Consider the following 115,061-nt stretch of genomic DNA (forward strand, 5'->3'; position numbering starts at 1 on the left):
TAAACAAAAATGTATACTATAAAATTGAGAATGGAAATGAGGAATGTGTCAAAGAGACAACAACCCGACCATAGAACAAACAACAGCAGAGGGTCGCCAACAGGTCTTCAATGCAGCGAGAAATTCCCCCACCCGGAGGCGTCCTGCAGCTGGCCCCTATATAAATAAATATACTAGTTCAGTGATAATAAAGTGTAAAAATGAAACAAAAATCATTCAAGACTTTCAAAGGCCAGAGGCTCCTGACTTGGCACAGGCGCAAATGTGCGGTGGGGTTAAACATGTTTGTTTTAAGATCTCAACTCTTCCCCATTACCTCTATAGCCAATGTAGAAAATTAAAAAAAAAACACACAATAATACGCACAGTCAAAACTCAGTTTAAAGTAATCCGAGTCCGATGTCAGAATAGGTAACAAAAGAAAATGAACAAAATGACAATGATACGTAGATTAACAAAGGACTACTAGCAGTTACTGACATGCCCAGACCTCAATTAAACTGATAGAAAGATTATGTCGTCATTATATGAATATCAAGCACAGTTCCTCCCGTTAGGTGTTTAGTATTATACCATCATAAAATATATGAGAAGAACAACCCGTATCATGCCAAGAACTGGTTTAGAATAAATGTTTTTATTTCCGATGCAAAGACCTTATAAATGAATCAATATTAAAGCCAAAATATGCAATCTTTAATGACCTGACAACAGTATCGTCACTATATCCCTTTTTTATTAGTCTGTTTAAAGGTTTGTTAGCTAATGAGGTGAATATCGACATTTTTGTGCTTTGAAAAGAATATTACATAAAAGAATTGGATGTGAAATACCTGAACGTTTAAGATGTTTGCATGTTGAATTATACTTACGAATAAGGTCCTTGTACCGATGATAAAATTTATTAAATGTTTTGTCTAGTTTGTGATATCGAAAACCGTAGTGTTATAATTTTTCAGTAAAAAATACATGTCTCTCGCTAAAATCTAATACGTTGTTACATACACCATCGAATCGTACACGTTGAGATATATAAACACCATAAGACGGTGACAAGGGAACGTATCCATTATATATAATAAACTGTTATGACAAGGGAACGTATCCATTATATATAATAAACTGTTATGACAAGGGAACGTATCCATTATATATAATAAACCGTTATCACAGAGATATATAGCTCGTTTTTTTGTAATTTTGATAATGCAAATGTTGAAATTAAAATAGCAACACTTGAACATGTAAGTTTTTCAAACGTTCAAAGTCATTGAACCATGACTGAAGGTTCTTGGCTAAACAATCTACATGGAAATAAGATGTACCAATGTTAATAAGACTGCATACCAAATACCATTGACTTATCATAAGCTAGTTGTTCTTTTTTAAACAAACCTAAACACAAACTAATACATGTAAACTAAGCAAAATTTCAAAACCAATTAACCATAACTGTGGGGTAGGGCCAAATAATCTCCATGGAAATGAGATATGCCAATGCTTATACAACTGCATACCAATTATCATTAACTAGCCACTACTGGTTCCCAATAAACCCACCTAATAACAAACTAATACATGAAAACTAAGCAAAAGTATTAAAGTCAATAGACCATAACTGAGAAAGCGGGGCCAAATAATCTCAATGGTAATGAGATGTGCCAATACTAATACAACTGCATACCAAATATCTTTGACTTACCACTAGTGGTTCACTATAAACTAGACCTAATCACAAACTAATACACTGTTGTCGTCGACGACGGAAACAGCATACCTATGTCTCGCTTTTTTACTCCGTCAAGTAGAACAATTTCTTAAGTAAACATACTGAAGTCGTCATTATTGATAGCCAATATATCATCAAAATATCTAAATGTATTGTTAATTTTTGAATCAGATTTTGTATCGATGGGTCTTTTTTGGTTTTAGTCATAAATTGTAACTCATAACAATACAGAAACAGGTCCGCAATAAGTGATGCAGAGTAAGTCTTCATTGAAATTCCGATAACTTGATGATATCTACGTAATTTCCAAAGCGAACAAAAATGTTATCTAGTAAAAATTCAAGGGCAGTTATAGTATCCGAGCATCAATTGACATTGTTTTTTGTACTTTATCAAGTAGTTCCAACACATTTTTGACACTCCAAAAGTAATAAATTCCACTATTTTCAAAGGCCTTATTTGAACAATTAATTATCAATCTTTTTTCTTGTACCAAGTGTACTAGTTAGTAGAATAGACAATATAGTAGGAGAACAACAGCTTGAAGACGAAATAAATTTATATTTATAAGGTGTTTTGTTTAGCTTCGGAAGTCAGTATAGTCGCCGTCACGTAAAATTTGTACCATATTTTTGGTTGAAAAGTGTTAAACTAACCACCACTTTCATTCAAAATAACTCTTTTCAATTAGCGGAATCAAATATCAGTTCAAAAATCAACTACTGTCCTTCCTTATATTGTGTTTGCATTGTATAATCCTGACCTTCACATAATCCAAGATTATTTTGTATGATGGAATCCGACATTGTTATTACCGTAAGTGTTGCCGTGGAGTGCTGTCTATTTTCTGGTGTCTATCGGAGCTTTTCACCATCTCTATTATTAAAATGCAAAAAGCGTGGGAAATTGTATTGTTTTTTTTTTCTTCAATATTTCCTTCTGATATGTACTCATCTTTTGGCAAAACAGACTGTTTTGTAGGCTCACAATGAACATTTAGTGAGCTTGGTAGATCAACTTGGTGCATTTGTCAAATATGAAATGTTTCTAAGGTGTTTCTTTGACATTCTTCATTCTAGGATCGGGGTTAAATAAAGGCAACAGTAGTATATCGCTGTTCAATAGTCATAAATCGATTAAGCGAAAACAAATCCGGGTCTCGAACCAAAACTGAGGGAAACGCATTAACTATGAAAGGATAACAACGGAACAACAAAAACACACAACTGCATAAAAAAAACCGTCATCATACATAGAAACAGACTATTTGATAACAACTAACATATTAAGTTAAAATAGTAGAGAATGTATTGTTCTTGTTGTTAGTGTTAAATTGTATTTGGTGAAAAAATTTAAGTATCTCCCGCATTATTATTAAAGGGATTGGATTTTATCTGATGCAAAACGTTAGGTGATATAAAATTAAACTTTTAAAAACATTAATCTCAGAATTTTTTTGACACTTTTGTCAAGACTTTATAATTTTCTTTCACAAAGTTGCATTGCCTATCACAAGGTTGGGCCAACTACACTCATGTTTTTATGAGACTGTGAGCCGCGATACAAAGGAATAAATAAAGTCAAACCAAAAAACACCGCCATTGAAATCAACTTGTAAAATACACGCACCATTGAAATGTATGGATTCTTGTTAACATAGAAAAAAATATTGAGAAGGATACAGTTCTTTTCGGATATCAAAGACTTTTCCCGTTAGTAAATCGATATCTCTATGATCAGCTCGCCGCGTGGACGCTCTTTTACATCGCGATGTCCGTGAGGGCATTCCGATGTATTGTTGCCACAGAGTTTTGACTTTCGTTTTTACTAGTAACCGATCGTATAAATACGCGAACATTTCTTAGTGCAAAATAACGATCAGTATCTCTTGTTATAAATTCATTTCTCCAATGAGTACTAAAAAAAATGTTTAGAACACAAATGAATAAGATGTAAATTGTCTTTTGACGTTAGAAATGTGTATATATCTTTTCTATATTTATAAATTTAGATCGTTCAGTTGGAGGACTGGAAAGCAATTATTTATAAGGAGAAATTTTAAAGATTTATAGATATAAGAAGATGGTGCAGGAGTTCGAATTAGACAACTTTTCATCAAAGTAATAATTTGTTTAAAGTAAACCATTATAGATCAAAGTATGGCCTTAAACACGGAGCCTTGGCTCTCAGCGAACACCACGCTATATAGAAACAAAAACATTACTAGTGTTAAACCATTCAAACAGGAAAACCAACGGTCTAATTTGTATAAAAAAAGGAGATTCAAAAGTACAGGTCAGATTTTGTCGAATCAATCTGAACGAGGACAGTATGATTCATTTTTGTCACAAGTTAGTTTCATTGTTATCAATAAAGAAAGTCTTCCATGCGTGCGTTGCGAGCATATCGGATATATATTATTTCGGTGCGTTCATTATAAAATTTGCTAAATGTTATATATGTGAAAAATCATTTTGATACTTAGCTATTTGATTACGACATTGTTTATTAGACCCTAAATTATTTGATTAGTTTTGCTTCCAAAACCAATTGAGAAATTTGTAAGATGTTACTAAAAACATTTTGAATATAAGCAATGGTCTTAAAACTGCTTATTTACATACAATACTACTAAGAAGTAAAATCACAAAAGTACTGAACTCCGAGGAAAATTCAAAACAGAAAGTCCCTTATCAAATGGTAAATCAAATGATAAAACATACCAAACGAATGTATAACAACTGTCATATTTCTGAGTCGGTTCTGGCATTTTCAAATTTTGAAAATGGTGGATTGAACCTGGTTTTATAGCACTTAACCTCTCACGTGTATGACAGTCTCGTCAAATTCTGTCATATTTACATTGATGCATGAACAAAACAGACATAATAGGTAAACTGTCAAAATATGGGTACAGCAGTCTAATATTAATACTAATTAGTACTAATATTGAAATAACAAAAACACCGCTATGATATTTTAAAAGTATCGCATTGATATAAGAACAAATAGTATTTATCATATAATCCATTAATAAATTTCATCGATCTTGTTTCCTCAATTTGTCTGTATTTGTGATACGTTTTGTAAGTCTATTTTCTTTTATCATTAAATATATTTGATTAGAGAAACATTCCTTGCTCTATGTGTGTATTAGTCCTCCATAGTGCTGAGAGGATCAACTAAACACGGCAAAATTAGTACTTTAAAAAAATGAATAAATGGCTTGTGTACGTATTCTGTGTTTTTATTAAACTTGCCGGTTTGAAAATCTCCTAAGATCTCAACTTTGTATATCATTTTTTATATAACACCTCTAAATAAAGTTTATTGTAGAAATATAGGCTATGAGGACTCACGGCGAACCACTCATCTGACAATGCAACAAGAATATACTTAATTGAATGAAAACTATATATGTGGGCCAAAATCTTGACTTGCTGATTACTTTAACTGCCCAGAGTTTAGCGTATCCATTAAAGTTTTCCAGTTCCAGAAACAGACAAAAAATGCAAAAAAAAAAAACAAACATGCAGTTGAGTGTGATTTCGTAGATCTTGTGATGCTGGTTATGTTGGTTATGTTGGGTGTTAAACGTTTCAGTGTATCTACATGTATTATAGTTTTTAAGATATCAAGAAAACACTATATTTTTGGTTTAAAATTATTATTCAAAGTCAAGTAAGAGGTCGAATTAGGATTTCAATCGCGTTGAAATATTTGTCACCTTATGATATTGTCAGCTGATTATTTTTACTGTTTCAAATTTCTCTCTTTCTATGTAAGTTTAAGATAATCACCGGCAAGATTCCTATTAATGACTTTATTAATTGGATTTTTATATATCTTGTACAGCTGATTTTTTTGCTGCTTAACGTCATTCCTCTATTTTTATTTTAGTTAAAAAATTTACGATTTTTTTTATCACAAATGGTGATAAAACTCGTCATTTAAGGATAAATTTGTAGAAAAATTGGAATTTCATTGTTAAAAAACATTTCACAGAATTTGAATTGGTTGAGTTTTGTAATACAAACACGAATATTAATAAAAATATGTTTATTGATACAGTCATGTCAAGAATGTTTGATAATTATATTGAAGAATGGAAAAGTATTGTTAGTTCATCCTCTTCCAGACGGGGAAATGGGCGTAATAAATTGAGAACCTATAATATTTTTAAGAAGGATTGTGTTGTTGAAAACTACTGCAAACTGTTAATGCCTTTTTTGAAAGGAGCACCTTTGCAAAATTTAGATGTGGGGTGGCTCCTATTAGACTGGAAACGGGGAGGTATGAGAATTTGCCGCTGGAAGAGAGATGTTGTTTAAATTGTTTTAATACTGTCGAAGATGAATATCATGTTATTTTACATTCAATTTGTCCTGTTTATAATGATCTTAGACAAGTTCTTTTTACTTAGTCTCTTAAAATTGATGAACATTTTAACAGTTTTACAGATTGTCAGAAAATAGTGTTTTTATTTTCGAATCAAGATATTATAAGATTATGTGCCAAAACCTGTTATTTTATTCTTAAAAGACGCCGAGAAGTTTTATATTGTAAATAATAATTGAATACTTTTGTTGTATAATTTTACCATTCAAGTTTAATATCTATTATGTACACATAAATATTGTTTTAGTTGATTATCGTCTCTCGTAAATCTGTACAGATGTATACAGAATGTATCTTTTATGAATGTATTGTGTAATTTTATACATAAGGTGAGACGTAAATAAAATAGGCTTGGATTGAATTGAATTGCGACAGTAAATTCAGTCCGTCAGACTTTTCTTCCTAGGTAATCATGGCAAGTCTATGGTATCAGGTCCGTTCAATATACTTTCGCACCCTACACGTTCGCACCTCGCACGTTCGCACCCAAGGTCCGTTCGCACTCTACACGTTCGCACCCAATTTTAATTCAAATTCCAGTTGAATAATTGGAAAATCATCATTGTTTTTTTTAATTGCTTTCGTGTAAATACTGAATGTATTTATAGCTTGGTATATGAGTAAAAGATTGAAGATAAGTGAAAAAACACAAAATATAATTGGTTTTTAACAGCTGGGTCCCTTTGATCTGAAACAATGAAACAATAAAATATAGCAATACAATATTATAACCAAAATATGATAAAATTTAATCAACACACAAGTCTATGACCATAATTTTACTAGGAATGTATTAAAGTCCCTGGATAAACTATGAAAATAAGTCCATAGCTAGTAAAATGTGCCTGGTACTTATTTTTATAGTAAAAGTTTTATATATATCTTTTATTTCTCAAGACATTCTTTAAAACTAATCAATATCAGAATTGAGAAAGCCGGAACATTTGTAATAATCATAAAAGATCATAAAAATCTGTGATATCAATTTTCCTTGGGGAAAAGTTGGACTTGTTTCTGTATTGGTATACGTTACAAATTAAGGCTAAAATCTTGTTAGGACAAAAACATTTGTTTTACAAGTTAACGGGCGACAGATCATGAGGTATGGTAAAAAGTATCATTATGAGATTGTCTCCCCTTATTTTTGCACCTGTGTCACGTGATGATGACTTCCTGTTTTGGAATGTAAACGAAGGTGTAAAACAGTTAAATGCAAAATGATACAATATCACGGGGCTACGTTGCCCCTGATATGTATCCTATTGTGCTGTTTAGTAAAATATTCTTATGAGGATCAGGTCGTAGTCAGCACACGCCATGGCTCAGTGAGAGGTTTCAGCATTCCCTCTCACTATTCAAGATATGACAACAGAAGAATTAATATATTCCTTGGTATCCCATATGCGAAAAGACTTACACAATATCTAGACTGGCGCAGAGAGTTCCGTTTTAATGTAAGTGATATAACCAAGGACCATTATTTTTTTTATAAATTCGTAGCTGTAAGCTAACACACAGGTGCGCTGGTTTGTCTTGAGTGATTAACACAACCATATTTGACAGTTATACACTAATTCCTTATTAAGAACCTTGATAAAAGTAGAAGTCTATTATGCTACTGTAGAATTTTCATAAGTGAATACTGTCATGACTGTAATGTACACAAACCGATGGTAAATATAGGTTGATTGATTGTTGATTGCTCTATGTCCAGTGGCAAATATTTCTAGGACATTCAGGACGAAAACATTTAAAACAATGAATAGGTAAGTCAATCCTGATATAAGTGTTGACTGGGATGTTTGTCTATGAAAAGGACATATATATGTTACAGTGACTTTGTGTAATCAGGGATTATGTTGAATCCCTGATTTTTGTCGAGCCTGCAACTTTTGTTGCAGAAAGCTCGACATAGGGATAGTGATCCGGCGGCGGCTACGGCGGCGGCGGCTACGGCGGCGGCGTTAGCTAACTTCTTAAAAGCTTTATATTTTAGAAGGTAGAAGACCTGGACGCTTCATACTTTGTAAATAGATGCCTCATGTTACGAACTTTCTGTCAGTCACATGTCCAATGTCCTTGACCTCATTTTCATGGTTCAGTGACTACTTCAAAAAAAAGTTAAGATTTTTTGTAATGTTAAATTCTCTCTTATTATAAGTAGTTGGATAACTATATTTGGTATGTGCGTACCTTGCAAGGTCCTCATGCCCGTCAGACAGTTTTCACTTGACCTCGACCTCATTTCATGGATCAGTGAACAAGGTTAAGTTTTGGTGGTCAAGTCCATATCTCAGATACTATAAGCAATAGGTCTTGTATATTCAGTGTATGGAAGGACTGTAAGGTGTTCATGTCCAACTGGCAGGTGTCATCTGACCTTGACCTCATTTTCATGGTTCAGTGGTTATAGTTAAGTTTTTGTGTTTTGGTCTGTTTTTCTTATACTATATGCAATAGGTCTACTATATTTGGTGTATGGAATGATTGTAAGGTGTACATGTCTAGCTGACAGGTGTCATCTGACCTTGACCTCATTTTCATGGTTCAGTGGTCAAAGTTGAGTTTTTGAGTTTTGGTCTATTTTTCTAATACTTTATGCATTTGGTCAACTATATTTGGTGTATGGAAATATTTTATGATCTATAAGTCTGTTACGCAGGTTTTATTTGACCATGACCTCATTTTCACGGTCCATTGCTAAGTGTTAAGTGTTTGTGTTTTGGTCTGTTTTTCTTAATTTATAAGCAATAAGTCAACTATATTTGTTGTATTGAAGAATTGTTAGCTGTACATGTCTGCTTGGCATGGTTCATCTGACCTTGACCTCATTTTCATGGTTCATTGATCAATGTTTCGTTTCTTGGTTAATGTTGAGTTTATGTGACAGTTGTAATAAAGCTTTATATTTAGGTCTATCAACATAATATGAATGATTAGTAAAGAAGGCGAGACATTTCAGCGTGTGCACTCTTGTTCAGGGAATATGTAGAATCACTAAGATCATTAGTAATTATATATAATCCCTGAAAATGACCAGTGATTTTACATAAACACTGAACATTTTAATAATTTCTACCAATTCCCTAATATAATTTCAGGGATTGTGAATAATTTAAGGATCCTTTGTTTGATAAAAAAATTAATAGATATAGACATATTATCATTTTTTACTTTTATTTTCCTTGCCAGATGAAATTATTTTGCTTTTGAACACAGAGGATGGTCTTAAAGATATAACCAACACAGAGTTTCGAGATAAAGTTGAAGACTTCAAAATTAATAATATCAAGATTCCCTTTATATGTATTGTTTGTTTATTAAAAGCCAGTGTCAAATGGATATTCATTTTCTATTTGTAAATCAACAGAGCATGTTATTTGTGGTACATATAAAACAAATGGTGAAGAAGATTATAGTATAGAACAGCTGGTTTTTTTTTTGTGTTTATTTTTGTCCAAATGAACAAGAAATTCAAACAGAGAGAACTTACGCATCTAAATATATAGAAAAACTAAGAATTGACAATTAGAACAAAATTTTAGAGGGAGCTTGCATTTGGTGAAATATTCTCATAGCAATTCCACAGGGTAAAAAGGGAAAGGGAATCCCAAAAAACATAATGGTAATTGTTCACCAAAAGTTGAAAAAGGATATTGTATGGCCAAAAATAGCATAGAGAATGTTTTTTCTAAAATGTGGATATTGTGGTAAAAAATAGATGTGAAGCATATTATGTTAATGTATTGTGTTTAACATTTTAATTTACTATTCCTTCATTTCAGTTATTATGTATAATCCCTGATGTTTTTTCTAGTGATTATACATGTACATAAGTCCCTGAAAATTTCAGGGATTCTACATAATCACTGATTATACAAATTCCCTGTAACATATACATGTATATGATCAAACCACAGGTTAATTATGTTATGTATAGATTCTACATTCACACGCAAAACACAATATTTTGGTGATAAACACAAAACTTAAGATAGAATTTTAAGATAGAATAGGAGAAGACACCTCCTTTAATGTGTTTCAGAAAATAAAAATAAAAACTAGGGTTACAGGACTCGTGATGCACTACAAATCAGGTAAGATCAGAACACATTGACTGTCACATTCCTATTTAAAAGTTAATTTGTTCTTGTTATTTGCTTTATATTCCCTTATACAATGTACATGTATATATGGCAAAGATGAAACAAATGGAATTAAACAAAAAATACCCTTTATTTGTAAAAAAAAAATAAGTTGTCAAAAATATGATTTAAGTTAATTTAACACAAGCTTGCACTTTAACTTAATCAATTATAATTCTATGGTTATATAATACATTGTACTGAATGTTAAGACACAGAAAAAATGTAAGTGTTACTTTTAAATTTTACAGAGACCAGATAAACCAAGTTGGTCAGGGACTTGGGATGCCAGTTATTATAGACCAGCATGCCCACAACATATGTGGCATGTCAAAGAAACTGTCCCAGGATTCAACAAACAAAATGTCAGTGAAGACTGTCTATACATGAACATATTTGTACCTCATGTAAGTATAGTTTGGCTTTTATAACAAGATCTGTAAATGTTTAAGATTGAATAAAGAAAATAAAACAGACTCAAAATGCATATTTAGTGAACAATGAACATGTAGATCTGAGTGTTATGTGATCTTAAGTCAGGATCACAACAGTATCCTGGTGTATTTAACTAGTGACTTATTTATGTTTTATAGGATACAGATGAGATGTCCAGCAACAGTCCTACATTGTATCCTGTTATGGTGTTTATACACGGTGGTGGCTTTGTTGTCGGAGCATCACAACAGTATCCTGGAGTATTTAACTAGTGACTTATTTATGTTTTATAGGATACAGATGAGATGTCCAGCAACAGTCCTACATTGTATCCTGTTATGGTGTTTATACACGGTGGTGGCTTTGTTGTCGGAGCATCACAACAGTATCCTGGAGTATTTAACTAGTGAATTATTTCTGTTTTACAGGATACAGATGAGATTCCCAACAACAGTCCTACATTAACATTGTATCCTGTCATGGTGTTTATACACGGTGGTGACTTTGTTGTCGGAGCATCACAACAGTATCCTGGAGTATTTAACTAGTGAATTATTTCTGTTTTACAAGATACAGATGAGATTCCCAGCAACAGTCCTACATTGTATCCTGTCATGGTGTTTATACACGGTGGTGGCTTTGTTGTCGGAGCATCACAACAGTATCCTAGAGTATTTAACTAGTGAATTATTTATGTTTTATAGGATACAGATGAGATTCCCAGTAACAGTCCTACATTGTATCCTGTCATGGTGTTTATACACGGTGGTGGCTTTGTTGTTGGAGCATCACAACAGTATGCTAGAGTATTTAACTAGTGAATTATTTCTGTTTTACAGGATACAGATGAGATTCCCAGCAACAGTCCTACATTGTATCCTGTTATGGTGTTTATACACGGTGGTGGCTTTGTTGTCGGAGCATCACAACAGTATGCTAGAGTATTTAACTAGTGAATTGTTTCTGTTTTTACAGGATACAGATGAGATTCCCAGCAACAGTCTGATATTGTATCTTGTTATGGTGTTTATACACGGTGGTGACTTTGTTGTCGGAGCATCACAACAGTATCCTAGAGTATTTAACTAGTGAATTGTTTCTGTTTTACAGGATACAGATGAGATTCCCAGCAACAGTCCGATATTGTATCTTGTTATGGTGTTTATACACGGTGGTGACTTTGTTGTCGGAGCATCACAACAGTATCCTGGTGTATTTAACTAGTGAATTATTTCTGTTTTACAGGATACAGATGAGATTCCCAGCAACAGTCCTACATTGTATCCTGTTATGGTGTTTATACACGGTGGTGGCTTTGTTGTCGGAGCATCACAACAGTATCCTGGAGTATTTAACTAGTGAATTATTTCTGTTTTACAGGATACAGATGAGATTCCCAACAACAGTCCTACATTTACATTGTATCCTGTCATGGTGTTTATACACGATGGTGACTTTGTTGTCGGAGCATCACAACAGTATCCTGGAGTATTTAACTAGTGAATTATTTCTGTTTTACAAGATACAGATGAGATTCCCAGCAACAGTCCTACATTGTATCCTGTCATGGTGTTTATACACGGGGGTGGCTTTATTGTCGGAGCATCACAACAGTATCCTAGAGTATTTAACTAGTGAATTATTTATGTTTTATAGGATACAGATGAGATTCCCAGTAACAGTCCTACATTGTATCCTGTCATGGTGTTTATACACGGTGGTGGCTTTGTTGTCGGAGCATCACAACAGTATCCTGGTGTATTTAACTAGTGAATTATTTCTGTTTTACAGGATACAGATGAGATTCCCAGCAACAGTCCTACATTGTATCCTGTTATGGTGTTTATACACGGTGGTGGCTTTGTTGTTGGAGCATCACAACAGTATGCTAGAGTATTTAACTAGTGAATTATTTCTGTTTTACAGGATACAGATGAGATTCCCAGCAACAGTCCTACATTGTATCCTGTTATGGTGTTTATACACGGTGGTGGCTTTGTTGTCGGAGCATCACAACAGTATGCTAGAGTATTTAACTAGTGAATTGTTTCTGTTTTTACAGGATACAGATGAGATTCCCAGCAACAGTCTGATATTGTATCTTGTTATGGTGTTTATACACGGTGGTGACTTTGTTGTCGGGGCATCACAACAGTATCCTAGAGTATTTAACTAGTGAATTGTTTCTGTTTTACAGGATACAGATGAGATTCCCAGCAACAGTCCGATATTGTATCTTGTTATGGTGTTTATACACGGTGGTGGCTTTGTTGTCGGAGCATCACAACAGTATGCTAGAGTATTTAACTAGTGAATTGTTTCTGTTTTACAGGATACAGATGAGATTCCCAGCAACAGTCCGATATTGTATCTTGTTATGGTGTTTATACACGGTGGTGACTTTGTTGTTGGAGCATCACAACAGTATCCTGGAGTATTTAACTAGTGAATTATTTCTGTTTTACAGGATACAGATGAGATTCCCAGCAACAGTCCTACATTGTATCCTGTTATGGTGTTTATACACGGTGGTGGCTTTGTTATCAGAGCATCACAACAGTATCCTAGAGTATTTAACTAGTGAATTGTTTCTGTTTTTACAGGATACAGATGAGATTCCCAGCAACAGTCTGATATTGTATCTTGTTATGGTGTTTATACACGGTGGTGACTTTGTTGTCGGAGCATCACAACAGTATCCTAGAGTATTTAACTAGTGAATTGTTTCTGTTTTACAGGATACAGATGAGATTCCCAGCAACAGTCCGATATTGTATCTTGTTATGGTGTTTATACACGGTGGTGACTTTGTTGTCGGAGCATCACAACAGTATCCTGGAGTATTTAACTAGTGAATTATTTCTGTTTTACAGGATACAGATGAGATTCCCAGCAACAGTCCTACATTGTATCCTGTTATGGTGTTTATACACGGTGGTGGCTTTGTTGTCGGAGCATCACAACAGTATGCTAGAGTATTTAACTAGTGAATTATTTCTGTTTTACAGGATACAGATGAGATTCCCAGCAACAGTCCTACATTGTATCCTGTTATGGTGTTTATACATGGTGGTGGCTTTGTTGTCGGAGCATCACAACAGTATCCTAGAGTATTTAACTAGTGAATTATTTCTGTTTTACAGGATACAGATGAGATTCCCAGCAACAGTCCTACATTGTATCCTGTTATGGTGTTTATACACGGTGGTGGCTTTGTTGTTGGAGCATCACAACAGTATCCTAGAGTATTTAACTAGTGAATTGTTTCTGTTTTACAGGATACAGATGAGATTCCCAGCAACAGTCCGATATTGTATCTTGTTATGGTGTTTATACACGGTGGTGACTTTGTTGTCGGAGCATCACAACAGTATCCTAGAGTATTTAACTAGTGAATTATTTCTGTTTTACAGGATACAGATGAGATTCCCAGCAACAGTCCTACATTGTATCCTGTCATGGTGTTTATACATGGGGATGGCTTTGTTGTCGGAGCATAACAACAGTATCCTAGAGTATTTAACTAGTGAAATATTTATGTTTTATAGGATACAGATGAGATTCCCAGCAACAGTCCTACATTGTATCCTGTCATGGTGTTTATACACGGTGGTGGCTTTGTTGTTGGAGCATCACAACAATATCCTGGTGTTTTTCTGACAGAGAGAAAGATAGTAGTTGTCACCTTTAATTATAGGCTTGGACCACTTGGTAATTCTTTGTGAATAATATATTCTGATCAATCCTTTATTGATACTACTTTTTTAAGTGTTATAAATACACATTCACACACAACTGTAACTGTAGAAAATGGAGATTCCCAGTAACAAATTCTGCATATATTTAAAAGGAGTATTGGGTAAACATCTATGCAATAAAAAAAATAACAAACAAGAATGTGTCCACAGTACACGGATGCCCCACTCACACTATCATTTTCTATGTTTAAAGGACTGTGAAATTGGAATAAATTCTCTAATTTGGCATTAAAATTAGAATGATCTTATCAAAGGAAACATGTATACTAAGTTTCAAGTTGATTGGACTTCTACTTTATCAAAAACTACCTTGACCAAAAACTTTAACCTGAAATTTGCACTATCATTTTCTATGTTCAGTGAACCGTAAAATTGGGGTCAAAACTCTAATTTGGCATTTAAATTAGAAAGATCATATCATAGGGCACATGTATACTAAGTTTCAAGTTGATTGGACTTCAACTTCATCAAAAACTACCTTGACCAAAAACTTTAACCTGAAATTTGCACTATCATTTTCTATGTTCAGTGAACCGTAAAATTGGGGGTCAAAACTCTAATTTGGCATTTAAATTAGAAAGATCATATCATAGGGCACATGTATACTAAGTTTCAAGTTGATTGGACTTCAACTTCATCAAAAACTACCTTGACCAAAAACTTTAACCTGAAATTTGCACTATCATTTTCTATGTTCAGTGAACCGTAAAATTGGGGTCAAAACTCTAATTTGGCATTTAAATTAGAAAGATCATATCATAGGGCACATGTATACTAAGTTTCAAGTTGATTGGACTTCAACTTCATCAAAAACTACCTTGACCAAAAACTTTAACCTGAAGCCAAAAACTTTAACCTGAAATTTGCACTATCATTTTCTATGTTCAGTGAACCGTAAAATTGGGGTCAAAACTCTAATTTGGCATTTAAATTAGAAAGATCATATCATAAGGAACATGTGTACTAAGTTTCAAGTTGATTGGACTTCAACTTCATCAAAAACTACCTCGACCAAAAACTTTAACCTGAAGCGGGACAGACGGACGAACGGACGAACGAACAGACGGACGAACGGACGCACAGACCAGAAAACATAATGCCCCTAAATGGGGCATAAAAAGTACAATAATAATAAAAAACTCGATATTATATGATCTCTAACTTGTGGCAGGCAAATGACAATTTTCAAGGTTTAACTTGAATACTCAAGTCAAGCTGCCCCTTTTTTATCCCAGTGATATGAAATTTAATGGTATAGAGAAGAATGCACAATGAAAACAATATGATCAGGAAATGCACTTAATCGGAAAAGATCTTTTAGCCAAATGTGAACTAATTCTAGAGATTAAAAGAGAAATTATGGAATGTGGGATATATATGTTTATGATAATATTTTGTTTATTTTTTAGGATTTCTGAGCACCAATTCTAGAGATTCATGGGGAAATTATGGGATGTGGGATCAAATAAGAGCATTGGAGTTTGTTAAAGAGAATATAGAAGCATTTCGTGGAAATCCTAATTTAGTTACAATTGCTGGACAAAGTACTGGAGCAGCTTGTGTTGGACTTCATCTATTGTCTCCAAGATCTAACAGTATATACATATTTGTCATATTTTATTACTTTTATCAATTTTCATTCCAAAAGTTACTACAAAGACTTCTGAAAATAACATTACTATGGAAAATTATAAACCAAAAGCCCTTAGCTTTGAAAGGATGTGTAATAAAGGCAGATAGACCTGCTGTTAATTATAATTAAAAGATTTTTATAATTGTGTAAGAAAGTTAAATATATTACAGCACACATTCATTCTTAAAAGGGAGGCAAAGGATAGAAAAGGGACATTCAAACTCATGAAAAAGACAGAAATAAAACTGACAACGCCATGGCTTAAAAACAGAAAAGACAAACACACAAAAACAGTACACAAAGATAATATAGAAAGTGAAAGACTGCGCAACACAAAATCCACCTAAAACATTAAAAACCTGAAATTGTTTGTATTCATTATAATTGTTGAGCCTGCAACTTTTGTTGCAGAAAGCTCGACATAGGGATAGTGATCTGGCGGCGGCGGCATTAGCTCACTTCTTAAAAGCTTTATATTTTAGAAAGTGGAAGACCTGGATGCTTCATACTTTGTTTATAGATGCTTCATGTTACGAAGTTTCCGTCAGTCACATGTCCAATGTCCTTGACCTCATTTTCATGGGTCAGTGACCACTTGAAAAAAAAAGTTCAATTTTTTTGTAATGTTTAATTCTCTCTTATTATAAGTAATAGGATAACTATATTTGATATGTGTGTACCTTGCAAGGTGCTCATGTCTGTCATACAGTTTTCACTTGACCTCGACCTCATTTCATGGATCAGTGAACAAGGTTAAGTTTTGGTGGTCAAGTCCATATCTTAGATACTATAAGCAATAGGGCTAGTATATTCGGTGTATGGAAGGACTGTAAGGTGTACATGTCCAACTGGCAGGTGTCATCTGACCTTGACCTCATTTTCATGGTTCAGTGGTTATAGTTAAATTTTTGTGTTTTGATCTGTTTTTCTCATACTATATGCAATAGGTCTACTATATTTGTTGTATGGAATGATTGTAAGGTGTACATGTCTAGCGGGCAGATGTCATGTGACCTTGACCTCATTTTCATGGTTCAGTGGTCAAAGTTCAGTTTTTGAGTTTTGGTCTTTTTATCTAATACTATATGCCATAGGTCAACTATATTTGGTGTATGGAAATATTTTATGATCTTTATGTCAGTCGCGCAGGTTTTATTTGACCGTGACCTCATTTTCACGGTTCATTGCACAGTATTAAGTTTTTGTGTTTTGATCTATTTTTCTTAAACTATAAGTAATGGGTCAACTATATATGTTGTATAGAAGCATTGTTAGCTATACATGTCTGTCTGGCATGGTTCATCTGACCTTGACCTCATTTTCAAGGTTCATTGGTCTTTGTTTAGTTATCTTGGTTAATGTTAAGTTTATGTGACAGTTGTAATAAAGCTTAGCTTTATACATAGGACTATCAACATAATATCAATGATAGTATAGAAGGCAAGCCATTTCAGCGTGTGCACTCTTGTGATACATCTATCTAGATATTTTAAAGAGTTGTTTTTTATTTTAGGATTATTTGTGAGAGCTATTATGCAGAGTGGATCTGATCTTAGTGAATGGGCCATTATAAAGTCTAACGATGATGCCAAGTCCTATGCTATAGATTTAGCAATGGAAATAGGTTGTCCTACTGGAGACATGTCTAGATTGGTTAACTGTCTACAAGTATCTAGAACAGCTGATGAAATTGTAAACGCCTCATCATTGGTTAGACTGAAGGTATATTCTTATAAAAAATAACTTTTCAAATTAAAAACCCTGAATAATGATGAATAAGGGTAAATGAGTTTGGATTAACCTGCTGGTGTATAAAGTTCTGACACTTATAATATGTCAGTGATATTGTCATTAAAACAAATATTTCTCATTATCCCTATTTTGTGCATTTTCCTTTGATCTCTTTTTGTGATAATTTATCATATCATGCTACTCGCTTGAGATAGAAAATTATCGCTAGAAAACAAAGCAAGCACGTGGCGTTCCTAGCAAAATTGACATGAAATTGACAACATCGTCATAGTAAAAATAGCGATAAACAGATCATCATTGGTCATCTCAACTCGATTGCCTTTCTCATTGAGATGATCAACGATAATCTATAATTATTGGCATAGATGAATTTTTATATATTGGGAGCCTAAAACAATCATTTAAAAAATAAGGAGATGTATGTGGTATGATGGTTGATGAGACAACAATCCATCAAAGTTCAAATAAAGTGGATGTAAGCAATTATAGGCAACTTTTCAGCCTTCAACAATGAGAAAACCCCATACTGTATGAAATGCTTCAATCAAGAAAACTAGCGGCTTAATTGTTCAATGATGTATGCAATTCCATAAAGGAAACTTCCAACAGGTTTTGACTTTACAACACATATAACACACACAAAATTTTAACACATGGGAAAAGGAATACTTTGGTTTCCTTTATTTTTCATAGATTGAGGAGTGAATCATATTTTCTTGGATATTTAATTTTATGGTTTTACCCAGATTTGCATTTAAGTCTAGAAATTTGTTTTTAGTTGAACATTTTAATTTGTGGTTCACCTCCACCCATGAAATGCGTGCAAATTGGTATGGCAAAAATAATAATGAATGTACAGTATCCAGAATATAATATGAGTTATTTCTTCTCTGTTGTAGCCAGCATCAGTAGGAAATCCCTGGGGACCAGTTGTAGACATTGGACAGGGAGCTATGTGGGCTTTCCTTCCTGAAACTCCAAGATCAATGAGAAGTCAAGAAAGATTCAAATTATTTGAAGTTATGGCGGGGCTCAATAAGGATGATGGATCATATTTTATACGTGAGTGTTTTTGTTGGCCGTCCGTTTGTATGTTAAATTGACAGAGACAATTAACATTAAGTTTTACTATTTTAACGAATATATATTGAGATGAGCCTATAAATGAACGAGACAGTACTCAAACAACACTAAAAACACATCTAAGTTCAGTATACAATATGGTCTTCAACAGTAGACAGATGTTTTATACAATATGTCTAGGTCTGAATCACCACAATTCTAAAAAAGTTTGTAAAAAAACCTAAACTAATTTCAAATAAAGGCAACAGTAGTATACCGCTGTTCAAACTCATAAATCCATGGACAAAAAACAAAATCGGGGTAACAAACTAAAACTGACGGAAACGCATAAATATAAGAGAGAACAACGACAAAACACAACAATGTAACTAACACACACAGAAACGGACCAAGCATCAGACAAAATCCCACGAGAATAACAAATATAACATCAAAACCAAATACATGAATTTTGGATAGACAAGTACCGTGACACGTCTTATCGCAATGTCAATTTACACTAAAAAATAAGATCTACTTTCAATATTCAATTCTGCAAATGACACTAAACATAAAGATATGACATGAGACAACCATGGATGGGGCTTTTCAAAAATGAAAAAATTCAATTATATACATTGTATTTAGAAAAAAATCTGGATGTTTACAGACAATACATAGACTGAATATTTGAATATATTGTTAACAATAGCTTATATTGTTTTTTTCAGAGTTATAGCAATATAGTAAACATTCTTTTAAGATAAACTCCAAGTTGATGAAAATATTTTCAGAATATGATTAAAAGTAAAGAAATGAAATTCTGAATGCTTGTTTTTACTAATTAAAAATTAAAATTTAAAATTAAGAAATAAATTAAAAAAAAATATCTATCTTTACAGCTAATGTAAGAGATTTAGAAGAAGGAATTGAGAGTAACAAATTCGGTAACATCATAAATGAATTTCTGACTGATAGAAATGTGGAAGATTTATTCAACACAAAAGATGCTTTAGAGTTTGAGTATACATGGTGGCCACAGCCAGGAAATAAATCTATGATCAGACAGATGTTAATGGATGTAAGTAGGACCCCTGATTATGGCAGATTGATGTGAGAAAAAAAAATGTATTTGTTAATAATTGATATCTTGGTTTTGCCAAATTCTACATAAAAGCCTATGATAATTTTACATTTTGTTAACATCTTAATTCATGGTTATATCCATACAATATTTATGAATCTGAAGTAAATGTTGATGAAGAATTTTGATAGTATATGTTATTCTTGATCTTCACATGAGACATTGGCTCATATTTGCATGAAACATGGAAACTTAGAGTTTTCAGCAGTTTATTTGAACAAAAAACTGACAAGAATATTTCGTGACAATAACTGCTAACTATTCTCCTGTTAAATTTACATTTTGTATGTTTAGTCATATTTTGTTGTTGCTGAAATGGCTATTAATGGGAGATAACTCCTGCATTTTAATTAATGGCTTACTGGTTTTTGTTATAGATGATGACAGACTACATGTTTGGTACAGGTCTAGATGAAGTGGTGAAAGGGCAAGCCAAGCACAATAAAACATATGTTTATAACTTCAACTATTACTCATGGAATGATTATCAACCACCATGGAGAGGTATGTATATCAACATTTTATTTGCCTATTTATTTGGTTAAAAAAAAATTTAGATAAATATTATCAGTTACCCCGTAGTAAAAAATTAATGAGCCAAGAACTAAAAAACTCAAATAATGAAAATTTATAATTTTTGCATGCATTTCATTTATTATTACAATTTTGGGAAAATGAAGTCAAATGCCAGATAAGTTTTTGTTGTATCAGATATCAGAATGAGAGTTCTTGTTATTGGGATACTCACCCAGTCATATAACCTTATAGCAGGTTATTTTCATGGGTTGTAAATTTTCGCTTATTGTCGCAGATAGAACACAATCACCAAAATGAATTCTGCCAATTTAAAAGTGTACATGCAGAGGTATTGATTAAAGTTTTAAATCTGCCAAAATAATAACCGTAAACCTTATTCAACGAAAATCTCAAAATTGTATACCCCTGAAAATAACCCGCTATACGGTATTCACATTAATACTAAAAACTTTGCAATATCTGAATTAATAGTAGCCAAAAAAGGTGTAAAGGACAATATACAGCTCTTTACAGTAAACAGGTGTCTACATAATATATGTCAAGGTGTAGAGGACAATATACAGCTCTTTACAGAAAACAGGTGTCTACACAATATATGTCAAGGTGTAGAGGACAATATACAGCTCTTTACAGTAAATAGGTGTCTACACAATATATGTCAAGGTGTAGAGGACAATATACAGCTCTTTACAGTAAACAGGTGTCTACACAATATATGTCAAGGTGTAGAGGACAATATACAGCTCTTTACAGTAAACAGGTGTCTACACAATATATGTCAAGGTGTAGAGGACAATATACAGCTCTTTACAGTAAACAGGTGTCTACACAATATATGTCAAGGTGTAGAGGACAATATACAGCTCTTTACAGTAAACAGGTGTCTACACAATATATGTCAAGGTGTAGAGGACAATATACAGCTCTTTACAGTAAACAGGTGTCTACACAATATATGTCAAGGTGTAGAGGACAATATACAGCTCTTTACAGTAAACAGGTGTCTACACAATATATGTCAAGGTGTAGAGTACAATATACAGCTCTTTACAGTAAACAGGTGTCTACATAATATATGTCAAGGTGTAGAGTACAATATACAGCTCTTTACAGTAAACAGGTGTCTACACAATATATGTCAAGCTGTAAACACTCTGAATAGTTTTTCTTCAATTATGGAAGCAACATAATTTGTACAATAAGAATATCAAAATAATCTTGTACACATTGTATGTAATGCCTTGCTATGAAGTACATCCATAATATTACAGGTATAGCTCATGGACAGGAATTACAGTATATGTTTGGATTTCCATATATAAATCAGACCTACAAGGACCTGTTTGGAGTATACCCACGTCAACAGTATGATTATCAGGATAGAAATATGAGTGAATATATGATTAGTATGTGGACAAACTTCACTGCATCAGGGTAAGTTTTTGTGAAATATCAGTGAATATATGATTAGTATGTGGACAAACTTCACTGCATCAGGGTAAGTTTTTGTCAATGTTTTAACTTACATAGGTTGTATGATAGTCAATTAGCTATGACTTACATTACCAGTAATGATTATTACTGAAAGTAGTAAACTTTAATATAGAGATCCAATAAATTTACATTACTTTTTTATTAGATATACTACAAGACATTTATTTTACTTTATCTATTCTGAATTGCTAGTTTACAAATGACTAAACAAATCATTTATGCAAGGTGTTAAGGAAATTGATTAGATGTTGAATATATTTTGAAATAAATTACCATTAAACAACCTATTGTGTACCTAGTTGACTTTGCCATGGTGAGGAAAATCCTATTTAATAAATTATTCACATTTTAGTTGTTGAGTCTTCAATTCATTTTTTTTAATGAATAATTTGATTTCTTACTTTTAAAAGATAAAAGTGTTCTTGTGTTTTAATCTGTAATTATCTTTTTTCAGAAATCCTACACCAAAGACTTTTGACCCAGTTCTTCATTTTAAAAATGTTACCTGGTTACAGTATAATAACTTCAATCACAGCTATCTAGAGATAGGAAATACGTCTCGTAATTTGATAAACTATAGACAAAATCATTATGGATTTTGGAGAAAATATTTTCCACAGCTTTATAACAGACCTAACTGTAAGTCTATATTAAAGAGTGTTGTTATACCCCTAGAAGTTGGACTTTATTAACATACCTTGCTGTCTGCTTATCCAACAAAAAGTTTATACATACTTTTGTCAGAAACTACTGAACAGAATCAGAATGACTTCATGTATTGTCAGCAGTTTAACAGTGATAAGTAAGCAACTAAAACATGCTTTAAAATTATCGATTCTTTTCTATATAAAGACAGCCTTTATAAGATATTATTTTTGATGGCAATGTTTATTAATAAATACAGATTTCTTTCCAAATGGTTGATTTTGAGACATTCAAAACATGTTATCAGTTGCAGTAAATTACAAATTTTTTAATGTTGACAATTTTCTTGGTTATACCAGCTAAATATACACTGCACTCATAATAAACCAATGATAAAGTTTAAACTGAAACCACTTGTACTACTGTACACTGAAACAACCGGTACGGCCCAATTTTGTAGGGCAAAATTTTGCCCTGGAGATTTTAATGAGATTGGACGATGCTTTGTTACATAGCAACGTACAATATCAGAACATGTAAACAAACAGAACAATTTGTTTCCTGATGCATAGAAAAGCATTAATTAATGCATGAAATACATTCTTATTCTAAATTAAAGTAATCTGTTGCATTATATAAAGGAAAAAATATCGAAAGTGGTATCAATTTGACATTAAAATAAAATTCTACAAAATTTCATGAATAATTTTGGCACATCAATGTGACTTTATACAAAATGGATTTTTGTCGAGCCTGCAACTTTTGTTGCAAAAAGCTCGACATAGGGATAGTGATCCGGCGGCGGTGTTAGCTCACTTCTTAAAAGCTATATATTTTATAAGGTGGAAGACCTGGATGCTTCATATTTTGTATATAGATGCCTCATGTTACCAAGTTTCCGTCAGTCACATGTCCATTGTCCTTGACCTCATTTTCATGGTACAGTGACCACTTGAAAAAAAAGTTCAGATTTTTTGTAAAGTTAAATTCTCTCTTACTGTAAGTAATAGGATAACTATATTTAATATGTGTGTACCTTGCAAGGTCCTCATGCCCGTCAGACAGTTTTCACTTGACCTCGACCTCATTTCATGGATCAGTGAACAAGGTTAAGTTTTGGTGGTCAAATCCATATCTCAGATACTATAAGCAATAGGTATAGTATATTCGGTGTATGGAAGAATTGTAAGGTGTACATGTCCAACTGGCACGTGTCATCTGACCTTGACCTCATTTTCATGGTTCAGTGGTTATAGTTAAGTTTTTGTGTTTTGGTCTGTTTTTCTCATACTTTATGCAATAGGTTTACTATATTTGTTGTATGGAATGATTGTAAGGTGTACATGTCTAGCGGGCAGATGTCATCTGACCTTGACCTCATTTTCATGGTTCAGTGGTCAAAGTTAAGTTTTTGAGTTTTGGTCTTTTTATCTAATACTATATGTCATAGGTCAACTATATTTGGTGTATGGAAATATTTTATGATCTATATGTCAGTCGTGCAGGTTTTATTTGACCTTGACCTGGTTTTTACGGTTCATTGCTCAGTGTTAAGTTTTTGTGTTTTGGTCTATTTTCTTAAACTATAAGCAATAGGTTAACTATATTTGTTGTATGGAAGCATTGTTAGCTGTACATGTCTGTCTGGCATATGGTTCAACTGACCTTGACCTCATTTTCATGGTTCATGTTAAGTTTATGTGACAGTCGTAATAAAGCTTTATATTTAGGAGTATCAACATAATATGATTATCAATGATAAGTAAAGAAGGCGAGACATTTCAGTGTGTGCACTCTTGTTTTAGCTGAGGCTATAGTTTGGACAATACATTTTAACCTCTGAAAAGTTGTTTGAAAACATTGCTGGAAGGAAAAAGGATATTCCTTCTGATTTGCGATACCATTTCATCGTTTGTAGCATTAAAAAAACTTCATGCTTACAATGTGAAGTGCGGTATAATACACATAATTTGATTGGACGACTTATCAGATGCTGCAAAAGATCGGATCTCACTGGCTGTCTATGAACAAAGTTAGTAGTCAGCCAAGAACCAGCTTATGATAAAGTTTTAGTGTATCTTGAAATAATTTGGTATTTCTTTGTTGTTCACTGCATACAAATGATATTTCATGACATCTTATATTTATGGTCCAATATTTTTTTTTTCTTTTTCAGTCATTAAGAATACAGGTTCGTCCAGTACAGATGACCAGCAGAAGAATTATCAGATAGCCACATACTCCTTAGTAGGTCTATCTGTACTATTATCAGTTATAGTGCTCTCATTATGTATAGCAGTTTACAGGAGGAGGCCAAAGGACTATTGATAGATGTTTTAGATGAGGGTTCTGTCTTTTCATTTGTAATTTTGGTGTATGAGATTATGTACAGTTTAAAAGTATAATGTCACTGACATATATAATATATCTTCTTTGTCAAATATCTTGATTTTTTTGATTTATAAGCATTTAAAGTGCAGCTTTTGCATCCCTACTAATGTGCATTGGGAGCACATTTTAGATTGTAATCAGATTTCAGTAGACTCAAAAGCTTCCATAAATACTCTAATTTCAGGCATTCCATGGAAAATATAATTTTATGATATAACTTGATAACCAAATTCTTAACTTGAATTTATATATTTTCGGTACATAATAATACTATCAAAGCCAGTATGTAATTTTGCTTTAGTTCATAAAGCTTAAGGTGTCAAATATTTGTTTGTAAATTCTGTAAAATTTTATGTTCTTTGAACAAATTCAACTTTAACCATGATAAAGACCAAGCTTTCTCAAAGATTTGAAATCACATATGCTCAATTTATATAGTTAGATATTATCTGAATTGGAGTTGGTAAAGAAGTTATTTGGTTGATTAACTTAGTAAGTTGATCACTAGCATTTTATTGTTTTACTTTTGTTTGTTTTGGTATTGGTCAGTGCTGATTTTGTTTGGAAAATTAGAATTATAGATAAAAAAATATTCTAATTTAAATTTTAATAGAATTACAACTTGTAATCAGATGTATATTACCATGTAAATATTTCTCAAATCTAGATTTATTTTTTAAATCTTGATAAAACTGTCTTAATTACATTTTATCAAAGTCACTTTTCAGTATTCATTGTTTTATTTTGATGATCATTATGTTATTTTGTCTACTGCAAGCCTCTTTTACTATGAAAAGTGAGTTTAAATGAAAATTTCACAATTCATTTGTAAAATCTATACCCTATTTCTGTTACCTACTGGCATAACAGATTTTTCACATCTTTCATCTGTAATACTGCAATACTGCAGTATTATAACACCTCTCTGTCCAAATGAGTAAATATTTTACAAAAAATTATTACATTCTTGTTTTCTAATCGTTCAATAAACCCTTAAGATTTCTTATTCTTAAAATGTAAAACTATCCTATAGAGAAAAAGTGTCTATTTTTGTTGTTGATAAAACTCTTTTAAATTCAATCCTGATACATTTTTTATCTTCATTTTTTTTTCTATTTGTACATTCCTATTATGAAAGTCTATCTTTCACTGAGTCTGTGGCTCAAATAACTGCAGCAGGTTGTATGTCTTCCCTGGAAGACACATTTTCATGTAAATTTTGTATATAAAATATATTTTTAATGTTGTACTTTTAAATGTCAGGTTTTGTTTACAAATCTGTAGCAATATGTATATATCTTTAAACAGTCATTTTGTTTAACCTTTGTTTGTCCAATTTACAGTCATGTAATTTTATGTCTTTTCTATTTCATACATTCCATTTTAAATTACCATCAAAATTCATTTATTTTTGTTGATACCAATTTCTATGGATTTAGGAAAAAATGTATATTCAAGGATATTTGATTCTGTTGTTGTTGTTGACTATTAGGCAATACTTTTTCCATTGTCATACAGTCAGAGTTGATTGTTGTGTTGTGTTACAAATGTGCCATATTTGTATGTAGTTTTTGCAGTTGACTCTTATTATCTCATTTTTTTCCAATTCAATGCCTGCTCTTATAGAGAGATTTGAGATATTTTCAATCCTGATTTCTTAAAATTCCGGCTATATCAAATATTTTTGTTAGTGCCATCAATTTTGAGATATTTAGAGTTGACTGTACTTAACATAATCATTGTACTGTAGATTGAAGTTTACATTGTATTGTTATATATATAAATGAAATGACAAACATGTATTATTAGATCTGATTTCAAATAATTATGATGCAGAAAGTTATTGTTAGCAAAATTTACATATAAGGGGATGACGAAAGGTTATTGTTAGATCTGTCTTAAAATTAATTTACTATTAGTTGAAGAGGAGAGAGGTATGACAAGCATTTTAATTTGATTTGCAATCATTTGATGGTAAATAAAATTGAATGAATGATTGAAATCAAATTTTCTTTAGCCACACGAATAAAATGCATTATGCTGAGATATGTACTTTCGTGATTTTAAAAAGATATCTTTTTCAAAAGTCTTATAACTGAAACCTTAATTAAAGTAAAATTTCCCCACAGGTAAAAAACAATTTTAAAGACAGGGATTTTTTTTAATAACCACTGGACATGAGGCATACAAAAATCAAGTAATCAACCTTTTTGTTGTTAAATACAAATAAAATTATTATTTTGAAACAAAATTATGATGGTTCAGACTTTGAAATATATACTTGTCTGTTTGAGAAGCTATCAGTACTGTATTACACTGTTATGTTACAGGGTTGTTGGTTTATTATTTATTAAGAATTATTTTTAGATAGTAACACAGTATATGTAGTACTGTTTAAATGCATAATCAATTTTCTAATGATGTAAATAATACTATGTACATATCACAATATTATTCTCAGGTTTTTTGTTTGAGACTTGAAATAGACACTATGTAATCATAGTCCATTATTAGGCATTAGTTCAGTTATATACATGACCTGAAACAGTAGAAAGAATTATACATTTTCAGTGTCTGACATACCATAACAATTACCTTAATAAGGGAAATACAGAGTTAAGAATACAACAATAATGTACACAAAAATCCTTTATAGCAAAACTATTGAATATGTTCAAATCATTCCATTAAATCTATAAATATTTTATCATATATATCACAGTTTTATTGTTGTTATAATGTCATAATATGCAATCATAGTAATCAACACCCATTTTGTATATTTTTTCTACTAAAAGGAAAAGTTGATTTTTTTACATGAGATATCTACAAAACATATCAATTACTTTAAATAAATTTTACTATCTCATGATTTGTATGTTGTTGTCTATTTGACTTAAAACCCTGTGATTGAAATCAATGATGATACTTATATACATCTGTTACCCTAATGATGCTGAGCTACCTTTATACAAATTTTTATCCCTTTGCAACAAATATAGGAAGGATATAGACATTTTTTTTTTCTATTCCACTGCATAACACCTTGAAAAAAAATTGAATAAAAATACTCAATGCCAAAATCAAAAAAAGAAATCCATAAAAAATGACAAATCAAAAGTTATCAACATAATAAGTGAAAAACAGCTACTATATTCCTGATTTGTAACAGGCATTTTCCAGAAACAAATGGTTGGTTACACCTGGTTGTATAACTAGCTATCCTCTTGTTTGTAAACAGTTGTTTGTAGTTCCGTTAATTTAAAAAAAACTTTGTGAGCAAACCCAAGCAGACATAATAAGTTTAAAATGTGTAAACATACATTGCAGATATACAACACAACTGACTTAAAAAAATCAAACAAAAATACAAATCTAGCATAAACACCAACAAAAAATGTGAAGTAATCTCTCCAGCCTCTGTAGTTTTGTATTTGTAGTTGAAACTTTTGTAGGTTTGTGCTTTTTGTTATATATTGAACATCGATATATGACTGTTGCCGTTACATACCAGGTTTCTAAACTATTGGCACTGGATGTTTAACAGCCATCCATCTATTCATCTATCCAAACTTTTTTGTAACGCCTTACTCAATTGATTTGATATTTAAAAGAAAGTCCTATAACAAGAAGTTACAGATCCAGTTTGAGTTTTGTTCCTGTAGTGTTATTTTTGCAGGAATTTTCCTTGGATATTCTTACTGTAGTTCCTAAATAATTATTTTTTCGAAATTTTTTATATAGTCCTAATACAAGAAAATATAGATTTACATAGAGTTTCATACGATATGATCCATTTTTGGCAAGAGTTGCAATCCTTTGACCAAGAAAATTCCTTTGGAAATATTAATTTTAGTCCCCTTTTCTGTAATGTCTAAATGAATGGATACCAAACATACACTACTTTCACAAGAGATATAGATGCAGTTTGAATCTTATTCTGGATTAACAATTGTTACTGTAGTTGTGATCCTTGGACATACAAAGTTCATTGAAAGTATTAAGATTCCCCACTATTTCATATAATGTCTGAATTAACTACACACATTCCTATCCCAACGAGTGAAAGATTGAGATTCAGTTTCATTTTGGTTGAAAATTGTGGCTCTGAAACACAGAAAATTGCTTGTTAATATCAGTTTTTCACACTTTTTACTGTAATTGCTTAAATACATTGATTTGATTGTCAAAATAAGTCACAAATCCAGTTTGAATTTCGTTCTGCTAAGAACTTTCTGTACCAGTTATTGGTGCTTGTGCAAATAGAAATTGCATTAAACATAAGCATTAAATATAATAAAAATTTCATCTTTTAAACTTATTCTGACACAATTAACGATAAGCTGCAAAAAGAACGCAACTATTTGATCAGGGATTTTCCGTTTTGAATTTTCTTTCCAGTTCAGTATTTTTGTGATTTTACTTTTTTCTATAAGCTACAACTTGAGAATTTTGTCCCATATGAGTGTCAATTCGTCTTATGAAAACATTACAGCAAGAAATATATGGAACAAATGGCAGAGTCATCATATATAAACAGTTCATGTGAAACCAATAAAGTATAGTAGTTTTTTTTTGCAGTACCCCAACTTACCATATCCAGATTTCAGAAACGGATGAATTGACAGCCATATAATTTTATGTGCAGTCGAATCATTGAGAGATTGACCAAATGCAATACAAAAAGGGTACAAAACTCCTACTTCAAGTGTCATTTCTGAAATGAAATTTGTGTTTGACCTGGTTACTTTGTGTAATGATGTTTTAGAGGAGTATGACAGACTCCAACAAAAAGGTCATTTTGATCTACAGTGTACTCTTCTAATTCATTTAAATTGAGTTTTACTGTGCCTATCTGATCACCTTTGGGGTATTATAATACCTACAGTGTTACCTGGATAAAAAATTGTCAACACAATTTGTACAATAGGTTTTGTGAGAGGTTATCAATAGGTGGTCATTTAACTACCCAGTAAAAAAAAATCACTGAAAGGTAAAATTTAAATGACTGATAGCTAGCTTGCTTTCCTCATGTATCATGACCAATGTCCTGAATAGACTATTCTATTTAGATATGAGACATTTTAAGCCATTTCTCTTTGTGTCTCTAAACAGTGGAGATGGAAATTTCAATCAGTGAATTTAGTTAAAAAAAAAAGATATATGTTTGCTTCATGGTGTTTTAATGTGGAATATATTTTAAGTTGCTGATTCCTGATATGGATTTATTTGGATAACCCATCTAATTGTGAATAATTCTACAAGATGAATTATGTGTGGCTTGGTGTTTTCTAATGGGATATATTTTCATGTTATATTACGATTCCTGAAATGGAATAGTAGTGGTGCTAAGTTTCATTTAATATTCAGGATCTACTTCAATTGGAATTACTGTTAAAAATTTATTTTCAATATACATTGTATCAATAAAAGTACAAATGGTTTAGTGAATAGAAATTTTAGTGCTTAATTTATTCTTCATTATGAAAGTCGGATTTACAAGCAATGATTTATTTGTGATTGTATCAAAAAAAATAATCTTACAATAAATATCTTTAATAGAAAGAACAAATTGTGTATTAAATGTAAAATGTCCCATACCTAAATAGAATAGTCCGTTCTTCAGGACATTGGACATGAGGAAAGCAAGCTAGCTATCAGTCATTTAAATTAGCTCTGTCAAAAACAACCAGGTAAATCTACAGGTAGTGAAATGACCACCTTTTGATAACAGCTATCACAATACCTATTGTACAATTTAAATGGACAAATTGTATTGACAATTTTTTAAACTGGCCAGGGAATAGGTAATTCACTACCACAAAGGTTATTGGATAAACACAGTAAGTCAGAATATATACTCAATATATATAAGAGATAGTTCTGAGTGACATCTATTCCATTAATGGGTTTAATGGTGGGTCTAGGCAATTGTAGCAGCAACCAACAACAATAAGTACTTCATCACCAACGCTTACCGATGTTATCATACTATATAAGTTAACCCAAATGAGTTCAGATTTTCAATACTAAATTACGAACAATCATAAAGTTTGTGTTTAGCAGAGTAAACAAGTTTTTCTTGAAGAATTCTAGTTGGTCAATCTGACGTACCTCAAACGCTTCGTTGGCATATACATAAATGCATTGACATAAGACTCATCCAACCTTATTTCATTCGGCATTGTATTGAGCATATTAACATAACCTCTGATTTCCATTTTAATCTGGAAAACAGGTGTACACGTATTTATGGGAAAGTTTGCAAAAATGGTCGAGATTTAAAGAGTCACCAAAGTAGAATGTTATATGTGTCACCCCGACAAGTAACACAGGTCAGACGGAGAAGGGGACCATCCAGGATGTGAACCAAAGTGATAGTAACCTAGCTCAATGTAACCTAGGTTAAGGATGAACAAACAGAGAGCTTACAGCGAGAGACCAACTTAAATCTTGAAAAACCAACAATCAATAAAGAAGAGTTAAGAGCCAAGGAATAAAAATATAAAATGACCAACGAATCTGGAAACCTTTCGATAAAGATCTTGAAAACATTGTGAAAACAAAGTTACCAGGAAATCTAGATGATTGAAAGATGTGTGCAAAGAGATATATTTCATCCAGTGTAAAAAAAAAGTACCGGTTTGTATTGATAACATCTGGGAAAAGAGGGAGAACACAAAGTCAGAGTAACCATAAACAAATGGATATTAAAGAATTGAGAGGACACATAATATGATTCACGAATTCATTGGAGGTATGGAGACGCTAATGAGGAGGAAAGGTAACCTGATGCAATAGTTAAGGAAAGAAACCGTAGAAAAATTGTAGATACCAAGAGCAGGGATTCACAGAAGAGACAGAAGAAAAGGCAAAAGGAAAGATCAAAATTTACAGAGAACTGTTTTCAGTATATAAAGAGATTATCTGATGTAGGAGAATCTAGTAAATTAGAAAACTGAAATCAAGTAGTATAAGGACAATAGTGATGAAAGTTGAAGAATATGAGGAACTGAAAACGAATAATTTGACGAGTCAAAACTGAAGTGCATAGAAGTGCAGGACGTTCTAAAGATCATTACCTGGACCAAATGATATTCCTTGTCGTGAATGTTTTAAAAATATAAGTGTTTTAACATAGTCTTAAGAGCAAAGGAGAATAGCGACTTTGTAGTAATTCGACTAGATCTTGCTGTTGATTACGGATTCATAACTCACTAACTGACATATTTCATATTGGAAAGGTTTCATGTTCCAAACACCATCAGAGCAATGCTTTAAGACTAAAGAGTACTATGATAATATTGAGATGAGATTCACAGCAGGATATTATATTACATCATGATAGAGACTAGAAGTAGGAGTATAAAGAAGATGTATATTGTCAGTAGTATTGTTTGCAGCAGTCATAAACCTAATTGTGAATTCAGTGAAAAAACCAGCAGAAGACCATTAATGATACCATGTACAAAGAAACCAATAAAATAAAATTGAGAATGGAAACCTGGTCAATGTCAAAGAGACAATAACCCGACCGAGGAGCGACAAACATCACAAGGCCACTAATGGGTCTTCAGCAAAGCGAGAAATACAAATACTAGTATGTTAACAAGTTCAGCGAAAACATGACGTCGCACTTTAAACTGCAAAACATATAGATTAACAAAAACGAGAGGCTCCTGACTTTGGACAGGCACAAAGATGCGGCGGGGCTAAACATATTTTGTGAGATCTCAACCCCTATATCTCTAGCTAATAAGTACAATCAGTGTGGAGGAAAGTCTCTTGCTACACTAGACGACAGCGAACGCGAAGGAAATAAAAACAAATGGTTGATAGATTGGCTGTCTAAGTGTCGAAGACATACAAAAGTCACCTGCCAGGAAAATACAAGACTTTAATATATCAACAAGGTTTCTTGCCAAGGATATTATGGCCGTTATTAGTGTATGAGTTTCCAGTGTCAATAGTTGCGGTTTCATTGAGGATAAGTGTGTACTTCAGACGATGGCTTGGCGTTCCAAGGAGTTTCAGCAGCGTTGGCATGCATAGTACGGGGACTGTATTTACCACTCAAGGTGTTGACAAAAGAGTAACAAAACACAGCATATAAAGGAACAACAAATCTAAGGTTTGAGGAATCAAAATAAAGACCAGGACAGGAAGAAAGTTGAAAGCAGAAGAAACCGTAAAAGAAGAAAAGACAAGACTAAGACATAATGTCATTTTTGGTTTCATAGCATTGAGTTAACAAGGATTTGCAATGTGAAAAAAGATGGGATACACAAGATGAGAAGGGAAAGAAAGATCTGATACAGTAGGAATATCGTATGATAGACGAAGAGAGAAGGAGTGTTAAGCACTATGCTTGAAGCATTAATGTAGTTATATTAGCAAGGAGCTAGACACAGGGACTTGGACTAGTATGATGTTAGGTGTATGGGGAATACCGCTGGAGCTTCCTTCTAAGATCAGTTTATGATGTACCAGTCATTCAAACTACTATTACTCAGTCAGTACTATACGTGGGGCTCTGTTTAATGTCAAAATGCACCTTATGCCAAGACAAACCTGCAACTTTACAACATGTGTTGTCATCATGTCCAGTGGTACTGAAAGCTGGTAGGAACCCACGAGCCCATCTTCAGCAAAACACACTAATGACTAGGTAATTTTGTCATAGAAACAATGTGCATACTATTAAAACATTGCGTTATCACCGATTTGTGTTTTACACTTTGCTTTGAAATTTGCTGCTGTCGACTGTACGTGACACTCGAATCTTGTCACTGGTTACGTATTCATAATAAAAAACGTTATAACAAATTGTAGTTTTCCCTTTTAATAAATTAGTTATTGATGGCAAATCTTTGATACTCTTGTAATATTTTATTAACACTTGTCCATCTCTGAAGGTTTAACTCTTGATGTCTTTTTTTGTATCGCTGGCTTACCATCTCTTTGACGTTATCTCCAAAAAAAATTTTTATACTAAATGTTCCTAATTTTGAATAAAAAATTATATGTTAATCTAACAAAACTGAATTAAATGAATGTACAACGACGTGAAATTAAAAAAAAATAATGTCAAGATAACAACCTGGAAAACATATTTAGTTCACTATAAACATTTACATACTAACATATTTCGTTCTTTAAAGTTTTTACACTGATCTCTTTCACTATGCAATCAAGGTTATTAGGGAAGCGAAAGATACCAAAGGGACATCTTAACGTATAATTCGAAAATATACTGACAACGCAATGGCGAAAAAAGATAAACTGATAAACAACATTACACAAAACACAACATAGAAAACATAAGACTGAGAAAGACGAACCACAAAAAAACAAGGGTGATTTCAGTGAGCAGATTCTGCGCCACATGTGGCACCCGTCGTGTTGCTTATGTCATTACAAACCCGGTGATTAGTATAATTCAGTAGGTCACATTCGAAGAAAGGGGACCGGATTGAAGTTACAACAATTTGAACATAGCCATCGTCATCAGTGGAAAAGATATTCCATAACGATCAACCAACTCGTTATGTCGTCCGTAAAATATACGAAAATAGCTACATTGTCTATCAAAGAAATAATGTTAAGAAATACAAGCCGTATAATTATAAATATGGTATCAACTGGGAGATTTAAACTCCGTTTGTAGGCGCTGCAATGTGTGTCACTACAAAGGGAATCCATGTCTTTGCAGCAACTTCCTCATTAAACCAACTTATATACGGACATGTATGTAATATATAATAAAGAGATGAAATTGAATGAGAATAGGATTATTAATACAGTTACATAAATCTATCTTGAAAATCCTAAGAAACGTTATCTGTTATTTTAGATCATCATGATTTAAATGAACAAACACATTAACATTTGGAGGGAAAATCAAATGCATGTGCATTCCAGAAATGTAGTGTATGAATGCCAGGTTTAAATAATAGAACGAATGTATATTATACATACTTAATTATATTTTACGTACAAAGTTAAACGATTTAAATGGCCATAAATGTTTGATAAGAATCGATATGTAACACATTTTATATAGCAATTTGCTTATTCTTTCTTTTTGAATCATTGATAGATAAATTTAATACTTTTTTTCATATTCAATGACATTCAAATTTATCAGTCTATGTTTCGGCTTGTTAAAGTGAAGGGCCATATACTTTTTTATCCATTTCGGTTACTAAGCCCCACAGGTCGCGTGGTTCGACTTGATTTGGTATACATTGTATTATTTATAATGTATATATTAGGTTAATTATACGCGTTGAACAAACAATAAATTATTAATCCGACCAGACGGTTTAGACTTAACAACGGATTGACATGTAAAGCAGTTAGTTGCCTTGCGGGACGGTAGGATTTTCTTTCCATTATCAACTGGCTGCTTAAAGGAAAGACAAAAGAAAAAGAGACAAAATGGCAAATGCAAGAATGAACGAATCATCTGATGCTTCGAGTAGCGTGAACGTCCCTGCTGTTAGTGTGAAAAAGTCTGCCCCACATCCGGAGGAATGGACATTACCTCACGAACACAGTATGGAGAAAAGAGAAAAATTTGAGGTAAGTGTTTCATCAGAAACATTTCTCAAATATCAATAATCATATATAAAATGCCCATATTTTCTAATGTCTAATATTGCAATTCACGATATTTTTTAATGGATTATTTTGGGGGTGGGATGGGTGGGGGATTTTTTTCAATGGACCGGCTTTCGGTAAGTTACCCATCCTTATTCCCCATCCCTAATCCCTATATATCGTTTGTTGTAACGAGGAAGTATTATAGCTAGACAAATACTTGCATATCAGGATTGATATTATGTATGGTATATATAGAAATTGCTTGGGCAATAATCAAGGATACTAGCTTTTTAATCCAGTTTCTAAACGCTCCACTCCACAATCCCCCCTCACCCCCCCCCCCCCCCAAAAAAAAATAATTAAAAAATAAAATATGAATCGGAAAACGAGCAGAATATAAAGGGGGAGGGTAAGTCAATTGTTCAATTCAACTGAATGTTGTATATACGTCTTGCATCACACATACAAATATACAATAAAATAATCATAAAAGATACATTTCTTTATACAAAAGCCAATATGTATAGATCTAAAATAAGATTTTACCATTGAAAAATCCAAACAATCTGATTGCTACAGAATACATGAAATAACACAAATAAACAATAAACATTTTGTTCTTCTTCTTTTAAATGCTAGATAACAAACATCCCTCAAATTGGCAAAAATATCAATTGAGAAAAGTTAAAAAGAATAAAAGAAATGCTGCTTGCCTCTATTATGTTCGTTCAAATATTAGGGTTTACTAAAAAGAAAGAAGGTATACATGTAAAAACGAACAGTTCATACACAATGCTTATGATATGAGAGACAATCATAACAAATTAAAAAAAAAATGTTTATAGATATTAAACATTTAAGCAAATATTCTAAATTTATCTTGCAAGATTCGCGAAAAAAAAAATACCGATCATAGGAGACAGTGAAAGTGGTGAAATGGATACAAAGATTATGGAGAAAGAAGGCAGACTTATTTTTACATCGCGATGACCTTGAGGTCATTTTGATGTATTGCTATCGCCTAGATTTCCATTAATGCATAAATTATGTAAATTAGTTTTGTGATTTTAACCGATCTATAAACATGATAAATACGCGCACAAACTAGTGCACAATAACATTCCTTATTGTTTGATATAAATACATCTCTTCAATGAATACTGATAACAATATTTTTTCAAATTGCAAGTAAAACAACAATATAGTTTTCCATTTATTCATTTGCATTTGTAACGGCAATGGCTTAAGAAATAATTCATGGAAGCCATAGATTGTTGGAAATTTACACATGGCCTGGGCCGTGATATTCAAATTTTATCCTGAGCGTTAGCGAGGGATAAAATTAACGAATATCACGGCCCAGGCCATGTGTAAATTTCCAACAATCTATGGCTTCCATGAATTATTTCGATTCTAATAGGACAAATACGGTCATTAAAAAACTGAAGCGAGAGTGGGTATGCTGTGTGTGTGGCTTTTTTTTTTTATTCCCCGTTAGATAAAGCTCAAGCATTCTAATAAATATATAGCTTGCATGTATTATTTCATGAATAACCGCTAAAAAAAATCTGTTTAATTCTTTTAATTCTCCAACCAAACATTTGCCATTTTTAATTTACATGTTTTTCTCGTAAGCTACTGTCAAATCAAAAGTTGACATTTCGTAACTAAGGAGCCGCCATGTTGACTTGCTGAATTCAGTAAATATGCTAATAATGCAATACAATAGAAAATTAAACAAAACCTACATCAAAAATCAATTTAAATACAATATTATACGAAGTTGGATGGCCCACGTAACAGAAAACTTCCAACTCTAGCGTTTTCATTGTATGACGTCCATGTTTTGGAATGACTTATGTGCGCCAAAATCAGTAATAGACTTTCGCGGAATTTTAATTTATTTTTATTTTGTTGATTTCTTCGAGCTCTTGTGCATTAATTCCTTTTATAATGCATCCGAATAAAAATACAAGTTATTTTCTTTTTTTAATTGAAATGTTTAAAACAATAAAATCGGCAAAGGGTTTGCAAATAGGTTCCAATACATGTGGATTTACGTGGGAAGTATATTGTAACAGCCATTATTATGTATATCTCTGAGCCTGCGCTAAGTATAGATATATCGAGAATTTTATCACGGTGTTGTTTACAAAGCGAAAGAAGCACGTCATATTAGAAATTAATATAATATATAACAAAAAATCAGTGTATATAAAAATGAAGATGTGGTATGATTGCCAATGAAACAACTGTCCACAAGAGACCAAAATTACACAGACATTAACAACTATAGGTCACAGTACGGCCTTCAACAATGAGCAAAGCCCATACCGCATAGTCAGCTATAAAAGGCCCCGATACTGATTTTGTATCACTACAACATAATAGTTATTACGGTGAAGTTGAATTTCCTGTCATCCACACACGAACTTGTCTCAGAAAAAAATAATTCTCTGTACATTAATCTCAGTTTCAGGTAAAGAGATATGTGATTTTTTTCTGAGACAAGTGCTTTTGACCATCCACAAGAACTTGTGGTCATCCGATGTTCAGTACTTTGATTTATAATTTTTTATTGCTTTAATTTGAACTAGTTTTTAGTTACTGGGAGTAATTTTGTGTTTTTTGTCTTTGTTACCGTAGCTGTTTTTTTCTTCTTAAAGTCGGCTATAAAAGGCACCGACATGAAAAAAATGAAGCAATTCATTATTATCAACAAAATAAAACACTCAAATGATACCAAAACATTGATGTTGATGTTGTAAAAAATATTTACCTCCGTTTCATAAGACAAAATCTCATGACAACTTTGGATAAGCTCCCTTTAACGAGACAAAATTTCATTGAACATTATCAATGTCCTCATGAATTTTTGTCATGAATGGAAACAAAATATGATGATATGTAATCGTGAAATATAGGGGACAACGTTTAATAGGATGACATTTTGCTCAAAACAATTTCCAACTGATTTTTATTCTTATGTTGTTCTGTTGTATCATATTGTCTCGGGCTTTTTTTTTTTGGGGGGGGGGGGGGGGGGGATGGGGTGATGTGTGCTTACACACATGTGTAGCACTGTCACATTATGTGTGTACCTGTCACAAGTCAGGAACATGTAATTCAGGGGTTGTCGTTATTCGATGTCTATTATATCTGTTTTTGTTTGTTTGTTGTTTTGTCATCAACATGCCTTTAGTTTTTTAATTTTGTTACATGTTGTCATGTCAGGGCCTTTTAAAACTGACTTTACAGTATTCATCTTGTTCCTCGGTTCTATTCTTAATTTAAACAATCTTATGAATACTGATTGAATAAGGTTTATATCTCGCTGGTATACAAATAAGAAGATGTGGTATTATTACCATTGCTTCAATTCTTCACTTTAGAGACCGAACGACGTAACAGATTATCAACTACATTGTTTATGTCACTGAACAGCCTTCAACGATGAGCATGAACAATAATGAAGCTATAATAGGGCTCGAAATGACTGATGTGAAACAATTAAAACTAGAAAACCAATGGCTTGATTTATGTACAAAACAATAAACGAAAAACAAATATGATATACAGCAATAAACGACAACAATATCACAGGATCCACTGACTTAGGACAGACACATACATAAAGAATGTGTCGAGGTTAAAACATGCTTGAGGGCACACCAACCCTCCCTAACCTGGGACAGTGGTGTAACATCACATCATAAGAACAAACTATAACAGATCAGTTGAAAAGTGCTAAACCCTTCAGGTCGATACAAAGTACAAGTGTTAGATTGTGCATGGAGTCGCATTTTAAAATGAATTATTTCAAATTCTAAACGTTATATAATATTTTATTCTATTATATAAATGGAAAAATATAATCCAGTTTTGACAGTTATTCAAAGGTAAAATCAATAAAGATAAATGGGTTTAAAACAGGATATTGCTTAAAACTTTTCCATTGATTTATCTCAAAGTAATTTGTTCTTCTTTACAAGTTAACGGTTAGGGTAACTCGGATAGATATAGAAGTCATTTGTTGTTATGAAAAATAGATCATGGTTAAAGAATTTTGTACAAGTCCATCGGCAAAACCTACCGATATATTAATGTCAATAAAATATTAATAAATTGACAGAGACTTTAAATACAATTGTTAAGTTATTGATATTGGTTGTTTTGTATGGTTCAAAGAACTCTAGTTTATTGCTTTGTTAAGTGATATAATATTCCCAGCTTTGTTTTAGCTAGGTATAATAATGGAGGCGGTGTATACTATTACAATTTCTATCCATATACAGTGTATATAACAAAACCAGTCTATTTAATACATTCCAAATCAGACCTATCAAAATACAATACAATAATATCACAGGACATCTTTTTTTTGTTTTATCGAGTTAATGATATTTTAGCGTTATAAAGCTATTTGCACATCATGAGTAAGTTATAGTTTTGATATGAATAAAAGGTGATGTTCTGGTCTGCGACAATAAAGAAGCAGCTCAGAAGTGGGGTTAACATAAGGTCTTAAACTAGAGTACCAATGCATATATATAAAAATAAATCTGGCCAGCGAAAAAAACACTTATTTTTTTTTATCGGTATAACATATTTTAAACATCAGGTGAAAGTATGAAAATACTACTTCTAAAACAATACCGCTATTGAAGCTGAAAAAAAAAGACCAGAGCACCCTTTTTTCTGATAAAGATATCATCCATTGCTTAAACATTAATATCGACTGCTTCAAATATTTGAGTGCATATTTAGGATAACAATTTAATGACATGAGCAGTGGTTAAAACACGATTTGTACAACGCCAAAGTATATTTGCATGAACCATTTTCAAGGCCTAAACAAGAAAATATGCCAATAGGACACCATGCCCCTCTCACACTACCAAATTTTCTCTTTTGTAATATAATAATCCAGTAACTGAATCTGGATATTCCGGTTTTTATATTTAAAAGTTCACATCTTAATGAACACGTGGAAGTTCGTATGTCGACCACGTCATTGAGGTTTGTTGTATCATTGGCAATCATATACAACAACTCCTTATTTTATATATGTTTACTAACTTACAATGTAATTGTCCATAAGGCATAACTTTTATGGAAAACTACCTTAAATAATAACTTGAACTTAATTCCGGAAATTGAGACTGACGAGTGCACAGACATACATTTGTTGTACTACCGGACGAACAACAAGACAAAAAATACATGTCACCTTCTAAAGTATAAATATAAATAACGACGTTGGAGCAAGATTTGAAACTTCGGCAAATATGAGATCATATATATTCTGTCACTTAAAATACTCAACATAGAAATTTTCAAAAACGCATGCTGCATACATGTATATCGAAAAAAAGAGAAACATAAAGTATTAATTTTTTTTTTATATATAATTGTAGAACTGGAGAATGGACCTACAAACCCAAATAGCTGGTGTTGCGATCAATTTGGTAAGTGGATAATACAAATCAAGAAAATGATGAATATAATAAAAACTGAAAATTCAGAAGTCGATATGAAACAATGGACAATTATATATTACAATACAGACAATTGAAGAAGATACTGAACGGAATATTAGTATTTAAAATGATGAAAATGATGGTACCACAATGGAGACAAAATCATTTAAACGGCCCAACTTTCAAGAAACTACCGACAGGAAATAACATGTTTTGATACCAAACATTCATTTTGCCAGTCATGTATTGTCAACATAATTGTTCTATTTGGCTGTCTCACTAGAACATTTACTTTTCTAAAATAAATATAAGTTATGCATACTAGCAGAAGTCCATTACTAGTCTATTAATGGACTTCTGATACTGGTAAATAAAGTCTCTTATGGCAAAGAACATTTTGTAGCTTTACACGCTGTATATACACCTCGGGCCGTGTCAATGAAAGTATCCTAGGATATGTCCTAAGATATGTCTTAGGACATTATTTAGGATGGTCTTAGGACGTGTCTGAGACATGTCTTAGGATGTAAAACAAAGCTGTCTTAGGACAGTCCTAACTACGATGGTCCTAGGACCATCTAACACATTTATTTAATTGAAAAATATGTAGAGATTTCTATGTCATAGATTTAATGGTATGTTAGTATCTACTCTTATATGGAAACAATTAACGCAAAGTAAAAGTTAAAGTTTTAACGTAATACTAATAAATACGTTATTAAATATGATAAAAGATATAAATGAATTTGATACGAAAACAAAAGTAAATAGTCACAAAACTTTGTTAAATGCGATATTCGTGCTGCAATTTTAGTACATAGAATGAAATTCAAAACAGTGTGGCTGTGGCCATTGATTGACTCATTAAATTCATCCATTGTCTGTAACGACCACTGTTTACGACGTACCTACGATAGACATTTAAACTGTGGGGTCACCAAAGGTTTCTCAACGCCTTTAATTATAAAATAATTCGAAAAATTAATCAGGAATAACCTTTATGTTTTGATTTATATAATTGATATAAATCAAAACATCGTGTTATTTCTGATTAATTTTTCGAATTACTTTATTAAGGTGTTGAGAACCTTTGGTGACCCCATAGTTTATGTGTCTTTAAAAAGTACATAGTGAGCAGTGATCGTTACATACAAACGTTCACCTAAATTGTCCCAGTCAATGGATGAATTTAATGTGTCAATCAATGGCCACAGCCACACTGTTTTGAATTTCATTCTAAACTAGTTTTGTACTTAGGTCCACTCGATTTCATTACATGTACCGAATCAGGATAAGTTAAAAAAAAAAAAGAAGTCATTTTTTTACCATATTTGAATTAATACTGCACCGTTTTGGTTAGTCGCAAAATATGTTGCTTATAATGATAGTATTTTTTTGGTTTCAAAATAAACAGCACGAAGTAATTTAATGTAATACAATTGAATCTTTAACACATATTGAAAATATTTTGATTTATTAATTCAATTCTAATAACAGTATGATAGTTTAATATTGTATTAGTATTTTTAGTATTGAGTTTGTGCTATATTTGTTGTTTTTATTACGTTTTAGGACATTGTAACCTTTAGGACTATCCTAAGACACCTATTTTTATATCCTATCTTTAGGACCAAATTTAGGAAATATCTTATTTTTTGAGACTTTCGTTAACCTGACTTAGGACTAAGACGTGTCCTAAGACCATCATAAGACCATCCTAAGACATGTCCTAGTCCTAGGACAGCTTCGTTGACACGGTCCATGGTTATTGTTGCTCTCTATATTGTCCATTATTTATGGGCGAAAATGTAAACTTTTTTTTAATGTATTACAAACATAACTTCATTAAACAACAATTATTGGCAATAAATCTGTCGTGTACGTGCTGTCACTGTCCCGTCGAGCATCTTCATCTTTCCCCATGGCATGATAAAATAATGGTTGAATGTGTACGTTTTTTTCCTATCATTGCAGTCTAAATCTTTACGAGAATATCCTAATGAAGACGCTGGAGAGGGATTTGATTATTCCGATGAAATCATAAAGGCCAAATATGCAAAGGACGCCAGAATGTATGCACGCAAGATGGGCGAAACATTGAATTTAGGACTAGCCAGAGTACCTGTCATGGCAAATAAGGACAAATATTGAACTATGGAGGAGAAATAGTTGCAAAGTAAAGGTGCTAAAGTATCCGTCTTTTCTAAACAGATGTAAAACCAATACATAATACCTTTGTTTGGTTGGATAAGAAGAATGTTCTGTATTTGAAGGATGATCAAATATGTATATTTATTCTCACAAAAAAGTCACAGCATTTTACTGCATTTTTGTTGTTGAGTGTTTTAGATTGTATTTAGGTTTAGGTATTTATATTATCAAATTGATATTGAGTCACAACTATGCAAAGTGTATTTTGTGTTTATGTTGTATTTTGAAGTGATGTATATACGATGTCGAAATATTTATTTTCACTCATGTCTTTCATTAAAACAGTATCAGATTTTGTTCAAATGAATTGTCTCATTTAATAAGGTGATGCCAATATTAAGTTTCTGTTATGTTTCTATGCATTTCTTTTTCCATGAATAAATTAATGAAATGGATTTTAGCAACTATATCTCATCGTACTGCTTTCAACAACGATTAAAACCCAAACCATAAAGTCAGAAAAAAATCCAAATAAAAAAACGTATTATTATGATTACGTACATCAATAAATAGGCACCAGACTTGTGAAAGTCACATATATATTGTTAGTGGGTTAAACGTTTTGTGTGAACACTCAATCCTCCCCTTACCTGGGAATCTGATGTAGCAGCACAACCTTAGAACAAATTTTGAAGTATACTTTGACATAGTGTGAATTATCATATTGGCACAATAGATAAAAAACCCACTAATTTAAGATACCTATGTGAATTACTGAAATAAAAGTTCTTGCAGTGACTGAAAAGCATGACGCAAGTCATTTTAAAACGTTTTAAAGTACATTGTCTACATGATATCGACAGGATGTAGGTCCAAAGATTTTCTTAAATGTATTGCATATCTAGTTATGTTTAGTACTGATTCAAACAATTTTCGCAGACCTTACTAGAATAATATAACACGTTATTATGATGATAAACAAGTCAGTTGGAATGTATTGTTTCAATCAAAGTGATTATGTTTTACAAATCCCGATATACCACTCTCTTAGACAGGAGGATGCTTGTATCTACGTTGGCCTTTTGTTTTCATGAAACAAAGAAGGACTAACTCTTTCGCTTTGTCTTTTAGTTTGGAATGGAGAATAATTGTGTAAATTGTAGAAAAGTCAAATGTTGAAAGATTTTTTTTAGTATCCACATCTGATCAACGCCGTCTCTAGAATATGTAGTTTAACAATAACTATGAAGTATGGGCTCTGATTGCCGATACAATTAAGTTAATAATTTAGAAAAGTTTGCGTGGAGCGCTTGATAGACCAACCATTTCAACGTTTTTTGTAAGGACACTTTTGAAATTTATGTAATCCAGACAGTGATGGAAGATCAAGCTCATCATATCTGGTTCAAATTCCAAATGAACAACGAAAAGACTTATGATTATCCGTGATTTCCTAATTTGGTAAGTGTCGTTGGGGTCTATGTTGAGTTTCCAACCAAATTGATACGTATTTCTTTTATCAAGGAGTTTATGTAATGTGATTTACACACAACAATGATGTTGTTGGGGGCTTTATCTGCGAGAAAAAAAACCCTACATATTTGTCCTGGAGGTAGGACAGGTGCTTTGCAACACTTGGGTCTTTATAGATTTAGGTTAAACCAATTGCCTAGCATTGCCCTTGACTAAATCCATCAGATACTGACGTTATTACCGGCCTTTGGATGCCACATTTCTTAAAGAAGTGTTAACGACAATGTTTAGGTTACCAGTAATAACGTGGCTAGTCGGGTTATATATGTTTGAGGATTATACCTGAAGATGTCAATGTTGGGATCCTGCAATATGCGTTTGTAATTAGAAATTTTTAATTGCAACTTGTTTAATATAGGTATATGAAATGATACGTACATATTGATCTATAAAATCGAGAGGTATTTTCGATGATTTATGATGAAGGATATTGTCCATGTTATTAGCATCGAACTCTTTATTGGCCAAAAAAAGTTTAAAAAAGGATCTATTCTCACATTTTTTATAGAGCAACTGATTTGAAAAATCCGAGTATATTGTCAAAAAACATTTAGTCTTCCTAATGCGAATAAAGGAACAAGCCAACAAGAAAAGGAGAAGTTTGATTAATTGCAAATTGTTTGTTGAAAATCTCGCCCATCAAGCGTAATGAAATCGTTTGAAACAAAAATGAAACATCTCGATGATATGAGTTTAAGAGAACTTTTTGTTCTAATCAGATTGTTTTTACGAAGTCTTGTTTTCCACTTCCCTTGAAACAAGACAGTTGTGTCTATGTTGGTTTTTCATCTTTTTAAATCAAATTTGAACTTAGTATCTTAATGTATCTTTACGATTAAAATGGTTAATGTTTGTGTACAGTAAGATATGATACAATAGGTCTGTCAGAATCAATAAATCGAAACAGACAAAACCCTGACCAAAATAAAGGGGAAACGCCGAAATACAAACATCTGGCCACCCATCATGGCATAGAAATCTAAAAATTTGAAAAACTCGAAAACAACTCAAACATATGGGTAATCTCATGTACTACTGTATCCGATGGAATGAACAGATACAACACTGCTGGCACTCTTGTTGTTCATGATATATCGAATTCGATGATGTCACAGTCGAAGACAAAAGGACGGGATGTAATCAAAGGAAATTCGAAAGTATCCATGGTCAACTTATGATATGGTATCCCATATTGTAAGTTAAGTGGAATGCATAGTCACCAAATTGAATTATTCTGCGAGAGAACTTCGTCTTTTAAGAGGAAGGAGAAGTCACATTTTTTTTTTTCATTTTTCTTGAGAAAACCTTGTATGCGATTTCTGTCTCATAAACGAACAAAGGAACAAACCGACAAGAAGAGGAGTCGGTTGGTTGCTTTAGTAATGTATTATTTTGTTGAACAGTGTGGCGTATTAAATTATAATCCTGGATACCTTTGATAACTATTTAGGCCAACATAACACTCTTTTTTATCAAAAAGAATGTGTCCATTGTACAAAGACTCAAACTATCATCTATGATGAGTAAACCGTGAAATTAGGGTAAAACCTCTATTTGGCATTAAAATACGAACATGTGTACTGAGTTTCAAGTTAATTGAACTTCAAATTCAGCACAAACTACCTAAACTAAAAACTATATCTTGAAGCGGGACAGACTAACGAATGGACGAACGAACGGACGCACAGACCGAAAAACATAATGCTTATAAATGGTGAATAAATTAAATGTATTGATTTGTCCTTACCTAAACAAAACAAAAATGTGTCTATGCTGGCCGTTCATTTTTATTAAACATGTTGGACTCATCAGTCCGTCTTGAAGTTCAGTCGGTTTGTCTTTGGTTGATAGTTGCCTCACAAGCAATCCTCCAACATCTCAAAATTTTACATATCTTGAAAGTTAAAGGTTTTTGTGATATTTCACGAGGAAAGATATACGCTCTATACCAGAATTATAAGCTTTTTTCAATTCCACCATCTGACAGTCTGTGTCGCAGCGAGAGCACATTTGGTCTAAATATAATCATCCTAAGACAGTAGACATATATTACAATAGATGTATATGTCTACTAACACATAGATTCAATCGTTGTCTAAAGCAATATTACAACTAGTATTCACACAAAAACATAAAATTAGTATGTCGTATTTTCTAAGATGGGTTTATTTTGTATACGTTTTTATAGTAATATTCAATTGAATCAAAATACTATATCAAAGATTATTTAACATGTGAATGATTTGCAACGAAAATGTTTTTTACGAATACACAGTATCTAAAGAGTCTATACACTCAATAACTTCGTAAGACATCGTTAATTTTAATCTTGCTAGGCATTTGTTCTTTTTTTTTAATATTCACACTATGCGCTAGTTTATTCCACAGACAGCTTTAACCATAGCGATCGCATTAATCTTAAGCAGACATTGCATAATTTAGACATTTTTTTTCTCTCAAAGACATTTTTTGTAAGACATATTGATAGCGCCAGTAGTCTTTGACAGTCGGCTTTGAATGTAGTAGCACACAACATTGGTACCATGCCTGTATTTTTCTGACGCAGTAATATATCAGAGTTAACTGATCGTAAATTCCTAAACTGTTTTTCTCTGCCACTTCTAAGAACATTTATCGTTCAATAATGTGGTGGGAATCTTGTTAAACATCTACCGTTTGTCATTTTACAATACACAAGACAGTTTTCTTCATATATGTAGTTATCATAAACCAATTATTCTTGATAATGTTTCCGTATACAGAAGAATTACACAAAACATTCGGCACAAATATTTCAAGATTTATTTCTTTGCTTAATAAGCGAGACATATTCTACCTCGTTATAGAGCGGTTAGCAATTCACACATGAACTCTACAAAAATTCTGAAAGTATAATAGAAATAAAAAAATTCAATATTGCGTTTAAAATCTCATTTGCGAGATTTTGTAGCTAGAATAGATACACATGGGATCGTCATTTATAACCGGTCTTGATAGGTTCTTGTGCGAATTGTTGGTAAGTTAATTTGATTTCAGTACTTTATAATGACACTACCGTAGCAGGAAATTATAAATCAAACAAATACTTAACAAAACTGACAGACAATTTTTGTCGCTATTGTGCCTTATTGAAATTTCCTATCTATATGATTTAACTTTTAAGTTCTCTCATAAGAGCGTATATATATTTGATGTAAAAATAAGGAGATGCGGTATGATAGCCGAGAACACTACCACTATCAAGGAAGTGATAGTAAGCAATTATAGACAACTACAAGGAGCAAGTCTATATACGTCATGTGCCTGCTATATTCGTATTTGTTATTGTTTATGATATTTTTGTTCAATCATAAGTTTTTGTGATTGAAAATCTTGGTAGTCTATAATAGACTTATATAATTACATTTGGATGTATACTTTTGGCATAATTATGTAATAAAATAACTGTCTCTTTGCCGATTATCCATTGTTTCCATTAATTTTCATTTGTATTACATGATAAAGTCACAATTAAAGGTTATTACATATTATTCTGCTGAACTGTAATTACATGGGAAGGGTGATGAAAAGTTAGTCTGAATACGTCACATACCTGTTACGTTAGTGGGTATAATTGTTTATGAAATGTTTGTTCAATTAGAAAGTTATTGTAATGGAAAATCTTAGTTGTCTATAATGTTAGTGTTTAAAGACTGTAATTACATCTAGATGTATACTTTTGGTATAATCATGTTATAAAATAACTGTCTCATTGCTGATTATCTAACATTTCCATTAATTTACAATTGTATTACATGTTAAAGCTATAATTAAAGGTTATAACATTGCATTCTGATGGTCCGAAATTACAGTGCTGGAACTAAGTTCGATTTATAATCATGTGTACCTTACATTAATATATATACTGTCATTTCTTATAAGAACTAAAATGATGATTTGCCCCCAGTTGACCATATACTTTTATAGTTGACTAGAAATACTTTCACTGACCACAGACAAACAACGATGATAATAGAAATAACTAGGAATAAAAAGTCGTATGATGTGGAATTCGGAATATTTTTTATAAAATTTTATTTTGTCATTCTAAATTATGTCAATTACCATAAGGTAAAAATTGAATTATTTAATGCTAAAAAGGCGCAAGCCAGGGCCGACCGTGCAAGGGCTGTATAGCCAGTCAAGGTCGTTAAAAACTTCCATTTGTTGTATTAAACATGGTAATTCAAATGATAAGATACAAAAACCTGCTCCACATGTGGTACCCGTCGATTTGTTCATACCAGGTGATTAGTCTAGTTCTGTAAGACATTTTAAGAGAATGACCAATACATTAACTTTGGTATTTATATGAAATAGTTTGAAGGAGAATCTGTTACAAATCTGACAATTGAAAGTGATTGAGAGACATGACATTTATGAAGTCTTGTTTTTATTTTTTTACAGCACTTGTTCGATATCGTTGGTGGAGGACTATCAGTCCACTAGGGTATTATAAGATCACTGGTCAAAGTAATTCAATACGGAAATTATTTATCATAAAACCTTTCTGAAATTCTTAAATTGTCCGTTTGGAAATTTGGAAATTACTGAGAAACTGCAGTTTCAATTCTCTCATGCAAAATTGCCCACAGATGGATTTGGCTATTGTTTTTAGTTTGTTTTTAGTCATATTTCTCGTCAACAGTTTTGGTTCAACGAAGGTATCATCAGCTCAATAGTCAATACTTCAGTAATGACATGATTAATAACAAGGCTCTCTCACATTATCCGTTTATGAATTGAGATATTAAGGTTTTCAAATCCTTCAGGCAACGTTGCCCTAAAATACATTTGGCTATAATTTGTAGGTATTTGTTTTGGTTACATACCTCCTTGACTGTTTTGGTTCTTATACATCATTAGCATTCAGATCTTCGAATTGGAGCTTTCATTTTTACAGTACCTGCACAATACCGCTTGCACTATTAGTCCGCAAGGGATCATCAGCTGAGAAGTCAGTATTTCAGTACTGACATGATTTATAGTTAACCTTTATTCATCGCTCAGTTATAAAATAACATGTTATTAAGTAACTAAGGTTTCAAATCATTTGACTAAGTTGTCCTTAGATGGATTTGCTATTATTTTTTTGTCATTTTGTTCTTCGGACGCAAGATATTCATAAAAGGTTGTTTTCAATTTTTAAACACCGGACCAATACCGTTTCCAATGGAATACCAGTCACCGAGAGTATCATCATCTCAGTAGTCAATACTTTAGAACTGTCATGATTTAAAACACACATTTATTCAATTATCTGTTTATGAATTTATAATGTTTTGAGAAATACAGGTTTCAGATCCTTCAGGTAAAGTTGTCCTTAGATATATTTGGTTATAATCAATGACTTTCAAATATTTGCCTTTGAACATTCTTGATTAAGGTTAAATCCAGAAAAAAAACCGCTTAGGACGCATGGAATTAATTGTTTTGTAATTCTTTTTACAGCACTGGGCCAATACCGCTGCTTGTTCACTCTCAGTCTCTTATATTACCATCATCTTAGCAGTCAGTACTGTCATGATTTATAAGACACCTTTCTTAAATTTTCCGTTTATAAAGGTATTTATTTTTAATACGAGACGAAAGTTTCAACTCCCTATGTCAAAGTTGACATTACAAAGATTTAGCTAAGATTTAAAGCTATTTTATGGTCGTCAAGCGCTTTAATATTTTCTTTTTTTTTTTCATCCATGGCTTTCAAATATTTGGATTTGAGCGTTCCTCATGTAGATAAATAATTAAAAATGCAGTGTACGCATAAAATGATTAAAAGTGTTGTTTTTACAGCACTGGATCGATGCAAGTGTTTGCGGACTGTCAGTCTTCACGATATTTTCATTTTATTGGTCAAAACGTCAGTACTGAACTGATATATAAAAATCTTTCTTGAACTATCCCATTTTATATTTATAAGTTGTTAAGAAATAATAAAAAAAAGATTGGCCTGTTATGTGAAGGTATTTGAATGTCATAAAGCTCTTTTAACTGTTTTGGTTCAAATGCATCTTTGGCACTCAAACATTCGCCTTTGAGCGTTCCTGATGAAGGTAAATCAAAAAGAGCGCTTGGCACGCATGACATTTGTTTAGTGTTGTTTATATACGTTACAGCACTGGGTCGATATCGCTCCCGGTTCTCGAGGGTATCATCAGCTCAGTTGTCAATTCTTCAGTGCTAGCATAATTCAGATATATTTATGATGTTCTTTCCATTGGCAATCTGAATTTTTCTGGTTGGGTAATGAGCTAGAAATAGAATTAATAGACACGGCTTCCTTTGCTCCATTTTTAGATTCATACCTCGAGTTTGATAAGACAGGTCATCATGGTACCAGAGTCTATTACAGACGATATGATTTTAGATTTGAAATTGTCAATTAATCTCACCTTAGTAGCAGTATACCAACTTCACATGTATATGGGATATACATTTCCAAACTCATTCTGTATTCAAGAGCATGCAGCTGCTATTCATACTTTGTAAAACGTCGCCGGTGTCTGAGCAGAATGTTCCAGAATAACCTGGGGTATGTCAAAGAACGTCTCGTTCATTTTCTAAAAAAAGTTTATCGTACCTTGCTGATAAATATTTGAATCATTTTCATAAAAAATACACGATGGTCTTAAATTATAGATTTTAGGTTCTGACGTAGTTTATTGTCTCAATAAGTTGGAATCCTCCAATGATTTCACCCTTTTAGTCTTTGTTAAATTTGCACTTTTCAAAAATTGTGCAGAATCTTTGTTTCAAATAAAGAAATACTAGGCATGAGTTAAGTTTTATCCTGTCCTATAGAAAAAATTAAAGTAAGATTTCATTGCACACAAGAAAACACGACTGTACCTCTATTTTGACATTATTATCTATGATGTCTATTTGTTTATCACACATCGTAATGTTGTCTTCTTGCTATTTTGCATTCTATAAATTAATATTCCTTCTATTCCTACAAACAAAGAAGTATATATGTTGGTATCAGGTGTTTTGTTGTTTTTGCAATTGAAATTTGATTGAAATACAGGTGAGTACAGGTAATCTGTAAATGATTATTTAATTCAAAATAATAAAAAGTTAAAAAAGAAGATGTATTGTAGAGAATATAAAATAGAACATTCCCCTCCCCAAAAGAAAACTTTCTGTTAAAAACTAGAAAAAAGTGTTTTAAAAAAGTATTAAACCCTCAATATGACTTTCATTTTAAAGTTTAATAGATACCTTTTTGGGGATATTATATTGGCGTTGAACTTTAATTTATTTTGACTATGTTCTTATCAACATAATGGATTTTATGCGACTGTCATATAATCGGGCGGTTTAGCTGGCTATCAAACCGGGCTGAATGCACCATTTTCTACATATATCTGCACTATTTCAGAAATATGACAGCTCTGATCCATTCGTTTGATGTGTTTTAGCGTTTGATTTTGCTATTTACCAGGGGCTTTCCGTTAAGAATTTTCCTCGGAGCTTGTTTTTTGGTTATTTTACTTTTTTTCCTCGGATCTTGTTTGTTTGTTATTTTACTTTTTATTACAAACCATTCTTAAATTGTCCGCTTATAGATTTAGAAATAATAACGGAACTAAGTTTCAATTTCTTTAGTTAAGCTTAAATTGATAAGGCTATTATTTCCAAGTTCTTTTTGGTTATTAAGCTCCTAAAGTATTACAGTTCTTATGGTTGTCGCAATGGCAATCAATCCACAGCTTCTTGTTGTTATATAATATATGAATAACAAGAATAGCCCTAAAACAATTGCCTGAGGAAGTGAAAACGTTAATTCCTTTCAATTAGTTTCCAAATTAATCATAGCTCATTTTGTTATATTTATATATATACCATTGACTTATCAAAAACCATGAAGTGCAAAACGAAACTGAATACTGTCCTTATGTTAGAGTGAGTAATTAATATAGCTAATTCATATTAGATCTAAGAAAAAGAAAATGACAAAATGATAAACAATTTATTCTACCAAGTGTATGTAACATAATCTTAGATATTTAACAATAGCTTTGTTTGGATAATTACCGTATAATCCCAATTCTCACTCTCATACCACGTAATTTTGCAAACATTGATTATTTTGTTGATATGTGCAGATTACATCCTGTCTTTTGTCCTAATTGCCAATTAGTGATAAAGCTGAAAAGTATGTTTTTTTTCTGAATTTATTCATAGAAGATTTTAGTTCTTTAGGTTAACTTAACCGAAGACACAAATAAAATCTTTTAATTATTCCAGAGATACGCCGTAATGCATACTTTAACAATATATAAATGTGATGCATTTGTCTACTCCTGTTTCGTAGTTGTATTATTAAATTCAGATAATGAATGTCTTAACTGGAAAAAAAGAGGCAAAATATACCAAGGGGACATTCAAAGATCGTAAATCGAATAAAAACTGCCCTTTTCGAATAAAAACTGTCAACGTCATAGAAAAACACGAAGAAAACATGACGAAAAAACAAACAGTCTGCAAAATAGAAAATAGAAGACTAAGCAACACAAACACCAGCCAAAAAAGAAACCAACTGTGGTGATATAAGGTGCTCCGGAATGGCAGTTTGTTGGAGATCTACATGTGACACCCGTCGTGTTGCTTTTGTCAGTACAAATCCGATGATCAGTCTCATTCAGTGATGATAAGACGGGATTGTGGTTATGACAGTCAGAACGTATTCGGATGACACATATATATTATGTCGATCAACAAGCTCGTAATATCGTCCGTTAAACTTTCCAGGGGGTAACAACGATCTGGCATTCTTTCTGTTCTTGTAATTATTAAATCAGCCAATGACATTTTAGACTTAAAATTTTTAAAGGTTAAAAACACAGAGCCAAACTGAGGTTTTTCAGATCCTTGTTGGCAAAGCATGGAGACAACATCTGTATTTTAAGCAGAAAATCAACCTAATCTCTGGGAACCATTGGTTCAATAGCTTCGTAATATCGTTTCAACTGCGAGGTTTATTCCATATTGAAGCTGTGTCTGAATAGCGTTGCTTAGTTTTATTTTTTTGTTTTACACAGTTTGATTTAGAAGAAAGGTCGACATAGTTAGACAGTGCAGTTAGTAACACAACTTCTATCATAATTCTATTTTTATATTCTTGTAATTGTTATAGTACATCAAATTGCAGAATTAATGACTATATATTGATTTATATCTATTTTTTTTTAAATTGACCTGTGGTGTTCCTTTTCGTGGCATTGATACATTCGTGTGACAAACACACGGTTTGTAATTCTAGTATGCTGTTTTTGTGTACTGTCCTTAATTAGGTTTAGTGACTCGTTGTTAATCTGTGGTGAACATGTCGAAATGTACTATTATATTAATTATATATGCATTTCTCTGTCTTGAGTGTTCTAGCATTTATTTGTACTGTATTACCGCCATGTAATGTAATTTTATATATTTTACATTGCCATAAGGTGCGAGGTTTAGCATGCCACAAAACCACGTTCAACCACCATTTTGTCTTAAAATGTTCTGTACCAAGTCAGGAATTCGGCAGTTGGTATATAATAGTTCGTTACTATGTATGCTGCATTGTCGTTTTTTATGTACTTCAGTGTTCTGCTTTTAGTTGTGTTCTTCTTATATTTAATGTGTTTTCCTCAGTTTTAGTTTGTGACCTGGATTTTTTTCTTTCTCGATTTATGACTTTTGAACAGCGATATACTACTGTTGCCTTTATTTAGTTTCCTTAAAGGTTTTTTTTAAAGGATTTAAGCTTAGTTTTACTTATTGTCGCTAATGTTTTTAACCTCTCTAACGTTTAATCCCTGCTTCAAAAGTATTTTTTATTATGATATAAAAAAGAAAAAACAATACGTACGGTAATTGAAATTTGAAAGTTCACTGCAAACATTCGTATATCTAACAATCCGACGTGTATATGTTTATGGTTTTGTTATTTTGGAGCTTTCTTTCCTCCAGCCTTTTAATGGTTTCTTCGTGTTTTAATTTTCCTTACATTCCAAATATAGCTTGATAGAATCCAATGAAATCACGACACTTACGCAAACCAAATACAATAAACAATCAAGATTAATCAAACTAAAGTACTGATTGTTGTGTCACCAATTTAACATTTCAACCTTTTTTTACTTAGTTTGTAACATTTTTATATATATAAAAAAGGTAACATGAGATCTAATACATTCATTTATTTCACAAAAATACAATAACAATACTAGTTTGCATACAGACAAAATTTCAAAAATTGATGAGTGGTCTACATATTCTAACAAGTGTTAGTTGCCATTATTATGCGCTCGTTTTTAGTTTTTGTGTTTTAATATTTTTAAACATTTTTCTATAAACTGGCTAAACTTAATTCATATTTCTACGAGTTTAAACTGATAGATATTGAAAACTTGATTATACTGTAACAACTGTGTGTAATTAGAAAATTAGATCACAACGGACTGGAGAACGAGGGCAATTACAATAAACGGAATAAGATTTGCTATAATTTAAAACAATATCTACCGATCAGTTGGAGTTAAAACGATTATAAAATAACTTTTTAAAGTTTACTGCACATTATAATTTTATATACCAACTAATACACAATAAAGAGAAAAAAAATTTGTATGCTCATAAATTGGTACTGTTTTCCTTCGCGACGCAAGTCTGGAAAATTAATTCACTCTATACCTTGATGAAATTCAGAATACGACATTTTCTAACATTCGTTTACAAAAAGATGTTTACAAATGGATATATGATTCTGAAATATGAAATTCTCTTACAATAACATGTTTTTGTAATAATGCACGACCAATAGTAGAAAAACAACTGGTTTTCTATACGTCATCTTGCACCTAAAGATGAGATCAATCACTATTGTGTTTAATACCAATGGAAGATATGGTGTAAATATTCATTTCGCAGTTCTTCAATATAACAACTACACGAAATAGTAAATCTAAAAAAAAACATGATCTCTTAGGATCCTAAAGTATATCATCTGTATTGTGCAACTGGTCCTTATGGAAATAATTTCTTATCGAGAAACCGTCAGGTTTATTCACAACGCACCATTGCGACCACTAAGGAGAAGTTGCATTTTGCAAGACAAATGGTTCGGCTACCTAATTTTCTAAATTCAATACACATGACAAAAAAAAAACCACATATTATTTAACATAATTCAAGAGAGGATAACATATATTTTTTTCCGAAAAATAGACAGAGATAATGAAACTAATTTTCAAGATCGAAAAATGTAAGTCAGTGTGAACGACATGTCCTATCTCTTATTTGGCAGTTCATTTTCAAGAATAAGATTTTAAATATACCTTTATTTTACTTAACTTGATATTGTGCCAAGTAGAACGAAATAAATTCACAAGTTAAGGAAGACTGAACTTCTTTTAATAACAAAAGAAGTAATTCAACCTTTAACTTTCCATGTATTTCTTTTTTGCATTGGAATTGATGAGAGACACATTCAGCGTCAAAATAATTTGCATCTAACATAATTCTTGTTAACTTGAAATAAGTATATAACATGAACGAAATGTTAGAATAGGTCTCGTGATTTTTTACTTTTATCTTAAAATGTTTCATATGAAGATCCGGACAACAGACTACAATAAGATTTTGATTGACATTACACCAAACTAAAACTGAAAAAAATGATGCAGACACGATGAAATTGCAAACTAAAGTATGATTAATACGGACCAATGACACCAATGTCAGATCAGATACACTAGCTCGATATACTACGGATACATGGGAGGCTACATCATAATAATAATTGGTAAGTAGTGTATTTCGTTTATTGAAAATGTTGCTATCGCATGGATATTTACACGAGATTCCCCCTTCTATTATTTATCATAATCTCATCTTTACATTGCAGTAAATGGTAAGACGCATTACAGAAAATAAGAAGTTTACAATCCATACACGCACGTCCAATTCGCAATTCAATCAACATTTATTGTTTGCATCCATGTCCTTTCGAAAACATATTTGAGAGAATATGAAGTGACAATTTCATATTCTTGAAATTCATTTAAAAAAAATGTGAAAAACAGTTAAATATATGGCGTCTGTAACGACGGAAGAAGATCGATCGACAAAGAAATTAGTTTGTACCAGGTGCACAATTTGTTACTATAAACAACATATTGTCTATGTTTGTTACTTGTTGGCACTAACTTTTACTAGCACACAGAAGACACATTTTATTAACAATAAACCTCATCAAATCTATAGAAAAATGATTAATATAAGAAATTTTCACCTGGCGATAATGCATAGTGATTTCAGCGACAAAGTAAAAGTACTTACTGACGATTTTGTCACAGATCATATGTCAAATGGCGGAATATACTTTTTCCAGATTTCTTTATGATTTGTCATGAAAATGTGTGATTTGCAAGTTTAGCACAAATTACAAAGTATTTGTATACCATGTTGCAAATTTGCTTTCGCCTATTGAAAACATAATGCAAGTAATTTATTATCAATGTGTTTTCAGATGATCTTGTCATGTCCGTCATCCCTTTTCCAGAAATTCAACAGATGGGCGGACATAATTTTTCTTATGCCAGTTCATACTGAAATACTTTTTATTCATTGGTATATTGCAGTGAGTTACTAACCGACTTTGAGTTTCCGAGTTTGGATGACATAATGTTTACGGAATAACGACCTTGGGCTTTAACAAAACATGAAAGGGTATTAGTTTGGAGTTTATTTCAATATAATGCTTTTACTTAAGGTTATTGCCTGGTTTCAAGATGTGCTAATGTATGGTGGTCTGTTTTATTACTTAGCTACCCATCTCGTTTTCTTGTAGTTAAACAAGTATATATATACATTTGTTACTATTTATGACTATCCTATAGAAATTTTGTCTGTTGACTTCTTATATCTATATTAGCTCATAAGGCAGCGTGTAGAATGAAATTCGCTAAATAAGAAAAAATGACATACATTGTGTACTATATTCAGATATCGTGTCAGTAACATGACATACATTTTGTACTATATTCCGATATCGTGTCAGTATAAGTAACAAGGAAATCATAATAATATCAACGAATTACATTTTAAAATATCTTCATAAATACTATTGTTTTCATAATATAAATACTGAAATTATAAACACCACTTTTGTATTAATCTCCAAAAAACTATATAAACATACTTGAGCTATTTGTATATAAATTAAGATTTTGTCAGATCAAGGATGAATGCTTGGTATAGTACACACCGCTAGGTAATAAACTAATGTATATATAAAATATACAAACAGCTAAACAATGTAATATTCATTTGTTCTTACTACTTTTGATTCTACAACACTTATTTTGAAATACATAGTGAACTTTTGATTTCTATACATATAAGTCTTTGTCATGATAAAGCAAACACTAGTAATATAAGGAATATACACAAAGATGGACTGAGAATAAATTGTGTTCCTAAGTTACATCCATCTGTGAAGCAAATATCATAACACATTGTAATGTTATTATTCCGTTCACGACAACCAGTAGCTTCCATATTATCTTTTAGTGAAACAGTTGAGCAACCTCGAATAAATTTTACAATTTCACCTGAAACAAAAGATTTAAAAAACGTTACGCACGGCTGGTAGTCTACACACGCAGAACAAGTGGTTCTGCAATTAAAACCGTGAGAGGATATTCCGATTGTGCTTGAGTGGAGTAATTGTTACCGCTTCAAAAGGTATGTACATTTACAAATCGCAATTTTTTAATTCAACTGATCAAAATATTGTCCTCTCAAGCACACCAGGAAAATCCTCTCACGGTTTTTATTGCAGAACAAATTATTCTACGCGTGTTGCGTAAATAAACAGAACAAATATATAAGCATCACAAACATATATTTGTAGATTGTACTGACGAGGAAAGGTAACGCTAGGCCACCGAAAGATGAATTATTAGTCCAGCCTAGGTGGTATAGGTGTCTGGATGAACACAGTGCAGGCGATGTTGTCTCGATATCCATAAGATTCTTATCTACTTAAGAAAATGCCTGTACCAAGTCAGTAATATGACAGTTGTTATCCATTCGTTTGATGAGTTTGAGCTTTTGGTTTTTCGATTTGATTATGGACTTTTCGTTTTGAATTTTCTCGGAGTTCGGTATTTAGTGATTCTACTTTTACGATAGATATTTGGCTAATCTGTAATCAATGACATGCCTAATATATCATGTACTATGTTACAAGCGCGTTTCGTCTACGAAAGACTCATCAGTGACGCTCGAATCCAAAAAAGTTGAAAAGGCCAAATAAAGTACGAAGTTGAAGAGCATTGAAGACCAAAATTCCTAAACGTTTTGCCAAATCCAGCTAAGGTAATCTATGCCTGAGGTAGAAAGCCTTAGTATTTCAAAAATTCTAAATTTTGTAAACAGTTAATTTATAAATATAACCATATCAATGATAATTCATGTCAGCACAAAAGGTGCGCGATCGAAACAGTGCGAGCGGTGTTGTCTCGATATTCCAATACCACGCGTTCAAATCCCGACGCGGAAATACAAAAATTTGCTTCACAAATTTGCAAACTTAACATTGTTCTTCTGATATAACTTCAAGAGATGTTATGAATATTGAATGTGTTTGTACAATAGTAGTATACCGCTGTTAAACAATCATAAATCGATTGAGGTAAAACAAATCCGGTTTACAAACTAATAAACTCATCACGGATACCAGGATTAAATTTTGTATTTACGTCAGACGCACGTTTCGTCTACAAAAGACTCATCAGTGACGCTTAACCGAGAGAAACACATCAAAAATGTTCGGCAGACAAACAACATAGATTTTATAAAAGTTTTAACAATTTTAATGTAAATTAGGTTTTAATAGCATGATAAACTGACTCACCTTGACCAGGCTTAGCGTGTGATATCTGTAGAAGATAAAGGCGAGGGACAATTTCATTTTTCCTTGAAAAGATTAACTTTTTTGTTCCAATAGTAACTTTGGTCGAAATATTTATTTATACCCTCTGGTATCTGTCGTCTTTCTTTTATGGACATTTGACATTTACTTTTGCACGAAATGGTGAGCAATATTCATTTATTAAAAAAAAATTAAATAAGAAATCCTATATTCTGCGGGTAATCATGGAATCAAGCTAACTTTTCCTTTTCGATTTCTGTGTATCTATATATATCCGTGAAATAAATTACATGTTAATTCATAGTTGTGTCGGTTATAAAAGTTAAACGAGTGTAAACTTCGGTGAGATGAGATTAACAAACTGGGAATTTATGCCATCAAAGCTGTTTTGCAATTATTAAATAAAGTGCCTCAAAAACAAGAATTGACTAGATCATATTTCTAATTATCTCCGTTCATTTGCGTTGAGAAGAAACCATAGTATCCCAAGATGCAAGTTTAACGAACTAATGTTAACGTGATTTGAACCAAAAAAGAAAATCCAAACTAAAGCTGTTTCACAATTCATAATTGATCTTTTAAATAACAAAACAATCTGGTTTCGTACCTTTTACATTCTTTTCTCTGACGGTTTGACAAGCAGAACGTTGTTGTGATTCGGGACAAGGCGATGGTGATTTCGGATCATCTTCACATTCAGGATCACTATCACTGGAACATATGACACACAATAAAGTTTCTGCGAGACCTATAATAAAAAAGAAAGAACACTGTTTAACAGTTATGTTTAGACATGTACTTCGAGATATATAACAAAGTCAAATAAAAACACAATCTTTTATTTTATCTACAAAAAAAAGAATGAAATTAAAATTTACAGAAAATAGACAGCTGAAGCAAGTCTTTGAGTACGTCATTTTATCGCTGTATTGAAGACTCATTGGTGGCCTACGGCTGATTTCTACTCTTTGGTCGGGTTGTTATCTCTTTGACACATTCCACATTTTCATTCCCAACTAAAACTATAAAATTAATGATAGTAACAAACACATGACAACGGTAAAATGAGTTCATGCAAACGTTTTCAATTCAAAGTACATTTGGACATGGAATCTGATACTCAGGAATATCATCGACTGGATTAACAGAAATCGTATTTTACAATTGGTGATGAAGAAATTGACATTGCGGTAACTATATCATTGACAATGTATTACTAAGGCATGAAACAAACAGTCAAGAAAAAGGCATACTTCTAAACTTAACCCGGATAAATACCCAAACAAATTGGCGCTACCTTTAAAGTAAAGTTGGCTTAATAGTTGTCATTAAAACGTTTAAGTCAATTTTGAATTAAAAACAAAATTAATATAGACAATCCAATCCAAACACGGATCAGCAAAATTTTGAAAAATACATTTGAAAATTACATGGGTTAATAAAAACAAGATAAAACTAAGAACTCGACCCTCTGGTTCCCCTTCCGGGAATCCCTCACTGTAGCAAAAATTTTATTGTCCAAATAAAAATCCGGCAAGAGTTATTGACATTTTCATTGAGCAATAATACGTTATTGCATCTCATCTCTATTTGTTAAGTAGAAGTTTTAAATCCGCAGACAAATCAGTGAAACCTTTTGGATAGCAAAAGCTGACAACCGCAAACCTTCTATCAATTGTTCTATACTGCAGGAATTCTTTATGTCTTGAAACGGTCTTCGTTGATTTTTTTCGAAGATAATGCCAGAATAAATGCAATAAATGACAATTACACAGACACATTCGATCATTGCATAGTGCATACAAAATAATGATAGTAAAACACGTTTGTCATTACGTAATATAATACAACCAGAACGATGTTAAATTTTTCGAGTGAATGCTTAGCCTTTTGTTAAAAAAATGTATTTTCGATGATGGCGATAATGATTATAGGCTTTTAAACGCCAAGTGTCAAATTAAATGCATATTCAGGACAAAAACATGGTCATGCAGTACACGTGCTTGTTCTATTTCCAACAGTCCACAGGGAAATCCTGTAGTCCTACCTGGACACACTATTTTGACGTTGAGCCGACATGCTTACTCCGTACTTCTTAATGGAGAAGCATCAAATACCAGTTGTGGAGACTTTGGTAAAATCCTTCTGAAACCAAACATATGATTTGTCGAACTTTAGCGAGGACGGTACCACGAGTCGATGTATTTTCGACGCATTTATCATTGATTAGGCGATTTGTTTACACGTAATTCCGGTTTACTTAATTTGAATGATGAATGTTTTGGATTCGCCGACATCTATCCTCCTATCTGCATATTATTGTTTTGTTAAAAATCAGTGATATAATAATATTTTTTTTTATATGAAACGTTATTACACGAGTAATCTCAACATCAACAAAACATGATGGAAACGGAAATTATGTCGTCAATCATCGAGTTCAAGATTATATTCTTATCTGTTTACACGTACTAAGGACTTAAAATTTATGGCCGCAATATTTTTGGTTTAGAAAGATAAAGTTTTATTCACATCTTTCGCAAATACTTGTCTACAGTCATTATTATCCATAAATAAGATCGGAACTATTACTGATTACCCTTTAATTAGAAACAGATTGATGCTGCATAGATATGTATTGTTCGTATATCACAAGAAAATATAAAAAATAGTTGAACTAGCTTTAAAAAAACAGAGAAAAAAAAAACATTTCTCCTGTTTCGTAGCGGAAACAATAATTTTTTTACATGTTGTATTTTCCATCAATGCAAGAATATATGCGTATAATCCTGCAATTTAACATTTACGCCTTTTTACTTCACGATCGGTGAATTTGTTTTTGAATGAAATTGATATATCGTTAAAGTAGACTGCGATGAGTTCCATAAATGGAACTGTGACGAAACAGTTACTTGATTATAACCGCTGGATTGCCAAAAAAACACAAAAAACTAAAAAACAGTACACCAGGAACCTTTATATTTCTTGGCATGTGTACACCCATATTTGAAATTAATAAAGATGTATTTCATGATAGTATGATTAAACCTCTGAATTTACTTAATGAGGAATGAGTGCACCCCAATGAACGACCCATCACCAATTGTTGTTGCATTCTCAGTGATGACATTTCTTGTTTATGACGCTTAAATTTGAAAAGTTCTATTTGGTTGTGGTCAATACAATATACTATCAATTCCATAATAGCTATTTTTAAATATCAGGATCATGTGTAGAACGTCCTTATATCTATACAAAAATTAATAGTGTATCATAGCTTTAATACGCATACATATATCAGCTTTACAACACCTTTTGCTATTTCTGCACATTTATAGAAGTTTATAGAAGGTTCAAAACCCTTTTTAAATGTTGGCAAATCTTAAATTGGAAAATTCAAACTAAAGTCTAAGATTTTGTCGAAAATAAAATTCATCAGTATTTCATTTGTTACGGAGATAATATTGATCAATAAAACACATGAGGTTTGTATTACGGAGATAATATTGATCAATAAAACACATGAGGTTAGTATTACGGAGATAATATTGATCAATAAAACACATGAGGTTTGTATTACGGAGATAATATTGATCAATAAAACACATGAGGTTTGTATTACGGAGATAATATTGATCAATAAAACACATGAGGTTTGTATTACGGAGACAATATTGATCAATAAAACACATGAGGTTTGTATTACGGAGATAATATTGATCAATAAAACACATGAGGTTTGTATTACGGAGATAATATTGATCAATAAAACACATGAGGTTTGGATTACGGAGATAATATTGATCAATAAAACACATGAGGTTTGTATTAATAACATTTATGACTTCAGATATAAAATAAGATTTTGTTTTCACATTTTGAAATGACAGCCAGACTATTTTCAAAGAAATTTCGTTTTAACCTGATCACGATTATTCAATGAAACCTTTGATATGTTTTTCCACAAGAGACATAAAGAGCTAATTGAATGACTTTTGATATCTTGCGTTTGTCATTAATCCCTCAGAGTAAACGAGTTAAATTGTGGTTTTCTATGGTGAACTGTTATCTGGCTGAGACATTGAAAAAGTACAGCAGTGTAGTTATTTAAACACAATCACTTGAAAAAAGAAAAATCGGAATTTCTTATCAAATCAGAAACCGTAAAAATGGAAGCTATATCTTGGCAATTGCTCATTATTATTCGGTCACTACTTAATTCCTGCCCACTATAGATTTTTTCAATGATTTCTTCCATCACCAGAAATAAGCTCTTGATTGTTTGTGTTAACTCTTCCATGTTTATAACGTCTTTTGCAATCACAACTTACAACAATCACTGTGAAATGAGGGAAAACCACACTTATTTACTGCAATGCATGACGGGAAATATTACTTCAGATAGGTGACCAAAGTAGTACTATTAAAAAATGTGTTAACTAGAAGTCAAACTTAGGGAAGGGTCTTGTGACATAATCAGTAGAAAAAAATTAAATCAACTCGTAAAGGAATGATAATTGCCATTGTTAAATTCAAACCTGTGGATTCAAATAAACTGCATGATCCGCAAAATCACACCTTCGAAAAATATCAATCGAAAGTGAACCTACACCAATCATTTGCTAGTGGCTAAATACATAAAATACTTAAGCATTCCTATCTTATTTTTTAGCTCACCTGGCCCAAAGGGCCTAGTGAGCTTTTCTCATCACTTTGCGTCCGTCGTCGTCCGTCGTCCATCGTCCGTAAACTTTTACAAAAATCTTCTCCTCTGAAATTACTGGGCCAAATTTAACCAAACTTGGCCACAATCATCATTGGGATATCTAGTTTAAAAATTGTGTCCGGTGACCCGCCAAAATAATCAAGATGGCCGCCATGGCTAAAAATAGAACATAGGGGTAAAATGTATATTTTGGCTTATAACTCTGAAACCAAAGCATTTAGAGCAAATCTGACATGGGGTAAAATTGTTTATTAGGTCAAGATCTATCTGCCCTGAAATTTTCAGATGAATCAGACAATGGGTTGTTGGGTTGCTGCCCCTGAATTGGTAATTTTAAGGAAATTTTGTCCGTTTTCGGTTATTATCTTGAAAATTATTATAGATAAAGATAAACTTTAAACAGCAATTATGTTCAGCAAATAAGTCAAATGATCAAAATGATCAGTTGATCCCTTAAGGAGTTATTGCCCTTAATAGTCATTTTTTAACAATTTTTTAACAATTTTTGTTATCTTTTACAAAATTCTTCTATTCTGAAACAACTGAACCAAATTTAACGAAACTTAGCCAAAATCATAATTAGGGTATCTTGTTTAACAACTGTGTGCGGTGACACGGCCAACCAACAAAGATGGCCGCCATGGCTAAAAATAGAATATAGGGGTAAAATGTAGATTTTGGCTTATAACTCTGAAACCAAAGCATTTAAAGCAAATCTTAAACGGGGTTAACTTGTTTATCTAGCAAATATCTATCTGCCCTGAAATTTTCAGATGAATTGTACAACTGGTTGTTGGGTTGCTGTCCCCCAATTGGTAATTTTTAAAGAAATTTAGCCGTTTTTGGTTATTACCTTGAATACTATTATAGATAGAGATAAATTATAAACAGCAATAATGTTCAGCAAATTAAGATCTACAAATAAGTCAACATTACCAAAATGTTCAGTTGACCCCTTAAGGAGTTATTGCCCTTTATAGTCATTTTTTAACATTTTTCATTAATTTGGTAAATTTTGGTAAGTTTTTACAAAGTTTTTTCCTCTGTAACTAAAGGGCCAAGTTCATTACAGATAGAGAAAATTGTAAGTAACAAAAATGATCAGTAAAGTATGATCTACAAACACATCACCATCACCAAAACTCAATTTTGTGATGAATCCATCTGTTTCCTTTGTTTAATATGCACATAAACCAAGGTGAGCGACACAGGCTCTTAAGAGCCTCTAGTTTATATACTAATTATGTATTGCACTAGTTGTACATTATATATATATATTATTTTTGAAAACTAGGTAGATTCCTACTGAATTCATCTAATAAGAAAACGTAGGCTATTAACCAGTTACAATATTCTTTCTAAATTTTTTTGATTGCCTAAAAAACAATACTCTATCACAACGATCATTTATAGATTGAAACTTAAATTTACATCATAGTATAATCCAGTTTCTTTTAAAACCAATTTGATTAAAATCTGATCTCGCATCGTGTTTAATAAAATTGTTTAAAAGCAGGTCGGGAAGCTTAGGGTTTGGGAATTCAAATTGTGATATGAGAGGTTATAGTGTGATATCTTAGGATTCATTCGACTTGATAAAAACATCATAAAAAGATGGGTTACTATCCTCTCTCGGTATCCGCTTATGCATTTAATTGTCTTTATTACACTGTTACTCATGCATGGTGCAGCTCGATGCTGCAAGATGACGCTTTCTAAGGATATTGCCCTCAGTTCAGAAAGAAAATGGGGGTATTTTTTTTTTTTAGTTCAATTGATTATTTTATTCATGATTAATTAAGTTTCTATCTTTTAAAGAAAAACACGATCGCAAATACTGTATAAGATCATATTCTTCCGGTAGGTTCGTCGTAGTTTAAAAGAAATTAAAAGACAAATGTGTATCCTTTTAAAATTAAAACAGTATTCATAATCTACTCCATTTCTATTTTGAATAACGTGGCAAGATTTTAACTTCTATAGGAGAAAAAAGTATCCCCTTAGAGTGAAAGGTATATTTTTCAATAAATCCGAAATAAGACTATATTTTCGTTTCACGCAGACAGAAGAAAATCTCTGTCAAATTTATTTTCACAAATATATATTCAGTTCATTGGATTTTCGTAGAATCCGTGATACAAAATTCAGCTGTCAGTCAACTCTGTGTATTCACGTGCAGAATACGATAATTGTTGTAACATTTGTAACGATCTTTCGGACATTGAAATAGGACATTACATTTTTTTTCTTTGTGGTACGTAATGTTATTTCTGAATGACCAAGCTGTAAGCTTAATGTCTATTTTAGAATAAAATCAAAAGAGAAATGTGCAACCAATTAAAATTAAAATTAATACAGTTTATTTATTAATCCTTACTATATGTAGCTTTAAACTTTACTGGCATGCCAAGACTTAAAACATGAATGTATCCCATCAGTGTGAAAAAAAAAGAAAAAAAAGATAATTGCATGAATTCTTAAATTTTTCGTAAATTTTGACTCCATTCTTTAAGGTCAGGTGACTACCCGACATTATACAACCATTCATTCAATCAATTCATTTATTTGTGTTGTAACATTGTTCAATGTACATGCCATTGTCGGTTAACTTTGCAATCCAATAAAGTGCAAATGAAGGCTATTGTATCTGTATCATTTCGGTCAATCGTTGGACGTTACACGTTATTTGTGTTTGATTTGTTGAATGACCAAAACGATTCTAGTTTAAGCTTACGGACTGCATTTCAGTATATTTATATCAAAATGACAAAACTTGAATTACTCCGCAGATTATCACTTTAAGAAAGAAATATAAAATGACCAATGTTATTATTCTATGTATGTTGGCGTTTGTTTTTGATGCAATTCAGTGTTTGTTCCATTCGTTTCCTCTTATAGTTGATGTGTTTTATTCTGTTTTAGTTTGTAGCCCCGATATGTTTTCTCTCAATCGATTTATTAATTTTGAACAGCGTTATACTACTGTTGCCTCTGTTCATTAGATCAACTTTTATTTGAATTGCCACAAATATGTGACGAAAATAAAAAGGGTAAAACATACTACACAGAGGAACAAGTGATCAGTATGCTGGAGTTTCTTATTGACAACATATTTGTTGAATTTGGAGGTAGACTTTTTCAACAAATTGTCGGCATTCCTATGGGAACGAACTGTGCGCCTCTCCTTGCCGACCTCTTCTTATTTTCATATGAATCGGAGTTCCTTCAGACACTTGTCAAAAACAAGAAGATCAAAGAAGCCAGGTTATTTAATTTCACTTTCAGATATATTGATGATGTTCTTTCCATTAACAATCCGAACTTTTCTGATTGGATTCCATTAATATACCCACCAGAACTAGAAATTAAAGAGACCACAGACACGGCTTCCTCTGCCTCATTTTTAGACTTATACCTCGAATTTGACATACACAGTCATCTCAGTACCAGAATCTATGACAAACGAGACGATTTTAATTTTGAAATTATCAATTTCCCCCACCTTAGTAGTAATATACCAACTTCACCTGCATATGGAATATACATTTCCCAACTTATTAGGTATTCAAGAGCTTGCAGCTCCTATTCAGACTTTGTAAAACGTCACCAGTGTCTGAGCAGAAAATTGATGAACCAGGGGTATGTCAAAGAACGTCTCGTCCTTTTTCTAAAAAAGTTCATCGGAAGATACCCAGAACTTGTTGATAAATATTCCGTATCAACTTCACAAATAATACAAGATGGTCTTGAAGTATAGATTTTGCGTACTGACGTTTGTTATCATCTTAATTACGTATTATAGTATTCTTTTATATGTCTTTTTTAGATATTCATTTGAAGTAAAACGTAAAACCACATACCTTGAACGGCAAAATTATTTCATTATTGATATTACTTTTACTTAAGGATCTTGACATACTATGAATGACTAAACTATTTTATTCAATAAGACTACTTTTTCTGTTTAGTCTGTTTTTTATGATATACATTTGACGTGAAACTGTACTTATGTATCCCGTCATACTTTGAACCACACCATTATTTTATTTATTATTATTACTTTTACTGTTAAATCTGGTTTTTGTTATATCTACTTTACGTGAGTCTGCATTTATGTATGCCGTCATACGACAAAATTATTTTTATGTCTACCTGTGCGAATTTCAAACGCGCAATTTTACACCAGTAATGAAAACCTTCTATCATTTATGGGTAGACTTTACATAGATAAATTCAGCCGTATTTGACGTGAAACTGTACTTATGTGTCCCGTCATACTTTGAACCACACCATTATTTTTTTTATTATTTTTACTGTAAGTCTGTTTTTTGTTATATCTACTTTACGTGAGTCTGCATTTATGTATGCCGTCATACGACAAAATTATTTTTATGTCTACCTGTGCGAATTTCAAACGCGCAATTTTACACCTGTAATGAAAACCTTCTTTCATTTATGGGTAGACTTTACATAGATAAATTCAGCCGTATAAGAAAAGCAAAATGAGAATGTTAAATTTGATGTATGCCTTTTTGTGCTACTTTGTTACATTTGTTGTTTATGTAGTGATATTAAGATGATAACACAATATTGACTGTTGTACCCCTATTTTTGACATTTTTACTCTTTGAGTATGTTTGTTTTGTTCATGCATCGTTGACAATGTAATGGAATTTGATGCGACTGTCATACAAGTGAGAGGTTTAGCTAGCTATAAAACCAGGTTCAATCCACCATTTTCTACATTAGAAAATGCCTGTACCAAGTCAGGAATATGACAGTTGTTATCCATTCGTTTGATGTGTTTGGACTTTTGATTTTGCCTATTGATTTTTGATTTTCCTTTTTGAATTTTCCTCGGAGTTCAGTATTTTTGTGTTTTTACTTTTTGATATGAAAAATTTGTGGAGTTGCTTACCTTATGTAACTCTTGCGGACTATTTGTTTATTCAATAATGGACTTGTGTTTGTTAAATATCTTTCACTTTCATTTCTCACTTTTTATTTTTGTTATATATACCGTTTGTGTATTGTCTCAGATAAAATATTGTATATAAAAGTATATCCCTTTCGGTATATTTCACCAACCTCATATCGCTTTCCAAGCCGTTCATTTCTTTTTAATAATTTGAAAGACGTAGAATGGTCGAGGATGTGATTTATGGCACATTAATATAAACTCATTTATATAGAAATTCAACAAATTTTACGGTGTCTATTAATCTATTACAGATAGAAAACCAAATCAGGACATTAAGCAAACAACATGATTTTCACATGTAGTGGTCGTCATCAAATCAAATATAGATTATCTTTTCTTCAGATCATTCCTTTTTGTATTCGATTGTCTCGGACTAGCCGTTCGCTACTTACATAGATTTAATCATTGTCTGGTACACTAAATTTACGACCACTGTCCAATGTTTTAAGGTTAACAAACGTGACAAAGAATTTTATATGAATATTTTCTGGTTAAGTGATTCGAATATGATTTTTTAAAAGTTCAAAAGCATACGTACCAACGGAATAAATCAGAAACAAATGCAGTGATATGTCTGAAAAGGAGACATCTTATGAACTTTTCAATTAATTTTGTTTTTGTTTTATTTGGAATTCTAGAGAATGAAGTAAATAAGTCGTTCAATCTAACCAAATCATTATCAACATGCTTAGAATTTGAAAAGATAAAAAGTTATATGAATATTGTGCTAAAAGTTGATTATCTTGATGGAAAACAATTTCTTAAGATAGATAAACACCACGATTTTGTTTTGGCTTCAAAGAGACTTGACTTCATAAAATAATTGTCATGAATGTTCAGTGGACAGTAAAATCAAAATAACTCCACAAGACCTGAAATCCCTACAGTAAATGAAAACGACAAATGATAAGACGACAATTCAAGTGGAAATAACACCTTATTATACAAATTACAAATGTGGATATAGTTTATAAAGCAAACTTCAAAGTCTTTTTTACAGCTTCATAAGCTTATTAATAAACACAATTTAATTTCGCGACGGGTATTTAGGGAATACAATTTGCTTATATATAGGTTGAAACTAAATGAGTTTTTTATTTCTTTGTTTATAGAAATTATTACAAATTTGCGTAGGCAGCGAACAAGGTTACAATCCCAAAGTATTCATTACAATCTACTCCTAAGTCATCCTGCAGTGTCGATATTAAATAACATAATGCTATTTTGTAACTTAATTGACTACAGAAGAAGCAGGGGACAACATAGCTGAAATATGTCATTATGGCCAGAGGAGATTTGTATCACTAGGACAAACAAATGGCACACTTGAAAGTATACATTTTTATGCAACAAAGATAGAAAATGAATATCAGTGTATACAATACAATGATACAATGAGAAAAAAAAAAGATTGCATTAAGGATGTATTCTTCTGACGTTTCAGTATCATTCAGTCTCATTGAAATCTCGTTCTGGAATTATTTCCAAAAAATGTGATACAAGTGGAAAATAGCAATGAATTTTATAATAATCATAATCAAACTTAACTCTGTGAAAGAATTGTGTATTTCCAATAAGTAGTTTTTGAGTAATGAAATTTCAAATTTTATTTCTAATCAAGTCAGTCTTTTTAGCTGAAATTTTGAGAAAAATGTGTGAGGGGTACAAAAAATTATTTTACCAGAAACATAAACATCCCATATAACTTTTTCTTTTCAAATTTCTTAGATATGTATTTTTTTCAATCATTTATAGCAAGGAAGTTGAAATAATATGCATTTTGTTCTTTAAACAGAGAAAAATCACAAATTAACAAAATTGACAGATGTTAAATTTGACAAGAAAACGCATCAAAATATGATAAAACTTTCTTATATTAACACCTACCTATAGCTTTTTAGTTGAATTTATTCAGTTTGGTCCACTTCATCTTTATTTAGTATGTAAAAAAGTTTAAATTGATGAAAAAGAAAAGCGCACCACCATAGGATTTTTTCTTCACCAATTATTGTTTTACAGTCATATAAACCCAAACATCAGGTTTAGAAAAAAAGTTTAATTCTAGAAATGTTTGGCTCCTCAGAGGTATACATGAATATGAAGAGAAAAAATATTAAAGAGAGAAGTCCTTCTAAAGATTAGGGTTACTGCAATCACATGTCACTGATGATATAAAAAAGAAGATGTGGTATGATTGCCGATAAGACAACTGTCCACAAGAGTCCAAAATGACACAGACATTAACAAATATAGGTCACCGTACAGCCTTCAACAATTAGCAAACCCCATACTGCATAGTCAGCTATACAAGGCCCCGACAAGAAAATGTAAAACAATTCAAATGAGAAAACTAACGGCCTTATTTATATAAAAAATGAACGAAAAACAAATATGTAACACATAAACAAACAACAACCACTGAATTACAGGCTCCTGACTTGGGACTGGCACATACACAAATAATGTGGCGGGGTTAAACATGTTAGCGGGATCCCAACCCTCCCCCTAACCTGGGACAGTGGTATAACAGTACAACATTAGAACGAACTATAAAAATCAGTTTAAAAAGGCTTAACTCATCAGATGGACAAAAATACAAGTGGACGTGGCCCGGTACTTATACATCCCGACACAAAAAGACACAATGAACAGATCTGAGAGTACTCGCAGTTATCTGACAGCTAGTTCAAAGCCACTAACAACTAATAAAACAAATCATGCATCTAAAACTATCAATCCGTACACATCCAAAATCCAAAGGATTTAGTGTAAAGACGTCATAAACAGCCAGAGAAAAACATGACCTTGTGCAATGCCAAGTTACAGGTATAAAGATGATAAGACTTTTGTTGACGAAACGTGCATCTGGCGCATTCAAAGTTTGAATGCTGGTTTCTATAATGAGTTTATTTGACCGTTGAACGGCATGATTTCTTTTTTTCAGCGTTATTCGATTAACCTTTAGTTATTCCATAGATTGGTATTACAAGTTTGAAGGTTGATATCTTAAAAAATATAAATTAGTCTTCCCTATATTCATGTGCCTGTCCAAACAAAAACAAAAGCAAAATGTAAAACAATTTAAATAAATAAAACAACGGACTGATTGAAACCAGAACAATGAACAAACGACAAATATGATACACTGAAACCATCGACAATCACTGACTTACAAGATATTTTTTGGAAAGGCGCACGCCCAATCATCTCCATTAAATTGGACATTGCTGTAATTTCACAACACAAGAATACATAGTAAAAATCAGTTTGCTTGCTTCATCAATGAAAGAAGTACGAAGAACATAAACACCTGACAAAAAAAAGACACAAAGAACAAATCTAAAAGTAATCTCACTAATAGAAAGCTAGTTCAAAGCAAAGACAAATATCAATTTAATTATGTTCTCTTATACTCAATCAGTACACACCCAACAGATTTAATGTACACGAATCTTAGAAAATATTAGAAAAGCAATGGCCAAATATAAGTTCATAATATAATATAGACAGGAATAATTACTTTAAAAGAAATAAGTGTATAGTTATTGGTTTACCGAATTGAAAAGACTAGCAAATGCACTTAAAACACTCCAAAAAATTGTACAGTCCAAAAAATATTGGAAAGTCAATGACCAATGTTATAATTCCATGTGTGTAAGCGTTTGTTTTTCCTCATATAGTTGTTGTGGTTCCTCGGTTTTTGATTGATACCCGGATTTGTCTACTCTCAATCGATTTATGACTTTTGAAAAGCTCAATACTACTGTTGCCTTTATTGATCAGATCACTTTTATGTAAATATGTGCCTAATATGTGACGAAAATATCCTTTATAGGATACATTTGTGGAGTTCAAATACCATATGTAACTCTTCTGGATTAGTTTGTATTTGATAATGGACTTGTGTTCGTTCTTCATCTTTCTCTTTTATTTCTCACTTTCTATATTGCTATATATACTGTTTGTGTGTTGTCTCAGATAAAGTATCGTTTATAAAAGTATATTCCTTTTGGTATATTTCACCAACCTCATATCGCTTTCCATGCCTTTCATTTTTTTAAAAATATTTTGAAAGACAGAATGGTCAAGGATGTGATTTATTATAAATTAATATATCAATTATTTAAAAATACAACAAACTTTACCGAGTCTATTCATCCATTTTAGATAGAAAACTAAATCAGGGCATTAGCCAAACGAAATGATTTTCATCAAATTAGATATAGATCATCTTTTCTTCAGATCATTCCTGTGTGTAATCGATTGATTGGACTAACCGGTAGCTTCTTACATATATTTAATAAGTTTCTAGTCCACCAATTTTCTATCACTGTCCAGTTTCTTATTGTTAACCAACGTTACAAAGATTTTTTTTATTAATTTTATATTTCCTATTAAGCTTAAGTGACTCGAATTTGATACATGTATTTTAAAATCATCCCCTCGTAAATTTTACGGAACCCATCACGAGTTGGTTGACCGTTATGGAATAAATCGGATGATATCGAATATGTTCCTTACGTCGTAACTACAATTTCCTTCCCTTTCATTGATGGGGCCTGCCGGACTAGACTATTCACCGGGTTTGTAATAACATGAGCAACACGATGGGTGCCACATGTGGAGCAGGATATGCTTACCCTTCCGGAGCACCTGAGATCACCTGAGATCACCCCCAGTTTTTGGTGGGGTTCGTGTTGCTTAGTCTTTAGTTTTCTATGTTGTGTCATGTGTACTATTATTTCTCTGTTTGTCTTTTTCATTTCTAGCCATGGCGTTGTCAGTTTACTTTTTACTTATGAGTTTGACTGTCCCTTTAAATAAACAACAAAAAAAAAACCAAATGCAGTGATATGTCTGAAAAGGACATCCTTCGAACTTTTCAATTAATTTTTATTTTGTTGAAATTTTAATTTTCGAGAATAAAATAAATACATGTTAGTTGTAACCAAATCATTATTAACATGCTCAGACTTAACACAATAAAAAAAAATATATCAAATATTGTGCTAAAAGTTGGTTATCTTGAAGGAAAACAGCTTCTTAAGATTGAAAAACACCAATAATTATCAGCAACAGCTTTGTTTTGGCTTCAAGGAGACTTCTGATATCATAAAATAATTGTCATGAACGTTCAGTGGACCGTAAACTCAAAATAACCCTACAAGACCTGAAATTACTACAGTGAATGGAAACGACAAATTGTAAGACGACAATTCAACTAGAAATAACACCTTATTATACAAATTACAAATGTGGAAATAGTTTTCTAAGTCTTCTTTCAAGTTACATGACTTATTGATAAACATACAGTTAATCTTAGGAAATGAATACCAAATTTGCTTATATATAGTTTTAAACAAAATTAAAATATTTGTTTTATATCTTTTTTATAGAAATTATTACAATTTTGAGTAGGCAGTGAGAACAAGGTTACATTTTTGGCCATGGCGTTGTAAGTTTATTTTTGATTGATGAGTTTGACTGTTCCTCTGGTATCTTTCGTCCCTCTATTACAATCCCGACATATTTATACCAAAATAATCTTAAGTCTCCCTCAGGGCTGATATTATGTAACATAATGCTATTTTTTTTGTAACTAAACTGACTACATTATAAGTAGGAGACAACATTACTGAAATATGTCATTATGGTCAGAGAAGATTTGGATCACAAGGACAAAAAAATGACACATTTGAAAGTAGACAAATTAAACAACAAAGATAGACAAAAATGGATATCAATGTATACAAAACAATGAGCAAGAAAGAAAGCATTAGTATGAAGAGAAAACATATTAAAGAGAGAAGTCCTTCATGTAGATTAGGGTTAATACAATCACTAGTCACTGATGAGTCTTTTGTAGACAAAACACGCGTCTGGCGCAAATACAAAGTTTTAATCCTGGTATCTATGATGAGTTTATCTGGCTGTTAAATGGCATGATTTCTAAATCCGCTCGGTACGTACTTCGATTTCATAATCGCCAGAATTCGTTCATACAGTATTACTAGTGTTTTGAATTGATTTACTTTTCGTTGTCTACTATACCGCTATATTATATTAAGTACAATATCGGACCTTATTTTATCAGCGTTCTTCTATTAACCTTTAGTTCTTCCATACATTTTTATAACAATTTTAAAGATTGATATTTTAAAATATATAATGTAATCTTGCCCTATATTCATGTTACTGTCTCAACAAAACGAAAAAATGTAATAAAATTTAAGCAAGTTAATTCAACAACGGCCTGATTGATGACAAAACAAGAAACAAACAATCTGACACACTTCAACCATCGACTATCACTGTATTACAGGATATTGACTTTGGAAAAAGTAAAATCACAAAGATACCGAACTCAAAGGAAAATTCAAAAAGGAAAGTCCCCAATCAAATGGCAAAATCAAAAGTTCAAACACATCAAACGAATGGATAACAACTGTCATATTCCTGACTTGGTACAGGCATTTTCTTATGTAGAAAATGGTGGAGTGACCCTTGTTTTAAAGCTAGCTAAACCTCTCACTTGTATGACAGTCGCATCAAATTCCCTTATATTGTCATCGATGCGTGAACAAAACTAACAGACACAATAGGTAACAATGTCAAAAATAGGGGTACAGCAGTCAACATTGTGTTATCATGTTAATCACTATAAAAACAACAAATGTAACGAAGAAGAACAAAAAGAGATACATCAAAATTAACATCCTCATTATGCTAATATTATACGATTTTATTTATCTACGTAAAATGCACCCATAAAGGATGGAAGGTTTTAAGTACTGGTGTAAAATTGAGCGTTTTAGGTAGGGGGTAGCCAAATGATCTCCTTTAAATTGGACAGTGGTTTAGTATCACAACACAAAAACAAATGGTAAAAATCACTTGGTTTGCTTCATCAGTGGCACGAAGAACAAAAGCAGTTGACATAAAAAAAAGACACAAAGTACAAATCTAAAATTTTTAAAGCTAGTTCAAAGTCTAGTACAACTAATAAATAATTCATATTCTCTTATACTAAATCTATACACATCAAACGGATTCAATGTAAACTTCATTAACAATATTAGAAAAGTAATTTCCTAATATAAGTACGTAACATAAATAGGAAGAATTACCATAAAAATATAACTGTATTGTTATTATACAAATTTAGTTATATAACAACATAATAGGGATTACATAATATTAAAACATCTTTTTATGATTTGATATCCCGTTTGAACTCTACAGGACAACCAAAATTGTTAAATCATTCATATCTTTAAAAGAGTAAAAGATTAAGAAAATTATGAAACGAATTACCTAACTGAATAATTCATTAGCTATATATAGATTAAAACCGCTGAAATTTATAACATCACAACAGACACGGGCACAGCGAACGAGTTTGAAAATCTACACACCATAAAAATGTGCCATAGGAACACATCCGTTTGAGGAATAATAACCCTAGGTAACGAAAACCATCTCTTTTATCATGAGCTTGTCTATAACTTGTAATTCACAACAAGACAGACACAAGTTTGCTATGAAAAGAGAGTATGCTTGCCCATAGGAATACATGCAACCTGTCGAGAAACTGTATTGCTGAAACGTCTTCAGGAGACAATTGACAGCTTAAATCATGCAGTGAGTATATTCAGTATACTTACATACTTACCCTTTAGTGACTGTATCTGTACATTTGCAGCACATTCATTTATAATCAGATTTTTCAAAGGAATATTTATTGCCTTTGCCAGGTCGGGAATGTGACAGTTGTTGTCCATTTGTTTGATGTCTTTTTGAGGTGGATATTTTGCCATTTGATTAGGAACTTTCCTTTCTGAATTTTCCTCGATTTTTGTGACTTTACTTTTTATCTAAATTAGATAACTGTTTGGTAAGGTTATGACAAAGTATACTTCAGAGAGTTGGAAGTCATTAGTCTACCGAATTGAAAAGACAAGCAAATGCATTTAATCTGTCTTTATAACCCAAAAAATTGTTCAATTCAAAAATTACAAATTTTATAACTTCAATTGATTTATAATTATCTTAAGTTTATTAGGTGTTTGGTGAAAAAATTTTCGTCGACTATCGTTCATACAAGTGAGAGGTTGAGCGCTATAAAACCAGGTTCAATCCACCATTTTCTACATTTGAAAATTCCAGTACCAAGTCAGGAATATGACAGTTGTACATTCGTTTGGTGTGTTTTATCATTGAATTTTGCCATTTGATTGAGGACCTTCCGTTTGGAATTTCCCCCGGAGTTCGGTATTTTTGTGATTATGGACTTTCCGAATTGATTTTCTCCTAAGTTCAGTATTTTTGTGATTTTCCTTTTTTTTGCCACTTGTATATAAATCAAATATAAAAAAGATGTGGTATGATTGCCAATGAGACAACTATCCACAAAAGACCAAACTGACACAGACATTAACAACTATAGGTCACCCCGTACGGCCTTCAACAATGAGCAAAGCATATCGCATAGTCAGATATAAAAGGCCCCGATAAGACAATGTAAAACAATTCAAACGAGACAAACTAACGGCCTTATTTTAAGTAAAAAATAATAATAAAAAAAAAAACTGAACGAAAAACAAATATGTAAAACATAAACAAATGACAACCAGTGCATTACAGGCTCCTGACTTGGAACAGGCACATACATAAATAATGTGGCGGGATTAAACATGTTAGCGGGATCCCAACCCTCCCCTAACCTTGGACAGTGGTATAACAGTACAAAATAAGAACGACCTATAAAAAACAGTTTAAAAAGGCTTAACTCATCAGATGGACAAAAATACAAGTGGACGTGGCCCGGTACTTATACATCCCGACACAAAAAGACACAATGAACAGATCTGAGAGTACTGGCAGTAATCTGTATCTGACAGCTAGTTCAAAGCCACTAACAACTAATAAAAAATCATGCAACTAAGACTAAACTATCAATCCGTACACATCCAAAATCCAATGGATTAATTGTAAAGACGTGATAAACAGCCAGAGAAAAACATGACCTTGTGCAATGCCAAGTCACCATTTATCAAATGACTGTTCTAATTTATCATGAAAACATTTTTAAGTATTAAATTGGTTATCAAAAGTATCAGGCTTATAATTTAATACGCTAGACGCGCGTTTTGTCTACATAAGACTCCCAAATCAAAATATTTATAAAGCCAAGTCCTAAATTGAAGAGCATTGATGAGCCAAAATTCCAAACAGTTGTGCCAAATACGGTTAAGTTTATTTGTGCCTTTGATAAGAAAATCCTTAGTATTTCGAATAATTCATATATTTCCAAACAGTAAGCTTATGTCCTTTTTCTACTGGAAAAATTCAGAGGACCATAAGGTTTAGTCCTCTAAACAGTTCCATATAGTTTCTATACTAAATTTCAATTATGATTAATATTTACTTTTTCTATTGTTTTGCAATTTCATCATTATTAACTACAATTCTATTTGTAACAGGAATATCCAAACCAATCTTCGTTCTGTCAATTTTAAATTAACGTTAAAACCAAGAACCCACGGTGAAAGAGGAATTAAAGTGTACCATAATTACATCACTGCGCAAAATACGACTAATTTTTATAGCATTTTAACTTTAGAGAAGAAGACGTTGAGTTATTAATTAGACATGATTGTTATCGAATGTAAAGCAATTTAGTAGCTAAAATCTTATTGGTGTAATGTAAAGCAATTTATTACCGTCTACACAAACTTATCATGAACATGTCAATTGAACGAAAAATATGTAACTAAATTTTTGGAGAAATTATTGAAAATGATTTTGTATGATGATAAATAGATTATTGCCAGACTGAAAAGTCGAACGCATTCTCTTCTTGGCATCAACTCTTTTTTAATCGTGTCATTTATTTATACTTCTACTTTAAAGGTTCTGACGTCGAAAAAAAACGGGTATTCTATTGTACAATAAATTGAATTGGGATTATCCTTAAAAATTAAATGTCATAGAGTTGCTTCTACTGATTATGGTTTTTACACTTATTTAGTGGTATTGTTGACTAGAGAGGATCTCCTTTTACTCCAAATATAAAATGACACAGAAATTAACAACTATAGGTAACCGCACGGTCTTCAACAATGAGCAAATCCCATACCGCATATTCAGCTATAAAAAGCCCCCAAATGTAAAACAATTAAAACGACAAAACTAACGGTCTAATTTATATGTAAAAAAAAAGAACGAAAAACAAATATGTAACATATAAAAAAACGACAACTACTGTCAGTTACGTAAGCAATGCAATGTGTCGCCATATTCTGGAATGAATGGTCTTGAGATCTATAATTTTACCTTGGCATTATTATATAGATATTCGGAGACGTCATTGAGACCGCAAACATTTAGCACAATAAAACCCAGGTCATTTAGGGCTGAAGATGATAGAAACGTTTTCATACCAATTGCCATTTAAAATTTACATTTGTTTCTTTTTTTTTTGTGCTAGGATAATATATATATAAGATTTGGAAAGCTAACAAAAAAAAGTATGTGTTTATAGTGTAACTCTATATGGCTCGATCTGATTAATTTGTAAAGCTTCTATTTGACATTACAAATGATACGGAAGAAGATAACTGGCAACTGTCAAGACGTGTTTAAAGAAAACTCCAAGAAAAAAAAACAATGGTATACGAAAAAAAAGTTTAGATCAAACAATAGTGTTTTGTGTACACATAATATCACTCCTATCTTATCTTTTTATAAATATTTATCCATACAAATTTAGATGTTAAGCGACCAAGTTTAGCATTTCATTAATAAATCTGCTTTTGAGAAATAATACAAGAATTATGAAAAGATTAAGCTGTGATTAAAACAAAGTAATTTTTGAATCTTTGCATGATTCGAGTGACTTAACAAATGTATAAATGTATCAACATGTTCCGGACCATATGAGTATTTTGACCATACGCGTATGATCATGACCATGTGGGCATATACTCATATGGTCGGGGTAATTAACATTCTGGTACAGTTTACTTTTAATACTTCTAAACTCTTCATATGGTATGACCGTTCATTAAAAAGACGCTATAGCATAGAGGTAATTTTATTATTATTATATTATGATAAAAAGATTAGCTAAATAAAAAATAGAAGTTTCACAAAGTTTATTTTACTTACTTGTCAAAACTATAACAAACACATTTTATACCGATGGTCATTACCGATGACCATTGTCGTTATTACGGGTGAATGGCAATATGTCGACTTAGATAATTAAATTCCAAAAATTTCTTAATGAACTGTTACCGAAGAAGTTACTGGAAAGTAACATAGTTTATTTGAATTGTCTTGTGAATATAGTGTATTGCAGTAATTTTGCGATATTTGAGATCTAGTAAGAGCTTCTTAAAAACACCGTAGAGATCAGAATAGCCAAAGACCTCGGTATCACTGTACGCCGCTGCAAAAAGGCTAGCTTTTCAATCGCAAACAAAAGGTGTAGCTGAAAAGAATCGTGCACTACCAAGACTCGCAAATGAAAAAAAGCCATGATACCGTGTGTTAGTAAATGTCACACGAAGCCTACATGCAAGAATGTAACTAGCGATGAAAACTATCTATGGCATCAATATTTGATTTTTATGATTTTTTTAATTATAAAATTAACAAACTCTCATGTAACTATTATTGTTTTTTTAGATTAAGTTTTTGTGTTATTGAAACGTTTATAATGTAATTTGAAAAAAAAAATATACCTAAATGGGCTAAATACTCATATGGTTCAACCATGTGGGTTCGGTCGGACCATATGAGTATGGGAGCATATATATCTTATAATATTAATGTATGAAATAATGTAAAAAATGTTCATTCAAGTACATAGACTCAGATTGTGCAGATCACTCTTCCGTATCATTAAAAAAACACCAAAAACACCAAAACGTGGGTTTGTTTGTATGTACACGATTTTACACCAGATCTTATTTTATGCTTATGTTGATGCTCTTGATAGAACAAAGCTATTAATTATTCAAGATAGTATATACTATCATATTGAAAACATGGTATGTTATCAATATAGGCAACAGTAATATACCGCTGTTCGAAATACATTTATTTATCACTCCTTGAATGAGCAAACCTCAAAGGCATGACACCGGTTAAAAAACAATTTGTCCATTAACTAATGACCACTAATAAACTCTATTTAGGACACCATGATTGGCTTAATAAAATATCTATATGTCTATATGTCTGCAGGCCTTGCTAGCTTAAACGTGGAAATATGGGAAATATTTGATATCTCATCAGTTGATTGAATATCAAAACAAGTTTCTTGTATATAGTACTTAATTTCTTAACACTATTTTTGCACAACAAAATTGTAAGTTTATTTTACTTTGTGAGAAAATAACATCTTTTTTGAAATACTGTTGAGAAAAAAATCGAAAGATAAGAGAAGTGTCATACCGGAAGTAATATACATTTAGATTTCGTCTTACCTTTTGAGGAAATATATAAAACTAACAAATTTATCACTAAATAATCCGCCACCCGAACCATCTTCGAATATTTTCCAAATAATATATCAATCATACATCGTATAGAAACAATCCGAAGCCCACGAGATGGTGAACGTCCACATGAATTTCTCTATCATTGGGTAATTGAACAGAAATATGACTACAGATCACATATATATTGAATTAAACAATCAAGTTTATTCCATATTGCAAAGGCATTGAATATATCAATCAGCGACCCGACAAATTATATGTTCTGTTTATTAAATGTTTATGTTCTGCTTATGTCTTAAATATATATAGAATGCTTCATAGAAATAGCATTATCACTTGATTGATGCATGAAACGCGTCAATATTATATAAGTAATGCTGTCTTTTTTTCACGATAGAGAAATATCTATCGTCATTTGGTTATTGGAAGTAGACATTCTGACATATGAGAGATGAGAAGAACATAACAGAAACCATTACAAAATAATTATTTGAAAGCAAAAGACGAAATGTAATCGATCCTTAAAAACAAGCAGGTATATAAAAATGCGTTTGGAGAATGACACATGGCAAAAATAAAAATAAGAAATTCCGAACTACAATTATATTCAAAACGGAAAGTCATTTAACAAATTGCCAAATCAAAAGCTCAAACACATGATACGAATAAAAAACCCACCTACGTTGAATAAGACTACTTAAGGCTACTGTTTTCTGACCAGACTTAGTAATATATAAAGCTCATCACGTGTTCGAGCAACTCTATATCCATGGGTTTAAATTTGTGAGTTTGAGGGTAAATGTTAAAGGTAAATTATCAAATTAAGCACTTTTTTTTATACCGCTGCTGGCGAATTGTATCCACGAGAATATCACCAGATCGGTATTCACATGATTTATAACGTACCTTTCTTGACTTATCCGTTGATGTATGATTATAGAAATTATTGTAAAAATAAGGTTTTTATCATTTCACAATGTATGTCGCTTTCCACTAACAGCATTTTGTAGGGTCCACCGTGAACATCGGGTTATATTTTATATTTTTTTTGTACTGTCCTTAATTATTCTATGTATTAGTTTTTATTCTGTGGTTAACATGTCGAAATGTGCCATTATGTTATTTATTCATATAGAATGAAATTCAAAACAGTGTGGCTGTGGCCATTGATTGACACATTAAATTCATCCATTGACTGGGACAATTTAGGTGAGCGTTTGTATGTAACGACCACTGCTCACTATGTACTTTTTAAAGACACTTAAACTATGGGGTCACCAAAGGTTCTCAACACCTTAATAAGGTAATTCGAAAAATCAGTCAGAAATAACACGATGTTTTGATTTATATCAATTATATAAATCAAAACATAAAGGTTATTCCTGATTAATTTTTCGAATTATTTTATAATTAAAGGCGTTAAGAAACCTTTGGTGACCCAACAGTTTAAATGTCTATCGAAGGTACGTCGTGAACAGTGGTCGTTACAGACAAACGTTCACGTAAATTGACCCAGTCAATGGATGAATTTAATGTGTCAATCAATGGCCACAGCCACACTGTTTTGAATTTCATTCTATTTCTCTGTCCTGAGTGTTCTTACATTTATTTGCATTATATTCCTGTCATGCAATGTTGTCATGTTAGCTTTATATTCAACATTGCCATACAGAGCAAGGTTTAGCGAGCCACAAAACCAGGTTCAACCCACAATTTTCTTAAAATGTCCTGTACAAAGTCAAGAATATGGTAGTTATCTAATGGCTCGTTTCTGTGTATGTTGGATGTAACATCTTTCATTCATAACTATATCATAACCTTTCGGTATGCAAATTAAAAAAGGGAACTATTTTTAACATCCCTTCCCACATTGATGAATCAATTGATTAGTAAGAAATTTATGTTCCAACTTCTTAACGCAAAGGTGACCTAATGTTCAGTGGTTATTGTTTGTTGATGTAGTTCATAAATGTTCTCGTTTTGTTTTTTATATATATTAGAATGTTCGTTTTCCCGTTTGAATGGTTTTGTACTAGTCATTGTTAAAGCACTTTATAGCTTGCTGTTCGGTGTGAGCCAAGGATCCGTGTTGAAGACCGTACTTAAACCTATAAAAGAGGGACGAAAGATTCCAGAAGGACAGTCCAACTCATAAAGCGAAAATAAACTGACAACGCCATGGCTAAAAATGAAAAAGACAAACAGACAAACAATAGTTCACATGACAAAACATAGAAAACTAAAGAATAAACAATATAATTGTTTACCTTTACAAATTGTGACTTGGACGAAGAGTTGTCCCATATGCACTCATACTACATCTTCTTATATCTATCTTAATTTTTGCTAAACTGTATGGTCCCTTTTGGTTATAAAGCTCTTAACATTTCTATGCATTTATAAACTCATGACTTCGGATTGTTTAGTATTGCTTGTAATGAAATGAAAGTAACTTCACAAAAGCGTGTCGGACTAGAAATTCATAAAGTGTTATTTTGTGTTCATTAAGCTCATCGAGTAGATGAAGGTGAGTTGAGTACAGACAATAATTATGAATTTCAATTATATCATTACTTTGGAGAAGTTTGTACCTTTTAGTCCGCTTGTGTTTATATTTTCAGATACAACAAGACGCAGACCATAAAATGGGGACATTATCTGATTTTATCGGCGCTTCGAACTTGCGTTTGGCAACTTATATTATTAAAAAAAAAACGTGTTGTGAGAATAGAAATAATATCAAATGTTTTTACTACTTCTGGATTGGTACCCTGAAGTATTGATATGAATAAAATGATACATTTTGTCTGTATCTTTCCATGTTATTGAATTACATTAAAGTGTTCAAACCGAGGTTGCAAATCAGGAAACAAATTGATTGTAGACAGTTCTTGTTGTTCTTGTTATACTCTATGGTTACTTTTCCAGGAATACATTTACACATTGATTAACAAACATACATAAACATGTAAATAACAGACTATGTCAAACACTACAAAGCAAGTGAACATGTTTTTACCAGCCTGGAGAGACCACAATATATTATCATATATGTATTATTGACAATCATGCTAATTATCATGGCAAGTGTAAGGTCAGTTTCAATTGAGAGTATTTGACATATTGGTATTTAATACAATCATATTGTTCAACATCAGACGAAATTCATATCTATTTGTCTTGAAGGAATAGAAGACTTTGCAATGACTATTACAAAGATAAAAACAAAAAGACAATGGGTGAAAAGTAATCTATAATTTCTTGTAAATAGACTGACGAAAGGAAATCGAACAACAAAACATATCAACTGAACATTACCAATTATATGATTTAGGTTATACATCTTGGGGATATTGTATGATCCTTGAACGGATATTGAAGTGGTATATAATTTTACGTCAATGAGCACAGCTATACATTAGTCTTTCAGCGTGCCGAGAAAGGTTAATATGATGTCTGAAAATAGTCATGAAACGATGGCGAGATGGTCAAACTAATATCCTGACCCTTCCAGAGATATATCAAAATACTGTGGAAAAGACGGAATTTGGTATTAATTTCTACACGCAATCGGACTTACAGTTTATCATTAGATTTTGTGAAAATATCGACCTTACATTATATTGATCATATTATTTTAAACAAGGGAAAAGTAACGAATGAAAATCCTATAGAAATAGATAAAATATGAATTTTTGTAAAATGACAATTTAAAGTTGAATCTTTTAAAACGACAATACAAGTATTCCGTAAACAGTATCAGTCTATGGAAGAAGCGAATCGATAAAAACTTTTCTTATATCACATAGAGATATTGTCTAATATCAACTGTAAATATGCAGACATTCGATGCGGAAAATGTTGTTTTCGGCAACGAAAAATTAAGAAAATACTAACTTTAAAATTTATTGTTTGAGTCTAAATATACATTAAGAAGTTAGTTAGAAGCAAACGTTTATGTCCGTGTAAAATTTGAAGTGCTGTGTTTTTCTTATATACATAAATATACAAATGCTACTATTTCTAATATTAATGAGATACTTTTAAAATATCATAGCGGTGTTTTTGTTATATCAATATTAGTACTTTTTAGTATTAATATTTGACTTCTGTACCTATATTTTGACAATTTTACCTATTACGTCTGTTTTGTTCACGCATCGTTGTAAATATGACAGAATTTGATGAGACTGTCATACACGTAAGAGGTTTAACACTATAAAACCAGGTTCAATCCACAATTTTAAAAATTTGAAATGCCAGTCCCGTTTGGGTTTAATAAACAATGTCGTAATCAAATAGCTAAGTATCAAAATTATTGTTCACATATATAACATTTAGCAAATTTTATAATGAACACACCAAAATAATATATATCTGATATGCTCGCAACGGAAGACTTTCTTTATTGATAACAATGAAACTAACTGGTGACAAAGATGAATCATATTGTCCTCGTTCAGATTGATTCGACAAAATCTGACCTATACTTTTGAATCTCCTTTTTTATACAAATTAGACCGTTGGTTTTCCTGTTTGAATGGTTTAACACTAGTAATTGTTTTGTTCTTATATAGCGTGGTGTTCGCTGTGAGCCAAGGCTCCGTGTTTAAGGCCCTACTTTGATCTATAATGGTTTACTTGAAACAAATTTTTATACTTTGATGTAAAGTTGTCTCATTCGAACTCATGCACCATCGTCTTTTATCTATGAATCTTTAAAATTTCCCCTTATAAATAACTGCCTTCCAGTCTTCCAAAAACGTCATTTGGGTGCTGAATCTGTTGTAAAGTGCAATATGAACTAGCACACTTCTAAAGCTTTAACAGGAACGACAGTTATGATTGTAAAAGAACGATTACGTCAATACAATTAACAAATAAACAGTCCTGAACGATCTAAATTTATGAATATAGAATAGATACGGATTGTGATTTTGCACTAAGAAATGTTCGCGTATTTATACAATCGGTTACTAGTCAAAAACAAAAGTCAAATATCTGTGGCAACCATACATCGGAATGCCCTCACCGTCATCGCGATGTAAAAGAGCGTCCATGCGGCGAGCTAATTATGTTCATAGAGATATCGATTTACCAACGGGAAAAGTCTTTGGTATCCAAAAAGAACTGTTTTCCTTGTCAACATTTTTTTTCTATGTTAATAATAAACACATTTTCTGTTTGACAAGAGTTTTGATTTACGTTGTATCTGAAGTCGTTCAATTTATAGTCTGAGGCTACTCAGTTGGTATCTTCAAAGTTCGGGACATCAGTATTTGTACATTTTGATTTGTTTGGAATATTTATTTTACCATTTGAATATTCATTGTTATTTGGAGCTGTATTGGATTGGATTGTTTGAATGAATGTTTTTTTTTCCTTTTAAGTAATGATATTTTTTGTCTATTTCGATATTACCCATGTGGATAGGCTATAGCAGTGTGACCTCAAGGGTGAATCCAGCCGTTTTCAAAAGGGGGTTCCAAACCCAGGATAAAGGGGGGTCCAACAATATGTCCCCATTCAAATGCAATGATCGTCCAAACCCCCGGACCCTCCCTTCCCTTGATCCACCACTGGACCTATATTAGAATCTAATAGGTCTGTAGACAATTTAAAACCGCATTTAAATTCCGCCATTGCATCATCACTTCAAATAGAATTAGTCGGTTAAACCATGTGATTGAAAACAATAGACTGAACAGGTTGTTAACACTTTCAACTATCAAGTGATATTGATCCTCAAACATTAAGCCGGTCTGTCGTCATGAACTGAGTTTGTGAATTATGTTTGCGGTTTTCTTGACATGCATTGTGACGTGTCATCGTATTCATTTTATATTAGAAAACTATAGCAGTTATATTAGAAAAGTATCGCATTCATAAATTTTTGATATCAGACAAACATCGCATTGATATAATAAAATATAGCAGTATCTTTGACTTATAGGTGATTTTGGCTTAGCAAACAATTGAATTCATCTCAATTGCATTCCACTGAATTTGCTACGTGATATTTATTGAATGTGTACATCTGCAAATGATAAATCGTGCATTTATGTTTCATTTATTCAACAATTCAATTTTCTCGTTTAAATACACCTTGCTTGTTATTACATAAAATAATTCATGGAAATTATACAGCAGACGTATGTCGTGTTAAATGTCACCCTGTTTTAAGAAAAGAGTCATTACTTTATACCGAGAAATCTGCCTTTCTTCGTACAAATGCTAACATTCGTCTGAAATTTCCCACACTGCAACTCGTTGATATAAGACAATATCGCTCGTTGATATTAGAAAAGTTTTTATCGATTCGCTTCTTCCATAGACTGAGAATGCAAACTTGAAAGTATCAGCAAACTTTACAAAATGTTTCGATTGACTTTTCTGTTTTTAAGATTGCTACTGCAGTCACGAATACCATTAAATTATCTTGTTTAAATTAATATGATATACAACAGTTAACATAGTGTGTGAGTTGTTCGCTATTATTGTCATTTTCTCAAAACCATACGTCTTTTCCCTTATTTTTTTTAAATGTGTGTGGTTTTTTTTTGTCAAATATACAAATGAAACAAATTATGCTATTCAGAGTATAATTATAAAATAAATTTGCTAGAATTTAAACACACACATGATAGGAACTTGTTGTTTGTTCTCTGTAAAACACTCTTGTTTCCTGCATGTTTTGCTGCAACAACTCTCACTATATCATTCTCAACTTAAATTGTAATATTGACTATAAAATTCCAATATCAAAACTGGTTTTTGCGAAGTACAAAGGTAAGTAGAGTCACGAGACCAGACACTATCCATCAAAACACTATTTATTATTTAACAGTTAATGATAAATCTGTAGTATTTATAATCATTAACCTATATTGAGATGCTAGAAACTTAAAATAGTAGCAATTTCCTTTCCCGTGTAAAACGTTAAAAGCATCTGAAGGTATACTACTTAAGTGTTCAAAACATGTTCAATAAAAATGGAACATACTATTAGTAGATTACGTCAGTAGATTTGAACGGCTAAAACATATACAACACCATTATAAATATTTAAAAAATGATTTTTCTAATGGATCCGTCTGACAATTATGTAATTTTTTCTGTAAGATGTATAAGTTGATAAATATGTGATGATTTTCATTTTCCTACATTCAAGCTCATAATGGGGCCACAATCCAAAAATGTTTATCTAAGTTGAAGAACATAGCAAAAATAAGCAACATTAGCTATAAGAGGAAGACAACGAGACAACAGAAACACTGAAATGCAACAAAAACGAACGCCAATGCAACATACAAAGACATTAACTATTAGATAACAATTGCAATATTTCTGAATTGAAACAGGACATTTTAAGAAAAATGGTGGGTTGAACCTAGTTTTTTGTGTAGCCATACACTGCGCTTTATGACAATGTTCAAAATACGCTAAAATGAGAAAATTACATGACAGTAATACAGTACAAATAAATGCAAGTACATGCAGGACAGATATGTACATAGATAAATAATAATAGTATATTTCGACATGTTAACAACAGAATAACAACGAATACATAAAAAAATAATTTACGACGGTACACAAAAACAGCATAATAAAATAGCGAAATGTTCGTCACACGGAGTATAAACGACATAAAAAGTGATATCACAGGTAAATTAAAAAAAAATGGATATACGTCGAGATTAGGTTTGTAATGGTGGTATTTAATGAATTTTATGACAATTTTAGCATATTAATATAGAATTGTGTTAGAAATTGCGTAATTGTATACTCAAACTCTGTAAGTTTTTCTTCTAAATTAAAATGTGTAACACAAATACATCCTGTGCATATAGTTGCTTTAACCTAAAATCATATAAATGAACCAGATGATTAATTATATTTACATTTCAATACGAATAGAAAATAAAAAAATAGAATTAATATTACAAACGACAAGACATAAAACAATATCCGATCAGAATTACAAATAAAACATCAGACATAAACATGTACAAATACCGAGACACGTTAATACCAATGATAAAAATTTAAGATTCTCTTCCTATAGTTTCTATCAGATCATAACAGAACGTGAAGCAGAAATGACACTATCTCTCAGGAAAAGATGGGCACTCGATATAATCATTTAAAAAAATCGTATGGTTTTGTATTTACTATACATAACATGAGATGTTTTTAGCACAGCTTGAATTGATTGATGATTGCTTCACGCCGTATCAGGAAAAAAAGGTTATATCTCGACGAGTTAAGACAATGGATAAGGAGGCTCGCGGGTATAAGATTTTCAACAAAAAGATTAACATTTATTTTTCATTACAAATTTTATTTATTACCTTTAGTAGTTGTTACTTTATCATATGGTGCAAAAATCATTCCAAAGAAATCAATTTGTGTTGGCCCCAGGTGACTTTTAAAATGTAGATATCATTGAAAAAGCTCCAAATTATCTCCCTTTGGTGCAAAAATGCAATTTTTTGGCATTAAAATTTAAATATATTTTAAAACTCATCGGTGACCTATGATTTTTATTGTTGTTTTCGAATAACCTGTACATAAACTAAATAATTTTAAAATTTAAGCGATTTCTGTAATTTTGTTCTTTTTTTATTTCGATATTACCGTTATTTCGCCTATTAGTTCAACAGAAAAAAGGACATTAACAAAAATGTAGGCTTCTTTCGAAGACAGATTGTGAGCGTAAATGAACGGTGACCCCATTTTTTTATTTTATTTTTCTATTTAGTATAAGATAAAGTTCATTTATAGAAAAATAAAGCGAAATCCTATATTAAATAAAAAAAATTGATTGAGACCCGCGAGCCCCCTTGTGTTGGCATAAATCTTGAAAATCTATAACAACAAATCATAATTAGCTAATATAAGCAGCAAGACTTTGAGCAAACACTATCAATCAACTAAAAATGCAAAAAAGAAAGACCTTTCGGCAGGGAAATTAAATATAAATACAGATGCACTGGAAAAGATAAATACACATATATATATTTTACAGACATCTATACTAATACTCGTCAAATACTTAATATGAGATCTTGCCACTCATCACATACAAAGAGAAATATCCCCTTTGATCTGGCAAGATTTTTATGTAGATGATGTTCTTTCACTAAATAATTAAAAATTTGGTGACTATGTTTAACGCATCTATCCCAACGAACTAGAGATAAAGGATACAACAGATACAGTTAAGTCGGCTTCATATCTTGACTTACATCTAGAAATTGACAATGAGGGTCGATGAAATCAAAATTTTAAGACAAAAGAGATGATTTTAGCTTTCCAATTTTGAATTTTCATTTTTAAGTAGCAAAATTCCAGCAGCACCTGCATACGGTGCATATTTCTCCCAATTGATACGTTATTACCATGCTTGCATTTCCTATCATGATTTTCTTGATAGAGGGTTGATGCTCACAAGAAAGCTATTAAACCAAGAGTTCCAAATGGTGAAGTTGAAATCATCACTTCGTAAATTTTACGGACGCCATCACGAGTTGGTTGATCGTTTTGGAATAACCGTTTCACAAATGATATCGAATATGTTCATTACGTCGTAACTACAATCCCCTTCCTTTTCATGAATGTGACCTGCCGTATTAGACTATTTACCGGATTTGTAATCACATAAGCAACACGACGGGTGCCAAATGTTGAGCAGGATATGTTTACCCTTCCGGAGCACCTAAGATCACCCCTAGTTTTTGATGGGGTTCGTGTTGTTTATTCTTTAGTTTTCTATGTTGTGTCATGTGTACTATTGTTTGTCTGTTTGTCTTTTTTTCATTTTAACCATGGCGTTGTCAGTTTATTTTCGATTTATGAGATTGACTGTCTCCCTGGTATCTTTCGTCCCTCTTTTATGGACTAAAGACATACACGAATCACTAATCGTAAAGACTAACAGAATTAGAGAACTATCTTTCGAAATGATATCAGATTTTCTTATTAATACAGAAATATCCGACAAATCAGCGTTGTCATAACAGAATTGGACGTTCATTATCCCCGGAACAACAATATTAATTAAACAATAATAGTTTTGCATCAATCTACATTGCTAAACGAGCTGATGTCGAATCAACAATAGTAAACAGCCGTAGACAACAGCCGAATAGGAAAGGCTGTTTGTCCAAGCTTGATTTTTATCTTAAGTGATAAAGTGGGGAGGTAAAAGAACCGCTTTAGAAAAAATCCGACAAATGTCGAAAAAGTGCACAAAAATATACCATAAACAATTGAAGAAAACCCAACACTTTATTATTCTTTATAATTAACATGTTCAAAAAGATATTGTTGTAAAACAAATATATAAACATAAATTTTACTAAATGATACTAGAAGGACTGATTCATACCTTGATGTCTTTCTCAATATTGACACAGATGGACGTCTTCACGCCAATATCTATGACAAACGGGACGATTTCAACTTTCCAATTATCAATTTCCAATTTCTCAGCAGTAACATAACCTCTGTCCCACGGTATGGTGTTTACATATCTCAGTTAATACGTTATGCTCGTGCATGTTCACACTAAACGGACTTCATATACAGGAGTGTGCTCCTAACATAGAAACTTCTCCAACATAGTTATGAGGAGGAAAGATTAAAAATCGCACTCCGTAAATTTTATGGACACCATCACGAATTGGTTGATCCATGTGTCTGTGTCTAAGGACATTTCTACCCCGTTTTATATTGTGATTTACCATTTACGGCTTCTGGTCTACCGAACATGACCTTTTTCCGAATATGACTGTTTTGCTGAGTGTGAAATCTTATTGCTAAAAGACGTGTCACGGTACTTGTTATCAAACATTCATGTATTTAGTTATTAATGTTTTATTTGTAATTCTGATCGGATACTGTTAAATGTCTTATTGTTTGTAGTTGTAATTCTACCTTTTTTTTTTCTATTCGTATGTAAAGTAAAAATCATTAATCAGCAAGTTCATTTCTAAGATTTTAGTTTAAAGCAACTATATGTACACTATTTATTGTTTTACCGTTTAAATAAAAAAAAAATACCAACATAGCTAGATTATACAATTAATTATCTTATGACTTACATAATTCTATATTAATATTCTTGTAACTGTTATAAAATACATCAGATGGCATAGTTACAAACCTGATCTTGAACCGTATCAATTTGTTTTTAGAAATTTACCTGTGACCTCACTTTTGTAGCGTTGGCACAGCCCTGTTTTGTGTGCTGTTCTATGTTGTTTTACGGGCTCGTTTTTATTCTGTTTTTAGCATTTGGAAATGTACTATTGTATTGTTTATTTAGTCTTTCCACTTTTCTGTGGAAAGACTTATTGTATTTGTTCTGATTATTATTATTATTATAATTATTTTTTTTTTCTTCCGTCAAATCTTGGTTTCGCAATATAGCGCTAAGATATTTGTTATGTAGTATCATACAGATTATGCGCTTTTTATTTTTATCCATTCTTAGCCGAACAATTTTCTCTGTAAGAGTTATCTCCCTATTCACTGTTTATTAAATGTGTGCATCTCCATCGTAACAAAAAAGATAACGACAAAATTCTTTTTCTTAATTGTTCGTTACATCCTCAGAAATATTTGGCTAATTTGGACCAAAGCGATTCGTTGAAATTTTATAATAGTTATCTACCTTTACCAATTCAATTTGTCGGTATGTTTTTTAACTCATGAACAATTAACCGTATAACCCGGGAATGTTTTATTTGAGGCCCCTAGGTCCTTACTAAGAAAATGACACCAAAGTTCAAGTTCTCAATTTTGACTTTTATTTGTTTTGGCATTTTCTGCAACACTTTTACAGATATATATAAACGTATAAGTGCAAAATTTTTGCTGAATTGTAAAAAAGATATGTTATATTTGGTTTGAAACAATCTAATGGCATCTTATAGGAGTTAGTGCCCCTGAAATGTCTAATTATTAGTTTTATTGATTATAACTTCAACTTGGTTCATTATATAACAATTTGACCTTTAACAAAAGGTTGGGTGACATATGACCTTGAAAAATGACAACAGGAAGTGAACTTCAGAAAACCGGAAGTAGCCATTTTTGCATTTTTACATGGAAATAGTACGCGGAGTCCATGTATTTGGTAATTTTAAATAATTAACTTATCACAAAAGACTAGAAGTGACTTTCCATAAACCGGAAGTGACAAATTATCTCCTGGTTTTAAAGCAAAAGTATAAAAAAACTATGTTTTGGAATCAGTGTAAAAGAAGCTATCATATGAGACCGGAAGTGACATTTACCTCACCAGAAGAAGCATATTATATCCCTTATTTCACTCAAAAGTATATAGAAATTATTTATTTATCTCATTTGTGTGAAGAAACGTATAATTGGGTGCCAATTTTAACTTTGAGTAAACCGGAACTAGCTTCTTTTCAATAACTTTGATATGGAAAGAATTTCAATTGTTCAGAGGTTTTTAATTTGTGTATTTCTCTGTCCTGAATTATCTTGTATTTATTTGTACACTATTCCTGTCATGTAATGGTGTCATTTTAGTGTTATATTTAACATTACCATAAAAGTGCAAGGTTTGGCTAAACAGAAAACCAGGTTTCTTCAACTATTTTCCTTAAAATGTCCTGTACATAGTCAGAAAAATGGCAGTTGTTATCTAATAGTTCGTTTATGTGTATGTTGCATTGTTGTTTGTCTTGTGTTCACTTCAGTATTTCTGTTGTTTCGTTGTTTTTCGCTGATAGTTGATGTTTTTTCTCTCGATTTTAGTTTGTAACCCGATTTTTGTTGTTGTCTCAATTGATATGACTTATGAACCGCGGAATACTACTGTTCTCTTTATTTATGATTCAGATTTTAATTGATTATTCTTGGCAGAAGAGAACTGAATGGAACATCTGTTTACTGTCAGATTGAAGTGTTAGGAAGGATCCATAGAAATGTTTAGGAAGGAAAAAAACTTTAAAAAACACGTGTATGCAAGAAATCTCTAGTAAAGAAAATAGTTCAACGGTATTGATTTTCTAAACAGAAAGACGTATGTTAATCATGACCATTTGGTAATAAAGCTCATAACGTGTACATGTATAAGCATTTTTACATCCCTGTCTCTCAAATATGTGAGTGTGGGCGTTCCTGATGAAGATGTTTTAAAGGTCCTTTTAGTCATACGGATCCCAACGTTTCTACGGATTAAGTCATCACTTAATGATTTCAAATATTTATGTTTGAGCGTTCCTAATATAAGTAGAATCAGATTAACGCTCCGGACACAAGGCATTTATAACGTGTTTTCTGTAACACTAAACTTTTCATTTTTGAATATATTTATAGATATAAATAAAGGCACAGTAGTATACCGCTGTTCGAAATTCATAAATCGATAGAGAAAAAACAAATCCGGGTTACAAACTAAAACTAAGGGAAACGCATCAAATGTCAGAGAACTACGACACAACAGAAACACAACATTAAAATGTAACACACACAGAAACGAACTATAATATAACAATGGCCATTTCCCTGATTTTGTACAGGGCATTTTAAAATAAAAATGGTGGGTTGAACCTGGTTTTGTGGCATGTCAAAGCTCCTGCTTCAATGGCAATGTTGATTATAACATTAAAATGACAATAGTACATGACAGGACTACAATACAAATAAAATGGAGAAAATATAGGACAGAGAAACAAATGAATTTAACCAATACGCATTGGACAAGATCATTATTATTATTTAGAATATAGAATAATTCATACTTTTTGAACAGTATATTTTATAAAATGACTATATAATAGATCTACATGATTAAACTGAAGTGGTGACTAGCTATAGAATAAAAACGGACACATCTACAGCCGTGTTAGCTGAAACCCAGTGTAACGCTCAAAATTACTTCACATTTGAATTAAAACACACATATGTTAACTGCATCAAAATACTAATATTATAAAAAAGATCAACCTAACTAAAACTCGGCAAAGGCACACAAATGGTAGAACGGAAGAAGTGTTAATATATCTTTGAGACAGGAAGTAAAAGACAAATTGCTTAATGCATCAAATTTAAAAGTGAATATTTCCTTCATTTTACTGTTAATGAATAGATTATATTCAGGAAATTATCAATACCAAAATTATCAATTGAAAGCTCTTCATATGTCTTTAGAAAAAATGAAGTGAAAGCGTAATTGTAATTGCCTCCTGTGTACTTGTTAATTGTAATGTAAGAAGCCATTTAATTCGAGAATTTCAATCCGAATAAAGAAGCCATATCAGAAGAAGGCAGATTGGTTTTGAAAGTCATGGCTTGAACCAGTAAAAATAAACTGTAAATAAATACGTTTCAAATTCTAATAGAAAACAAGGAGATGTAGTATGTATTCCAAATATTTTCCATCAGAGTCCAAATGCGTGCATGTAAGTAATTACATGTCACCGTTCGACTTTCAAAAATCTAATAAAACCAATACCATATAACCAGATGTAAACACGACAAGATGTGATACAATTCAAACGGAATTCCCAACGACATCATTTACAAAAAAAATACACGAAAAAAAATATAACTAACACGAAACAACGACAATCACTAGATAACATGCTCATGTTCTGGGATTGGCATCTACAGAATGTGACAGTCCTAACAGTGTTTGTCAGGTATTAATCATCATTCTATTCTCGGTCAGTAGTGTAATAGCACAACACAAGAATAAACTGTACAAATCAGTTGGAAATGACTCGACACCCAAACAACTAAAATAGAATCACAAGACAATGAACCGAGTTTTTAAAAGTACCCTTTATTACTGTTAGATCGTTCAAACCGTTTTCACAGATGATATCGGATATGATTCTTACGTTGTAACTATAATCCCCTTCCCTTTTCATGAATGTGACCTACCATATTAGACTATTTACCGGGTTCGTAATAACATGAGCAACACTACGGGTGCCACATGTGGAGCACGATATGCTTACCTTCCGGAACACCTGAGAACGCCCCCAGGTTTAGGTGGGGTTCATATTGCTTAATCTTAAGTTTCCTATGTTGTTTCATGTGTACTATTATTTGTCTGATTGTCTTTTTCATTTTTAGCTATGGCGTTGTCAGTTTTTATTCGATTTATGGGTTTGACTGTTTCTCTTGTATCTTTCGTCCCTCTGTTTTTAAGCATGTCCCTTTAGTCGAGCTGCTGTAGAAGTCTGTATAAAAATCTAAAATGCCTTTATTCTTTTTGTCGACAATTTGTCTTAATTATATGTTATTTTGGTTAAGAATATGAAGTAAAATGAAATGGTAAGTAAAACTATTTTCATGAGTATAAAACTTTTGATTTGTTGTTCGTTTGTATGAATGCAGTAGCGTGTATTAAAATTATACATTGATGAACGCGACTGATACATGACGTCATTGACTTATTGATATTTTCGAGTATCAAGTGCTGTCCATGATCTTGAAGATATTAGGCAGTAAAATTAAAGTGAATATGTACACATTGCCAATAATAAATCATGTTCTACCAGATACTTTTAAGTATCAAACATATTCAAGTAAAGGCGTTTTATACGATATAAGGAAAACATGACAAATTGCCATGCCTATATAAGTATATATAAGTAAATATTATCGACATCATGTAAGACTACTGTTTATTCATTATTTTTCATTGGATACCATTTTCATGGAGTTCATGGGTACAAGTGATCAAATTCATCAATCAATTTAGATGTTCGTCGAAGTAAATATGGACTGACGGCTTGTATGTAGACTTTTATAAAACCACGAAATCAGATTTCACGAAAGTACATTTTTTCCTTTATCCGCAAAATTTGGGTCCCACAAAGATAAATGAATTCACAATATCAGTTTTTAATTCTGTGAAGGAATACAGTTTAGTTATGCTTGGTTTAATTATAAAATCAATGTAAGATATGATAAAATCAACACCCAAAGATCTTGGTAAATCGTATCGGAATTTCGGATTTAAGGCTCTTCAACTTTGAATTTGATTTGGCCATCTGACTGTTTTAATTTAAGCGCCACTAATAAGTTTCATGTAGACGAACCGCGCATCTAGCTAAGGAAATAATGATAACTTATTATATCATAAACTTTACATAGATTATGATCCTTGAAATGTTAAACATCACTAAAGACACTTGAATATTGAACGTGTTCGGAAATATACACAACGTAAAAAGAATGCCCCTAAAAAAAGGAAAATATACAAAAGAGAGCGAAAAACGGTCCCTGTCATCGTCATTTATTAGTCTATAATTTTTCTGTGTGAAATGAAATATCAAAAATCTAGAAAAGTACAATAAATTCGGTTGATCTTATATTTATTAAATGTGATTGTCCCTGGCCGTTTTTCCGTTGTAAAATTACAGAATTTTGGATTATTTAGACCTAACGTATCCTTAATCAATAAAATTAAATTAAGAAGGATCTTTACTGAGTTTGACCATCAACTGTGATTAATAACTACACAGGAACAAGTCTGCAATTAAAGGGTCGCAATTGGTGCCTATATGAATGCAAACAACCTCTCGATAAGTTTTGTTGATTTTTCATAGGACCGTTCAATTAAAAATTAAGATGGCAGGAACATGTAATGTAGAGAGTTGTATTTTGGTGGAGTTCAAATATGTGTGTTAACCCGCCATTTTTTTCTTTAAAAATGTCCTGTACCAAGTCAGGAATATGGCCATTGTTATTTTATAGTTTGTTTCTGTGTGTGTTGAATTTTAACGTTGCGTCGTTTGTTTTCTCTTATTTTTGAGTGTAAATTCACATTGCGATAAGACGTGTCACGGTACTTGTCTATCCTAAATTCATGTATTTGGTTTTGATGTTATATTTGTTATTCTCGTGGGATTTTGTCTGCTGCTTGGTCCGTTTCTGTGTGTGTTACATTGTAGTGTTGTGTCGGTGTTTTCCTCTTATATTTAATGCGTTTCCCTCAGTTTTAGTTTGTTACCCCGATTTTGTTTTTTGTTCATGGATTTATGAGTTTGAACATCGGTATACTACTGTTGCCTTTATTTATATCTATAAATATATTCAAAAACCAAAAGTTTAGTGTTCCAAAAAGCACTTTATAAATGCCTTGTGTCCGGAGCGTTAATCTGAATTTACTTACATTAGGAACGCTCAAACATAACATTTTTTGTAATCTAAAGCATTCATTATTTTGTTTCATATTTGCTGCAATCAATAACGTTTGTCAAATAGTCCAAGATACACGCATTCATTTTCAAACGAAACTTCGGAGACAAACAAAGGAACACAATCCATTTTTTTTTACTTTACTTTATTAAGTTTCGAATTTATTAAGTAAGCATATACTTCATTTGCAATGGTTTATGGGAAAGTTTATACATTTCAGTTAAAATTTGAATTTATATATATTTGGGGAAATTTTTCTAATGTTAAGTATGTCCATATTGTATGTTACAAATGCATCATAAAATTGAGAATGGAAATGGGGAATGTGTCAAAGAGACAACAACCCGACCAAATAAAAAACAACAGCAGAGGGTCACCAACAGGTCTTCAATGTAGCGAGAAATTCCCGCACCCGGAGGCGTCCCTCAGCTGGCCCCTAAACAAATATATACTAGTCCAGTGATAATGAACGCCATACTAATTTCCAAATTGTACACAAGAAACTAAAATTAAAATAATACAAGACTAACAAAGGCCAGAGGCTCCTGACTTGGGACAGGCGCAAAAATGCGGCGGGGTTAAACATGTTTGTGAGATCTCAACCCTTCCCCTATACCTCTAACCAATGTAGAAAAGTAAACGCATAACAATACGCACATTAAAATTCAGTTCAAGAGAAGTCCGAGTCTGATGTCAGAAGATGTAACCAAAGAAAATAAACAAAATGACAATAATACATAAATAACAACAGACTACTAGCAGTTAACTGACATGCCAGCTCCAGACTTCAATTAAACTGACTGAAAGATTATGATTTCATCATATGAACATCAGGCACAATCCTTCCCGTTAGGGGTTTAGTATCATACCATCATAACATATATGAGAAGAACATAACCCGTGTCATGCCAATAACTGTTTTTAGAATAAATGTGTTTAGCTCCGATGCAAAGACCTTATCAGTGACTCAATATTAACGCCAAAATATGCAATTTGTAATGACTTGACAACAGTATCGTAATTATATCCCTTCTTAATAAGTCTATTCAAAGGTTTTGTAAGTTTCTGAGGTGAATACTGACACCTTTGTGCTTTATAAAGAATATTTCCATAAAAAATTGGATGTGAAATACCTGAACGTATTAGAAGTCGGCATGTTGAGCTATATTTACGAATGATGTCTTTATACCGATGATAAAATTTAGTAAAGGTTTTGACTAGTTTGTGATATCGAAAACCCTGGTGTAATAATTTTTCAGTAATACATAAATTTCTCTCGTTAAAATCTAAAACATTGTTACATACACGAGCGAATCGTACAAGTTGAGATATATAAACACCGTAAGATGGTGACAAGGGAACGTCACTATCTAAAAACGGATGAATGTCTTATAAATCCAATACGTAATTTGAATAAGGTTCTACAAATTAATGTGTCATGTTCGACTGTTCTCAAAGAAACTTCCCGTGCTGAAGATGATCGTTTTAAATGTAATAACAATTGACATTATCCTATACAGGAATTACTATTCTTAAATAAAAAGCTGTTTTTCTCTTACTTCAAATTTTCAGGCGATAAGGGCTTATAAATAAACTCATCATAGATACCAGGATTGAAATTTTGTATGTGCGCCAGACGCGCATTCCGTCAACTAAACACTCACCAGTGACGCTCGAATAAAATTAATTATTTTTTTGAAAACTCAATAAGAACTTGTATAAAAAAATGTCGGGTTAAAATACAATAACCTAAATAGATAAAAGAGAATCTTCATTTTAAGAATTATTTTATGGTTTCCATTTGCGACAATAAATCGTTCACTGATTGCAAGATAGAGTAAAGAAAAGTTAATAACCTAGCTCTATACACAATAAATGTCAAATATATCATGTTAAGTTTACATGCTTAGAACAATATACAGATGGTTTGAAATCAGTCATATGGATACGAGGCTGTATATCCCCTACTTCCAATTACTATAACTAATGAAGGGACACAAATAAAATAAAAACACATAATAAGAACTTGGAAAAGATCCGATAACGTCTGGAGCTTGAACAACGATATATCGAGACTGCGAAAATAGAAACACAATGAACATCCGTGTCTTTGGGAATTTAAAAAAAAACCATGAAATATAGCAATGTCATTTTGTTGGTTGCGACAACTAGTTCTAATATTTAAAAAAGTCATACGCCCTAAAAGTATATTGTGTTTGTTCAGTCAATATTAAAGTAGAGAGAGTTGAGTATGGTGGACGCCTGTAGACCTTTATTGTGTCTAAACTGTGTTTGATAGTTGTCTATGAACAATAGTGTGCAAAAATGCACACCATTTTCCTTCGACCTTCGTCGAATTATCGGTATTTCAACGACATTTTTTTTTTATACTTAAGTGGACAGCTATCAAAAAAATTAGATAATATTGTATAAATTTCGAGCGGCTTAAGCGCGTTTAATGATGTTCATTCACAAGGACCGCACAAATCCAACATTTGAAAGCCAGTGATGTACAAATACGTCGAAACGTTTAAGATCCAAAACACCTCAAACGTACCCTCAATTACTCAAGGTACAATGTTTGTACCTGCGAAATTGTACAAACCAACAAAAAAAGGGCAGAATAGAACGTTAATAAACTAGAGTAGAATTGCCGTTTGATAAAACGTGTGATTCTTGCAAGGTTATTATTTATTTGAATTAAACCATTTTCATTTAATTTATGTATTTTGTCAATTCTAGTTTGTATGTAATTTGTCAATACATTGCAAAGCAGTACGATGAAACGAAAGTTTTTGATATGGGATGCATATCATTGATAAAAAGTATGCAGACACAATAACAGATTCGAATGAACAAAAGCGACGGGATAGGAGCTTTTAAACACCAAGGCGTACGTCATTTCTTCACCCCCTCCCCCCAAAAAGAAGTCAAATAAAAATCAAGGTAAAAAAGAATGAAACTGATAAAATACGAATAAGGACATATAATTGCAGATGTTAAGACGAAATATATGAATAAGAAATACAAAAAAAGTTTAATGTTAGAAATCTACAAAAATGTCACCAACAAAAACAAAAGAGACAGTCAGCAAACAAAAAAAACCCCACACAAACGCATAATTTCGGTTTTAAATATCATTAAGACGGTCAGGTATAAGTTATCTTTCTTTTGACAGTTTGTCCTTTTTAAGAGAAAAATTTCGAAAACGATTAAGAAATATTATTTTGTAAACGTATTGTTAGATTCCCATTGTTATCCATCTTTATACTACTCCTATCCACTCCCTCCGTAAATATTCTTGCAGTTAACTCTCATCATTTCATTTCCAACAAACTGGGTTGAAGATTGACAATTCTTCACATCTTTAATGAAATGAGAAAAATATCTGAAGTAGTTGTATTTGCTTTCTTAAAGAGAAAATCCTATCAATAATAATAAAAAAAAAGAACCAACAAAGTTTTATGACAAATGCATAAAATTATTTTTTCTTAATGTTTTCAAATGCAGTCTTCTAATGTAGCCTATCAAATACCTTTTTCAATAAGACAAATAAAAATAAAAACTAACAACAAAGTTTTAAGACAAATGCATTGAAGTAATTTTTCTAAATATTTTCAAATGCAGTCTTGTGATGGAGTCCGTTCCTATGATTCTTGTTTCTTTTTAAAAAATAGTTGAAAACATTGATAACTGTTTCATATAATTGTATTTCTATTGCTATATTTCTATTGGCAACATATATTTTGATAGACAGAGCTTATCTACATAAGAGACTCTGTATCTCCCTTTTAAACCGATGGAAATTCAGTGTAAAATGACAATAGATATAGGAAGATGTGGTACGTGTGCCAATGAGACAACTCTCCATCCAAATAACAATTTATAAAAGTAAACCATAGGTCAATGTACGGCTATCAACACGGGGCCTTGGCTCACACCGAACAACAAGCTATATAGGGCTATAAAGTCTAATAAGTATTTTAAAACAATTAGTGAAAAAGGAAGCTAAATATTAATGCTGCAGTCTAATTTCCTAAGCTATTTAAGTTGCCGATGGTATCACCAGCCAAACGACGGTACATGTACTTCGAAACATGCACACAGATACGGATATTGGTATTTAAAAAAAATATGTTATTAAACTTTAAACTTTAAATCAAGGAATATATATCTCCTATGCATAGATCTGATTAATTTTTAGATTTGGCAATACTCCCTGTCAGTTTTGGTTTATGAACTCTTCTTTTTTTAAGAAGTTTTGGATTTTCAAATATTTAAGCCCCGCGCATCTCTGAAGAGAGAGTAGTTATCGAAATGCGATTCTTGTGTAGAAAAACTGGTACCGTTAGTGTTATTATTATTCGAATGTGAGACTTTAATTGTTTGATAAATGAAAATAACTGTATAACTATATTTATTGTTATAACGTAGCTATCAGAAGACACTTATTTTATGATTTTATACTATCCAAGTCTATTCCGTTTTATGCCAAGGGCTTTAAAAAGGAGTAGGTTCGTTAAGGGCCAATTTTGGCCTCAAACTTCAGGTTTATTTGATGAATTAGATATGTGACACTTTTTAAACACTAAAGTGTCTACTTCAGTCGATTCACTTAGTTAATATGAAAGATTTGATTTGATTTAGTCATTAAAGACGCTCAAATTCAAGCTTAAATATGAAAATCTATCAAATTTGCTATAATATGCCACTTTTCAGAATGAAAGTGGCTGCATCCGTGTTCAGTCTCAACCTTTATATATGTTATGTATTTATGTATTATCATAAAAAAAAACAACATATGTTTAAATGTTAAGACTGAACACAAATGTGGCCACTTCCATTTAAGACAGAAACCGTCTAAAAATGAACTCAAATGCTAAAAAAGTGAAGATTTCAGAATTTAGAATGAGTTAATGATGCTAATACCCGACACATGTGCATTGTATTGTAAAATATACACCCGTATTGATGTGACAGAAGTATTCTTCTTTCCAATAAATAGCTGAAATTTTACATTTAAAAAATTATGTAAATAACGCCAACAGTAAGATACCGCTGTTTGAAAGTCATAAATCGATTGAGCGAAAACAAATCCGGGTTACAAACTAAAACTGATGTAAACACATCAACTATAAGAGGAAAACAACGAAACAACAGAAACATGAACTGCAACAAAACCCAAAACGACAATGCAACACACAGAGAAACGAACTATAAAGTAACAACTGCCATTTTCCTGATTTGGTACAAGACATTTTAATAAAAAAAAATAGTGGGTTGAACCTGGTTTTGCGGCTAGCCAAAACTCCCGCTTTTATGGCATTATTAAATATAACACTAAAAATATCACATTCGTGACAGAACCAAAGTACAAATAAATGCAAGAACATTACGGACAGAGAAATACACAAATAAACATTACAATAGGACATTACGGACAGAGAAATACACAAATACACATTACAATAGGACATTACGGACAGAGAAATACACAAATAAACATTACAATAGGACATTTCGACATGTTAATTCTTATCAAAGGTACCAGTCCTACAATCTAATACACCATACGTGCGCTTCACCCTACTAGCGTCGCCCAGATCAAAATAGTAAAGAAAGCCAAAAAAGTACAAAGTTAAAGAGCACTGATGACCTAAAATTCAAAAAAGGGGTGCTAAACACGGCTAATTTTATCTATACCTGGGGCAAGAAAATCCTTAGTATTTATAATATACACATGGAAAAAAGTATTGCAACACCAAATTGAAATTCAAATAAAAAAACACTTTTTATTTTTTTGTGATATAATTTGTTGAAATAGAACTAAGTAAACATTATTTAATAATTTGTTGAAATAGAACTAAGTAAACATTATTTAAATATCACCTGAGTTTAATCAATAAATATCGACTCGATAAGTTATTATCTGCACATGCAGCTAGTGTACTCGTAAACAATAAAACAGATGTTTTTATCCTCATTGTTTTCAACACTTTAAATAACCAAGTTTATAAAGTTATGTGATTGACACCTTGCAATTGGTCATCCACAACTGCAGTAAGATGGCAAATAATCAGCATGAGAGAAGCAGGTATGTCGCTGTGACAATTGCACGTAATGTTGGTCATCACCATTCCACTATAAGTCGTTTTGAGAATAAAAATCAGGCAACAAACGATGTTAAAGACCTTCCGAGATCAAGAAGACCCCCTATAACATCTGCTTGGGAAAATCAAGCATAATGAAGGTTGGTCAGAAGGAAACCCATTGCAAACAATACAATCCTAAAAAGAGAGTGATGACCATACATGAGCCTTCAAACAAGAAATGTTCGAGATCGGCTCATCGCTACTGTTTGTCGTAAGATACGACCATTTCGGGGACCGTTACCTACGAACAGACTCACAGTTGCCCGTATCCAATATAGTGCAGAGCTCGCCAAAGTTGGAAATTAGCACCGTGGAGGAAGATCCATTGTTCCAAAGGAATTCGGTTTATCTTCCTTGGCCAGATCGTAGCCCGAATTTGAACCATATTGAGCATATATGGGACACTATTGGGCGTAAAGTGCACGAAAGGACACCCCCGTTCAAACACGTCATGAAATAAACAATACCCTTCATCAGAAATGGTTGCTGCTACCTGAGCAACAAATTAGTCGAAAAGTAAAATAACAAAAATACCGCACTCCGAGGAAAATTCTAAAAGTTAAATTCCATGGCAAACGGCAAATTTAAAAGCTCAAAACATTATACGAATGGATAACAACTGTAATATCACCCTGACTTGGTACAGAAATTTTCATATGTAGAAAATGGTGGATTTGACCTGTGCCCATAGCCAATAAAATGATTATAACTGTCTTCCCTTTACTAAAATATATCCTATCTATTTCAGAAAACTCGTTACGACTATTTTTGAAAAACTTACTTGAAAAATGCACAAGAAATGTCATTGTGGATAACACATTTACCTGAATAGATAGCAGAGAAACTTGACTTTTACAGTGAGTTGACTGTTCGTATTGCTCTCCACCAATTGCAACTCATTCAAAATTTTGACCCAATTGCAATTTGTTTTATTAAACCAAATTGTTCAACTGGTCAGAATATTGAACAAATTGTTCAGTCAAAATGTGAAAGTGCAAGGTGATAAAACAAAACATACTTACAATCCTATAAGACTTTAACTCCACTTTAATGATGTTGTGACACAATTAGTTTATCAGTTTGTATAGATATATTATAGTCATTTCCATGCTGAAGAGGAACTGTTTATTTTGAATTGCTATAAAATTGTCCAAACTAAGCTTTCATATAGTTTTTCTTTCTAAAAGTATTCTATATTTATAAGAATCAGATATCATTTTAAATAAAACATCATATATTCAGTAAAATATGTGTGAAATAACAATATGCTATTGATAAGTTTTCAGGGGAGATAACCTAAAATATTATTCTTTTGAATAAAGACTTTTTGAAAGAAAAGTTATTATCTCCCCCATGGAAACTTCCTACAAACATATATTGCAATTTTACACATATTTTACTGAATATGAAATGTTTTAATTCACATAATGTCTGATTCTTATAAATATAAAAGAATAAAGACTTTTTGAAAGAAAAGTTATTATCTCTCCCATGGAAACTTCCTACAAACATATATTGCAATTTTACACATATTTTACTGAATATGAAATGTTTTAATTCACATAATGTCTGATTCTTATAAATATAAAATTGAGAATGGAAATGGGGAATGTGTCAAAGAGACAACAACCCGACCATAGAAAAAACAACAGCAGAAGGTCACTAACAGGTCTTCAATGTAGCGAGACATTCCCGCACCCGGAGGCGTCCTTCAGCTGGCCCCTAAACAAATATATACTAGTTCAGTGATAATGAACGCCATACTAATTTCCGAATTGTACACAAGAAACGAAAATTAAAAAAATACAAGACTAACAATGGCCAGAGGCTCCTGACTTGGGACAGGCGGGTTAAACATGTTTATGAGATCTCAACCCTCTCCCTATACCTCTAGCCAATATAGAAAAGTAAATGCATAACAATACGCACATTTAAAATTCAATTCAAGAGAAGTCCGAGTCTGATGTCAGAAGATGTAACCAAAGAAAATAAACCAAATGACAATAATACATAAATAACAACAGACTACTAGCAGTTAACTGACATGCCAGCTCCAGACTTCAATTAAACTGATTGAAAGATTATGATTTCATCATATGAATATCAGGCACAATCCTTGCCTATTTTAGGTTATCTCCCCTGAAAACTTATCAATAGCATATTGTTATTTCACACATATTTTACTGAATATATGATGTTTTATTTAAAATGATATCTGATTCTTATAAATATAGAATACTTTTTAGAAAGATAAACTATATGAAAGCTTAGTTTGGACAATTTAATAGCAATTCAAAATAAACAGTTCCCCTTAGCATGGAAATGAATATAATATAACTATACAAACTGATAAACTAATTTTGTCACAACATCAATAAAGTGGAGTAAAAGTCTTATAGGATTGTAAGTATGTTTTATTTTATCACCTTGCACTTTCATGACTTGTCTGTGGTTTTCTACAGCAGTTGGTTCAAATTTCTGACCAGTTGAACAATTTGATTTTATAAAACAAATTGCAATTGGGTCAAAATTTTGAATGAATTGCAATTGGTGGAGAGCAACACTAACAGTCAACTCACTGTAAGAAATATTTGGTTTCGATATGAGATAGTAAATCTTACAAAATATTAAACATTTTAAAGAAAACTAAATAACCTTTATATATACGCAATAAATTCACAAATATGATGTAACGTTTACGTGATTCAAACGATAGAACGATGCTTAATTTAGTAATTTTGTTACGAGGCTGTATATCCCACTATTTCAATTAATAATAAAGGTATAAAAATCAAGAAAAAATATGAAAGACTTGCATGATAAGCGAACAGTTTAAAAATATCAATACATTCTTGTTTTCCGGGACAACCAAAACAACGAAATATAATGAAAAATTAACTTCAAGCAGGATAAGAGCCTGGATAGACTTTAACTAAAGAGATCTTTTTAAATAGATATGGAAGAAAGATAGGTCGATATTACAAAAAAAACAACAATAAATAAACAAAACGAAGAAATTAACAAAACGAAGAAATTAACTTAATAGTGAAGTTCAATGAAATATATGTAATACTATGCTCATGATTTGTGGGTTGCTCGATATACAGCAACAAATATTTCACACATGCCAAATAGTTATCAAAGGTACCAGGATTATAATTTAGTACGCCAGACGCGCGTTTCGTCTACATAAGACTCATCAGTGACGCTCATATCAAAATATTTATAAAGCCACAACTGTGTTCAATCAAATACAAAAGAATACACAAATTGGGACACGGGTACAACCTTAATGGAAAAGAGCTACTACAATGTATCAGCCAAGTAGAAAAAGTTCGAAAGGGTGGACGTATTTAGCTTTTTATGGTGTCCAGAATGGGTTTAATGGGTATACACCAATACCAGAAGAAACACGCAATGTTCAAAATTTGGTATTCGAACGGGTAAAACTGTTCGACTACTGGGCATGCTTGAAAGTTTATTATATCATTTGTCAAAAGTATGCAAGTTTTAGATTTAAAGAATGAAAAATAAACATAGTTTTATTAAAAGTGAAATATTTTTATGATTTCAGTCCAGTATCTGCAATCTTATTCCAATCGCTTTAAGAAATTGGAAAAGGCATTTACCGGGTGTTATTTACTATCAGAGTGAAGATGTTTTAAATTATGAATAATTCATTATTCCAGTAAAAACGTCCAGAAAATGACATAATGCTGATAAGGAATTTTTTCGTAAAATGCGACACAATATGGAAGATGTTGATATAAGATACTTACCTATTTCAAAAAAGAAAGGAGACACTTTAAAAGACGGACGACATAGTAGGTTTATACATCAATGCTTTAACCCCCTTCCCAAATAAAAAAATTATATACATTTTATAGCCGTGTTTTTGGTCCCTGGCATTTATTAGTACAGACACCAATAAAGCAATATTCTACAAAAGACCTTTTCAAAACTGTATGTATAATGTAAGATGTCTTATACACGGATGTAAAAAATAAATACAAGTATAACATTCGTGATGTGAGATATTTTAAATTTGGGTTTTACCTGTTTATCGCATATATCATAAAAGAAATGACAGTTTTGCCTAAATTTAAATAATGAAATACGACTTACATCGTAGTAACATACACAAATGACAGTTCTAATGTGACAATCCTTTTATAATCATCTATACGAAATTAAGAAGATGCAGTGTGAATGCAAAACTCTCATAATAGATACCAGGAAATGAGACCACTCTCAACCAGAAACCAAATTACGAAAAAGTTAACAACAATAGGTCAGCCTCTAACTTTAACAATAAGCAAAACCTAGTCGTAGTAAGATATAGGATAAAGAAGGGACACAATTGACAAGTGTAAAACAATTCAAACGAAACATCTGACCGTTTGATTTTTGTACAAAACAATTCACAAAAAACATATATGAAAAAACATCAACAAACGAAGATTACTGAATTACAGTCAGATACAAAATGTTAAGGGTTGAACATGTGAGCGGGCATCTAAGCATCCCCTTATCCAGGAAAATGATGGTACAGCACAACAAAAGAATAAAGTTGAAAAGGACAAAATTATTTATGAACAAAGTTTGTTTTAATAATTTATGCAATTGCTATATCCATTAAGTTGAAAGAAGTTTATCAGAGTCAACAGTGGCTTATGGATGTTCAAGTCGCATCAATCTATTAAAAATATACCTCGAAAACAGATGAAACACATATTAGTAAAGATGTACAGTTAGACGAACATTGTCAACAACATAATTACCAACAACCAAAGTAAAAATACATATACAAATATAAGCCAATTAAAAAACAAGTATAAATATGAAAACGAATGAATTCTGTCATTTATTTATTAAAATATATCAAGAAAAATGTATTCAGACAATGAAGTTTTAGTTATCTTTCTTTGGACATTTTGTGTTTTCTTCATTCGTGACAAATTCAGAAAACGATTAATAGCTATGCTCCTGCTAACAGATTTCCATATCGTCATTTATAACAAAATGTGTTAAAAATCATACTACGTTCAATGAAATGATATCAATATTTAAGTATCCAAGAAGTTGTAGTATTTGATATTTCAAAGATAATATCGAGTTAAACCTTTCCCAACAAAAATAACCAACAGAGCTTCATGAAAAACACATAAGTTATTTAAAAAAAGATTTTGTTTTCAAATACAGTGGCCTGAGATGTTCTTTCTACTTTGAAATAGTTAAACAAAAAATGATATAATTTTATTATATCTATATTGATATTAGTAAGAGAATTTTTAAAGAAAGAAGTTTAACTACATATCCTCGTTTTTTGACTGATTGACATTCAGTGTAAAATGGCAAGTCTTATACATATTTCTCACATCTTATATATTTAAACCTTATATAGTTGTTTTAACTTTAAAAAAAAAAGGAATTGAAAACGAAATCTTTTTAAAAGCTGCTGTCTAATTACCTTACAGTTATTAGAGGATTGAGAGAAAGAGTAAAAGTCTGCCTTTTTTACCAATAACTTTATTGTAAAACATTTTTTTATTTTAACCTGGCTATCATAAGATTCTAGTAACTTCAATTTAAAACAAGACCTTAACCAGATGTTCACATACTAACAAAAAGAACCAGATTATACATTTTTGAATTGCTAAATGATATAATCAAAATTAGGAAATCGTGTTTCGATATTAAAAAAAAGGAAAGTTCCTATGAGCAAAAGCTCAAACAAATCAAATCAATGCATAACAACTGTCATATTTTTGACTTGGTACAGGTATTTGCAAATACACAAACAAATTCGTTTGAAAGTAGGAAGAGACTACGGGGAAATTTAGGGAAGTCGCTTTTGTATTTTTTGCATGAGTTAATCATTAGTAATGCTTCGGATGTTGATGAGGAAATCGTTTGCTAAATGCGTAACAATATGAAAAAAAGTATAATTCCATTAATAATGCCTACATTTCAAAGGAAAGTATGCAAAAAAAATAAACGAATTAATATTATATTGAAAATCGAGCCAAAAACTAAAAGAAGTTGATTAACATCAACACATAAACTCCCTTCCCCAAGGTAAGTAAGCGGATTTTATAAAAACTGATTCGTCCTTGAATTATCAAAATAACAAAGTATTTCAGATATATATCACACAATAGACTGCCCTATCATTATCAAAAACTATATTTATGATTAAGAATTTAATTTGTACTCTTTTGTTTATGTCAGGCATTTTTTGTCGAAATATTTGAATTGTGTTTAGTTAATGACACCAACTGTCCAAAGTGCCATCAAAATAACAATTCGTGCACTGAATACCAATACTTTATTATTTACGTCTTATTCATTCGTTCACACATTTCACATTATTGATATAACATGTATGTCAATTTTTATGAAAGAAATACATGATGATAATGACGTAGTGGAAATGCTGAAATTATGTCATTTTATTTCTATCTCCATATTCGTAAAGCTCTTTTAATAGAGTTTAGTTACATACGAAACTCAATAACAGTCTCACAAAACTTATAATTGGTATAAATTTACAATGAAATGCAAATCATTAAACTGCAGAATTTCCTAAAAGTGATTCAAGGGTGAGATTGAAACTAAAAGTGTTTCCCTTTTTGCTTGATAACAATTCAGTAAAAAAAAACTGCGCAGGCCTATTACGTTTCATATTCTACGTGATAAACAATTTTATTCCATCTATATAACATTTACATTTCTTGAAAGCTATTCAAGACCTACGGTGAAAGTGAAAGTAAAACTAAGTTTTCCCATTTTTTAACTAATAAATCATACAGCCTTAAATGTATGATTATAATTCAACGATTTATTGAACAAATTCGGTCAAATAAATTGATCACAAAATAATAAAAGATAGACTGTATACAGAAATTGAATACAGCATTCACAAAGTAAAATATTATCAAGTTTAAAAATAAGATAGACATGCAGTGAATAAATATACTGTCGACATTTACCCATAGTATTTTACCCCAAGTAAATCAAACATTAACAGTAATAAGTGTCCCGTCCTATGTTTAAACATTTCAGTTTAACACAAGAAACTCTACACAAAAATGTACGACAAAAGGGATGATTTTTCTTTTCCTTTTGTTTTTCCTTTTTTGGACTGATGCACCACCTTCACTGGGGTAAAGCTGATGACCGTAACTGCATTCACGGTCATCCCAAGATGTCGGATGAAAAATTAGGTCAGTATCTGTATTGTCTGTTTCAGTGTTTCTATATCATTTGCTTTACAAAGTATACATTGATTCGATGTAAATTTATAAAAGATTCACACAGAAATCACAATTTACTACCGAAAAATGTTCAGGAAACGCGAAATTCAATTTGAAAAAAATCGCTAAGATGTCCGTAAATCATTATCAAAATATTTTCCAGATGACCGTAACATAAAACAAGGATGACCGTGATTGGAAAACAGATGACCGTAACTTGTAAAAGATGACCGTAATTTGTAAAGATTGACTGTAATTTATAAAGGATGATCGTAACTTTTAAATGATGACCCTCAATTCTAAAAATATCCGTATTTGTATTCATGGCTTTTTGTTGTGTTTGTCTCAATAGGGGCTTAGTTAGCAGATATAAACATGTTTCATCAATTATTTTTAATTATTTGCCGTATTTTGAGTTCATGACAATGATAGTAAATTGCAAATTTCTCGTAAACAATGAAATATTTATTGATAACGACTTTAAAATTTTAATACAAATTGACAGAGATACGACGAAAAGTTGAAGAAACAACATTATGATTAGAAAGATCATATCATAGAAAACATGTGTACTAAGTTTCAAGTTGATTGGACTTCAACGTCATCAAAAACCTTCTCGACCAAAAACTTTAACTGAGGTGGGACATACGGACGAACGGACGCAGACCAGAAAACCTAATGCCCATGAATGAAGCATAAAAAACACTAATCAAACATAATCCGGTAATCCAACCTCTGTGTATGGTTCAAGAGGAAGCAGATTAAAATCTTAGTTTGTCTTTATATATGAAGAACATTGCTGTATATACAAATTGACAAGGTTCCCCTCAGTGGTGGATCCAGGATGGGTTGGGGGGGGGGGGGGGTCCGGGGTTGGAACCCCCTTTTTATTTACCGATCAGTGTATTTGAATTGGGACAATAGTTTGAACCCCCTTTACCCTGGGTTGGGATCCCCCTTTTTTTGTAAATGGCTTAATCCGCCCCTGCCCCTTGTGATACGCTATACGCACAAGACTATTTAAGGATCTATTTTGCTGGAGCTCGCCTTTACTAGTTTGGTCGTAGTATTTTAAAAACAGGTTCTGTTATTTTACTTGCAAGACAAAATAGAAGACGATATAATATCAATGGGTGTACATCCATTGCAATTTTTTTTAAAGTGCATTTATTATATGTCATTACAAGGAATTCCAGAAATAAAAACAAATCTTTTGGCTTTTAGTTGGAGGCTGTGCAGCACATTTTTTTTAATTATACTTGTAAGGTGTCATTTAATCGCGCTTTTGTTGCATGTTTTCCCCACTTTTTCATGTGCATTTTTTGTTGTATGTTCATTTTAAAAAATATACCCTCTACCGTAAAAAATGATATATATGGTGAACTTTGTATTTAAAGCACGTCTTATTTTATCCTACCTATATGATAATACTCTCATATAAATACGTTGTTTTATATCAACACCATTAATCATCTGATACAAAAAAAAGAAGTTATACAAATACGGATATTTCTTAGAATTGACGATCATCCTTTAAAAGTTACGGTCATTATTTAGAAATTACGGTCATCTTTTACAAATTACGGTCATCTTTTAACCAATTACAGTCACCCTTGTTATGAATTGCTGATTTTGTTACGGTCATCTCGATTGTGATTTACGGTCATCTAAGCGATTTTTTTAAATCGAATTTCCTGTTTCATGCACATTTCTCGAAAGTAATTTGTGATTTCCGTGTGAATCTTTTATAAATTAACATCGTATCAATGTCTCCTTTGTAAAGAAAATGATATAGAAACACTGTAACAGACAATACAGATACTGACCTATTTTTTCATCCGACATCTTGGGATGACCGTAAATGCAGTTACGGTCATTAGCTTTACCCCAGTGACCTTATGGTGTTTACATATCACATCGAATTATTTATGCCCGTGTCTGTGCTATTCAGTGCATAACAATGAGAGTTTAATTAATGTATTACTAGTAAATTATTAAGTCAGGGATTTCATTACCCTAAATTACTAAAAACCATTACAAAATTCTACTACAAAAAATCGGTTTGGCTGTATCTGTAGAAAACTTATTTCTAAGTTTTCTCGGATTGTAGTTAACCGATATGATAATTTAGCTAAATACGGGTAAACGTATCATTCCTTTAAATAAAGTTAATTCTAAAATGTTTCATTTTCAACACTGTATTCAAATCTTTGAATACTGTTTTTTATTGCTATAAATATCAATTGTGTTATCAGTATTAAAATTAAAACCGTACATTCCTATATTTTGGCATTGATGAAGGTCATGGTTTTCTCTGACTTTTAATGTTGTCTATATACTAAATCCACTGGATGTTGGCTGTGTACTGATATATATGTTTAGTCTTA

The 115,061-nt window shown here is 31.8% G+C and overlaps 2 protein-coding genes and 1 long non-coding RNA gene across 3 annotated transcripts; 2 read left to right on the forward strand and 1 right to left on the reverse strand.

Annotated features, from left to right (window-relative positions):
- Window positions 1–7,284: 7,284 nt before the first annotated feature.
- LOC143045757 (acetylcholinesterase-like) lies at window positions 7,285–27,992 on the forward strand. The gene is made up of 11 exons (XM_076218484.1): window positions 7,285–7,581; window positions 10,524–10,679; window positions 14,256–14,418; window positions 15,875–16,060; window positions 17,612–17,820; window positions 18,750–18,912; window positions 19,815–19,993; window positions 20,434–20,560; window positions 21,865–22,027; window positions 22,542–22,726; window positions 24,909–27,992. Exons 1-11 carry the CDS (start codon window positions 7,345–7,347, stop codon window positions 25,058–25,060), a joined length of 1,920 nt encoding a protein of 639 aa, XP_076074599.1. The 5' UTR covers window positions 7,285–7,344; the 3' UTR covers window positions 25,061–27,992.
- Window positions 27,993–35,424: 7,432 nt separating this feature from the next.
- LOC143045758 (uncharacterized) lies at window positions 35,425–43,722 on the forward strand. Its single transcript, XM_076218486.1, has 3 exons — window positions 35,425–35,707; window positions 41,146–41,196; window positions 43,183–43,722. The coding sequence occupies exons 1-3, from the start codon at window positions 35,564–35,566 to the stop codon at window positions 43,357–43,359; spliced, it is 372 nt and encodes a 123-aa protein (XP_076074601.1). The 5' UTR covers window positions 35,425–35,563; the 3' UTR covers window positions 43,360–43,722.
- An 11,381-nt stretch (window positions 43,723–55,103) lies between these two features.
- Window positions 55,104–82,317, reverse strand: LOC143045759 (uncharacterized). Its single transcript, XR_012969021.1, has 3 exons — window positions 82,059–82,317; window positions 60,465–60,605; window positions 55,104–58,532 (listed from the first exon to the last, which is right to left on the reverse strand). It is a non-coding gene; the product is annotated as an uncharacterized LOC143045759 (long non-coding RNA).
- Window positions 82,318–115,061: the final 32,744 nt, after the last annotated feature.

This window comes from Mytilus galloprovincialis, chromosome 9 (assembly GCF_965363235.1).
Source record: "Mytilus galloprovincialis chromosome 9, xbMytGall1.hap1.1, whole genome shotgun sequence".
In the NCBI taxonomy this organism is placed as follows: domain Eukaryota; kingdom Metazoa; phylum Mollusca; class Bivalvia; order Mytilida; family Mytilidae; genus Mytilus; species Mytilus galloprovincialis.

Excerpts from the sequence above, each read along its gene's own strand:
- LOC143045758 (XM_076218486.1), top strand. The coding sequence starts at position 35,564 with ATGGCAAATGCAAGAATGAACGAATCATCTGATGCTTCGAGTAGCGTG. Across the intron at positions 35,708-41,145 it reads AGAAAAGAGAAAAATTTGAG|AACTGGAGAATGGACCTACA; the intron begins GTAAGTGTTTCA and ends ATATAATTGTAG. Across the intron at positions 41,197-43,182 it reads CTGGTGTTGCGATCAATTTG|TCTAAATCTTTACGAGAATA; the intron begins GTAAGTGGATAA and ends CTATCATTGCAG.
- LOC143045757 (XM_076218484.1), top strand. The coding sequence starts at position 7,345 with ATGATACAATATCACGGGGCTACGTTGCCCCTGATATGTATCCTATTG. Across the intron at positions 14,419-15,874 it reads TTATAGGCTTGGACCACTTG|GATTTCTGAGCACCAATTCT; the intron begins GTAATTCTTTGT and ends TTTATTTTTTAG. Across the intron at positions 22,028-22,541 it reads ACAAACTTCACTGCATCAGG|AAATCCTACACCAAAGACTT; the intron begins GTAAGTTTTTGT and ends ATCTTTTTTCAG.